Source organism: Dryobates pubescens, chromosome 15 (genome assembly GCF_014839835.1).
Source record: "Dryobates pubescens isolate bDryPub1 chromosome 15, bDryPub1.pri, whole genome shotgun sequence".
Classification (NCBI taxonomy): Eukaryota; Metazoa; Chordata; class Aves; order Piciformes; family Picidae; genus Dryobates; species Dryobates pubescens.
The window spans coordinates 15,528,325-15,662,128 of record NC_071626.1 but is presented as its reverse complement, the minus strand read 5'-3'; the positions used below and the strand labels follow the sequence as shown (position 1 = coordinate 15,662,128).

The 133,804-nt window shown below is 40.2% G+C and overlaps 1 protein-coding gene across 1 annotated transcript; it reads right to left on the bottom strand.

The window, feature by feature from the left end:
- Positions 1-63,684: 63,684 nt before the first annotated feature.
- PTN (pleiotrophin) lies at positions 63,685-133,470 on the bottom strand. Its single transcript, XM_054167846.1, has 5 exons — positions 133,041-133,470; positions 83,418-83,527; positions 81,226-81,399; positions 80,022-80,183; positions 63,685-64,854 (listed from the first exon to the last, which is right to left on the bottom strand). The coding sequence occupies exons 2-5, from the start codon at positions 83,524-83,526 to the stop codon at positions 64,802-64,804; spliced, it is 498 nt and encodes a 165-aa protein (XP_054023821.1). The 5' UTR covers position 83,527; positions 133,041-133,470; the 3' UTR covers positions 63,685-64,801.
- Positions 133,471-133,804: the final 334 nt, after the last annotated feature.

Sequence of the window (133,804 nt, the reverse complement as noted above, 5' to 3'; positions counted from 1 at the left end):
TGTCAAGATTACAGGGAAATTAATCTTGCAGACTTAAGTTTTAACATTTGACAAGCTCATAGGAGCACAGAGTCAAAGCTGTTTGGCAATATGACGATTTTCATGTTTTGAAGTACAAGTTCCTAGCAGAAAGTGAAAAGTGAGGAGGATTAAAATGCAGTAACTTAAAGCCACATTAAACTCAGGATTAATGTGTCGTAATATGCATTCATTGATTTTTATACCCCTAGTGATTGCATCCTAATATATCTAAGTGTCTCCACACAGACAAGGACCTACTTTTGTGAGGCTCACTTGCCTTGAGTCATATTTATTAACACTGTTTTATCTTCCTGCTTGTAAGGAAGAATTACTCCATGATAAGGCTTGCAGAACTGAGTGCTGCTTGTCTTTCAAAACTATGCTCACTAGGCTTATCTTGACAGGTCAGGGGAAAGACTAACATGATCGTTTTTAGATCATTCATTCTCTTACAGTGTTAAAGAACCCAGACAAAAGCCAAAGATAAACTGAAATATATTAATTTTCTAAATCTTATTTCTTTAGAAAATTTTCCTAAAAGAAGCACACCTGATTCTTTCAGCAAGTGCTGTGGGTATCAATAGCATAGGTACTCAAATTGGGAAATAATGGTTTGTAGAGTCTTATTTGACCTTTTAACCCCATTTTCCCATCAGATGGGCAAACCTTTTATTCTGACCTTTGAAGCAGTCACTTGTTCATAAATTATTAATTCCTCTGAGAGCTACGGAGATAGAATAGAATAGAATGGAATGGAATGGAATGGAATGGAATGGAATGGAATGGAATAGAATTTACCAGGGTGGAAGAGACCTTTGAGATCATCGAGTCCAACCTATCATCCAACACTATCTAATCAACTAAACCATGGCACCAAGCACCCCATCCAGTCTCTTCCTAAACACTTCCAGTGATGGTGACTCCACCACCTCCCTGGGCAGCCCATTCCAGTGGCCAATCACTCTTTCTATGAAGAACTTCTTCCTAACATCCAGCCTAAACCTCCCCTGGTGCAGTTTGAGACTGTGTCCTCTTGTTCTCAATTTTACAGATTAAGAAGTGCAAGATGTGGATTACAATTATGCTTCTTTTTTTTGTTTTTAATCTGATGTGATGACATTCAGAATACTATGCAGAAAAAAAAAAGAAAATACAGAAGAGATATTTTGGGACTGGCATTCATGAAACAAAGAAAGAATAACTTTCAGTTTGAAGCTTTCTAGCACTTCTCCCTAGCACCAGTCCCAGTTTTGATCCTAAAGTAGCATATGTTTTTCTTTATGCTTTAGTATATATATAAAGGCTTGCAGAACACATGATACTGTGTGTTTTTCACCTTGTACTAATTCAATTAAAAAATAATAATTCTATGGTACTTCCACATTTGCAGAAAATGAAACGGTGTAAAAATAGATGACATAGTGCATGGGTACACACTGGCATGCAAGCAGACATGCTTTATATACATGGACATGGGACTTTGTCCATTTTGTGCTCACTGGGAGCTGGTGGGAGGGGCAGAGCCAACGCTTATTCATGACATTGTCTACCCTCTTCTTGAGGCAGAGAGGAAGCAGAGCTTGCCCTGAGATACTGGGAACCTCTAACGTCTTCAGCTGGTTGTGCCTCAGCAAGACAAAAAGCGAAATAATCCTTCTGAGACACAAAACAATTTGTCCTTTTGAACATCTTTTGAGCTCTCCTGTCTTTCCTTTGTGTCCCAAATCACGTTCACCAGGTTTCACTTACCTTCTGAGTGACAGTTTTGCAAGATGTGTATGTTAGTCTTGAAGAGCAGCATGCCCTGGGTACCTTCTCCAGCTTCTTCAGCTGTCATATGTGACTCACTGTTCCCAAGGCCCCACGTGGTCCTGCTTTTGGTGCTGCCATGTCTTCATCTTGGGCTTGGCCAGAGGATCCCAGCAGTACATTCACACCATGTTCTGCACTGGCCACTTTCACTTCACACAGAAATTGAGCAAAAAGTGCAGGTGACCCAAGAGAAAAAAAAAAATGACACAACCCCTGAAAAAAGTGCTGCTATCTCTTTTTGCACTCTCCTTTTCTTCCTTCAAATTATTTCTAGAAACAGATTCAAATTGAAAAGGTTCAAGCAACTACTGACAGGAAACCTGCTGCAGCAGAATCTGTCATTTCAGCAGCCCATGGGGAAGTGACTTGTGTTGTTACAGGCTATCCCTACCTTCACTGTTCAGGGAGAGAAAAACAACTTGAAGATATGTCAATCCAACTGGCACTTCTTCTGAGTATTGAAAACATCTATGGGCAAGAAAAGAAAACAAAGCAAAGCAAGAAAAAAAGCAAGTAAGAGAGGAAGGAAGAAAGGAATAGAGAAGCTGAACGGATGTTGACAAATCTTTTTTCTAGTGTGAACAAAACCTAAGAAAAAATTCTGTGAGCCTTCTTTCTGTTTGGGATTTTGATTTGCTTTACTAGGAATCATGAAAATCCATTCAGAGATAGTTTGAATATTGCTTGATGAAAAATAGTCCAAAGGCAACGAGCACATCTATATAGATCAGACTGCTTTTCTTTCTTTTTAGCCTCACAAATGTTCTTAGGGACGGAAATGCTGAAACAGACCCCAGGGATCTGTTGTTTGGCATCCACAAAAAGTATAAAGGAGACAAAAGCAAGGGCTAAATCTATCAGCTCAGTGTTTTACATTTTTCTGGTGGAAGAAAACATACTGACAAGAGGAAGCGTATTTAATGAGTGTGGCTGTGCTGAGAATAGCCCACAAAACAGTGAGGAAACCTTTATGATGGCCTAGTTACTCCTGGCCATCCCAGATGGGAAAGGGGCAAGGGGTGATGGGCAGTTTTTTATGTTTAATCTCATAAAGAATTAAAATGTGTCCATTGTGTCAGCTTTGCAGTGGGGCTTGCTGCTGAACTCCCTGGCCCCTTCCTCAGTTTTGACAAATTTTGACCCATGTTCTTCATGTGCTTACTATTAGAGTATTCACTGACAACCTAAACCTAAGAATGTAATAATAGCAAGGCTGAGTTGAATATGAATCATTTACCACAGTCAACACAGTTATTTCTTCTCTATTTTTATTTCTGTCTTTTTGCTATGCCCTCTTTTGCTGTATTGTGGAACTAGTGGGTTACACTAGAATATCAGTCCTGCCAGGTCATAGTTCAGCATACTAGGTAGATTTGTTTTACGTATTTCATTCTGGCATTAAGCAAATAAAGGGAACCAAATTCTGGAGTCTTTTCACCTTCCAAAGTTCTACATTACCTCAAAAGTGGCACGAGGTAACTGCTCTTCATCTTTTTGTAGTGAGTTTCAGTTTTATGTTGTTTTCTTGTGGTTTGTTTTGTTTTGTTTTGTTGTTGGTTTTTTACTGCACTCGCCAAGAAACACAGGGAAACTGTTTTCTTTGTGATGCCCCAAAGTGCTCTGACTCTGAGAGAACTGGTTGTGGGGGTATGTGAGGCAGTATAACCACAGTCCATGTTACAGTGGCCCTTGGAAGGAAGGATTTTGCTGTGTTTAACATATGGACTGATTTGCCTGACAGCACTGAAGAAAGCACATGGGGACAAGCATGACATACCCTAACTTACAGAGGGACAGACAAGTCATAGTTGCATTGTTTTTCTACTCCCTCCAGCTTATGTAGGCTGAGAGGATGAGGAAGATTTTTGCCCCACCGGCTCTGTCTCTACACCTTTACCCCAAAGGCAGCCATTTTCTGAAGCACATCACGGTAGCAGTGGTAGTAATAATACTGGTGAGAGTGCCACAGTCACAAATAAACGGATCTTACATCTTATCCCTTAATTCTGGTGCCAGCTTTGCAGAGATGGTTGGTAAGCTAGAGACTAGTAATTTGTAAATACATTTAGGTAGTGTGTTTTAACATGACCAACACCATATCTTGACTGTGTAAAAAAAAATAATAAACTCATGAAAAAAATACATTAAGTGTAATACTATCCAGATAAGTTTATAATGTAAATATATCTACAATGAATGTCCAATTACTCTTCAAGCTCCATGTATGAGGTAGCACCTCATCTCCTCTTGAGACCTTTTTTTAACTTAAAGGTATGGAAAATCTGTTATTCATTTATATTAAAAACCAACTGCATTCTTTCCTTCAAAACACAATACTACTGCAGGAAAGAAGGGAATGCATTACATGTATGTGATATCCAAACATCATATGTTAAAAACTGGGAACTGAGGATCTCGCAAGTCGGGGGCTGGTCAAGTTCTTGATGCTGTACATTTGATCTCATATAAATAAGATAAGCACAAGTTTATGGTTAGCTGTGTAAAGCTGACCCACTTGATTATGTATACATTATAGATATATATTTATATATGCTGTATAGGTATATACATATTATACACAACATTCATACAGTGAAAGCAAAGTTTGATAAAGTCATATTAACTGGGAGTTTGGCTGTAATATTGTGCTCCATTCGGAAGACAAATGTCTGTGTTATTCAACGACATGCAACTATGATATGGAGGTTAAAGGAAGAAGGTGTTTCACCAAAAATAACTTCTGAAGGACTGAGATGATAAGAATTTGAAATATGTTGATGACACAACTTCAATTACATGCAATATATGTGTATGTACTTCTGTTGAGTTGTATTCCTAGCTAAAGCATTGCATTAAACAGACAATTATAACAATAATAAAAATGTTTTTGTATGTGGCATCTCTGTTTATTTTTCCACTTTACTGAATGAACTACACTGTGGAATGTAAAACTGGGATAATAAGTGGAGAACAATAGTTTCCCTACAGTAGCTGAGGGGCTGTAAGACTGTAGAAAATAAGGAAAAGAAAAAAATCTAACTTTTTTTTTTCCCTCAGCCTTTTTGTCAAGTGTGAAGTTCAGAAGAGATCTGGATGCCATTTTACTTGTCCTTGTCCTGTCTGTGCCTCTATTCCTCCCTCAGTTCACCTCCTCCAGTGACTCTGCTTCCTTCAGTATATTTTAACTGCAATGTCCCTTCAGCAATCTGACGAGGGCCTCTTCAATAAGACATTTCTCTATATTTCTGTCTTCTGAGTGTTAAAAGGAAATAGGTAAGATTATTTTGTAGCCATACAGTTATATCAAAGCAAAATAAGTTTTTCATTAGCTATGGGGGTAAATGGCACCACTAACATCCAATTGTATTTTGAGCTCCTTTTGCTTCATGAATGCACACTTAGCTTCATGGTATGTCTAGAAAGCATCTGGGAGTAGGAATAATGAGCAGAGGGTGAATAACTTCAGCTTCACAGGGTCTCAGGATACCATCTCTCTCACCCCCACTTTAGGACCTGACAGGGCTCAGATGCAGCTTAGGAAGCCAATGGTAGTGACTAGGGATCATTCCCATCCAGGTAAACCAGGTTTTCATGCACAGTCAGTCTAGCAATTTGGCAAGTGATTGAAGAGTGGGTGCCTTGGGCATAGTGGATACATCAGCTCTGCCAGGAACAGGACACTTCAGCCCAGCCATCCCAGAAAGGAACAAAGTAATTTTACTACAGTGGTTTATATGGATGACTTCTTTCTAAATTTCCCCTTTGATTGTATTTGAAGATTTTTCACTGTTGCTACCTTTTAAGGACTTTACACCTATCTTGATCCTCTAAGACTTCCTACCACTACCATCTTCTCAGTTGTATCTTCAGTTCAAGCTCACCTTCAGCCATCCAACTACCTTCCTGTTCATAAGCTTTCCACAATGAAACCCAGAAAAGCAATGCAGATTGTCAGTATACTGCTACAGTCCAAATAATTCTCTCTCAGATGCTATGCCATCCTATAATTTCCAACACATGGCTTCAGGGGGGCTTCAAGATGTCGTTTAACAAGTGGAATAGGTTTCTGCAGAGTCCAAAAATGTCCAACTTTTTCTAGCATACACCTTTTTTCTTTTGTACACTTTTAAGTTCACTCAGCATTACAGGAAGCCTACAACTAAAGGTACCTGCAAAATCAGAGCATTAAAACTAAACATTTTAGTCTTTCCAGAGGAGATTTAGGCACATTTCAAAGACCACACGTATTTTGAAAACTGTTGCCAGTTGACTGCACACAGGGAGAAGAAATGTAGCTGGCGCCTAAGCTGTTCACTCAGACTAACAGTTTCACCACCAGGATGCAGTTACATTCTTCTCTGAAAGAGTAGAATCATTCTTAAGCACAATAAATATTGCCACATGCAACCAGTTAATGTAATATACAATAATATTCATCCTCTCCCCTCTGGAGATGCATCTTTAGACAATGTCCTCCAGACCTGAGGCTTCCCTCTGAGGGCTTTTATTAGCAGAAAAATACTGTAAAGTATAGCTATCTACTTCTCCCTGAGTTCTGGAAACACCCTCAGAAAATCAATACAGAGAAATACTGCTGTTTTGTGAATCCATTGACTCTGTTTCTGGCCTTTTGCCAACCCTTGTATGCACCGTCTAGACATGGGAACCTACCTGGCAGTGCTAGGATATTGACTTTACCACCTTCTTCTTAATGGAGCTTGCCATTTTAATTTCTACCAACACAGAACCAGGGAGAATAATAAAACCAGCAAGAATGATACCAAAGGAATGGAGGGACAAAAATAACCTTTTACTTCCACCCTCAATCGCTGTTCCATCTTTCCCACCTCCTTCCCTCTCTTGCTCCTTCCTTCCTCCCCCTGTCCCTTCCTTTCCTGTCTCTGAAGTGTCTCAGCCAGCTTTCCAGGTTTCACTCTTTCATTTACAGCTTACTAAAGGTGCTGAATAAATCACTATGAAAGCAAAGCCTTTGGCTTGAAACTGTGAAGCAGTGTAGGAGGCAAGGAGGAATGCTTCAAAAAGCTCTTAAGTTAATTCTTTTAAGTATAGAGACCAAAGGCTTTCCTTAACTCCCACTGTAACTGCTATTACGATTTTGCCTGCAGTCAAAAAACACTCAGGAGAAGGGCTAATTGGATCCACATGGCATAGGAGCAGTATTCCCAAATGGAAGTGTTACTGGTGGCAGCTGCACCAAATAATTTTCTGGGAGTATGGGCACAATGGTACTGTGGCATTGTAAAATTCTTCTTACTAAAGCTCCAGCCTAGAAAAGAATAGGGAGCAAGGTCAAAGCTGTTAAATCCCTCCAGCACAGAAAATACAGCTCAGCTCCCTTTACAGATGGGAAAACTAAGAAGTGCCAGTAGCCCAAAGGAGAAAAAATTTTCCTCTGTAAAAGTCACATTCTTTGCCATGAATTAAGATACTTCTGTGTCATCTGGCCAGGGTGTCATTAAGAGTAACAAAAGCTAGCTACTGCCAGTGACTACATGTATTACAACAGAAGCATTAGGCTTCAGCTTTCCTGCCAGTAGCCAACAGATATGGATGGGAGTGGAATCCAGTGTCTATAGGTTTAGTACTTAAAATAGTGGATGTTTTATTGAAAAATACACAGGAGACATTTAAATTGTGGACATAAAATACTAGATTTTTTTTTTCTTTTGTTCTTTTTTGGGGGGTGGGGAGGTTGGTCAGTTTTGGTTTTGTTCAGGCTTTTTTTTCTCAGGGGAAGGGGGAAATTTGAATGGATTTCCTGGTTTTGAAATGATACAGGAAAAATTGAAGCTTTTCTTAAGAGACTATCGAAACACTTTTAAAAATAAGGTTTATTTGTTCATACACTTTTCATTCAGAGAGCTTAAATACCAAAAATAACAATAATCAATATGAAAAATGAAAAGGTGTTTTAAAAAATGTATATTGATTCATCCAGTCTTATCTGGAGAGAAGAGGACTTAAAAATCTTCAGAGCTGGACTGTCTGACAAGATTTTGGAAGGGAACAGGAAAAAATTCTCTCTTGTTCAACAACCCATTGCCACTGTCACTTGTGCAGTGCACACAAGGGCCCTGGTCTGCCACCACTGAATGCACAACAGTGCTTGTACACAGTGTTCTGGAAGATATGTATTAATGAAAATACCTCTCAGGTATGTAGTTGCAACATATTTGTCTTTGCATTGATCTAAAGTCCTCTCCAAACCTTGTTTTCCCATATTGCTAGCTTGTCTGAGAGGATGTTTTGGGTGGCCAAGCGCAGAGTGGTTGCTGCTTAGGCAGTCCCTACATGCAACACAGGTACAAGCTGGTATTGGTTACAAAGCTGGTACTCGCACACCTCATTGTAAGTTTGCACAGGGCAGGGAGAGGCTTCATGACTAACGTATAGCCTTGAGCAGAGGACGTCAAAGAGATGCACCATACTAAAAGTAGCATAAGCAGATTTGCATAGCACTTCACAGAGTGCAAATGAGAACTACTTATAAAAGGCAGAAAAATATAGTTTAAAACATAAATGCTAAAATATGTGTTAATCCCTAGGCAGACACAGTTCAGAGTGGAAAAAGTTGAGAAAGTCAAGTCAGTGGTGTTAGCAAAGAGGTATGAAGCCACAGGAAGAAATGAAATGTCAAAAGGAGGGCACCTTCCCAGGGGCAATGCAGAAACATGATTTTCTCTGGAAAAGGATCCTTATTTAAGTGACTTGATGGCCTCTGGATACAGTTGTTCCTGCTTATACATGATAGGGAGAGCCAGGGAGATTAGCTCAGAGGACCTCCTTTTGAACACCTACAGCTGAATGAGATTCTTCCCAGCCCAGGTGGGCACAGCCACAGGGTTTCAGTCTTTGGTACATTTTATAGATGCAGCTGTGACAATAATTTTAGTAACTAGTATTATGCTGGGGAAAAAAATACTGCTTAGTGATTAATTACTTGTTTATGCTCACAGTCAGAGTCACAACCTCAGATGTACTCCTGATATGTGTTGTGTAAAAGAAGAGATAAAAAGTAGAGATGGGAGGAAGGAAATCTATTATGCAAAGTTGCAAACTGCATGGAGGAAGCATTCATTGTTTTTTATGCCTCTGCTCTGCATCCAGGAGTTTCTAGCTTACATCCCCCTGGAAGAACATCTAATTCTTCTAACAGCTACTGCTGATGTTATAATGTCCAGTTTGCCATGCCCTTGAATGCAGCAGAGCCACTTTTGAGATAAGTTTCCCAGGGGGATAAGAGAACAGTCTTCTTTCCCTGCTCTGACTGCAGTGGTCATGACAGTCATGGAGCTGCTCTCCTCCTCCCTTACAAAGGCACCTCATGTGAAGTGAACAAAGGAATATAGCAAAGCACTCTGGCTTGGTGCAGCACAAGCTGCAAAGAGCACAGCAGCATGGCTCTGCTAACCCTGTCTGACACCCCCATCACATTAGCTCCCCTCCATCACTCCCTATTAGCATGCATCTTACAGAGGGTGCTAGGAAAGTCACTTTGCAATAACATTACCACATATGAATACTAACCTGAAATGAGAGGATCCGTACAAGGAAAACAGCTAATCTGATTGCAAAGGCTTTATGTGACAAAGTCCCAAAGGGCAAGGAAGGGACAGGCAGTAGTTTCCATGCATCTTTTCCATTTCCATTTCCATATCACTCTTCCTTTCCTACTTTGCATTTTCTGCAGAAGGGGCAACAAAAATCAGATTTTGATTCAGTCTCACACAAGTTGCTGCTTTTCCTGTTATGATGGACATTTGTTTAGGTTGTGACTGTGATGAATAAGCAACAAATATACTGAATTTAAGAAAAATAAATGGAAATAAATCTAGCCTTGGTTTTTCACTTGCCAGAAGCTCTAAGTCTCTGGTTTAAATTATTTCCAGTTGCACAGCCTATCTACTGCTCTATTACATTTTGTCTGCTGTTCAAAGTTACCTCCTCCAAGGCACTTGTTTTCCATTAGGTTATGGGACTAATTATGAAACAGTAATTCTGCAGGGGCCCAGACACTGCTGATTATCTTCTAATGAGATAAAGTACCTCTCATCTCTAGGTCACTGCCTTGAAATCATCTCTAGCTCCTCAGTGGCTGAAAGTGATCACAATCTGTTGATGACAAAATATGTTAATGGTGGTGGCTACTGCTGCCCCAGAGCAAAGCATTTACAAGAACCTAGATGAAAATACAGAGTTTGGGTGGGGAGGGATATGATCTTTATGCCTAATTTCTGCTGTTTTCTATCAGGTCAACAGCTCACCTAAAACAAATTCAAAACTAACCTTCGACTCAGAGCAAATATGGGCCCAGCAACAATTTGTGAATATATATCCCATCGATCTATTTATCAGGACATTATGTCAGGGTGAAACTGTTTGGTTGGGTTTTGTTTGTTTGTTTGTTTTCAAGTACTATACCTGTGGTGATATAAGCATTGGAAAAACAGTTCAAAAGCAGAAATTAACCATTTAGTAAGAGGTGAAAATGTCATTTATGCATTCCTCTTCTATATATTTCTATGTGATGTTGTGCCAAATCAGTAGAAGCCGTGCACCATATGACATGCAATTTCAAAACAGATTTTTTTTTTTTTTAAGGATTTCTCATTCCACAGAAAATTGTAGAAACAGCTTTTTGTTCCAAGCCTAAGCAAAACAAAACAAAACAATGATTTCTTACTTTTCCATGCAATGGAAAACTGTATTTCAACGGCTCTAATGTTTGCCTGTCTTCTTCATGGATATATTTTTCATTCTCATAGAAAAAGCTTTAAAGCAGGATGTTGAGATGCTGGAAATTATACAAAAGCAGGCACAGAAGCTGAAGTATAAATAACTACCTCCTTAGCACAAATATTGGATAAAATTTGTATTTAGCATAACTGTGTAGTGAGTATGGTTTTGCAGACCAAAAATAAAGAAATCTGCTATTTTCAATTTCAGGCAAATACTGCAAAGCAATGCTTTTCTCCAGTCTAGATTACACATGTTTACCTTCCCATTTCTGTTCTGCTCCTCAGCTGGGAAGTGGTGGCTCAACATTGACACATAGTCTGCCCTTTGTGCTTGATGCAAATGTGCCTCCCCAGACACCTGGGAGCAATGGACCCCTGTAAGTTTTTATGCCATCTGAGCAAGGGCAAGAAGGACCCCTGTAAGGCAAGAAAAGGTCTCTCCTCTTTCTGTGCAGCCTGAGTGCCAAATTCTCCACACTTCTCTGTTTCAGGAGCACAGTTCTGTGAATTGATCAGCACAATACAGCTGTCCACCCACGTGGTTATTAATGGATAATAAACAGCTCAAGCATCCACAAACAGCATTTTTCTTAGTAAGCATCAGCCTGGAATCAATTAAATAACAAGAAGGGTTCTAAGAAGTGCCATCAATTGCAAAAGTTATTATACTCTCAGGATGTTTCACCGAAAACTCCCACGCAAAGCCATTAGACATCAGATGCTGCTGTGTCTTAATCAGGAGTTTTCAAGTGGGTTGTGGACATTGTCTGGTGCAGAGTGGCAGTTTTGCAGAGTCATCCTCTCCCCAGGTCCTTCTTTGTTTAATTATATGGATTGAGTACTGTGTGGTCTTCAAGAGTTAGAGAGAAAACTAGAAAAAAAGGAAGAAAGGAACATTGAAAAGTACAGAAATTAACAGCTAACTTCCAGTAAAGAGCAAACCCTGTTTGCTAGCCAAAAATCCCCAAACTGTTGCACCTTCCAAGGGAGTTATGAGGAAACATGTGGTGCCCTGTTTGCACTGCTTCATTTAGCAGCTTACTGCTGGTGTATGTGAAAAAGGCAAAGGTACTGCAAGAGAAAATTGACCTGATTTTAAGGCTAATGTGACAAAAGAGCTAGATAGATACCACTTTTGTGTTGAGGGAAAAGCAACACAAAGTTTCATTCCTGGCTGTTTTTCTTAGTGATAAACAAGTTATTTTAAGTAGTCCAAGCTATGTTCTGTGGTGTAAAGCAAATTCCATCCTGCCTTTATCACATTTCTCATACTGAGCTTGTAATGGAAAAAACAGAAAGGAAATGTGCTTGATTTCAGGTCAGTCGTCAACAGCAAGGGGAAAAAGTGAGCAAGCACCTTCAGCAGAAGTGAGCAATGCCAGACACATTCATTTTCCTCGTGCCCACAATTTTGGCATCAGAAATGAATAGTCAAGAAGTTTCAGATAGAATTATACTACAGGAAGACAACAAAACATACCCTGCATACCCACACTTGCTATAAGATCTTGGGCAGAGCATGACAGACTGGGCTCCCCATGGAGTGATGCAGGACAGTGTCTCCCAGCCATGCTCCACAGCAGCAGTGACACTGGACTGTCAGCAGTGTCCCTTCATATCTCCTGGCTTCCTGGTGTTAGGATACTCATCTGCAGACACATATTGGTGCACAGATATTAACTGGGCTAGTTATTAGACCAGCACTGACTTCAGCACTGACTTTTCACCTCTTTTGCCAGTGTTCTAACTGCAAGATCTGGTGGTTAGCCCAATAAGCAAGAGTGCTTTCGTTGGATCAGTTGCTCTTTCAAGATGGACACTTGAATCTTCTCAGACATGAGAGGCAGCAAGTTGGAGCAAAGCTGCAATTAGGAATACAAAATAGAAGAAAGCATTTAGTTTTATTAAGCTCCCCTTTATTCTTCACTGCCTTCAGCCATCTTTCAAGTCCTCCTCTCAAAGGTACCCAGTTCCTTACAAAAGTATCTTTTCAGGACCTCTCACTGAAGGGAAGCATACCTTACAGTGCCCAGGTCCTTACATGGCTCTATTAGTTAGGTAAATGCATGCTTTGAAGATCTGCATCTAAACACATCCCAGAAGGTCCATGACATATACTGGGAGCAATACAAACCCTAGAGAGTAACTACAGCAGTAGCCTAGAAAAAGGGTGCACTTTCTTTCAGGGCTTTGGGAAGGCAGCATATTCCTCATGACATGTTCATACTTACAAATGTCTGCAGCTGAAGATGATTGTTTCCTGCTGTTTAATCAGTGGCAAATGCATTGCAATGATAAATCATTCCTGTGGAGGAATTTCATGGGCGACTCTCCCAGCTGGGGACCCAGGGTGCGCTGCCACTTATCCAGTGCTTCAAGATCTTCAAATCAGGATCCAAAGGAGTTTCTTGTCTCCAGTCCTGGAAGAGGAATATTTGTATGCAGCTCTGCAACCTGATTTGCCAGCATACCACAAGCACAAAGTAGGCTGATAAAAATTACACACAGAAACAGGTCTGGTAACTGAGATGATGAATCAGCACTAATTTTTTAAATTTAGATTAAACTTTTGATTTTGCCCAATCCTCACCAGCCCTGCCACTCTTTCTTCTCCTCCTATCCCCCAGCTTTCTCCTCAGGGAGACCTGGTGGCAACCTTTCACCTTGTACTGAGAGGCACAGGCTTCTGGAGTAGTGGAGATGCCAGTAGAGCAGCTCTCACCACAAGGTGCTGCATGTGAACATGAATTCACTTACTCATAGGCAATCAGTCTTCCTTGAAAACTTTCAGGGGTTATGAGACCCTTGTCCATCATTAGGACTATCTGAAATGGGGACCCAAAACAAATGGAAGTGGCTTCTGAATGAGACTAGACAATTCCTACAGTTTTCCAGTGTCCTGGAAGAGGCATTAACAAGCCAGCTACTTGGCTGGCAGTTTGGCTACTGCCCTTTCTCCTCCCTCCTCATTGCAGGGTCCAGGTTTGAGGTCAAGGAGCCAATAGGCAGATGCTGTTAAGTCTACTTGGAGGCATGGAAGCTGAATCCCTCACATTTCAGAGGGGCAACTACATGTGTCAGAGGCTATTTGAGAAGACATGTGCAGTTTTGCCCACCATACAACATTTTGAACTGATTGGCAGGATTTGAATAGGTAATGTGCCATTGGGCTGTTCACTTTTCAAAAAGGGAATTTATAGGGGATGATTTCAAAGACCACATCTCTCTCCCTCTTATCTCTTTCTCCCCCCACCCTTTGCTTATGGGATTTGAGGCAGCAACAAGCAACTACTTCGTGCTCCTGTCTTCAGGGCGATTAGCTTCTTTTGTCCTAGCAGCATAATGTTTGAGTCATAGATCACCACCACAGCAGCATGCTCTCCCTCTCTCTCACTTCCTCTAACTTTGGATACTACCTTTTGGATTATTCCTGCCTTTTGGATTACAAATACAAACTCAGAGCATCGCTTCACTCAGCAAAGGTTTTGGTAGTTGACAGCTTGGCAGTTCATGAGTAACTTACACAAATTTACCTGGTTATTTCTAAGGTTTATAGCTTGGTTAGCGCCATCGTGAACCCAAGTGTGCCCTTCATGGATGTAAGTCCAGGGCCTGTGCACCTTTTAGTACATGGAAAATTATCACAGCCTAAGTTCAGATTCTTTTCTCAAAATGCAGTCATTTGAGCTCAGGTGAAAAGGTACAGACTATTTCTGTGCTGGAATGAAAAGATACATATTTAAGTCAAGCAAAGCTATTTGTCTAAAGTTCCTCAAATTAAATCTGGGAAAGAAAGACAAAGTTTGAGAATGAATAATAGAACATTTCCCATGAAAATGTCAAAAGAAAGCAAGAATTTTGAAAAATACCCAAAATTATATTTTAGTAAGTGGAAAATTTAGGGAAAGTAATGGAAAAAACAACCATTGCTTCAGTTAAATGGATTTTGGCAGATTGCCTAATAAGAAATAATTTTGTTTGCACTAGTATTTTTCACTATTATCTTTCACAGTAACAGAGACAAATTGCAAAGCTTTGTCTAGAAAGGATCAGCATGATCAGCTAGTTCTCCTTAAGACAGACCATGGGATATCATTAAGTGATTCTTGCAGCAAGTTTAGAAATTCTACTGGAATTGAAACTTATTTTGTAGAAAAACTTTCTGCTGAATCTTGAGAGCTTTAAAATAATCCTGGTTTAATGACAGCAATTGCTGGCAGGTAAAATCCATTGCTTTAAAAGATGCTTCAGTGATTGATTATCCTTATCTTTAATATTTGCTATTGATTTCTGTTCTGAATTTGAGTATCTTTAGCTACCAGCCATGAGAGGCTTTTTGCAGCTTTTTTTATGCCTTCAGAAGGTTAAAATGTTGTCTCCTACAAAATCTGCTCCTCTTGTAGACACTTATCTACTGTGAACAGACACCATTTACCTTTAAAGATAAAATAAAAAGGCTGAATGTCATGAGGTTTTGAGGCAAAGAAGATTTATCAGGACACCAATATTTCTTGTAGTCTTTTTTTAACATTTAAGTTTGCCCATATGCTTCTAAAAACATGAAATGGAGCTGATTGTGAATACTGTTTCGTTTGAAACATGTTTTTTCTCAAGGAAAGACAAAACTTTCCACAGAACCATATTGACTTACAGTAGATTTCTGAACTGCCTCAGAATGAGACCAACAATGAAAATACTTTCCAGAGATGTGGCTGACACATGTTCAAGTCATCGCAGTTCACAGTAGGGATCTCGAATCGTTAACTCCCATAATCCAAGGGACGGACCTAATCACTGACAGCTGTATTCTATGTCAATTTCCTCCATTTGGAGTTATTGTAGTTTCTGAAACTACTGGACCCAAACTGAAAAAAAACCCAGTAGTTCATAACGTGCTGCAAAGACCTCTCCTGGCACTTCTTCTTGCATGAAATTCTTGGTTTCAAATCCTTGATCCAAACCCAACAAAGCAGACACATGCAAAGCTTAAGCCATGAGTTGGTAGGTGATCATCCTGGGTGTCCTTCTAGGAGATTGTCTAGAAGGTTAAATATATCTAGGCCCTGCTGCAGCATTCCTGCAGGGTGGGAGTTCTGTGGTGGCAAAGAAAAGAGGTGGCTGCTCACTGGGACCATCAAGAAGGCTCAAATGTACCAGGCACCAAAATGTATCCAGGCTTCAAGGCACTCTGTGAGGCTCTCAATCCAGCCACATAAATTTACGTTCATGATAGCCCAGGGGAGTGGTACCACTGTCACAGGCTAGTTCAGCATCCTTTGTGCTCTCTAGCCTTCACACAACAGAAACCAGTTTTGGTTTGTAGAGGTAAAAACAATGGCTATGCCTTAGAACACTCTGCAAAACAGAATTCCTGGTTTTCAGGTAATCTTGTTTAAATACAAAAGCTAAATGCAGTCTCACTACATATGATGCCAACAGCATCTCTGCTTCTGATTGACCTTTAGGCAATCAAGGACTGCAGAGATTCTTGTCTTGCTTCTAAGTCCGTCATCTGCAGAACTCATGTATCAATGATTATCCACTCTGATCTTTCAGTCTTTTATCTCAATCATGCTTTTTAAAATATGGCCTTTATCTTACGCAAATGTGGCCCACAATTTTCATTCCTAGAGGAAAAACCTTGCATTTAGCTGTATTGAAAAAAAGGTGTTTGTTGTTCAGCTGAACCCCCTATGCCGTCATCAACATACAGATTTGGAAAGTTTCCATACATCTCATCCTTTCAGCTGAAGGCAAGATTCCCACAGCAGATGTGACTGAGGGAACTGAGCAAAGGGAAAGGGATCAGGACAAAAAAAGGTAAAAACACAAAAACTAGGGAGATTTGCCCTTACTTGCATAAAGGCAACTCTGAAAACTGCAGCAAAAGGATTTCTGGTTCTTAATCACTTACTAGCTATCTTTCCCATCCAGGAAAACCAAGCTTCTGAGAAATACAGAGCATGCCCCAGCTTCTAGATTCCCCTCTCACTCTGCAAATTGGCATTATCCCCATTCAGTCCCTCATATAGACAAGCAGTTTTGAAAGCAAGCCATGCCATTCTCCTTCTCTCTGTGACAAGAAATAAAAGGCAGTTCATATAGATTTTACACATCTGTGTGTGGGTCTTTCCACAAATACAGATATAATTACTGGGCCTCAGGAAAAGAGAAGAGAGAGAGAATAATGTGCCTAAAGGGATCCAGCTTCACAACTTAACTAGGTCCTGCACAACTCTTCCAGGTAAAGATTCAGATGAATGTTGCATGCCCAAGAAATATGAGAGCAAGGCTTATGATTTTCAGAAGCAAAAGGTGACATCTAATGTTAGATGTGGGTTCTTTTTTTTATGACTGTCCAGTTTGTGGTGTTTACTTCAGTACCTGTTCCAGTCTCCTAATGCAGAGCAACTTTCCCAGAAGAATGGTAGGAACTAGTGACATGACCATCTCTGTCCTAGGAAACACAGGCGTACAAGTGAGTCTTTTCTGTTTGGCCTGTATCTTTAGGAAACTCCATTCCAAATTCCCTCTTTAAAGTGTAGCTTTTCAAAGATGTGCAAGAACACATCCTGTAGAACTAGATCATATATATGAGAATTTACCAGTGGATTTTTTCTTTTAAATATACTCACATATAGTAGATAAATTGTAATTCTTCCATTTGAATGAACTCCTTTCATCAATGTCTGCTCTTTCTATTTATCTCTGGGTGAACACAAGGGATTTGTTCACCCTGGCCTTTTATCTCAAGACAACTAATTCCATCTTTCCAAGAGAGCAATCTCTGAAGCATTTAGTGTACTGCTGAGGCTCGTGAATTAGCCCCTCCATTTCAGAAGGCAATAACTTTTTGTCTTTTGGTGATTTTTAGACACTCAAAGCATTTTTTCTTGGAAATTCAGCCTCCTACATGGCACTTGTCTTTATTTATTTATTTATTTCAGTTAGCAATAAACTTTCTTTTCTTCTCTACTTCTCATCATTTCCACAAAACCAATGAACTCTCAGGGCCCAGAGATCACAGTCTGATAGAGCAAAGTATATCCCTGTATGGAAAACAAACCAATATGTTCAATATATATGTCTCTCATAACTAAAGGTTAATCCAGGCTCTACTTGTAAAACAATTCCACTTCTCACTGAAATACAATGAGGTTAGTTATACAGCCCAAATTTCAAAGTGATGATCTTTGAGAAAATGTACTACAATTTCTCAGTTACAAAATTTCAATCCCAAACTGCTCAATATTTTCACTTTTTGACTATAATGAAAGCCCAATATGTCAACTTTCAAAGTTTTTAAATACAGGCCAATAAAATTCCCAGGGAAAACAGACAGCTTTTCTGAAATCATTGTTTAAGGGAGAGAGCTAACATACCCATAACTTGATATTTCAACAGGAAGATTCTCACTAACTGCAGTTGCATGTTTTTAAAGGTGTTCTGTCTCACAAACCACTTCATGTGCAAAAAGGAAACACAGAGAGTTGTACCTTCCCCGAGTTGTCAAAGGAAAGACCTTTAATACAATGTCTGTAAGACAACTAGACAGCTCATGTCAAACAGGAGTAGCTCCCTGTCACCCACTTCCCAAACATGCCTTTGAGCCTCCAGGCCCAGCAGCGAGGTGGCATAGGCTGCTGTTGCACAATTACATGGGCATAGCATCATTTCACACCAGGGAAACAATCAATGTCACAGCAGATTAACATAAACCCCTTTTCTTTTCCAGAGTGGGGAATTTCTTGATTACCATAAGCTGCAGCCTCATTAAAATATCACAAGGAAAAGCATATTTCTGATGTTTCCAATGCTTTGAGTTTTTTAATTCACTCATCCTCACCAGGAGCAGCTATCAAGAGTGTGGGAGGACAATTGCTGTTAACCAGAAGCAGCTTTCATGGGCAAACAGCTCTGATCTGTGCTGTTGAGGAAGAGGGAAAGACAATCCCCAAATGAAGTAAATCTTCAGAGGGTAGCACGAAGGCTATTGTGGGTGAGAGCAAAGTGTGTGTTTCCCCAAAGTTTAACACCCTTTTTTGCCTTAAATACAAGATCTTTTGTTTTGTTCTTTTTTCATTTTTTTTCCATTGAGGCACAGCTTTTGCACTTCATTGGACAGCACTTTACAAACCAACCACAACACTGGTATTGAGGATGCTGCAGAAAATTAAGTGCATGAGTTAGGGTGAATAGAAAATATGGGTAAAATACTGGCAACCCTGTGAAAGGTAAGATGGCAACAGAGCAGTGGAAGCAGTCACAGAGCTACCAGTTTGCAATTGTTATGATGTCTGTGGCAGGGAGAAATGTAATGAAATTCAATGAGGGCAATTGTAGAGTCTTGCACCTGGAAAAGAACAACCCCATGGACTAGTATAGGTTGGGGACTGACTTGTTGGAGAGCAGTGAAAGGGAAAAAGACCTGGGGGTTCTAGTGGATGGGAGGATGACCATGAGCCAGAAATGTGCTGTTGTGGCCAAAAGGACCAAAGCCATTCTAGGTTATATTAGAAAAGATGTAGTTAGTAGGTAGTTAGGAGCAATGGGTGGAAGTAGAGGCATAGGAAGTTCCATGTAATGATGAGGAAAAACTTTTTCAGTGTGAGGGTGACAGAACACTGAAATAGATTGCCCAGGGGGATTGTGGAGTCTCCATCTCTGCAAAACCCACCTGGAGTCTCCATCTCTGCAAAACCCACCTGGATGCATTCCTGTTCAATCTACTCTAGATGATCCTGCTCTGGCAGCAGGGTTAGACTGGTTCGATGTCTCTTCCAACCCCTAACAGTCTGTGAACAAGACAGGTTCTGCCTCTCTCACATCTTGACATTAACTAAAAATCAAGAGAATTCAAGAAGCTGACCCCAAGTAACAGTAGGGATAAAAACAACTGTTTGAAACTGCAAAGCAATGACTAAGTAAGTAGAATTTAATACATATTGTGTGATACCTGTTCTGCATTGCCCCTGGGAAGGTGCCCTACTTTTGACAGATCAAACATGACATGCTTCATTTCTTCCTGTGGCTTCATATCCACTAATTACACCTGTAAAAGAAAATTAAAAGTACATATGATCTGAAGTCCTACAGAAATCAAATGTAGAGCTTATTCCAAAAGTAATTTAGCAAGGCAGGAAATCTTACCCATAGAACCTTAATTCATTATCTAAATTCACAGAGGTATTTTTAAAGTATCAGTGTATGAGAACCTCTACATGAGCCCAAGCTTAATAGAAGGAAAGCTCTTTCTCCATAGTGGTCTTTCTTTCATTTTAAGTATTGAAATAATATAATCATCATCATCATCATCATCATCATCATCAACAACAACAACCAGGTTGGAAGAGACCTTCAAGATCATCGCGCCCAACCCCTCAGCCAATCCAACCCACTTAAACAACTAAACCATGGCACCAAGCACCCCATCAAGTCTCCTCCTGAACACCTCCAATGATGATGACTCCACCACCTATAATGTGGTAAAATATTACTATACTGCTTTACCTTAATCCATGTAATTAATAAAATAAGTTTGTAGTTTGTCAGCTGCTTTGTGATCAGATTGAGCTCTTCTAACCTCAGCCTCTGAAATTTCCCAGTCTCCTAATGCACAGGTACACTTTGACCACAAGGCCATTCAGTCTGATGTGTCACCTTGGCAAATCTACAACATTCTGGGGCTGAAAAAAATAGAATAAAGTTATCTCTGTTATGGAAGAAACATCTTGAATGACATTTATTCCTAGAAATCTGCAAATGATTAAAATAACATTCTCTGTTCTGCTCTAATGAGGTTTTGAATTTGTAAGCACAAAAGCATACAAACAAACAAAAAAAAAAGGTCACAGAATGAAATAGTACAAATCTATTAATACAAACTACTAACTTAATGAATGCTTGTAATTCAGCAGCTAGGACTTTGAATTACCGCAAAGGATCCAATCATAGAATCATAGAATCAATAAGGTTGGAAAAAACCTCAGAGATCAAGTCCAACCTGTCACCCAAGACCTCATGACTACTAAACCATGGTTTCAAGTGCCATGTCCAATCCCTTTTTGAACACCTCCATGGATGGTGACTCCATCACCTTCCTGGGCAGCCCAGTCCAATGGCTAACAACTCTCTCTGTGAAGAACTTTCTCCTCACCTCGAGCCTAAAGTTCCCCTGGCGCAGTTTGAGACTGTGTCATCTAGGATCTCTCAGGGCTTTTATTGTCATGAGTATACAATCAGAGAACAAAACTGTGTGCCTCCAAGACATTTCAAAATCATTTCAGGGAGAACCTGTGATTTTGCTCATCATGCAGAGTATGCTGCTGCATTAATTGTGAATAAAAAATTATGCATATTTGAATCCTAAATAGTCAACAGGCTTTGGCTGGCTTTTCTTTGGTTCCTTTCCATCATGCAATCATGAAAACTTAGTCAGTTCTTTATTGATTAATGAACTGACAGCAAATTGCCATGGTACATGTTATTCCTTTGTAGAGAATGTGCCCTTACATTGTCATGGGCTGTATCTCCAGTTAATTTGGTGCAAGGGCAGAGAAGGGTCCAAGTTCCAGTTTCCTCAAACACACAGAACAAGGACTCGTTTCCCTGAAAATAAAAGGAGTTGCTCACTTCTGTTTTACACTCAGCTTGCACTTAAGTCTACGTTAGATAGTTGTAATTACTGCTATGTCCAAAAAGGGTCTTTTTGAACTGCTATAAACAAATGTTGCTTCAAGACAAAAACATTTAAAACCAAAGAGACAGATTTTACTGAATGGGAGCATGGGATTACTAATCCCATGGGTTTGGGTCATTCCCAATGCTGGGCATCAAAAAAGACTGTTGTCTGTCAACCATAGTTGGCAGCTCAACCCTACACAGCTCCTCGCTCATTCCCCAGCAGAGTAAAGGTAAGAAAACTCTTGAGCTGAGATAAAGACACTGTAATTGCTAAAGTGAAAGTTTAATGCACAAGCAGAACAAAACAAGGAATTCATCCAATGCTTCCTTTCAGGAGGCAGATATTCATCCATTCCAGGAAAGTAAGGCTCCATCCAGAGCTCCAGTTACTTGAAAAGACAATCATAACTCCAACTGTCCCCCTTTCCTTCTTCTTACCCCAGCCTTTGCTGTTGATCACATCATATGGTAGGGCATATCCCTTTGCTCCATTGCTGTCACCTATACCAGTTGTGTCTCTTCCCAACTTGTTGTGCACCCCACTCTGTTCCCTGGCAGGGCAGCATGAGAAGCAGAAAAGGCCTTGACATTACTTCCTATCTTCTCAACATTGTTTTCACCATAAATTGAAAACTTAGCATAGTACAAGGTACTATGATGCAAATTAACTACCTCTATCTTTCCAAGCTAATTAACTTAATTATAACATAGAGGAACAGAAACTTGAACTTGCTTAATTCTGCCTCACCTTGCATTTTCTTTGTACACCTGTGAGAGGGAGATTGAGAAACTCAGATTATAAATATGAACTGTTTTCCATTGGAAACACACAGAGGTATTGGGAAAGCATTGTGAGCCAAGCATGATGCAGGTGCAAGCTCCTCATCCTATGCTTCACAGGACAGCTCAGCCCTTTCCATTTTCAGCTGCCTCAGTACAAGCCAGAGACCACTCAAGGGGCTGGACTGTCTACTTATGCTTTGACCATCTGCTGTGTCAGCACTGAGGATGAGGTAATTAACTATTTCTTTGCAGGTGTTAATGAGGAAGATTGAAACCAATCACCTCCTCCCTACATTTCTTTTTTCCTTTACTGGTGATCTCAGGGAGAAATTGAATATTGTTCTTTACACAAGGCAAATCACTAATTAGCTGCTGTCACTTTCTTCTGTGTATACCCATGGCCTTCTAACAAATTCACAAGGTGTAAAACAAAACAAATATTAGCCCTAGGCAACAGAAGAGAGCAAAATAAAGTTTAACAAAATAGATGCACTTATACTCATGGGTCTCACAGAGCTGTTCATTGCTTATTACAGGATTCAGCAAAATCTAATGAAACTTCAAGATGCTAGAAAACAATTACCATGATGTTATACTGTGAATAGTCTCAGAAGTATGGGCTAATAGAGAAGGTACTTGAAAAGAAACTGAAAGATCTCTTCTAAATAGAATGTGCTACATGTCATGAAGGTGGTAGGAGTGTTTTATTTCCATCAAATGCAGGAAGAATAGGAAATAGATTTTTCCTGATAAACAGCCCTGGTCCTCAAGCAAGTGAGATAATTACAGCTACACTTATCTTGGAAATGGCATGTGTCACGGGAAAGAAAGAGGGTCAAACATCCCAACTCATTCCCACCTTTGTTCTACATTCCTGGAAATCATAAGTTACAGGAACCTAACGGGAAAGGGCTTACTAAGCACCTCCTCACTTTCGTTCTCTTTAGAGAATTGCCAAGTCCATACAATGCAATAGCCACCTTTTTAATCCTCTGTCAAGGTTAATAAGTTGCCCCTAATACTGACATGATAAATGCATAAGGTAAACACTTGGCTAATTGTTCTTCCCTGTGTGGATATTCAGTTCTGAAGTGAGGAGTTAATAAGCCTTTTTACATTCATGGTTACAGTGGAGCAGAAAACTGAATCTTACTGCATGTGGAGACACATGCACAAGTGTCTGTATGTAGTGCCCTATGTGGGCACAGGCTGGTGTCTGTATAAGTGTGTGAGTGTGCATCTTTTTGTGGCTTATTTTTCCAGCAGAACATCTGGTGGCATCTGATAGTTTATATATGTTTATTTGTTGTGTACCAAAACTTTCAGTTATATGCAGCCCTTCAAAGGCTCCCCCATGGCCCTATCTGGGTTTTATGTTTGCAGGCAAACTGCTGCCCCCAGAAAAGCTGCAAGGGAAAGGGAGATCTTGTTTCTACTGTGAGTTTATCTGCAATAAAACTGCCTTCACTGCTTCACAAGAGAAATAAATCTGGAGCATGTAGCTGCTCTACAGATTATTCTGAAATAGGTCAGTGACACATTGACAAATGATCTGTATTCGCTCTGCCTAATGCTAGAGCTGCAGGGAACTTCAACTTTCTTGAGAGATGCAGAAAATAATGAGGTGAAATTATTTGGATATTATCAGGTAAAAAACATACAATGTGCCCAAATTCATCTTTGACTTCACAGTTTCTTTGCATCACCTCTGAATTATGCCAATTTCCTCATTTTCTCAATGCAGAAGCTAGAGATCAGCAGGTACCACTCCATCAAGACACAAGAAGGATGGCATTTGATACACATCCTTGTCTTGCTATGACATTTCACAATCCAGTGTTGCAGTACAGCTGTTTCAGGAAGTAGATTTCCAAAGACAGACATCTTTTAAGATGTGGCACAACCCCCAGTAACTTTAAGTGCACTTTCGTTGTAATGCTATGCTACAACAACTTGTAAAAGACCACAATATATGGTTGCAAAAATTGCACAAAGACTAAGTAAGAGAATCTATGAAATCATAAATTTGAAATCAATGCAGATATTAATTTTAAAAGCTAGACTGATACAGATGATGGATAGCTAGAAGCTTTGCTCTCTTTTTCTCTTCCATTTTCTTGCTCTTTCTCTTTTTGTGCCTTAGTTAACATCTAGTTCAAATAATGAAAAAAAAGTGTTTGCTCAACAAAATCTTCAAAATATTCTCTTACATTTCTTGGTTGGTCAAATTCTTCACCTTCTAGGGGAGAGGAAAAAGTTGTCAGGGGGTGAGACAAAAAGAATTAATATATGTGGCCACTAATTTACTGGTGCAGCACATCAGAGATGGAAATATTCACACTGAATATATCCACAATGCTGAATATTTTAAAAACAAAACACAAACCCACCAATAATTACTAGCAACAGTACATTTTCCAGCTCCCTGAGAAAGGCCATCTGGGAAAGCAAAAACAATGTAATGTGAATATGTATCCTGCTTTCTTTTCACTAAAGGAGACATTATATAAAGCAGCATCATTATTGGTTTAGTCATAGCATTTTCACTTTGAGAATTCAGAACATTGACAGTAGTTATTTTTCCACTGGCCTCACCCTCGAGCTCTTTCTGAATATGCATAAATAAATTCCTGCCATATATATTCACTTTTAACAGCAACAGTTTAATTGCTCTAGCCATAAGAGCCTATACATTCACTAATGAAGAAGTTGTGCTTTCATTGTGATCATGTCACAAACAAAAAATATTCCAAGCATTCAAGAGAACTAGCCCAGGTAAAACTTTGAGGTATAGGAAAGTACAGAAGGATATCATGGATCTCTATTAGCTCTCAATCATGAAAAGCCAAATTTTAGACCATCCTGGATGCACCTTGCAGTAACTTTAAAAGCAAGACATTTCTCTGCAGTCTACACAAGCATTCATGTATCCACAAAAGAGCTGTGTGCCTCTTTGCCTGCAGTCTAAGCAGGAAAAAGCTGGTTGCAGGGTAAGGCCTTTTTCTCATGAGCTTCAGCAGGTGTGGGAGCAGAACCAGAATTCTGGATGCTACAGCATTTCGGTCTACTGCTGGTGTCAGGAAAAAAAATTGAAGCTACTTAACACTGCACTTACCTCCCTAGCCCTTGATCTCCCTTAACAGTTACTTTATGTAGAGAACAGAGAAACAGACTACTTCCTCAAAGGTGAAACAGCAGCAGAAGTATTCCCTCATACTTTACATAAGATGTGTGTACTGCTGTTTTCTGTGCCTGTGATTCATTCAAATGGGAGCTGCCAAGGCTTCCAGCACAGCCAGCCTCAAGAGGTATCCATCACCCAATATACCTGATAGGCTGGGATAGCCCTTGCCTAAAGCCCTCTGGCTCTCTCATCCATTCTTCTGGCTTGCAGCTAAACAGCTGCATGAGGAAATAAAGACAAATATTTTTCCCCTTTCCCCTCACAGATTGGTAGTTATAAATTCTTTATAGTGTACAATTACTGGGTGGAGGGGGGTGGAGGGGAAGTAAAACCAAGGCAGTAATCACTGAAAAATCTATGAACAAAAATAAGTGACTGATTCTTCAGTAAACATTGCTTCACAGATACACCTATAAATAATACGATAATACCAGCGTACCGCTGTGACAGTCTAAGTGGACAACAACACAGAATCACAGAATCACCAAGGTTGGAAGAGACCTCAAGGAGACCTCAAGTCCAACCTGTCATCCAACACCTCATGACTAAACCAAGGCACCAAGTGCCATGTCCATTCTCTCTTGAATACCTCCAGGGATGGTGACTCCACCACCTCCCTGGGCAGCCCATTCCAATGGCGAATGACTCTCTCAGTGAAGAACTTTCTCCTCACCTCGAGCCTGAACTTCCCCTGGTCCTCTTGTTCTGGTTCTGGTTGCCTGGGAGAAGAGACCAAGCCCCTCCTGGCTACAACCACCCTTCAGGTAGTTGTAGACAGCAAGAAGGTCTCCCCTGAGCCTCCTCTTCTCCAGGCTAAACAATCCCAGCTCCCTCAGCCTCTCTTCATAGGGCTTGTGCTCGAGGCCTCTCCCCAGCCTCGTTGCCCTTCTCTGGACGTGTTCAAGTATCTCAATGTCCTTAAACTGAAGGGCCCAACTGGACACAGTACTTAAGGTGTGGCCTAACAGCACAGGTCATGGGACATTTTTAGTATTGCAGTTCTCCAGAATGCAGAATCAATCACAATTCAGAATAAATTCTTCCAGGATTAGCTATATCTAAGGTTTAAAATGTGCTTGATGTTATAAGGAATTGTCTCTTTGGAATATATTTTGCCATGTTCAGGTAACTTGATGGCTTCAATTTCAGAAAAAAAAAATCCAAATGAATTTTCTGCAGGGCAGAATGCATTGCTTTCCTAGAATGCCTTTAATTATTTTGCTTTTTAAATGCTTGAAAAATATAACTCTCAAGCTGACACATCTGCCTGAACTGAACTATTTGAAGTGTGTTGCAGAAGCCTTTGCTTTTCCTTTAGTCTTTGCAACACATGGACATATGTTTACTGGCTAACACTCCTGAAGGAAACTGGAGTGATGGGAATGTTTAGCTCAGTGGGCAGGCTTCCTGTAAAAGCTTATTCTTCTTGCAATAAGGCACCTAACCTTGTTTGACTGTGCATTTGATGTCAAGATAATATGTTGCTAAAGATGTCACAAGCTCAGCATATTTTTCTTTCACTAGAAGCTCAAATGCAGTCAAAAGAGAAGATGGGTTCAGAGGTGGCAAGATCAGACTGAACTGCAAATATCCACAAAATTAGTGACAGAAAAATTGGTTTATGACTTATGAATAAAAAGAAGGTGAGATTTCAATTTCTAATGTGACCCTTGAATCTACTGTCTGGCACAGACATATGATTTTGCACTTCTTCTGTATGTAATAAATTCATGTAACAACATAACATCAGCCCTATCGATCTGTTTTAGAAGGAACTGGGATATTTACATATCATACACTGACACCCTCTGCAATGAGTATTCCACATGACTATGCCAAATTTAATCAATGGCAATCCTTCTCTTGAATTTTCTCTTCACTGAAAAATGTGAATTGGCAACTACTACATTCTTTGGAGGTGTTTAGAAGGAGACTTGATGGGGTGCATGGTGCCATGGTTTAGTTGATTAGCTGGTGTTGGATGCTGGGTTAGACGTGATGATCTTGAAGGTCTCTTCCAACCTGGTCTATTCTATTCTATTTTCTATTCTATTCTATTCTATTCTATTCTATTCTATTCTATTCTATTCTATTCTATTCTATTCTAACCATCAACAGAACAAGAGGACACAGTCTCAAGCTGCACCAGGGGAAGTTTAGGCTCAAGGCGAGGAGAAAGTTCTTCATAGAAAGAGCAATTTGCCATTGGGATATGCTGCCCAGGGAGGTGGTGGAGTCACCATCACTGGAGGTGTTCAAACACTTGAAGCCATGGTTTAGTTAGTCATGAGGTGTTGGGTGACAGGTTGGACTTAATGATCTCTGAAGTCTTTTTCAACCTTATTGATTCTATGATTCTATGATTCTTTATGTATTTCAAATAAAATTAAAAGAAATATATAAAAAGAACTTTTTTTCTTCATATTTTACTTACCACACTATGGAGAAAATCTAACCTTTTTGTTTCCCATTGCAAGATGGGGTTTTGTGTGTGTGTGTGTGGTCTTTTTTCCTGTTTAAGTCTGTCTTCTAAAGTTCCTTTAATGGAAAGTTTTGCCCTGTTTATGCACCTACTACAAAAGAATATTAATGTCTTTTTCAACGTGAAAATAATGTGGAAAATAAAGGCTTTGTAAATATTTTAAATACAAAAGAAATAGCTTCAGCTGTGGCAATGTTAAGTAGCTTTAGCTTTTGCAAGACAATGGCACTGAACACACTTATCTTTCCCAACATCATCTAATACTAAAAAAATAGACCATATTGTAGTGATCCAAACTGCAGGGTATTGACACCATTTCACTTCGAAGGGATAAGAGAACTAACTGGTTGTTGCTGAGCTCTGGTTTGGCAGAGGATCCTGTGAGAGTTTCTTTAACTCAAATGTAACTGAGTGTTGAGATTTTTGCCTGGGGAGGGCAGAAGTTCAGTGTCATGAGGGATCCAGAACAATTCACTTCCTTTGAGCAAAATGACAGCTGAAGCTTCTCTAAAACTTTGTCCATGTCAGCATAAGGCCCACAGACAAGATGCAGTCACTGCACTCTTCTTTACAGAAGAGGGAAAACAGTTATCTCCAAGCACAAGTCATTGTTTTAGCCAACCTGCCAAAGCTTCTTGTACAGTTGAATAAAGGAATCTTCCAAGAGATAAAACCGGCACTATAGAACACAAGTCTTGAATAATGTTTGATTTTACCTCCTAAGAAACTTCTTCCTTCATTGCTCATTTTGTTGTTTGGGGATGGTTGGTTGTTTCTCCATAAATCTAATTGTCTCTTTTTCTTCCCTAAAAGAGATATTTTCTTTGTGTCATGTCTCTTGCTACTGTGAAGCTTAAACTCTGTCCTCCTTTACTGCCTTCCTTTCTTCATTCCTTTCTTCAAATTGTAAGCCATCTTCAGGGCTGATTAAACCTAGAAGACTTTAGGACAACTTTTAAGGTACAGAAGTTTATGTATGCCATAAAATGCTATCAGGCACAAATGTGTAAGACTGTGACAGCTTACACAACACACAAAACAACTCAGGATGAATTCTAGCCTGTTTCTAAGGATGAACTCACGCAGCTCAGCTGACTGTGAGTTTGAAAATAATTATAAACCAAAAATAAACTGACATGCTCTACAGCCAAAACAGAAATTGAGTGGGGAACAAAACAGGACCACATTGCCTGCAATTCCAGCAATTCTCTGAATTGCCTTTAGGTTAATTTTTTCTAACAGAAACCAATTCACTCTTCTTTTCTTCAGTTTTATTTGACTGGATTTTTCCCATCCAATGTTTCCCTAGACTTGCAACAGCATGGAAATCTCTTGCTATCAGAGTCATACAAAGTCGTACTAGAGAGCAAATGCCAAGAGGCAGCTGAGGTATTTTCCTGTATTTTAAGTGTTGTACTGGAGCCAGGTATATAGGCAGAAGCCAGCACTGCTGACTGATGAGGTGAATGGGCAGATCTGGGGCACAAAAACACTTTTGGCAGCATGGGAATGGGGCTAGAGAATTTCTGACTTTCTGGCAATAAAGTGGAGCAACCTATGATCCTGCATCTGTTTTGGTTTCAGCTTAGTTGTTTTGGTTTTTTTGCTCATGTTATGTTATTTTTCATTGCAAAAAGTTTTTCTCCTTTTCTAAATGGAATAAATCACACCCTGAAATAAATAGGTTACCTTAGAGAAAGTGAACCCTGTTCTATTCACTAAAAGCAAGGCTTAGTAAAACCAATATGATTTATAAAACCAAACCAAGCCACTACATAATATTCTGTAAGGCTGTCTTAACAAATAATGTTTACATTGATGCAGCCAAAATCTACATTTACAGCTATGAATTCAAAAGCATAAAGCATCTGTTATGTATAGGGGAAAGAAGGAGGCACTTTTACTGTGCTCAGAAGGGGAGAGCACAGATCTCCCTTTTCATTAATACCAAGTTCACAGAATTCCTGATAAGAGTCATCCCTCCTTTTCTGTCTGCAACTACCACATAGAAGTTGATACCAAAAAGGTAAAATTAGGAAAGGGGACTCCAATACACTTCTATACTGGCAATTTCTGAATGGTTACTCTTCCAGACACAATTATTTCATAACATACAGTTCTTATACTTTTCCTAAGCTTCAATTTACTGGTCTTTCCTATTCTGGTGCATGTGTATAACGAAATTCTGACACCTTTACAACATAAGGAGCTTAATCAGTGATACTGGCTTCCCTCAGAGTAAGTTACTTGTTTGTGTAATTAAGAATACCACAGGTGTAATTTATTGCTGGTAGAAATGGCAAACTATAGATGTTTGGACCATTTCTCTGTTTTTAATGAAATTGGAGTGACAGAGAGATCAAATTAGAAAGATGGGAGTGCAGACAACAGTTGGCCTAAGAAAAGGTGCTATTACATCACTTCTGCAAACAGCAGACACAGGTTGTGCTAGCCCACAGATTTCCCTTTAGGAACAGTATCTCCCTTCCTATCATTGCCCTCAGAGATGGCACTCTTCAGGTGAAAGTTGATCTGGAATATTTCTTTGAATCTCCCAATTTGGCTATGCAAAGTCATGTTCAGGTGGGCATTACTTTCCTCTTCCAGCTGGATAAGACACCACAGTCATCAGACCAGCAATGCAGTTTTCAGAGATTTCAGGTCACAATGAAGAAGAACATACAACAAACCTTATGAAAGATTGATAGTCTCCTGAAATGCTAATACTTCAAGGATAAGGGACTCCATGAGAATATAGCCTTGTGGTTTCAAAAAAGTAGAATTTCCAGTTTGAATGCTCCTGTTGACCCACACAGGATCGCTGCCTCTATTTATTCTGACCCAGCAGTGATGTAATCCTTGTTGAGTTTGCTAAGCCCCTAATGTCAACGATGGCTTTCATTAGCTAGGAAAGGTTGCTATCACTAATCCTACCAATAAAAGCCACTTGCCAGGCCTCAGCTGCTTAATGGACCCACAAAATGCATATAGCTAGTGATTGCCTTCATTCTCTGTCAAAGCTGAGGTCAAAAATAATCTCAAGAGACCCCAAACTTGGCCTTTTCAAAATTGTATGCTTGTCAAATATTATTGCAGAAGATGAATTCTCAATGCAGGCACCAGGAAAGTAACAGTTTGATGCGTGCAGCGCCTCAGACTGATTCAGATATACAAATGTTTGTGTGTAAAGCAGAATCAGAAACACGATGACCCGTCAGTGGTGCTCACAATGGATGAGTCAAGCTCCCGTTCAAAATGGACACATTACCATTAGCATATTCCTGAATTCCTCCTTCCCTTGCTGTATGCTAAAGCAATGAGGCAAACAGTAAAGTAATGCCATTTGCATTGCCTCCAACTCCTCTACAGTTAGCTGTCCCTTTAAAAGCCTTCTACAGGCTGTATTCACTGTTGGAAAGAATTGGGAGTTGTGCAGAAAACCTATTTCCCCTCAGGGAAGGAGTGGGCCATAATTTTATTACTTAACATTATAAATTATGCTTTGCTTTGCTTTAAAGGTTAGAAAATGCAGTGAAGATTAATGACATTACTGTTAGTAATTATGACCCAACAAAATTCAAGTTTCCACAATAAGGAGGGAGCATTCTGAGTGGGAGACTATTTGGCTGTTGAAAAGAAATGACTTAGGAAGTAGCAAAGCCTGAGTCAACTGACAGAAAGCAATTAGAGCTTCTCTCCAGCACTTGGAAAACAGACAATAGTATAATTGGCTTGTACTTTTTAAAATAAACCAGTCAGACCATGCACAGAAAACATAACCATGATAGATAACTTGTGCCAAACTGGAGTCATAAATCCTGGGAAACAAAACGGTGGCAAGGAAATATAGAAAGATTAAGGGCAGTAAGGAGACCCTAACTTCAATACCAGGTTAGATAGCTAGACTGGCAGACCACCTACAAATCATGATTCAGAGATTCAGAGAATATCAGGTAGAAAGGACCGTCCAGTCCATCAAGGATCATCTAGTCCAACTTTTCAGGGTAAGAATGCAGTTTAAATGAGTTGGCCCAGCACCCTGTCAAGCTGGACCTTGAAACAGGGGGGAATAAACTCTCTTGGGAGTTTATTCCAATGTCTAATAGTTAGAATGGTGAAAATATTTTTCTGGCATCCAGTCCGCCTCTCCCCAGTAGCAACTTGTACCTGTTGTCCCTTGTCTTTACCACTTGGCTCTTTGTAAAAAGGAAGAGTCCCTCATCATGACAGCCACTCCTTTATGTACTTGTACATGGTTATGAGGTCTCCCCTAAGCCTTCTCTTCTCAAGGCTGAAGCTACCCTCAGGTGTTACATATTCTTTTTACTTTGTGCATGTATCTGCATGAGGAGAGGGACAAAGATAATTTATGGGCAGGCTGCACACATGGTCTGTGTAATACAAGCAACACACCTGCAGTGGAGATAGAATATCATTTCCAAAAAGAGATGCTGGATCTGAAAAGAAGCTTAGACACCAGAGTACTGAGCATCATAGATACCTATAAGGAGAAGCTGTCAGGTGGTGAGGATCTTTGTATAGTTCACACAGAGTCTGGAAACCACAAGGTATATTTTGAGGATATATTCATAGAGGTAGCCAAATAGGGAATACAAATTAAGAGGTTATGCCATCAGTTTTTGTTGGCAGACTAGTGGCATATACCCTGGAAAAACTGACTTCAATGTGGGAAACATGGTGATCAAACCAGAATTCCTTTCCTATCTACCACCACTTTCTGCCCACACTGAACCAGAACCCAGAAAGACAAAAAAGGCAAGTAAAAAAAAGTAAAGTAAAGGAGGGAAATAAAATGATTCAATTTACAGCCACTGCAGTGTCCCCTCACTGTATTCCTTGTGGTTTGTGGGTTTGAAGCATTTAATTACAATTCTAGGGCTTTGATGGCCTTTTTTTTTTTTTTTTTTCAACAATACCATAATTAAATTAAATTTTATAGCTCTACTGACTGATCTGTTCTTCTTGCCTTTCTGTAGAGTTTTGGGGTCAAAATAAAGATGCATTTTTTTGTTGCTTGCCAAAATAAGTACCATTAAATACTATCTGGAACAGGAGACCAGTGATTTCCAATTAAGATTAAATAGGAAACTGTTTAATATCAATTGTTATTAAATGGGCAGATTAGCATCAAATTACTTCTAAATAGCATAGACAAACTTTTCTATTAAGCAAACCACTATTAAGTGTATTCAGTCTTTTACAGCATGTGCTATTTAGTATCAAGTTTCCTCAGCTGAAAGATGCTTCTTAATCAATGGGCATTTATTTCTTTTATGCCTCTTCAGCTACCAGCTCCATTCTATCCCCATTGTAAATACTCACTGGATAAGACATTCTTGTAAATTTTGCTCTGCTTTAATTCTGTGGCTCCTGCCAAATGACTGTCCTTTTCTCTGAAACTCTTCTTTGAGCTTCATCTCATACATGCTGTTAACAATTTTTTGTGGTTTCCACAGGATGAATTCATAGTGTTTGATGCATCTCCAGTATAAATGAGGGCAAACTACTGGTATCAATAAAACAGCAGAGGCAAGAAACAAATGCAGAAAAAAGCTTGATATTGTTAAAAAGACAACCAACCCATAATGTACTCCTCAATTCTAGGAGCTGTAAGTTCCTAGATTCAAGAATAATTTGTTAAAATTAGCACTGTGTAAATAAAAAATTGGTCAAATATATGTATTCATTGGAAAACCTTGCTACTAACTGAATTATAAATAGATATTGAGTTGCACAGGGCATGAGTGAGAGTACAGGCCATGAGTTTTATTCAAATGGAAAACCTGAGAGGAATATAAGCATTGGACCATATCTGAAATCTGCATGTTTAGATAGTCCTGATAAGAATGCCAGATTCTGTGGCTCTGGGATTCTGAAGCTCCTCTAAAACCTTGTTTGTTGTATATACTAGCATATATCTTGAAACATGAATTATTCATAATCCAAGAAGCCTGGGTGGTTTTCAGTCACCAGATGGGCTTTAAGCCAGAGTAGACAAAACTTCTCACATCTCTGAGTCCCATCTTCTGTTCTCACAGAGATCATATTCTTAAACTTGACAAAATGTATCTAACTAACTTAAAAGTTAGCATGGGAGTATCTCAAAAGATACAACTATGCCTGACATCTTGAGTCTGGAACTGAAATATCTTCCCAGAAAGGAACCAAAGTCATAGGTAGTGTATTAATGAAACCACAGTATAAGTGTATTTTTAAAGGAACTTTTCTTTTTTTATCATTTAAAGATGATGAGTTCAATAGACTAAACTCCATTTTCCAATGAGGTTCTGAAAGCCTTAGCCTGCATTTTCTCACATAAATGAGCTGGTTTCTTTGGAATAAGAAGCAATTCTTGCAGTCTTGCAAACAGTTACTCTTACTGAATTGCCTTCCGATAGGAAAATACCAAAAACACTATATGGGAATGTTGTGCAAAACAGCTTGTCCTGTGTTTGTGAAGTGACAGCATGTTAGAAAACTGGTGTGACAGTTTGATGGGTTTCCATGGAAACTGCTAGACTTGAATGCATGGGTGCACAAGCAAGCTTGCCAGGTGTCGGTTATTGGTTTGGAAGAAGGCAAAATTACATTTCCATGACAGCTATAGATTAGCTAAGCAAGTTTCTTTCCAAAGTGATGCACTTGCAAAAATAGATAAGCACCAACCAGTTTGCACTTTCTGCAGCTAGCAGTGTAATTTGATCTCCCCTTCAAAATGCCCACATTGTGGTTTCTGCCAGCTGACTGTTTCACCTTAGATACTATGGTGCTCTGCTGCAACGTAATTTCTGGAAACAACTCATAACACAGCAGGTAGGATGAAGAAACCAAAATTGAAATGACTTATTCCCTCTAAGCTAACCACACAAGCATTTTGGACACCAGTGAGATAGGTAATAGAATGAACCACAAATAGGGCTTATTTGATAAGCCTTTACACTCACTGCACTTGTCTGTTGGGCTGTTTTTTTAAACATACAACCATAACCAGGCCTTTAGCTAGTGCAAACTGCCATTGCTTGGACAGAATCAAGTGTAATACTGAAAGCTTCTCTAAACCAGAGATTTGACACGGTATTCTTCAATGGACAGATATAGATTAGGAAAAGGGGACAGGCTGAATCAGGCTGAATTATACCTGGTGTCTCATGCACGCTTTCTCAGTGTGTGTTGTCATCATTGTTAACTCTAAGTACCACTGACATTTGACTAAGAATTCAAACACAAGAATGTCACAGTCACACCAAGTGAGAAAGAAGGTGAACAGTTCAGGAGGTAATGACAAGGATGTTCAGTCCTCTGCAAAACTGTATAAGAATAAGATTGAGGTAACTGCTTCTGACTGCAGATTGATTTACTTTGGGAACCAACAGATAAGAAGTACTTTCAGAAGCCCCTTTAAAAATGCTGGGAGTATGTGATTAAACATCTCACAGAAGTCAATTCACTACAAGTTCAGCTTACAAGATATTTGGTTTTATACACTAAGGAGTAATTAGGGAGAATTAAAATGGGCTGTACAGGGAACATGCATAGGAGAAATTATAGCTATCTTGAAGAGCCTGGCCTAAGTCCAAAAAACACAGTACAAGGGTAGAAACTCAGATATTTCATTGTTTTTCTAGGTTCATGAGTCTCTTGCACAGTTGGAAGTGAAAACTCTGTCAGTATGTAAGAATCTTCCTGTAGTGAGAGTGTCTGGGAAAATAAACTTTTAAAAAGACTGCCTAGAGATATTGTGCTCTGGGAAACAGCAAGCAAGCGGTGAACCTTTTCTATCCACATCCATGTAGAACATAATTGAATCTGAGGAGCTCGCCTCTCTAAAGGGAGTCTACACTCAGAGCATTTACAAGAAACATCAAAGAAGAGAATACCATGACTTACCCAAACCAAAGAAAACTTAGAAGTACTTAGGTTTATTCCTATACAAGCCAGAAGAGTCTAGGAAGTCACCAAATCTGACATTGCCTAGAAGGGCTACTTTTGCACAACTGTTAGCCCAGATGGTGAGTTCAGATTTTGGATCACTACAGCTATTAATTAAAACCTCACCTATAAGTAATTCAGGAACAAATAGTTAATGGATAAAGATCCATTAACTATTTTAAAATGGCTTTGTACCTCTGCTCAGCTTCAGTGAAGGCTATGCACTTACTCAAATACAGAAATCTGGAGGACTACCTGTAGATACTCAATTGTGGTCTGGATGTCTGAACTGCTAACACACTCACTGGAGCTCTAGGGCTCATGAGTTTATCTACATATAGGTCCATAGGGCTTCTTTAGATATATTATGGTATTTTTTCCAATTTTTATTTATGTGCAGAAGAGCACAGGATTCCCTTGTGTGCTGTTTGCCAGAGAAAATGTGATACTTCAGGTAGCTTAAAAGAATTTCTGTTGGTTAGATATATATAAAATACCAGATGAACTAAGCAGTGATTTTCATCTGATTAGAATGGGTACTTATGCGTCCAGCTCACACAGAGCTAGCTCTTTCAGATAGCTGATGTAGGTGTCTACAATCTAGAACTGAATATCATCCTTACTTCCAGTCTTTCTTTCCAAATCACAGACACTTGCTTATGTTTAGCCACACAACAAATGGTATCTTCAGCATCATGAGTTCATGTCTATAATAAGGATGGTAGGCTGAATATGAGCCTGCAGTGTGCCCAGGCAGCCAAGAGGGCCAATGGCATCTTGGCCTGCATCAAGAACAGTGTGGCCAGCAGGAGTGGAGAGGTCATTCTGCCCCTATACACTGCACTGGTTAGGCCACACCTCGAGTACTGTGTCCAGTTCTGGGCCCCTCAGTTTAGGAGGGATGTTGACTTGCTGGAACGAATCCACAGAAGGGCAACAAAGTTAGTGAGGGGTTTGGAACACAAGCCTTATGAGGAGAGACTGAGGGAGCTGGGGTTGCTTAGCCTGGAGAAGAGGAGACTCAGGGGTGACCTTATTGCTGGTGGATATTGGTCTCTTCTCCCAGGCAGCCAGTACCAGAGCAAGAGGACGCAGTCTCAAGCTGTGCCAGGGGAGGTTTAGGCTGGATGTTAGGAGGAAGTTCTATACAGAGAGAGTGATTGCCCATTGGAATGGGCTGCCTGGGGAGATGGTGGAGTCATCATCATTGGAGGTGTTCAGGAGGAGACTTGATGGGGTGCTTGGTGCCATGGGTTGGATTGGTTGAGGGGTTGGATGTGATGATCTTGAAGGTCTCTTCCAACCTGGTTGGTTTTTGTATTATTATTATTATTATTATTATTATTATTATTATTATTATTATTATTATTATTATTATTATTATTATTTAAAGGGTGTGTTTCACCTAGAAGTCTCCTAATTATATATGCATATGGTTTTATATGAAGTCAAATATACTCATTTAAGACCTCAGCTCCACAGAGATTAACAGCAACACTCAATGGGAGCTTTTTAAAAATACTTACTTGCTGTTTGACAAATGATTCTTTTTCAAAACACACATCTCCGAGCTGCACACATTGCCCAGCAGCCTGCAAACAGGACAATGGAACAGCTTTGGAAAAGGCACAAATAACTGTTTTGTGCACACATCCATTACAGCATATGGTACTTTTCCATTCTTTCATTTGACTAAATCATAGCTTCAGGATAAAATGATGAGACAAAAAGAACCCTGTACGAATGTATTTAGTATAAAGGCTGGATGAGCTGACTCTGGAGAATCTTGCACGTCTGAGCAATTTTTTTATTTTTTTTTTTTATTGACACTAATTCTGTCTCTAGCTTCCTATAATACATAATTGATATGGAAATTAAAACATGAGTGAAGATCAAACGAAAAGTCACAGTTCTCAAACTTTGTTACTCTTCCTCTCCTGGTCAATGTAATTCATATTACAGCAACACAATCTCAGTTACCCTAAGCAAATATCAGTATCTGAAACCAAAGACACAACATTGGACAGCAGGATGTTGGCTGAGGGTTTTGCAGGAGAATTTTGCATTTGTGAAACATATAACTTCACATATTTGTGAAGCCAAAGTTCAAATCAATAAGCCTTTCTCCCTCAAAGTACCATCTTTTTTGAAAGAGGATAAATGACAAGAGCTATCAGCAGGACCCCATAGATTTCCTTTGTGTTACATGCATGTAATTTTTATTATAGTTCTTACCTCATTACTGATAAGAAGCCTTTATCAAATGGGAGATTCATTAACCTACTTTTTCTTACCTGTGAATAGTATCTTGCAATCCTTTCAAGCCTACCAGAAAGCACTGGTCACAGAGTGGGGCTCAAATATAGCAAAGGGTATTTCTCCAATAGATTTAATCATTGTCTCCATGGAATAAGAGTAGCAGAATAGCACATGAAAAAAACCACAACCAAACCAAACCAAACCAAGAAGAGAAACACAAAACAATTCTGCAAAGATAAATTGAACTTCCCAGGGCACATCTGAGTTTTAAGAGGTTTAAACTCACACTCTTACAGATACACGTATCACCCAAATGCTGCAGTCAAATGAGGATGTCTCAAAATATAATGACCTCCCCTTGGGAGACAGTTACTCAAAAAAGGGCCTCAGCAAAGGTTTCCACAGAACTAAAACACACTTTCAATTCAGGCTCTACAGTTTTTACTCAAACTGACAGAAGATACCATGAAAAAAATCTTTGTGTGGCAGCAAACTAATCAGTTCTATAAATAATGAGTCAACCAGAGCAATAACATTCTTGTCTTTGTTGCAACATGACAAGAAGCTGACCAAGCACTACAGAATATCATGGACTTCTTACAAGTTCTACTTCATAAAATGCCCTTCTGCTGTTTTGCATGGATTTTCCAAGGGACAGTAAACACTTTTACTGAAACAGTTATAATTTCTGCAGATGTTGAGTGGGGTTTCTTCTGGGAAGGACTGCACTCATGAGGACATGGGAGCAGCTTGTAATTTCATGGAAGTTCCACTTGGAAAACAGTTATATTATTTTGTGAACCAGTAACCTGAATATGGAACACAGATGTGCACAATATAAAATGTACATTCGGTTTGTCTGATTTAATTCTTCAAAGTTAGCCACAGCTGTGGTACCTCAGGAATAGAACAATCATCAGGAGCCAGCTAAGGACTCGCACATGCTTTGATTCATCAAAGAATTACCCACATACTTTTGGCCTTCAATCAAATGACAGATAGATGCAAAGGCTTAAAATAAGTACATACTTAAATGTTGGCATGTACTACAAGTCTTCTAGAAGTGGGGTACAAGCCAGTAAGAAAAGCTATCCTGTGAAAAGCTGTGCTATGTTAAACTCATCTGGGAGTCATGTACTCTGTTGCAGCTTTATAACACGTGAAGCCCAGTTTGGGAGAATAGTTTCCCCAATGTACATGAAGATAGAGTTCACTTCTCAGTAACACTTCATAACCATAAGCTGTTCAATTAAAATTTGACTGCAACAGGATTCTTTTATATTGGTTTACTGCATCACTCAAATTCATGCAGTCGTCAGATTCTTGGCTGGATGGTATCTCTGAATGCCTCAAGTCCTGACTCCCACAAGAAGTAGGGCTTCTGCCAACACTAGACCAGCTTAGTTGTTGCTTTGCCTGGCTGACCTCTGAGAACTTCCAAGGACAGAGAGTTTCTGACCTCTCTGGCTTGCAGTTCTGCACCACTCTCCAAGTGAAGGAAGTTTTTAAATGTGTAATCTGAACCTCCAAAGCTGCAGCATGTGACTGTCACTCCTTGTTATACCATACGCCACTGTTGAGGAGGCATCTGTAGCTCTCAACCAAGTATATGTAAGATACTGTTAGTTTGATCCATAGTCTCTTCATCAAGCTAGGATAGCTCAGTTCCCCAACATCTCCTCCAGCTCCATCCTATTAGTCCTCCACTCAACCCTCTCTGGTCTCCTTGTCTCTTAGGCTGCAGAGTCCACAAACTTGAAATTCCTTGAAGTGCAACTTTACCGGTGTCTAATTATCACCTGCCCTTGTACTGCTGACCACACTGCCCCTGACACTGACCACAGTGCAGACTGTGTAGTTTTGGTGCACTGCTAATTCACAGACTAGCATCCCCTGTCATGCTCAGGCCCTTTTCAGGAAGTCTGTTCTCAGCCTGCACCGATGCCTGGTATTATTCCTCCCCAGGTATAGAGCTTTGCATTCCCCTTCCTGCATTTCCTGAATTTCTTGTTCACCCAATACTTAAGTTCTTTGGATTGTAACTCTGCTGTTCAGCATGTTAAGCATTCCCCTAGTTTAGCATCATCTGCAAATTTGCTAAGGGTATGTTCTGTCCCCAAAGTTGGGTAATTAATGTTAATACAAGCTGCAGGAATTAGTACTGATTAGATGTTATTCTGTGGTGCTCCCAAAGCTCATGTGAGAAAAATGAAACATCCCAGTCAGGATTTCTAGTTGTCAAGAAACATCCAAGTATGGAATGCCAGAGTTCACAAAGCAGAAACATCTGCTGAGTAGTTCTTGCTTTTTGCAGCACAGTGTACTCAGAATGAATGCAAAAATGAAGAGCAAAAGACATGCTCAAAACAAATTAATGAGAGCAGAACATTGGCAGACTGGACAGCATTTGCCATTTTAATTTTGTCTATAGCAGTTTTACTCTAGCAGAGTTCTTCACCATGAATTTATCCTCCCGAAAGAACGACATACTTTTGAGGTATGTTGATTATAATTCTATTTCAGATACAGAAAGCCTCTCCTGTGCCATCAGAAGATAACACGCAGGTTTGGCACCAAGAAGTTCCCATGAATCCCTTAACAACTCCTATGACTTGTAACTCAGTTTGCTCCCCTCTGCACATTAGCCCATATCACTCAAGAATCACCAAGGAAGGATTGTCTCTTCCTCTGCTGAACACAACAGTGCAGCTTTTCCCACTTTTCACTCTGTGCATGAGGTCATTAACATCCACACTGCCTCTGCACACCCAAAACACACAGTGGCATAAACAGCCCTCCTTGCATTAATAGTTAATCCACAAAAGCTGAACAGCTACAGTCAGTTTTCTTGGGGCTTCCTCTATTCTAATAACCTGAGGCATGTGGAAAACCAGTTCAATTTTTGCTCTCAGTCAAGATGATTTAGGCTTATACATAGTAGTGTTTTAAATCACCTGGCAATGATTTGCAGGGAAAATAACTTTTCTTTCCATAGAACTGTTTTTGATTGATTACTGGAAACAAAGCTGAGACACATTTTGTGAAGTATCTCTGCTCAAACTATGCTGAAAGACTCAGTGAGCACCCAGAGAGACAAAAACTGATCAAGCAGACTGAGGTGTGACAGTAACTTACCCTTTATAGTAATATTTGGCCTCCAATAAAGAGAACTGACTAGCCTGGAGCCTTACACATCTTCCATCAGAAACAACTGCAAAAGCATTTTACCACAATGAACTCCAGCAAGTAGCTCTCCTCAAGAGGAGGTTTTGCTCTGAAATGCTGAGTCAAGGAGAACCTGAGAAACTGTCCTTTGACCTCGAGAACACACTGCCACGTAATTTCCCCAAATATAGTATCTTCCCTCATTTTTCCTCATCTCCTTTCTCAACCTGGTGCTAAACTGTTCAGCCCTTTCTTGCAGTGTACTCAGATGTGTTTCATACATGCAGGGGGAGAACTCACTATCAAAAACAACTGTTGCAAAGGGCTGGATTACATTTGTTTTGGATCGAGGCTGAGCTTAAACCACAGGGCACCTTGTAGACTCTGACTAAAGTGCATGGGGAAGTCACCTATCTCCTCTAAACCTGTCCCATGATAACTGCTGTCACAGAAGGCTTCTTTTGTTTGGCTTGGCTTTTATTGTCAATTTGTACAAATTATGCCTGAACTAAGTCTGTATAATACATTAACTCACAGGTTCATTTCCTTGCTCGTGCTGCTCAGCAGAGGTTGGTCTATAAAAGCTGCCATCAGCTATTGTCAAATCAGAAATGAGAAATGTGATTTTTTTTTTCTCCCTACTAGCTATGAATCAGTGTTCTACTGCTTGTTTATTGAGTTACAGAATATTGGCAAAATGCTGCCATTATGCCCAAGGAACGTTCTTTCAAATTTTTTGTAATGACAATGCCCCTACTATAATTAGGTAGCTGCAATTCCTCTGAATTGAGACAACCTGCACTGTGGGATATCTCACAGCTGAAAAAGTAAAGTCATGCTAGTGTTTCGATCAAAGACAACTGACAGGCAGAAGGGAAGACAAGATGAAAACTGTCTAGAGGTATTTGCTCTAGTGTACTCTTCCTTGGTGTTCCCACCCTCGTGGTCTGTATGTCTGGTCCCAAATGTGTCCTCAAAGTACAAGCTGCTTTTCCTACTCTTGCAGTTGCTCCCAACTGGCTCCTTTGGGCCATTGCTCCCACCAAGCCCCTTCCCTGAAAGAGAAGCAGCTCTGGTCAGCCATGCTCGTCTCCCTCTATCTTTGCCCTGTGTTTCCCCAGATAGGTACCAGGATGAGGGAGCCACTTTCCTGCAGCTCAGCATGAAACAGCAGTTGTGGCTATCTTCCCTTTACATTTCTCCAGACATTCCCTTTACATTTCTCCAGACCTATGAGGTTAACACAGGAGGTTATGATTATGATCTTGAATAAAGATTAACCAGGACTATATGAAACACTGTGCTAACACTAACAAATATAGTAGAGACATAATACATTCAATTCTTTGAAAGACAAACCAGTGTGTAGACTAGAAGAGAGACTGACTTTCTCTCACCTAACTGCAAATGTCTACAACATGGATATCTGGAGTGCTGCTGCTGCAGATCACTATATGACAAGTTGTTCTTTCAGCTCAGAACTGTGTTATTTAGAGGTGGTTTAAATGGAAAGAGAGGAAAGAACTTCTGAAGAGCCTGAAACTGTAACCCTTCTGGCATATTCAGCTTACAGAAGCTGGATGATGGTCAGGAGAAATGTCTCTCGGAAAGCTGATAGAAGAAGTGCTGCTTCTACAAGTCTTGCCCTGCCTCTAGCTGCTCCAGAAACTCTGAGCTCCTGCAACATGAAAACCAGAGGTCAGGACTTGGGTGCAAGCATATTGACTGCAAAAGAAATGGAAGTTGGTGTCCAAACCTAGAGGAGAAGAAACTGTTTGCGATGAAGAATAATAACCAATGCTCCTAATGGCTACTCATCCAGTGACATAAATGTGGCATACATGTTTGTCAGAAAACTGCTAAGGATCTCTGGGCCAAGGTGATTCCTGAGTGAATTCTTGCTCCCTGAAAGACAGTAAATCTGGTATAAATTAGTATTTAGCTGCTACAACTGCTTCTGATTAAGCATTAACACTTGACTGCTGAAGAGAAACTTGGCTTCTATTTGCCATCTGGAAAGGTAACTGAGAAAAAAAGACAAGGAGAGAGACATTTTTCCAGCTGTAAACTCAATTACTGTTCCAGATGGTGGCAGAAGAAAGTCACAATACAATCACAGAGTTTTTCCATCCCTGTGCATTCTGATGACTAGATGTTATTTACAGCTCGCTTTCTTCTGCAAAAACAAAAGGCATCACAATCAAAGAGGCAAATAAGGTGAAACCTTGCTGTTACAAAATCAGATTGTTTTCTGCAGATCTCAGTTTTCATTTAGTCTCTGATCCCTGCTCTGTTCATGTAACCCATAAAAAAAATCCTCTTTATTCCTCAATATGTCAGCAGTTATAATTGCACCTGGCAGGGAACTAGAGACCTGCACACACACACACAAAAAAAGGTTACAAATCAGGAATGTCTCTTCAAATCTCTCCATTAAGAATTGTCTAAATTATATGAAAGAGTAAAGTAAGAAGAAGACACTGTACTGGTCTAGTGCCATCACTATGTAATGAATGTCAGAATGCAGGATGACACCACCGGTGTAAAGAGGTTGATGAACACTAACCTACAAAACTCCAGTTACCACAGTTTTGCATATTGCATGGCAGAAAAGAGGAACTCCCTTCCCTTCACTAACTCTGCAGTGGAAGTTTTTAGACTTAGAACAATGTTTTTGTCTTAGGAATATAGCAGTCTCTTCCACTGTCTGTTCACCAGGCAGATCTCAGCAGACAATATAGAGGAGCAGGCCAACTGGAGCCATGGTATTAATAACTGTGAAGAAAAGAACATTATCATCTCTAATACAGTTTTGGACAGATGGTAAGCTTGTAGCACAATAATCCTTCAGTCCAGTTTCAGTCTGTAAAATAAATCTTCTGCCTCAAAATAAAACATACCAAATAATGACTCAGGACCCTCTGCTTCCTCTCCAGAGGCAAGTCTCACTGTAGAATGAAGTTTCCACTTTTCCTGACTGTTCAAATCAGCAACTTTTCTTACACTTGAAACAGAAGATTTATCATCATATCTTTCTGTTCCTGTATCCATTGCTTTCCTGTTGAATGTGACTCCCTCTGCTCTATTTTAGCTGCCTGCCCTCCTTTGATTGCAAGGTGTCTGTGTGAGCCCCTGCATAACCCAGTAGCTTGCAGCAAAGCCCTTACAGGAATAATTCCTCTTCTCCCTCCCAACATCATTTCCCCAGTGGCTGTGAAATCTCAGCAGTTAGGAATTGTCAGGCCACACTAGAGCTTTGCACAGATCAGACTGAAAGAAACCAGGCAAGGTGAAAAGGAGAGGCATTTTTTCCAGCTCTTCTCTTTTTTGACAAGTTGATGGTTTTATATGGGAAAAGATGAGAATAGGATGATATTAAAAAAAAAAAAAAAAAAAAAGAAAAAAAGAAGTAATAATTAGAAAGGATGAATGAGGGGGGTTAATCATGTGGTAGTTGAGAGTGAATCACTGCTGGAATGTGTCATGAAAGCATCTTTGGACTGTGCTAAATATCTTACATTAAAAAGCACTGTGTTCTGCCTACGTTGCTTGGTGATGTGCTGGCCACACTGGCCATTCTGAGGCAGGGCTGAGGGCAGTTTGAATGCTTTTAGACTACCTTCTAAATCTCATTGGCTTCCCAGCAAATGCATGCGCCCACTAGAGTTTTAAATATGACCTTGGAAGGGCAGAGTGTAAGGCACACTGTGGCAGGGTACCCTCCCAGACTGTCACAGCTCCAAGCTCCTGCATGCACTTAAAACTGACAAGACAGATTCCAAATTCCATGTCTTCTGTGCTCAGTCTTTATGAGAATTAATAATAGCAGAAGCGTCTGTGCTGTCTTGTCTTTTCTCACTCCTACGGTATTGTATTTAGATTGTTGCTAATAGCTGCAGCTGCACTTCCTCCAACATCTTGGAAATCTTTGCAGTATCCAAACCTCACATTGTCCTTCCTATCTCTTTTGCCAAACCCCTTTATTACTGCTTTTGTTGTCTGATACTTCACTGTGATTCACTCATCTACCAGCTAGTGTGCAACTTACACTGGTATGGACTCTTAATATATCTCAGATGCTCTCTATACCACCTAGTCCAGGTACTGGCAGCAGCTGAGCTGCTATAAACTGAGACACACAGTGAATGAATACATGGAGTAGCGCAGCTGAAAAACTGCATCATTCTGTGGGTAGTCCATGATTAAAATTACCTTAGATATCCATATGATATTTGCAAAGTACAAAGTTTACTGAGGAGCACCACACACACACACATTCACTCCTTCCTATGCACCTTACTTGGAAATAAACCAAAAATTCAGTACCACATTAGGACTGAAGGGCTAAAAGTATTAAACCAGAACCAGAAGGCTCTCATCACTCAGTGATCTGTGCTCATCTCTAAAGGAAAACATATATTCATGTAATGAAAAATACATGGGACTAAACTCTGTGCTGGAGTGACTTGTATTTGCCTCTTTGCACCCTTTCCTGCCATGTTTTGAATTTGTGGCTGACTTCACACTAGTGTGGAGACTGTAATTTCAATCTCTTAATTTTGTGATTTCCACTCATTTAAACTGTCATCTATGAAGTTGCATACAACTTCAACACAAAAAGCTGCTCAAGTCGAAAGCATGGCCCTTGCACAATGCCACTCAAAGCAGTCAAAAGCAGAATGACAGCAGCTTGAAGGAAAAGCAATAGCAAAACAATAAGGATCAGCCTAGCCCTGTCAAACTGCCATGCTCAGCCAGGCTGCTGTTAATAGCAGTCTGAAAGGGCTAGCTGGAGCTGTGACTAGAAGGCAGTTCTGTCTCCTGATAAAGGAAGTGGATGTGCTGCATTTCCTTGTAATCTGTGATGCTGAATTTGCTGTCTTTCTTGATTCAATCAGGTTTTTTTGTTGCAGAGAATAGGGGGTGGAGAACAGGAGGGAAGAGCCTGGATAAAAGACTCTTTCATTCTTCCCTTCTTTAGACAGTCTGGTTTGGTTTATTTTATGCTTACTGTAGGAAAGGATAAAATAGCCTGCCTTAGGATTTGTGTAAATATTATTAGCTGAAAAGGTCTTGTTTGCTCTTCCTTCATGATTGAAAGCTGCAAACTATTAACATCAGCTGCCATTTTTTAAAAGGCATACTCTTGACTGTGCTTTTTAGATTACAGCTCTACCTAACAGTTGCCACTGTTCAAAAAGCCAGGCACCAACATCAGCCTGGCAAAGGAAGCACGTAATAGTAACATTGAGCAGTAAACAAAATATTGGTAACAGCACTCACACCACCCTCTTTCTTCTCTCCTCAGTCTGTGGAATTCATAGCATTGCTGTCAAAACACAGTGTTCCTAGTTTTGCTACTTTTAAAGTGTTTTCAAAATTCACTTCTTAATGACATACAGCTTTATAACAGAAAAGTCCTACAGTACTTGCTGACTCAAATATGCTCATCTCCTGAAAGTCTGCTCACTTCTCTTGACTCTCATAAAGCAATGGCAGCATAAACCACCACAAATTTGGACCACGCTACAGCTTTCCATAGTTCTGCTATTCTTCTTGTCCTTAATATGGTTCAGTGAGTGAACTCTGAACAAGTTGGAGATGCACGTCCTGCTTTTCCTGCACACAGAGCTCTTCTTCAAACCAAGTTCATTTAAATACCTGAGGAACTATGTGGCCTTCAGAGCTCATCTGCTGTGATGAAAGCCACAACCCCTCCTGCTTTGTTTGTCCCAGCTAGACAGAGGCCCTTTTCTGTTCTCTCCTGGGTAACACTGACTATCCTCTCTTCCCAAACAAATTCTCAAATCCTTTCCCTACTAGGACTTCAGAGCTTCACTTTTAGTTGCTACTTGTTTGCACCTTCCTAACAAGTGGAAAGAGGTGTTCTTTACTATGAGCATAGTGGAACACTGGAACAGGTTACCCAGGGAGGTGGTAGAATCCCCCATTCCTTAAGACATTCAGGGTCAGGCTTGATGAGGCTCTGAGCAACCTGATCTGGTTGGGGATGTCCCTGCTTAATGCAGGGGTGTTGGACCAAGTGACCTCTAGAGGTCCCTTCCAACCCAGTGCATTCTAAGATTCTGTGATTTCATGATTGATTCTATGCCATTCATGATTACTTGGCTATGAATGCTGTAAGCAGAGCTGGAAAGAGAGATATGGCATTAGAATTATTCCAGGAAAATTCCACTGATTTTTGGAGCATCATTTTGATCTCAGAATATTTACTGTTTGCCCAAAGCAGATTTTTCTGGATTCAGTTTTTGCAGAGGTTTTGTTGTTTTTGTTGGGTTTGTTTGGGTTTTTTTTCAGAAGTAAATCTCTTGTTTTATTCTGGAATAGTTTTTGCACAAATGTCCTTTGCTCAATAGCCATTCTTTCAATCACCCCACACTATCATGAGACAGGAGAAAGAGAAAAAATATCACAGCATGAGGGAGCTGTGGTCAGATCATTCCTAAGGGGAGCTGGATTAATGAGAGGGCCTGCTCCAGTTTATTTTTACTTTGCTACCCTTCAGATAAAACTTCTAAATGTTAAAGTTTTTGCTGCATGGCTTTCATTGCCTTTTTGCCAGGCTAGTAACAGATTTTACCACCTCATTAGCTAATCCACTCCTAAATTAACTATGTACTGGATTCAATAGGCACATAGGTCTCTTCCAACCTTGGCGATACTGTGATATACAGGAAGGGGTAAAGCAGATGAGTGTAATGGAAGTGCAATTGGTTTTGATGTGATGTAATGTCAGTAGATGTTCTTCACTAATTAGCATTTCAAGGCAATCTGCCTGGTCTCCTACCTGACTGCCCACGGAGAATGTTGGCTTATGAAAAGATACATAGAGAAAGCTCTTTGGTTTTTCCCCCAGTATAAATGTCAGAATCAAATGACATGGGGATGAGAAAATGACATTAGATAAAGCAAAATACCCAGGATGGTAGTGTTCTCTCTTTACTTAGATGATAAGGTAAATATTTTCTGCACATAACTAAAGTTTTATAAGCACAATACCATGCCTTACTATCATGTTTTCCCCCAAACACTGTCTCAATTCTCATTGGATATTTCAGTAGAGATAGCAATGGATAAGATTGTGCCAGAGGCAAAAATGAGATGGGAGGGACCACATTACCTGATGACAGATACAGCTGAGAATTGCTGACGGTGGCCATGCAGCAAGAGCTTGGCCACAAATCTTTCCAGAGCAGGGAGCACTGGAATGAAGAAAGGCAATCATGAAGGTATGTCCCAGCCATAGAATGCCCTGAGTAGTTACACTGCAAAGCACTGCACAATGTGCCAGGACCCCTTTAGATTGGAAAAGATGTGTTTGTACAATAGACAAAGCCTATCTATAGTCCACCTAGAAGGTGATATTTGCTAAGTCTATTCCTTGCAGGGAGAAGATGATGGTTTTGCTAGGATAGTTGGTCAGCCCTTGTGATCCCTGCTGGAAGCCCAGTAAAACACAGCAGACTGACTTGGTGTCAGCATGTTTGAGGCCATCTCAAATGGCAGAGATGGCCAAACACTGAAAATGTGTTTTCACAACTGTGATAGTGAGAGGGGATAAATTCACAGGAGTGTACTCTGCCCTGGCAACTGCATGACAATGTAAAGATTTGGATCAATTAAAAAAAAAAAAGAAAAATCAGTAAGATAATATTCAAGGCAGAAATAGCTGGAGACCAAATAATTCTGCTAAAAGCTAATGATGTGTCTTCTGATCAAATTCATTTGTGTGATAGACCAGATATATTTTTTTTAGCAATGTTTGAAGCTCTTACTAGTCTCACTAGACCACCTGCATTTTTCCACATTCCTGGAGAGCTCATATTCCCTTCAGCAATTATAGAGACAAGTAGTAAAATTGTATTGTTTGTTCAAATTGTATGGTTTGTTCAGTCTCTGTCAGCAATGGTTGCCTTGCATTCAGAGTATAGCCACCACTTTATAAAATCAGCAAAGTTTAAATTGTAGCTACATTACAGGGGAAAAAAAAATATAGATAAGCACACTCCCTAGGCAGAAAGAAAACCATTTAGTTTACATTTCAGAGCAGGCAAAATAATGAACTCTGCAGGGTTGTTCACCTGTTACTAAAACTTCCCAGCTTACTAGAACTCAAATAAAGCATTTCATAAATGCTTTATGAAAATGAAGGCATGATGGCTCCAATTGTGATTGTCAGGTTCCCATGTAGCTCAGCAGAAATTTAGCCAAAACCAAAAAGTCAGAGAGCCCCAGATAAAACAAAAAGCCCTCGGTAAATCAAGTGCAAAATGTCTTTCACCGGTACTAATTCAGTTTATAAATGGGTTCACTCTGAATAGACAGATGCCCTTTTGCTGTTTGCTTTCTGGAAGGAATCCAGTGGTGTGGTTTGATGGCAAGAAATGTCAGAATAAATAGCTCATTTATGTCAATTGCTGAATATGAAAATGTTAGGCAAGTCTAATAGTTTCACAGACTCATTTAGGGACAGAGACAAAAAAGACCACCAACCAATGCAGCACAAGATTTCACATCGAAAATCTCTATAGGAAGATGCTTGCAATTAACTTCTCATAATTAATCCCTCCCATGTAAAGAGCATGTAGGAGCTGTTCAGGAACACCAGAGGTACAGAACCGTGGAACAAAATGTGGGATAAATACATTCATATACACTAAAAATGCCATCATAGAGCTAATAAATGACACTCCAGGCTTTACCAAAGTGTGTGGCAAGTCTCTCCCTCATGGCCAGAGGAAAGGAGGGCAGCAGCCCTCACCTTTGTGCTCTGCAGCAGCAGGATGAACTGCCAGGAGCCCTGGGCTTTTTTCTGGGAACTGGTTTCTCCAAGGTGTCTGCTCTCTTTGCTCTTTGAGCGGTTTCACTGTGCTCACTGACACCAAATTGCTGTTGCAGGGAAACAGAAAGAAATTTTGTTTAGTAAAGGTTGTAGTAAGGGACTCAGTGGCTTACAGTTAAACATTGGAAGCATTACAGAAAACAGGAGGACATGACCAACTAAGAGATGAAATCCAGTGAGTTCTGTGTTCTTCCTCCACAAGGTCAAAAGGGTTTTTATCATGTAAGGCTCTTCCCTCTCTCTTTTTTCACTAACTGCCCCCAACACCTTTTGTTTATCTGGTGGGGTTTGTTGCCTTTATTTGCTTGGTGGAAATGGTACTATGAAGTAGTTTTAGAAGCCAGGAATCAGCCCAGCCCTAAGAGCTGTCAATACAGACAGTGAACAGTGTCACCAGGAGGACAACAAAAACAGGGCAGGTAAGAAAAATCTCTCAACTCCTAATTCATGTCTACTGCCAGCTCAACATCTGCATGTTGGGGACTTCCTAAATTACAGATGCTAACTGCATTTGCAGTGCTGAATGTTTTTGGTTTTTTCCCTGTGAACTAGTATATTCACTCTTTAAATTTTTGGGTACATTAACAACCCACCAGCAGTGACACTACATAAGCTCACACTAATTTTACAAAGGAGAACCTACAAAATGCACATAAAGGCTGTGTAAAAATATACTATAGACTATATATCAAAATCTATATATGTATATATCCTTATATATATACATATCTATATATTTATGCTTATATTTAAATAATCAAGTTATTAGATCATTTCAGTATTTCTCACATAGCACAACCCCTAGCATGTTTGCTGGATTGTAGGACAGAAACCCCAGGTGTCCTATGGCTCTCTTACTAGTCTGACATTAACCTCTGTCCTGGGTAAACTCACTTCTTGCTGTTTTCCTAGTATTTTGTCCTCTGCTTCTATATACATGGAACTGGCATTGACAACTCATATTCTACTCCTCCACAGTGTTTTAGGTCTTTTACCCACATGTATCCAACGTCTTTCCTGGCTGGAGCTACTGGGATATGCTTCCAATTGGCCTTTTGGTCTAGGTAGCAGTTGCATATACTGGGCATTTTGTAAATCTAATAGCAGCATCCTACATTCTGTCCATTAAAAGAAAAACAACATGCAGCCTACATGGGCATTACATAAAACAGTCATCTTCAGTGCATTTTCTGCCTGTGACAGAGAGCAAATGAACTCTGCAGGACATCATTAACATGAACAGTTGCTAAAGAAATAAAGCAGGCTGAAAACATCAGCTGTATTTTCTTCATCATGACACGTCATTTATTTACAGCTCAGCCTTGGAGAGAAATGGAGACAAAGGCTGTGTCAAATGGTGCTTCTAAATATGTTATCTCTTGCAGGGGTGTCCTGTCCTTGGGATGCTGCAGATGGATAAAGGAATATCCAGTGTTAGATCAAACCTAGGAGTCCTCCAGAAGTCCAAAAGTTATTAGAAGGGAAGCTATCCAAAGAGCAGGGCTATCCTTTTTTTGAAAAGCAGCTAGTGTGAGCTCTTCATTTATGGGCTGTGTTCTCTTTCCGTTGCATGGGAAAACAAACAAACAAAACCCTCACCAAACCAAAGGAACAGATTTCCTTCTAGCATGAAAGCAGTTAAAAAGGAGTATGGAAGGTTTCAATTTAAAGAAGTCACACAGAGAAAGCTAATGAGTGGAGAAAAGACTTTTAGGTCACCCTACAACTGTTTTGTGAAGCAGCCTCTTCTGGTGAACTGAAGACTAGAAAGTAAGTAGCTTGAAGAGGGCCTACGTGCTAATGTGCCATGACAGAGAGCACAGTATCTGAGCAGAGGTTTCTCACCAAAGAACAGTGACTTAAACACCCCAAGTTCTTGGAATGGTATGAGCTTGGCATACACAAGTCTTGCTGGATGTTTACAGCAACAAATGATGCTTATGAAAGCAGAGTTTTAGCTCTTTGTTTCATGTCAAAAGGTATTTGTAATGCATTCTCTTCCCCATTAAAGTATCTCGATGCAGGTCTGTTAACTGTTTTGAGCAGCAGTCTGTCTAGTTTTATGAGTGCTGTCTTATAAGCCTACCTGGCAGCCTATGAAAACAAACTTCTCAGGAAAAGATGCTTTCTCTGGCAGGAAGCCAGGGTGTGCCCTGTGAGCACTAGATAAACACAGGAAGAAAATGTATCCTGTCATCTCTACAACTTGCCAAGTGAAACCTCCTCAGAACTGCACACCACGCTTACAAGTTTAGCTTTTTCTTGGCTCATTTTCTTTGTGCACCTCAGTGTGAATCTGTCACCTTTCTCATCTCATCCAGTGTTTATTCATGATTTACAATTTTGTCCTTTCCTCACATAATTCAGGATGACTTTCTGCTGTAGATAGAGGTTATCTCTTCTGTCACTGGGGTAGAATGACCAACCACATCTACAACTCTGGTACCACAACATGGCTGAGGATAAGTGCCTTTTTTGTTGTTGTTCCCAAATATAAAGCCATGACTTCTAGAGTTGTCAGCTTAGTAGTTCCAAAATTATGTGCTCAGCATTATAAAAATTGAGATTCTTACACACATTCTTTTTTCCCCATATATAGATAAAGTGTGTCTGCAGGTTTCAAGGCCATGTTATCTTCTGCTGGCCCCATCTCTGGTGAGAATTCGTGTGTGTTTGTCTTTTTCATATTCTTTTGTCCATTTCCCATCCCTTTGAAAATTTGGACTGTGTGGTCCTGTCAAAAGATGCATGAGACCTATTCAAATCAAAGGTCAGAAGCCAGGCCAGTTTTGCACAGCTGAGAAGGAGAAGGCTAAAATTCATATGTCTCACAGGAATATAAGCCAAAGCCCGTGCTGACTGGGCCTGATCACCCAGTTGCCCTGCACATGCGGCATAATGGCACGCAAGATGATAGCCTACATGACCTTCCTCCACCAAACTGATAATTCTGTAGTTTCCTGGGTCCTCCTTCCAGCCTTTCTGGCAGATGGGCATCATGTTTGCCAATCTCCACTCAGCTGGGACCTCCCTACATAGCCAGGACTGCTAGCAAATGATGAAAAGTGGCTTGGTGAGCACTTTCAGCAGCTTCCTCAGTACCCTTGCATGTATGCCAACCGGCCCCACAGGCTTGTGTATGTCTAAGTGGTGCAGCAGGTCACTAACCATCTCCTGTTGGATAATGGGCTTCATTCTGCTCCTCATCCTTATCTTCCAGCTTATGAGGCTGGGTATCCAGTGAACAGCTGGTCTTACTACTGAAGACTGAGGCAAAGAAAGTATTGAGTACCTCAGCCTTCAGGTGCATCTGATCCATAAAATAACATAAGTATGTTCTGATTTCCAGGTTTTGATTTAGATCCTCAAAGGTCTTTTTAAATATCTAATTAAAGTCTTCTAAAGTTTAGCAGATTATTCAGGGGTAAAAATCAATACAATGGCTATAATCACAGAATCACCAAGGTTGGAAGAGACCTCAAAGATCATCAAGTCCAACCTGTCACCACAGACCTACTCACTAAACCATGGCACCAAGTGCCACATCCAATCCCCTCTTGAACAATCCTCACATTGTCAGCAGAATTAGTTAGATATAAGAAACAATAAACCCAGAAGTTTATCTGAGCTTCTTTCTACTCTGAAGGTACATGCTACTCAGGTTTTTGTATTAAAAATATCCAGCTCCTCTGGACTGTTCCCTTTGAAGGCTCCAAACACTGTATTCCTGTTGGTTTGCTCTACACCTCCAAAAGAGCCCAACCTGTAGGGAATAGTGGTCTTGGGGAAACTATCTGGACATAGTCCTGGAAGCTTCAACGCACCCAAAGGGATGGGTCTCTTAATTCAGCACATGCTTTAGCTCCCAGTGGTGCAGGCTCAGTCCCTGAAGGCAGTAATTTTCATTGTCAGCTCCAGTCTGCGTCTGCTACAGAGAATAACAGCAGATTAGTTTTGATTTGCCTATATTGCTAAAACTGTACTAAAAAAAAACTTACATTTAAAAGGATGTCCAGCTTTTCTTTTCAGGGATGACGTGATTTGGCTCTGGGACTGAAACAGCATCTACCTGAAAAACCGTCTGGAAGCATGTGGCAAATTCAGTGCCCCAACGCATCAGCCCCCACCGGTGGCTTAATTCTATTTTTCCAAAGCTCCCTGACAGCGGCTGCCCCCTGGATCAACAGCACAGCCTGCCAGCCACAGCCTCAGGCCTGCTTTCTTTGATGTTCACACCTCCCACCTGGCACTGAGAGCACAGATCTAAATATGTGGTTTTGTCCTGGCAGATGCTCCTGCGTGCCAGGCATTTGGCTTAGAGCTCTTGTCATTGCAGCTGCTGATATGGATGCAGGGGAGAAGTGTTGGGCTGGCGAGAGCTTGCCTGTGCCAAAAACAGCAAGCAAGGAACTGGGATGTGAATAAGAGGGGCCTATGGGTACTATGATTTTTATTTTTTTTTAAAGTTTGTGTAGTCCCTTTCAACAGAAGATTTTTATTTTTTTTTCCAGATCAGCTTTTCACAGAGAAAAGTAGTTAAGATACCAGCTTTAGGTCTCTCGGGAGATGCCAAATGCCTTGAGGGATGAAGCTTTAAATCTGTCAGCAGTCAATGCTAGATGAGGAGTGGCCCTGCAGAGCTACTCCCCAACTATTCCCACTCTCACCCCACGGCCCCTTCCTGCACTCACTTGTTTCCAGGAATTACTGGCCTGCTGTTGAGAAATGTGGCTTCATTCTGGTTCCCAGAGTGGCCATGAAAGAAGCAGGGGCATCCACATCCACATGTACATTCATCTGGGGAGCAGAGCTTTCCCTCACACCTGCTGTGTGGCACAAAGGACCTGGAGCCCAGCAGGGGACACAGACCCTCACCCGCCCTTCCTCCTTCAGCTAAGGCAAATAAGCGAACAAAAGCCAGGATTCTCTCTCCCCTTTGCCTCAATACCAACGTCAGGCCCAAGGAGGGGGCAGCCAGCTCTTCTCTATCACCTCTCTTCCACTCTCCAGTTTCACTCAGGGCCATGCTGCATCCTCCCTCCCCTCTGACAGGAAAGATTTATGCTGGGACTTCAGATCTCATCACTTGAGATGTTCCATGGCCTTGGCCCTCCTGCCTTTTGGTTTTTGGCTCATGTCATCAAAGCTGTTAGGACCCTTTACATATAAAATTCCTAAAGACCTTTGAAGTGCTGTCTTTCAGCATTGCAGTTTGCTATCTTAATGGGAGGGCAAACCACCATCCCAAACTCAAGGCAGTCTAATACACTTCATTTCCCTAAGCTCCCTCCACATATAGGAGGGAAAGAGGCCCTTCACTTCATCTTTCAGATTTACTAAATCAGCCCTCTACTCTGAATCACCTTCTGAATAGGCTTGTCATGCTCCATTGACTACAGAGGGAGCCTAAGGACAACCTCCAAGATTAACCTTCCACCTCACACACAAGGGGTGGAGGGAACTTAGCATTGACAAACTGCAGAAACGTTTGCCAATCAAAGGTGTTAACTGAAGAGATTATAGCTAAACTACAGTACAAAGCACAATAATAGCTGTTAAATAGTTTTTACTGCTGCTTATAACAGCAAGTAAGTCTATTTCTGGGTTTAAGATTAGAATGTTTTTCATCCCCCTTGATGAAATCCATCTAGTCCAGAGACCCCATAGCATAAATGCCGCAAAGTAGGAAGGCGGCTGCTTTTTCTATTGGTTTTTCTCTTCCTCTAAGAGGCTGTTGTTCTTCATTTATTGTAACATTTACTGTGACCTTTACATTAAGGTGGAAAAGCACTTATTCTATTGACTGCACACAGCACTCACTGCAAGAAAATTTACTGGTCTCTTTCTCCCCATGCTGGTACACGGAACAGTGGCTTATTTAGGGAGCTTTCCTGATAAGACAGCAAGTAGCAGTGATGGTACGCAGGCCCCTGTTTAAATTCAGCTACTTAGCAAACAGTCTTTATCAGAGGGAGTGTGTGTTTTGTCTTTGCAGCACTCAGTTGTGCAGGTGGCTTGATGGACCCCTGTCATCAAAGGAGGACAACAGCAAAGAGAACATATGTACTTCACTCACAGCTAAGGATAAATGCAGACCTGGTGCTGCCACTCCTTGGGCTTCTGCACCTGTTGAATCAGCAGGAACATCTGCAGCACAGAAAGCACAATGCTCATGCAAATTGTTACAGGAAATATTATATATTTTAGGTCATTTATACATTATATCATGAGCCTCAGGACATTTCTCCAGGCTGAAATTGGGCCACTTCATATTCAGAATCTATCCAGAATCAGGTCCAGAATTCAACATAAATCCTTTTAAATATATCTTTTCAGAAGATGGGAGGATAGAGATCTGGCTTTCCTTACAGCCAGTTCCATTATCGACACAGGCAATCCTAATTTTAGAATAGGATTCTTCAACACCTCAGTCTGGGCACTCATTTGTGTTTCTCTGGCACACGTACCTAGTTTTCTGTTGTGTTGGTCTTTACATCAGGGATTCTACTCCCATCTTCCAAAATCACCTTTTCCCCTCAACATTTCTTCCCAAAATGCTCAGTCTCACAGAAGTTTGGATGCTATTTACAACAGTGACTTCATGCAATTACAGATTACCGTTCCCAGGTAATCACTTACTCACCAAGTTCTAGGTCAGTCTTAGACCAAGCAGAGAGTGGAAGAAAACGAGATAGGAAGAAGTCTCAGTGTTACCTCACTTTGGCCAGTACCTCCACCATACATGCCTTGAGGAGAAAGTGAAAGTCAGTCCATTCTCACAGCTGAAGATTCCTTTTGCATCAGTGCATACCTAAACCAGGACTTCCTAAGACTGGTGGCCATTATGCACCCTGGAGTGACACCAACTCTACCTGACTCTCTACATAGAGAGATAGCCATCTAACAGCCTGTTGCATGGAAGCAACCCACCAGAGAAGAGCTGATACAAAAGCTCTTTGTAAGGCCTGTTTAGAGCTTAGTCAGCACTCAGGGACAGAGGTGAGCAGGACAGGAGAAATCAGAGATCTGTGTGGTCTACATGATGGAGTTTTAGGAAGCTAAGTATGACTTGAGACAATCCACAAGCAGCTCAGACATACTGATGATATCAGGAATCTCTCAGGGAAGAAGAACATGTTAGAACTCTCTTATTACTCAGTAACCTTAAAATGTAACTAAATGCTAAGTAGCATATTAAGTAGAATTTTTTTTCTTTTCCTTTGCAATCAAACTGTAGTGAGGATAGGATTGAGGTTGTTGAATTCATTAGTGGTCTGAAGGATGCACTGTCAGTTTTCCAACCTTGTAATACTTCTTTTTCTTCTGAACAATTTCAGAAGGCTGTATAAATCTCCTATTCTTGTAAACATTGTGAAGTGTATGACTCTTTTGGCAAAGAATGATGGAATAGCTTGTATGGACTAATTAATTATTCTACCATTTTAAATAATAACTGGAAAACAGAGACAAAACCAGGAGAAGTATTTGAAAAAAGAAAGTACATTTAGAAAAAAAAAGGGTAAAGAAGAACAAAGACAAAATTAACATACAATGAGAATTATCTGAATTTATTTAGATCATTAATGTACTTTAACTTCTATGCTCTACTCTCATCAGCCTCTCACCTCTCGCCAAACACACACAGTAAAAAGTAAAACAGATGAGCATTAGAATGCTGGGAATAAGGTTTCCCCACTGCTTAGCTGATAGTGTGCTTTATTTAAAGAAAAAATACCTCATTCCTCATCTGTAACCCATCGCTGCATTAATATCACACAGGTTGAAAGAACAGTGTACCGAAAGAAGCTGCCTCACAGAACCGATGTCAGGCATTTGGGGCAGACTTCAGTACACACAAACCAAAGATATGTTTTCTGCTGGAACAATTTTCTGACAGATTTCCTCCTAGAGACTAAAACTGTTTCTGAATTTACAAAGAATAGTGTTTGTGTGATGAGAAACACCTGCAGCTGATGAGAAACTAGTCCAATAAAGACTGCTAATACTTGAAATTCATGTGAGAAACTTCAGAAGTGTGTGTGTGTGTCCCCCAGTTTCCCCTACCAAATAAGAACACCACGTGTCTGTGTATTAGTTTATTTAATTCTTCATCGCCACTAAGAGCAAGTAAATTATGTTGATACAATTGGTAAACATATACATTGGCTAGAGCCTCCCACAATCCCACAGAGCTAAGGGAAACATTAAGGGATGTTACAGGATTAATGCTTTCGTTCTACAATACGGATATATGGCTTTCATACATGTTTAAAAAACAAACAAACAATAAAATCAAAAAGGTAGTACACTGCTAGCGTACAAAATCAATATACAAACTAGGGGAAAAAAAAAGGAAAAGGAACAGGATAAAGAGAGTAACTCATGAGAAGGTATCACATAACACTGGTTTAATAGATATGTACAGAATTAGAAATCAATTGAACACAATATTCAGGCTTTAATTTGTTAATTTTGACTTTCATTCCTTCTTTCTATTTAACACCCAAACTACAAGTATTAAAATTATTTACTTTGTTTTTTCTTTTTTTTTTCTCCCCCCCCCATTTCCCTCACTTTTTATTGGCAGAGAAAAGGCCTTTTTCTGCCTCCACATCAATGTTCACTTTGAAGCCCTTCCATGTACTTGGTAGGACAGAAGAGAGCATCACTCTGATACTAAGACCTATTGGCCATTTCACTGGCATGTGTTTTGCATTTTTCTTCTTGGACACAGCTATCCCTAAACTGATAAAACAGTCAGGTGGGAAGAAATCTGGTTCTTCATCCTATATGCTACTTTTGCACCCTTGTGTAAGTAACAATACACAAAAAGCTCTTTCATTTCTGCTTTAGCTTGAAAACATGCAGCACTAGTTGTGAGACACATTTTGAGTTATGGATGTACTTTTCTATAGTTTTTCTTTCCCATGTATGGAAATTATATGTGTGTGTGTGTGTATATATATATATGCAGTATGTATGCATGTGTGTTAGGGAGCTGCTGTGTTTGATGCTGACATTCTCATTAGGTGGTTCCTAGCTCTAAGCTGCAGCACTAATAGCCTGTTCCTGCTTTAGGTCCCCTCAGGAACCACAACACACTCTGGATTATCAGTCATTTCCTTCAGGTGTAAAAATCTAGATGAACTACGCAATTATAGTATGGGAAGTGTAATGAATGACCTAATGAGAAAAGTTAAATAATTCAAGGAAGACTAGGGTGAGGGAATGCAAACAGTGTAATTGATTGAATGAAATTAGCTACTGGTAAGACAGCCCTGCAGTGGTTATCCATTTTCCTAGCTTTACAACACAGAATTCAGGGTTAAAGCTTTTGTATAGTCTTTAACTTTCAATGACCTTCTGAAATGGCAATATTCAGGAGCCTCTGTTTTACCTCAACAGTAAATTCATACAATGAGTACAAGCTTCAAGTTGTGTTGTTGGTTTTGCTTGGTACTACTCTTCTTTTTTTTCTTTTTTTTTTTTTTAAGAAGGGAATAAAAACTGTAGGTTGGTTTTTTTTTTCATAGGCAACTCACTCAAAGCTGAGCAATTTAAAGGTGAAGAGATACCTACGCATTTTTCAGCCATCTGGGACTTCAAGACACTCTGCATTTAAATGGCAAACCACAGAAAGGTCACAAGGATTGCAGAGTCCCAGCAATTAGATAATGATAGCTGAATATAGTTGAATTCCCATTTTTTTCTTTGAAATACCACATTTCTGATCAGATCAGAGTAATGAACCATACATAGACTGCCATTTTTTAAGGTTAGCAGAAAGGGAACATTAGGAAAATTATTAGACTTCAGCATCATTTAGTTTTGGTCCAGAAGCATAGAAAGTTTTCTGCTGCTATGAATAAGGCTATCTAGACCTTCTCCAGATGCAAATACCCATGGGGTAGAAGAGGTTCTTTTCATTCTTTACTTTTCCCAGACAAGTCTTTCACTGTTCCTGAAGCTCTATGCATCATGTCTCTTTCCTCTAATTGGATGGCAAAAAATGGGAAAGTGTGCATCCTCTTGCCACTGTTTATCTAGGTGTTTTTCTCTTTAAAGGCAGAGACTCTTTCATCATTGTCTCTAATTTTCAATCAAAAGGGATGTATTTTTATCCCCTAGGAAGCTTTGCCCAGGTTAAGCTACGACAAAGGCTTTACCAGCAAGCCACTCTCCCAATGAATTAAGGGAATCCCTCTACTCACTCTCATATTTCCCAGTTCATTGTCATCTTCTGATCAACCAGTTGCTACCACGTCCTTTAATCTTAGGACACAGTGAGAGATACCTGATGGTAGGGGCTTGCTGGGGCAGTTTTGCAACAGCCCAGCAAGAAATGGAGAATACAGCATGAGGAAGAATCAACAATATCCATGGAAGACTGTCTGAGAGATAGCATGCCTTGGCAGGATGGACAGAAAATAGACAACAGGTATAATCTGTCTCCACAAAGGAGAGAACACAGAAGTTCACATAAGATGCTATCCTAGAGAGTTTAAAAGGACTGAATATGAGACAACTACCCCACTGATATACTACTTCCCCTTCCTATAAAAATTTGGGAGATGTAAAAGATTACTGTACCATGTCAAAATGGTGTACCTCACCAATATTTTGCTTTAGAAAAGTGGCAGGTTTACATTATTAATGTTGTAGTTCCTGGACCAGTGGAAATTCAGGTTGGCTTTTGTCCTACCCTCATTGCCTATTAGACTATGAAAATTCAGATAAGTTTATTATATGCTATGCAATTTCATTAAATAAATACTAATGCTACACAATGTTTATCTTCAGATGTTCACTGCTAGCAGCATGGTTAGTTTCAGAGGGTTTATAGGCCTGTTGCCACAAGCAGTCTCCATGAGCGTTGATCTCCTCTTAGTTCATCCTACTGCTCCATTGTTTTACTTGAATTGCCCACTACTGCATGCCGAGTGGTGAAAGGTATACACCAAAGAAATACATGGCATTTTCTCCTATCAGCTTGCAGTCCTAAGCCAAAAAGGAGATATACTATTGTCTTCTTTTGGCATTGCCTCCTTTACTTCTCTGTAACAGTCTACATTTGATTAGTTTTCATTAAGGCACAAATCAAGAAAAGCATAAAAATAAATGTGCCAGCCACTAATCCTGCTCAAGGAGCATGCCAAAGATGTTTGTATGAAATGCTCCAGACTCCATACCTGCCACTTCTTGACAAAGTCTCCAACACTGTCTGTTGATATGTTTTATGATTATTATGCTTTCATTTAATTTCTTATATTTTTTCTCCATTAAAAAACAGTCCAGTCCAGAATGTCATTATGGAATTAGAAGATGAGAATCAATGAGTTACAACTTAGTATTTACCTGCATGTACAATGCTTCTCCTTCCTGGAGCCTTTCCCTGTAGTTTTGCTGCACTTAAATAGTGTGTCAAATGTGCCTGGCTAAAAAGTAGCGATTCTCTTTTAATACACTCATGTTTTTTATGGAGACATATCAAAAGTTATGAAATGTCCCAATCCTCAAATATTATTTTGAATCAAGATAAAGACAGGTCTAATTTCTTAGAAGAATGGCTCAGCCTACTTAGAGGAAGGGAGTTATACTCAAATTCTCCTAATTTTAAGCTTGCTAGAATCCAGAGAATCTGGATATAGATTCATCTTTCGCAGATCATCAGAAACTCATCCCTCTCTTTTCTAATTGATTTTAGTACTTCAGAAAAAGGCTGTCACTTGGGGGATTTCTATCCTTCCCCATATCGTATGGGGGATAGCAAATGATGACGAAAGCCGCTTCTCAAGAGGGGCTTTTGTGAAACAAGTTTCAGTTGGTTAAACTATCTAAATAATACATCTATGCTATTTTCCATTTGAATAGGATAGCACCAAGAGGGCAAAACACATTTTTCATCTGAAGTAGCCGCCCCCACAGCACTGTCAGACAAGTTTGCCCTCCTACAGGAGGCAGAGTAGAAGATTAGAAAGGAAAATTCAGAATTACTCAAGTGGAAATTGAAACAGATATGGCAGGAAGAGATTTTGTTCAGACACTTGCCTTTTGCTTTCTTAATAATGTCACTAGTGAAGCAACTGCTCCTGTTGGGTACCAGGTACCTCCTTTCAGAGCTGACTTGACTAACTTATTTGGTTCAGTCTTCTGTATTCTGACATGAATGCCTTTTTTCACCTCTTCCATAGCCAGAGTTTCCACAGAATGTTTTATGTTGCTCTTTTGAGAACTTTTTAAATCATGTATAAAGTATGACAGATACCACTCCAAGTACTGTCAACAGCAAGATGCCAATATAAATCCAAACATATATGGGTGAGTGGTACAGAGGAAGTGTTCTATTTCATGCCCTTTGCTACCAGGACTGCTGAGCTTTAATCTGGTCCAACCATGGTATTTTTTCACCTGTTTCATTGTTTTCTGTAAACTCTCTCCATGGAGGCTCTATACCACCATAAGAACTTGACTGGCCTCCTTCAAAAACTATTAGGAATGTTCCTTTAATAAGCCAAAGGGACAGATAATCATAAGGTGTCAGAAGAAACACAAGGGAATTTAAGTTCCTCTTACTCACAGAGGTGGAAATCAGAAGTTGCATCTAAGGTTTACTAAAGGATAGTCAAAATGTTGGTCACAGCATCATTTCCCAACTCCTGCCATCTTCCTATGAAAAATGGACTAGATTAACCAGTGTAAGACAATGGTGCAACAGTGTTTGCACTCAAAGCTGAACAACTTCAAGTGAACTGATGCAGCATTTAGACAGACAAACCTTTGGTGAGTGAAAAACCTTCCTTCTCCCTTTGCTACCAATCCATTATTTTAAGTCTGAGGCACAAGCACAGGGAGACCAAATTGAACTGCAAACAAACCAAATAGCACCCAGAACCATCCAAATATGAGCCTTTATGATTTTGGATTTGGTCATTGCACATCCACCACAAGTTGGGGGCATTTTTAACCATACCACTGGCTCAGGTATGTCTAACAGCACAGTCAAAGTAATGAGGACATCAAGACAAACTGCAAAGCACACCCAAGCAGTCTGGGAAATAATTGTGGCTAGTCTACCTTGACCTATGTGCAGCCTTGGCTATCTGGTTTCAAAAGGACTGGGGAACATCTGCAGAAGGGCTTGCCTCACAGTGAGTTCAGATCAGCCATACTCTCCATGTGAGAAAAACAAGGGCAAGCTCTGCAACTATTATAACTTTTTTGCAGAGAAGAGGGGAGTGAGGTTAGTCTGGGAAAAGACTCTGCTTGTCTACAAGTTAATCCCCAGAGAGCAAGGTGATTTACTCAGATGAACACATCTTGCTGCAACTTCGCTCAAGTCACTGGGTCCTGCAGCCCACACAAACAGCAAAGCTTATTTCTTGCTGCTGAATCTTAAGATTTAGAATTCAAGATAGTTATTTTTTAAATAATTTGGGCACTGAAATCCCTTATGTTTCCTCCAAAAAGTCTAGTCTGCTGGCTGTTTAGTTTGATAAACAACCCTTCACCTAGGGACAGATCAGACTTCTGTCAGATCTTCTAAATTTTGTGACTTTTCTCAGGACTTACTATCATTTAGAATAGGTGAAACTGAACAAACTGAAAAGCAGATGGCTATCATTTTTCTTTTTCTGCCCTGCAGATCATTTAAAATTAAAAAAAAAATTAAGATCACAGAACTATTTTTATTTTGATTGAGATTTTCCAAGCTTTTCTAACTTATATACAAATGGAAGAAAGTAAAAGGTACTGGGTTTGTATTTCCCTTCTGCTTTACCAACAGCAACAAAAAAATTATTTCATTCCTATTGGTTTCAAGCCCCAGTTTCCAAACAGCGTTCTGCTGTTACTTCCTACCAGACATAGTATTTTTCAACCAGCTATAATTAAATTCAACAGGAAGATTCCCACTGATACAGAAAGCAGTTGGGTCAGGCAGAATCACAAGAATTTCAACTAGATTTTTCTGAAAAGGATATTCTCCCTTCTGACAAAAACCACAAACAAAAGACAGCTTTTTTTCAGCTTCTATATGGAAAATACAGGACGTTACCATCCACCAGCACTGACAGGCTTTAAAATTGACAATTTTGCTGTTATTCCACTTGGAAAATCATTTCTAGGAAAAAAAAAAAAAAAAAGTGAAAAATTAGGACTTTTCTATGTCCAGCTATTGAAAAGTTTCAGGATTTTTACTGCCAGTATCTAAAATATGGCCAAGGATAGATGCGCTACTGTTTTTTTACCTGGTGATGGTGGTGCTTTGCAATTCACCACACAGCCAAGAAAAAAAAAGCTTTGCCTGTAAATATTAAAAAATAATAAAAATGCCCCCATCCTTTCTTTAGACAAATAAATTCATACAGTTATCCAGATGTAATAAGAACTTAAGAAACAAGCCTGGGTTTTTTAGATACAAGATCCCAATCTTAAATAGAATTGCAGCCAGCCAGACTGCGTCCACACAGGGCACCACTGGCTTCAGCGGAGCTCCACAGAGGTTCATATTCTGCATGCATGGAGTAATGACCAGATTGAGACCTATGGCAAGACTTGAGAAAAAGATACTTTTGAAATTTCTATATTGTTTGATATACAATAGACGTAATTTTCTAAATGAGTTTGGAGTCCTTTATTACAGGCCTCTAAAAATTGTTGTTAGGGTTATACATTAAAAATACTAAAGTAATAAAAAAAGGATATTTTTTTTCTGTGTTTGTTTCCTTCTATGATACCATTAAGCTATAAATAATTTTAGGGTAAAATGCCTAGATATAAATGAAACTGTTAACTGATCAGTTTGCTGATGTCCCTTTCTCACATTGCCCAAGCTAGCTCCATTAATCCAGCATCTTCTCTTGTTTTTTGCCTTCCTTTTTCTTCTTCTTGGATTCTGTCAAGACAAAAATAACCATTAAAAAATTAGCATCTAGCAGTCACTGCAATAAATTTCATACAATATCCCTGAAAGTTCCCTTTGTTGTCTCTATGCACATAAACCTAATTTTGTTTCTTTGTTCTGAATACATAAAGAGAAAACAGAAATAAAAGGAGTTAAAAAACCCCAAAGCAAAAACAAACAACAGCAAACAAAACAAAAAACCCACAACAATAACAGCAATAACAACAACAACAAAAGATGGAAAGAGAAGTGCATGTGCAGTTCAGAACAGTTCCTATCTGAGCAGCTGACCCTGTTTGGTATGCAAAGCATTGTCCCAGGAACTTGCTTCAGAAATAAGAAAACTCAACAGCAGGCAGCTCCTGGAGAAACCAGGTCATGGCTCAGTAAAAAGTTGGAAGAAATCTTTGCACACACTACCCACACACATACCCTTCCATTGCTTCCTTTCTCTTTCATTGTCAGTCTTTGGCTTTCTCTGAATATGAAAGTAGCTCTAGAGTGTGGTGAGAAAGCTCACTTGTTTCTCCAGCTTCTCCATTGCCAAAGCTTCCCTGCTTTGTAAGGGACAAACCCCTCCTAACACTTAAGAGGCAGATGAAGTTTGGCCTGGAGTCATCTGAGCACGGTCTGTCCAGCTTGCTGGTACCGATAGGATAGGGAAGAGACTAGGGAGCGTGTGCTTCTCTTATTACTATTGGGTAAATAAGGGAATGATATGAAGTTACAAGTGAAAGTTTGCATGTTATACTACCATCTGCAGTAACTTTCTCTGTGCTATAGAGTGGTGTGGCGTTCCACAGTCAAGGGGAAATTCAGAGGGCCCTAAAAATGAGTATGAATTAAGCTCTCACTGGGGAAGTGAATAAACCCTCATGGATGCTACCACAAAATATAGCACAACAGGTTCTACAGAGATGGAAACTGAGTTTCTGTGAAGCATCTTTCCTGAAAACAAAACATCAAACAAGCAGAACCATGTTTGCCTACATCCAGATCTCACTTTGCTTCTTTGAATCCTGCCTTTGTTCCTAACTTCTCAAAAAAACAAATCAACCAACCAACAAAACAAAAAAAGAAAACCAAACAAAGACAAATTGTCTTAAGGCTGAAGGGCAAATATCACCATGAATTGGAAGACAAACACTGGGCCCTTAAGGTAGTACTGTTCTTTGTGAGTATGTTTCTTTTCTCTCTGACTAGTTTGCATAACATAGACAGCCAAGTAACCACCACCTCTGGTATAACTATCTTAATAGCATTAAAGTCATGAAAACTACACTGTGATCTTTCAGCTATGGATAGGGCCAGGATACCTTCAGCAGAAGCTACACTCAGGTTATCACATTGCTTTGATTACTGCTTAGTGGTTTAACCCCTTATTTTTTTCTTCATCTTCAAAGCTTGTTTCTAATAGTCTTTCTAGTCAAAGCAAAATAAAATATCTATTTCATGTTGTCACATAATCTGCTATAAAATCTTGTTCCCTTAAAAACTTTGCTTAACATTTAATGGAATAATAATTTAAAGCAAGAAGCAAATTATTTGCATCTGAAAATGTAAAAATCACACTTTATTCACACACACACCCTCGCCTTTGTATGTGTGCCTGTGATTGTGCCTGTGTGTATGCATATATGCAGCCTGGAACCTTTCACAGAATCTGGCACTGTTTTACAACCTGTCATTCTAAAAATGTCATTTTTTATTAAGTTAATACTTAATTTGCTTTCAGATAAAGCTTTTTTGCCCTGCAATTTTTCTGTCTCCCCTCCAAGCTTCTGTTACCCACACCCTCCACTTCCTCAAATCTTCCCTCTGCATATCACCAATCCTCCTAAATTCTGAACTGATTGTACTATCTCTCTCAATCTCTCTTCCTTCCAACACTGTTTTCTCTGAAAGAAACGGTGGTATTTTATCAATCAGAATCCAGAAGAGGGGTGAAGTCACTGTAAGGAGGAAGTTTTGGTCTAGAGTCATGTCATCACATCATCCTCCCTTGACTTGAGGTACCAGACAAACCACTACTTTACTAATTTGCACTTGATCCTTTTGAGCCTATATGTGCTCCTGTTAGTAAAAGCTCCTTTCTGTTGTCTGTCTTTTAATGATCTGGCAAACTGCCAGCCTCATGTACCTACAAAGAGTACTGACTCTTCTTCATGTTTTCAGCACACAAACCCTCCTGTGTGTGATGTAATTCCTCTCACATTAGAGGTACTCACAGTGCCACAGCTTAACCTTTCAGGTAAGTGACACATTTGCTCCATGAAATGACATGCATCCCAAGAGTTGTGACAGGAGTAAAAAAGAAAAACAATTAACTGCTCAAATATTTCCCAGTCCTCAGGCCCTACCACAGAAACTAACACCCACCCATGAACACATTGCCGTTCACACACTCATGCACAAGTCCGTTTATAGCTGCCCTCCAACTGTTTTGACTGTGGTCAGGCTACAAATTGCTGCATGTCCATGGCTAACAAAGCATTAAGATGTACTTTGTTCATGTCTTCTACTCTGCATCTCTGACATTCAGGCTTTATTGTTCTCAGCTCTGTTTACCTTTCACTACTATTTCAACTTTCATGACAAGCTATCATGTCAGCTCACACAGCCACACTGGGATCTCTCTCACTTCTACCAATTGGCGATGACTAGTAACTAAAGTTCCAGTGAGAATTTTGCCAAGTAAACAAATTAATTTTGGAAACAAAAATTTCTCTATGCAATTTGAAATGGCAGTGGCCCTCTTTAGTCTTTATTCTGGAACCTCATTCTAACTATGCAAGCAGTAAAGGAAAGTAATTATGTCAAACTGGAGCCACACATCATTTCAAGCCACTCTTAATGTATAAGGCACAGCAGAGAGGTAATTACATTTTAATGGAAGTTAAACTTTGTATGCCAAGATTTGCAGGTATTTATTTTCATTTGTTGAAAAGAAGGTAATGACTCCCTCACAGCACTGCAGAACTCATGTATATAAAAGTCAAGTAGTTTCCCCAAAAGCAATATAAATCATTCAGAATAGCAAAAGCTCTGCTGATGAAAGGTTAGAGTGAAGTATTTCAACACCAGGTGTTCAGGAAGCAGTTTCCCCAGGAACTAGCATTCAGTCCCACTGAGTATAGAGGAAGGCAAGTTTTCTATCATGGGGACAAATTTTCCAAAGCATCTGGTTGCCATGGGGTGCAGGGAACTTCTGAATTTTGGGGATGGAATGCCAATCCAGGTGAAAGGGAGCAGACTTGACTTTGGTCAAGCCAAGGATTTTATCCCTTGATGAAAAAAAAAACGAAACTCTAAAGAGGTTCACTCTAATCTATAGAAATAGAAACTGTACTATCTTTGATTTCCATGACTGTAAAAACAAATACCTTGATTTGTGAAATATCATTTATATATGGTATTTCTTCTGCTTCTAGACAAATGAATCTCTCATGGCTAATACCTTTTTCTCCTGTTTTCCTGCACTATACATAGTATTCATGCATTCCAGCTAGTTTAAGGAAGAAAAACTATATTACAACAGCAATTTTGTTCCAATATTAATTCTTCTGAAAGGCCTCTTTGAATAATATGGTTCCACTGGACAGGAAAAAAAAAAGAAAAATGAAAAGAAAAAAGAATTAAAGAAAAAGAAAAAGGAAAATAAATTTAAAAATAAAAAGAAAAAAGAAGAAAAAGAAGTAATACTCTACTAGCTAAACAGCAGTAGAAAGTTGATCTGACTGATCTGAACAAGCTGATGCCTCAAATACCATGTGAGGCAGTAGCCTTGCAGTTAGGACAAGAACGTGTTCTGTGGTTAAAACAAGGAACAAAACACACCAGCTCTACAGGGCTTGGAATGCATCAGAGGATGGATGGCACTGCCTCCTTACCAAATTTTTATATGTTCCACTGAGATAAGAAAGTTTGCTGCACAGTGTGCAAAGGGCAATAAAATACAGGATCTCCAAACTCAACTGGTGGCAAGGATTAATGCTGCCCTTTCCCCCAGGCATGTGCAAACATTAGTAGGCACCACATTCCAGCACTTTCCATGCAAAATGTGGGACACATCATGAAGCCACAAAGCAACACCCTTTTTGGCAAAGAATATAAAGGACTTGAACACACTGGCAGGTGCACTCCCACCACTGAAGACCCAAGGAACAGATCTGGAAACCTGAGTGGTGATCTGGATCTTTACCTATTTTCTTTCTCTCTCTCCCCCTTTCTCTTAGACACATCAAGTGTACACACAAATAACTTTAGTCAGGCAGTCTCTTTAATTTGAACCAACTAAATCATCAAATAAGAGTCACTCCATTTTTCTTCCTCCCTCTTGGCTTGAGTGGGATGTGACAAAGTCAAGCCTCCAAAGAATCAATGACTCTGATGTGACTTTTACTTAATATACTACCACTGATTATATCCCCACACTTTAGCTCTGTGCTGCTTAATGGCTTTCTCTAGTTAACTGTGTTTCTCAGTTTCTCCACTCTTCCAGTCATTCCTTTCCAGCAGGTTTTGTTCTGCTTCTCACTTTGCTAAATTTCCATTGTGGATCGGTTTGGATTCGTCCACAACTAAACACAAGATGGACCCAATTCAAACCTAAAGGGTGGATTTGCATTGTATAAACCAGGAGGGTAGACTGCAATGTGAACATTGCAATGGGTAACAGATTTCTGCCTGTAACCAATACTAATATATGTGACAAATAAATGGACCAGAGAGCCACCATGAAAAGAGTTTTACTCATTTTCTTTCTACTGGAATTGCAAGAAGAAATCAATGTAGGGAAAAAATAATCCCATTTATTCTAAAACCAACTACAAAGCTCTGAACAGTCTTAGACAGCTAGAAGCCATTGCTTGAACCTGACAGAGATAGAAGATGCTGCAAACATTCCCTTTAACATCCTTACTTAAACTAGTTAGGAATTGAAGAGCATTTTAGAAAAGGTAATTCATTGGAAACAAGGATTTTAATCAGAAAGGTTTAATTTTGGTGATTTTCTTAATTCAAATATTTGATTGAAAAAAAATAGTTTCACAATTGCCAAAGCACAGGCACACAAAAGATCACAAAGACATGTGCATTTTCTGGGCTTTGGGCTGATTTAGAATGTCTAATTGCCCAAAGATAAAGATCAGGAAAGTTTTGTCTCATTTTCTTTACATCTGTATCACATGTAGCTAAGCTTTTATGAGCGTCAGCAGTAAGTATTCAGAAGACTGCAATGGATAAACTTTTCAAGAGAAGTCTGCTTGAGAAGTCTGCAAGAAGTCTGCTTAAGGGATCTAGCTAACTAGAAAGTTATTTCCAGAAACAGCTCACTTTGCTCTTCTGTTTGCTGCTTCTTATCTGCCTCTGGTACATTTGTACTTGTGCTTATGTAGGGTATGGACTTTCTTACTGTTCTTTGTCATGTTCTGTGCTCAGCACAAGAGGGACCCAGTCTCAGCTGACTCTTCAGCCCTCTGTCTATGCTTTACACAAGATCTCTCTTAATGCCAGCAAGACAGGTGCAGGCACAGACTGACACATTCAGAGTTTACTCTCTGCATTCGCATGTCTGCAGGAGCCTTGTTGCCAACAAAAAGTATTTATAATCCATTTTGATTTTGGCATATACCTATACAGTAAAAAGATCACACACTGAGGCAGTTTTATGTCAAGCAGATCATATACATATCTATCTATCTGTAGTATACAAATAGTTGTTAAGCACAACATGTTTTGTGATATACTCTGCACAGAGACCCTATTTTATTTAGTTAGATTTTCTAAACCAGACACAGGAATTTCTCAGTTGCGCTTTCTGCATCTGCCCCAGATAGGATCTGTCCCCAGGGCACAGGAGAGGGGCTCCACACTCTGAAAAGTTGCCTGCAAAACAGCTGCAGTAAGCACAGATAGAAAAAAAGATAGAGAGCTGCTGACATGGAAAATGAGATGGAGGGGTAAAGAAGGGGCGGGGGGTGTAAAGCTTGAAAGGAAAGGAAGTAGAGAAGTAGAAAAGAAAAGGACAGAAAGGAACAGTACTGTTGGAAACAGTAACAAGTGTAAACATTTGCTGATGGTATATCTTTTATTAGAGCAAATCCCACAGCTTCAGGCATTTTCACAGCTCAAGGGCACTAATTAATGCCAAGGAGGTTGGACTGCTCTTGAAAGCCAGGATAGTGAGACAATGAGCATGTAACAGAATTGGCACACACAACAACACTATTTAAACTATCACCCACAAAGGTCTGTATTAAAGCCGAAAAGAAAGTCCCAGTTGCACAACAGGGTTAAACAAGTGCATTCCTTATATCCACTTTTCCATCTTTTGAGGTAACACAGGGGGAAAAAAAAATAGTCTTAGTTACAAACCAGGGGGTGAGAATACATGAAAGGCTAGGTTTCCCACTAAACTTCCTAAGCTTACTTTTTTTCTTTCTTTCTTTCCCCCCCCCCCCTCTCATTCTTTCTTCCTCTCCTACAAGAATTTCCTGCTTATGATCTGACAAAGCATTCTAATTATTTATCCAAACAGTATAATTTTTCAGTGGTACAAAAGCAGTCTCATGGGAGACTACCGTGCAAAGCTTCCAAGGAACATAAGGAAATGGAGGCAACAAAAAACACTGTTATAAGACATCCAAGTATTACTAGTTATGGACTGCACTGGCAACTTACTAGCAGCTTGAGGCTGGTCTACATTTTAACAACCACTGTGTTTTATTTTTCTTACCTGGATTCCCCTTTTTCCTACTTAAATTGAGAAAAATCCTATTTCCCCATATTATGGTAGCAAGGAACCAAATCACAGAGATATGTCTCAAAGTCTAGAGTTTCCAGTGAGTTTTACTTCATCTTGATATAACAAGCTTTGACCTCAGACTAGCAATGGGCACCCAGAAAGACAAGCAAGCATTTAGTACCCAGGCTCACCCCGCTGGACCACTGTTTCTTCTCTTGGTTTTCACATTTCTCAGCTCCATAAGGCATACATTATTCATGGCAAAGCCGCCTCTCACAGTGTTTATGCAGTGCTTAGTACAATGGCACTCTTTTCAGCTCAGGCCTCTGGGCACTCATGCAATACAAATAATCATGATGATAGCAACAATAATAATAGCAAGCTACGCTGTTCCCACTGGGCATCTACTGCCAGTGTCTACCCTGCAGAGCTCAGATTACTGTATTTCACTGCAAGCTCCTGGTCAATGTCTAAGGCCATTCATCAATAAATCTGCCTTACTCTTTACAGCAAGAGAAAAACCTCCTAATTTTGCCTTTCTGGGTTTTTTTTGTTAAAATGTTACAGCTGTTTCCTAATATGAGAAAATCCCTCATTTTTATATCTAATTAGTTTGAGCAGATCCTATTATTCTGCCTCCTGTAATACTAATTATTACGCTAGCTGCATGCCTGCACAACTAATGAGTTACATTAAAGACAGGGAATTCTGAAACCTACAGAGGGAGGTATGGTACAAGAGCTATGCTAAAATAGGAGACACCAGCATCTTTCAAACAAAAGAAAATCACAGCCCTGACAAGTAATTTCTTCTCCCTCTGTGTCCCCTCCAGCTACTCTTTAAAACTAGATATTTGTTAGTGCACAAAGGCAAAGCCAAGGGAGGGCATCCCATAAAAAGTAGACAGCCCAACATGCAAAATTGGCTGGGCTGCAGGTGGTCCTTTTTGTCAGTGCATCATCCAGTTTGTCTGAGCAATGAATAGAAGTTTATCAGGTAAGGAATTCATTCAGACATCACTCTCAGTTGCTTGCACTGGCCAGTAGCCAAGTCATCCCTGCCACAAGCAAAGTCAGCCTGTCATGGCAGTGCACTGTGAGTAAGATGACTTCTCTACAGGTAGAAATCAAGGCTGCTTAAAAACCACAGGTTGTTTTCTGCTCCTGGTACCAAAGTAAGGACGAGGATATAATTGCTTTTTAACAGAAGTCCATCTTCATGTTTTGACACCAAGACAGGAGTTAAGTAAGTGGCAGCACCATCTTAAGTCTACTTGGATTACTGACGTCAAAACCAAAGACCCTACAGACTGTGGTGCAGACAGGCAACTTGAAGTACATTCTGGTAATCGTAATTGCAGAGCAGGAAAAAAACAGGACAGCAGCTACTGGCCAACAGCTGCTAGCAGAGTGCCTGGACCTGCCACTGATACTGTGTAAACCTGGAAAATCACTTAACCTTTTGAATTCCCAGTTATTACTTTTTTTTAAACTGTACTTCCTCAGCTCTGAGGAGTGACACATGGATTAGCCAATTGCTACCTGTAAAGATTGGTAGATAAAAGAAACAGTGTAGTGGAAATTATTTATACTGCACTAAAGTCATAAGTAAAGCTCTTCAAACAACATGAAATTATTGAAAACACAGAGTGTAGTTTTTTCTCCACTGCAGTATCGTATTACCACTTGTTAAATTGCCCTGACAGGTTGCTAGACTCTCAAATGCTGCACCTGATCTGCATTACATGAAAGAGATTACAGCCATTAATAACTCAGGTACGTCTTCTTTCACATGAGAAGCCCTTCCAATCACTACATGTTGGAGGAGTGAGCTCAGTGGTGTAAGCAGCATTAAGGTATGTCAAGCTTAGCTGGAATTGTTTTCCTTTGTGGCAAGGACTGAGCTGAGCCAGCTGTAACTCACAGATCAGACATCATACTGTAAATTGCTAAAATATTGGAGAGGGAGATTTATTTAAATAAATATGTGAATGAAAATTACAAATTTACCAGAAAGCAGTGTAATTAAAAAAATGAAGGGTACCTTGCAGAAAGAGCAAGCAGGCTGCTTATTCAACTTAATTTTATCTTAATCAGAAAAATAAATAAGTAAAAGTATATGAGTCATGGGGAGAGAGAGAAAAGGAATCAGAGAGATGGAAAGAGTGAAAAAGATATAAAGCCTAAAGCCTATTGAGTAAACCATCTCAATAAAAATCAATTCCTCCCCTTTCAGCAGTTGAACCAAAATGTTTCCTGAATCCTGACAATACCCCATTCTTTTACTTGTTGGCTGGCTGGAACCTGAACAACCATCAATCAAGTTTGGGTGGCTGTGAAGTAGGCCACATGCAGCATGTCAGAAGTGTTTTCTGCTCTCCAGTGGAAGATGACCATTAGAGCAGCCACTCGACAGAAGTGCCTGAGTCTTTCACATCTGTCAAGACCGTTTAGGAAGATCTTGAATATTCCCAGCTTGCAGACACTGATTAGAATATGCAATTGTTTGTACTAGAGGAGAGGTGGCTGTCTTTACTGGGATTTTGTGATAAAAACAATCCTTTCATCCTTTCCAGCTTTTGTGACAGGCTTTCTCATGACCTCATTTGTGTACTAAAGTCATGGTGTCTGGGATATCACTGTCACACTGCTGACTACCTCTCTGTGCAAATATGCAATGTTCAAGAACGAACAACAATTTTCATCTTGTGTTAACTACATTTCAGCACAGCAGCCCAGGACCAAGCTATTGTCTTCCGACCTGAGAACACCTCAGCAAAGCTATGGAGAAAAGAGCTTGTTAGAAATGCAGATAAAATGCATAATCCTGATTCATCATCTGCTTTCTCCCTTAAATCCAATATACAGTGAAGTTTCCCAAAAAATTCTTCTGCAAGCAGTGAGCTCCAAAATGTCCAAGTGTTGTAGAATGCAATCCATACTTAAGAGTCAGCTCTTTAGAAACAAAAAAATATTGAGACAGAGGAGCTGCTAATAATGAAAAAATACAATTCTTAATTATTTTTTGTTTGCTTGTTTCTAAAATAAGAGTTCTTTAAAAAGATTTTAAGTCTTTACCATGAATGCTGACTAATGAAAAATAAACTAGGAGAACAGTTAGACCACCAGTTTATGAGGCAGGCATTGATTTCCAAGGTTAATGAGTACCTCCTGGCTTGATTTAGCAGAAGTTTTGCCACAGATCATAGAAGATCCTGGCAAATCAAAATATACTTTGTCAGCAAATCTGCAAAATAATAACCCTTGGGATTTTTCTGCAGGTATAATTTTCCTTTCTGTTAAGCATAGATCAAACTCTATGGAACAGCAGACACAGAATTCATCCTGCTAGCCAAGTTGTTGCATGTGCATGAGCTGGAAAGATGTATAAGCAACAGGTGAGCAGCACTTAGAGATAACATCAGTTTATTAGCATTTTTGTCAAAGAACAGGGAAGGTGAGGTGGAACTTCACACACCAAGCCACACTAAGGAAATGTGTCAGGTAAAATCTGATAGACAGCACTTCATTGGGCAAGCCTAAAACAAATAATCTGCTTTCTTGGGTTCTTAACTAACTGCATTAAGATTTTTTAAAATATAAGAGTCAGGGAGAAATGTGAAAGTCTTAGATAAAGAAATATGCTCCACATGGAAACAGTGATCAAAGGAAAACTATATTTAAATTATTTAGTGGGTGTAATGAACAATAAAGGAAGTACTACAGTATTTCCAACACAAATCTATAGAGGATATGCATGGAATATTGTAGTCTCTTAAGCTCAAAAATGATTTTGCAGTAATAGAAGGAACATAAGTAAGTCTAGGAGAGAGAATTCTTACCATGGATAAACTGTAATACAATTAAATACTTAAGTCGTGGGATTTAGTTTAAAAAGATGGCAAGTGACAAAAAGTAACAGAAGAAATATAAACCTGCAAATGACTGGAGAAGCTAAATAGAGGCTTTTAATCATCCCATTTACAATAAGAAATCAAAAGGAAAAGTGACGTAACAAAGAGGGTACAAACATAGCCTAAGAGAAGGAAAGTTTTAGGGCATAGGAAAAGGAGTTAGTAAGGAAGATCATGAAAACAACCTTTTCTGAATATACTGGTATTTGTTATTGCAATATTGTCAGTCAGTTCACATTTGCATTTGGAACTCTCAGCCTATTCCTGTCAGAAATGTCTTCAGCAAGGCAGCTCTTCAAGCACACACCAGACAGAAATGTAACTGACTAGCAGTAGAACAGATTCCTGGATCAATAAGCCACTTCCTATTCTTCTGCCAGGGCTCCTAAATGTCAGAACCACTGTCCTGCTACTACAGGCAATCACAGTAGGAAGGTACTGTACTCAATCAGCATATCAATGCAGACCTTAGATAACACTTTGCCTCAGAAACAAACCTGCTCCTTTCAAATAATGTATGACATGCTTCATGTCTTTTAGACAGGAAGGATATCATAGACAAGAAGCTTCATTGATATGATGCTATGGGTGAAAATGGAGGCTAATAAGTAGCTGTAGTCCATTGTACAAAAAACATAGAATCACAAAATGCTTTGGGTTGGAAGGGACCTTTAAAAGTCATGTAGTCCAACCTCTTCAGTAAGCAGAGGTGTCTTTAACTAGAACAGGTTGCTCAGAGTCCAGTCCAACCCGATCTTGAATGTTTCCAGGGGTGGGGCATTCACCATGCCTCTGGCTAACCTGTTCTAGTGTTTCACCACTAGTAAAAAAATTCTTTCTATCTAGTTTAAACAGTAGCCTCCTCTAGTTTATATCTAGTTTAAACATAGCCTCCTCCTTGGCCCCTTAGTCTTGTTGCAACAGGCTCTACTAAAAAGACTGTCCTCATCTTTCTTCTAGGCCCTTTTTAAGTACTGAAAGGCTGCAATAAGGTCTTCCTGGAGCCTCTCTTCTCACAGAATCACAGAATACATCCAGTTGGAAGATACGCCATAGATCATCCAGTCCAAGGGTGAAAAAACTCTTTCAGCCTTTCTTCACAGGAGAGGTGTTCCAGCCCTATAACCACTTTCCCTCCTCTGGACTTGCTTTGACAGTTTCATGCCCTTCTTGTGCTGAGGGCTCCATAACTGGACACAGTACTCCAGGTGAGGGCTCACTGGAATGGAACAGAGCAGTACAAGCCACTTCCACTACCTGCTTCTCATGCTTCTTTTGCTGCAGCCCAGGACACAGTTGGCCTTCTGGACTGCAAGTGCACATTCTTGGCTCATGCCCAGCTTTTCATCCACCAGTATCCCCATGTCCTTCCCTGCAAGGCTGCTCTCAATCACATCATCCCCGAGCCTATGCTGATACAGAGGATTGCCCCAACACCCTGTGCAGGACTTTGAACATGGCCTTGTTGAACCTCATGAGGTTCACATGGACACATCCACCTCTCAGGTTTGTCCAGGGCCCTCTGCATGGCATCCTGTCCCTCTGGGATGTCAACTGCACCACTCAGCTTGGTGTCATTTAATACTTGCTGAGGATGCACTTAATCCCACTGTCTATGTTATTGATGAGAACATAAATAGGATTGGTCCCAGTACAGACACTTGAGGGACTCTCCATCTGGACGTTGAGCCATTGAACATTACCCTCTGGATGTGATCATCCAACCAATTCATTATCCACCAAACAGTCCCCTATCAAATCCACCTCTCTTCAATTTTGAAAGAAGGTGACCATATCGATGGCTTTTCAAAAGTCCAGATAGATGACATCCATCGCTTTTCCCTTGTACACTGATGTAGTCACTCCATCACAGAAGTGCTCACACAATAACCTATATCTTACTTTTCATCTTCACCTCAGGAAGAAAACAAATGCTATTAGTCCAGCTAATATGTCAGCACTCAGATTTTTTTAATACAGAAATAAAGTTCAGTAGGGCACAACATTTCACACAGTACTAATCTACTTGACCTAATTTCTTACTCTAGCTCCTCCTACTGCTGCCAACACACTGTCCAGTGTAGCTGCCGTGTAGAGCTACAATATGGATTTCTTATCTTTAGCTCAAGGCTCAGGCAGGCTGTGACAGGCAGCCTGCAAGTGTGACTTCCATGTGTGCTTCTCTGATTAATGCCAGCAGCAGATGAATGAGCAGGTGGCATACAGGAAGACGCTGTGAGATTTGTAATGCAAATCAGGAGAGCAGAATTTCTGCCCACAGTTATTATGATCACAAACCTACATTTGTATCTATTTCTCCATACCTATTTTTTGAAATCAAATGAAGTCAGGTTTCCTAATTATATTAAACCACAAAACTATGTTTGCTGCAGTCAGTCCCAAGTTTCAACCTCAGCTGTAACTTACTCATAACTAGAACACAGGAAGTTCCACCTAAACATAATGAAAAGCTTCTTTACATCGAGGGTGACAGAGCACTAGAACAGGCTGCCCAGGGAAGTTGTGGATTCTCCTTTTCTGGAGACTCAAAATTCACCTGGATTTTTTTCTGTGCAACGTGATCTAGGCAAACCTGCTTTGGCAGGGGGATGACCTCCAGAGGTTCCTTCCAACCCCTACCATTCTGTGATAACCACAATCAGTCAGCTCCAATCCAGGAATTCCACACAATCTGCCTTTAAAACTGTAAATTGAAAACAACCCTGTACCACCCAACAGCACTGCTCTCTCAAAATAATGCTACATCAATGCTCTGCTGCATCACCCTCTCCCCTCTTCTGACAGTCATTGACAGAATATACTGACTCAGTGGGAGCAGAACAAGACAGAAGGTTACCAGTTGCTCTGCTGGTAGTGACCTTCTGGCAGCGCAATAGGAAGTTTGTTTCAATAAACTCCCAAATGCTGCTTAGGCATGGAAACTTATTCAAAAAAACCCAAAGTCCTTCCCTCCAAACTTATAAACAATCAAATCACACAGCTCACAGCCTTCCTGCCTTCCCACCCAGTCACATCTATCCCCAAATGAAGATGTTTATTACTGCCAACTCAACCAAGTCGGCTAGTCTCTGAAAACCTAGTTGTATCCTTTCTGCTTCACAGCTTGCCATTTTCTATGCAAATTCCACACTCAGCAGTTATCTGATAACTCCATGGATGGTGTGTGAGGAAGACCAGTCACAGTTGTACTGACTGCAAAACAGACGGATGCATGCACACACAGAGAAAGCATCTGCAACCTCACCAGATGTGTCTCTGGCTGCACAAACAGAACAGGGCACCTGCAGGTACTCCTCAGATCAATGGTGTGCCACCACCCACAACTTGAAAATTGCTTGTCCCAGCTGCCCATCACTCCTAATCACATTTATTTTTGTAATTATATAGCCTACCTCGCTGGTTTTAAGCAAACAAATGCCAGGGTAGCATAGCTTGTGAAATCCACTTAAAACACATCACTTCTGTATCTCAAACAAGATCACTCAGCTTTAACTCCCACTATAAATCAGACTATGCACATAACACCTGCTACTCCAACAGAAGAATACATTAAAAGGTTTTAATGATCAGAACAAAAATAAGTTTGTCTAAGGGACACCTGGAAATGCAAATGCAGGTTGTATGTCTTTCTGTGTACTAGGAATTACACTGTCACTGACATTTAAATAAGACATACAGACTCTATAGTCTCCTTCTTGCTATGTTTGAATAAAGAATATACAATTCCAAGGGTGCAGAACATTCATGTATTTCAGCATGCAGCAAGAGGAACATCCCTTCAATACTACCTGTCCAGAAAGAAATGAGTCCTTTTTTCAACTAGTCATTATTTGATACCAGGCCAAAAATATAGAAAATGTGTCTTTACCAAGAGGCATGTTTGCATGCTATTACTGTTTGGGTTTTTTCCCATCAACAGGTGAGTTATGGAAAACATCTGTACTTTGGAAGTCTAGTTGCATCAGCAAACTGGTAGTACAGGTGGTCTAAGATTAAAAATGGTGCTCTAAGCTTTAGCTTACCTCTTGTGTGTGAGACTGCTCTGACCATACAACTCAGGAACATTTTCTGCCTGACTGATGAGACACAGGAGCAGTACAGAATTTAGGGAAGGTTGTGAAAAAGGCTCAGGGAAGATCTTTTCTCATTCTCTACAACTACCTGAGGATGCAGCAAACCTGAAGTTCTAGGGGTGTCAGGCTCTGCAACAGGCTGCCCAGGGAAGCAGTTGAGTCAACATCCCTGGAAGTATTTTAAAAACATGTAGATGTGGTGCTTAATGACCTAGTAGTAAACTTGGCAGTGCTGGGTTAGTGATTGTACTCAATGATCTTAAAAGTCTTTTCCAACCTAAATGGTCCTATTATTCTGTGAAATTACAACCTTCTGTACTACTGAGCTCCCACTGAAGCACGTGGGATGTCACAAATCCAGTGATTTGAAAGAACTAGTGTGCAGCTTTCAGCAAATGGAATTTACCTTGAGGTTTAGGTTTGGTAAGCTTCCCACAGGGCTTCGAGATTGTAACAGTCTTCTGGCAGTCAGCATTATGGAGAGCCCTCTTTAGGTTCCCAGTTCGAGTCTTCAAGGCAGTATTCAAGTCACATTCTCCCCAGGCCTGGAACTGGTATTTGCACTCCGCTGAAACATGCAAATAAATGGCAATTTTAAAAGAGAATGATTGAATGTGGGGGAAAAAAAAATATATTATGAATCTAGTAGGTTATTACAGACAGACAGTGTTTGTAGACAAACAGATCACAAAACTGATGAAAGCAATCCTGAGAAAACTATAAAGATGATTTGCAGTGATAATTGCCATCTCTCCCACAAAGTATTTCAAAATTTAATCCTATTGCTATTTGGATGGATATTGTAATATAAAAGAAAATGTATTCAGCTAGGAAGATGCACAATAAATAGTAATTAAACATAAATAAATAAACATCAACAATGGAAAATGCCCTATGGCTGCTCCTCCATTTTTGTGATGCCAAAAGTTACCAAATAAGGTTTGAATTGTTTCAACAACATGTGTGCGACTATGAACTTATCAAGTCTCCAACTGCAGCACTAATTGCCTTGGTAAAGTCACAATGAGGATGCTATATCCAAGCAAGCTGTTTAGTAGGAAAAAATAAATAAGCAGTTTTTAAGAGTAATCAGATCTGAGTTGTGGACAGAGAACTTGTCCAGGACAGATCTACCGCATCTTTCTGCACTGTTATGTATGAATCTTCTGAACTGAATAACACAGACAAAATTGCTTCATTTACTCCTTTCACTGCACATACTGATAGCTACCCATGCTTTGTACTGCAAATCACATCACAAGTTCATGTAAAGCCTGTGGTAGCCATTGCAGAGATTCTCAGCTGTTAGTGAATGCACCACACTTGCAATGTGGCCTTAAATACGGTTGTACACCATGCAAGAGTAGATTTTGGCATGTTGTTGGAAGATTGAGTTTAGAGTAAATAGATCAATAGGGACTCTCTGTAGAGGAGCTGCTTTGCTCAGAAGAAGCTGCCTTCTGGTGACTTATATGTTCTAGTTCTGATGAACTTGAAACAGAGCAGTAGCCCCTTCATTTGCAGAGCTAAGCTGAGAATACAGTCTTACTGCTCCATACTTAAATAAAAAGTAAAAGACAAAGCAAATCCCTTAAGAGACTAACGCTTACCTCCAAATTGCTTCTTCCAGTTGCAAGGAATCTTGCACTTCTGAGTCTTGGTGGTTTGCTTGCACTCAGCTCCAGTGCGGGTGCCCTCACGTGTCCCCAGGCCACAGTCACCATTGGTGGGCACACAGACACTCCACTGCCATTCCCCACAGTCAGATTTCTTCACCTTTTTCTCTAGATGAAGACAATGAACAAAACCAAACCAAGAGAAGTGGTCAGTACACAGAAGCTATGGAAAAGTTCCCTAAACTTCACTAAACAGTCATGAAAGGGTCGATAAGGAAGACATTTGTAAAACAGCTGCTTCAAAAGCAAAAGCTCTGACACCCTCTTCACAGTTCTTCAGAGACAGGTCAGCCTCTTTGACTCCAAAGCAGTGTGGATCATTGAGATTCAGTTCTACTACCATGTCTACCCATCCACTTAGATATTCTCAAGTGGATTCTCATCTCCAGAATGGGGGATTATCTGGAAACCCTCAGCAATCACTGACCAAAACATTCAGGAGGGCTCACTCAGAAAGGTCACTTCTTGTCTCCTGTAGCCGATGGCATGCAAATATTTTCATCTCCGTCTGAAGCACTATGCACTATACAGACTAGAAATGTATGTGTTGACACTGTATAACAGAGGATTTGAGCACCTCTAGGGGAGAGAGTCATTCATTATTGGAATGGGCTGCCCAGGGAGGTGGTGGAGTCACCATCCCTGGAGGTGTTCAAGAGGGGATTGGATGTGGCACTTGGTGCCATGGTCTAGTCATGAGGTCTGTGGTGACATGTCGGACTCGATGATCTTTGAGGTCTCTTCCAACCTTGGTGATACTGTGATACTGTGAATAGCTGTGTGACACAGACTTTCACTTACTATACCATGCCATATTTTATCCAGCCTGGAGAAGAGAATCTTCTGGGAAGACATTATAGCAGCCTTCCAGTACCTACAAGAAAGCTGGGGATGGACTTTTTATGAAGATTTGTAGTGATGCAGTGAGATGGGATGGCTTTAAGATGGAAGAGAGTAGATTCAGCCTGGATTTTAGGAAGAAATTCTTTACAGTGGGGGTGGTGAGACACTGGAACAGCTTGTCCAGGGGAGCTGTGGATGCTCCCTCCCAAGAAGTGCTCAAGAACAGGTTGGACATCACCTTGAGCAAGTTGGTCTAGTGGGAGGTATCCCTGCCCATGGCAAGGGAGTTGGAACTAGATGATCTTTAAGGTCCCTTCCAACACAAACTGTTCTATGATATTTTATGACCAGAACTCCAAAAGTGAAGGAAAAAAAAAAAAAATGGAGAAGTGTACTCAAAATGCTGTTAATATAAGTGAGTTGATGCTCAGGGCCAAAACTAAGGATCATTATTTCATTTAAATCCTTAATCCCAAGTCTTATAAGAAATTATAAGCAATGTTATTAAACTCAAGGTTTCACAAATAATTAATTAAGTCCCCAAAATTTTATGAACAACTTTAAAGAGCCTAATATGAAATTATTTTCCTTCTGGTTCTTGTATATTTATGTTCACATTTCCTCATATTTTTATACAGGCACAATGGTTAGAAAAAACATTTTTAATGGGAATGCTAATTCTGACTGATAAACTTACAGGTCATATTAACTGGTGTGTAAGTTACCTGTGAAAAATAATCCCTTAAGAAAAACAACAAAAGAAGTGTCCCTTGGAAACTTCCAAAATTGGGTTTGATAAGTATGAATTTCCCACCCTAAGTCTGTCTTTCCTATAATGAGGTCCGAGTTCCTCACTGACAGAAAGCAATTACTGCTGCATGTCTGACTGTCGGTCTGCAGCAGTGAGTTAGTTCAGTTATTTGTCAGAGGATTTCTGCATCACACAGCATTGGTGTAACATTGTCACATACAACACTGAACAAGTGACATGATAACTGCACTTTCATCGCTGCTGTTTAGTTCTTCCTAAGCCAAGCATGAACCTATTCTCTGATAAACTCAGGAATCCAGTCTCCAGAGCTGTCAAGATGACAGCTTTCATGAACACTACTTTCTGTTTTCTTATTTAACACAGAACAACATGTCACAGTCACAAATCCCTGCCTTGTATGTCAAAAGGTTAATGAATGGCCTGGATTTCATAACATAACCGGAAGCATTTGACATTCTCCCACGCATGCAATCTATCTCAGGGATTAACTCTGAATTACACTGGTCCTTACCTGGTTTCTCTTTTTTGCCAGCCTCAGTGGTACCCACAGCTGCCAGAATGAAAACAAGTGCCAGAAGGGCAGCTGTGAACATTCGACGTTGCTGTTGTTGCTGTTGCATTCTGGAGATTAACAAAAGAGAGGAAAGAAAGGTTGATTAGACTGCAAAAAGTGGGACCCCATTAAAAGTGTTCCTACACCATTTCTGAGAAGCTCAACTTCAGGGCCATGAGACACAAGGAGGTCAGACCTAATCAGCCATTGGCAGAACAGGCAATTATCTTCATTCCAGAGAGAATACAAAGATTTTTAGCAATTACTTTACAGCCTGTGTGCCAAATCCCTGATCTACATCATTGATGTTATGGACAAATTTTGCTACAGGAAATTCAATAATTACTGCTCATCTTCTAGAAACCTGTCAGAGAAGCAAGGCTCCTGATGAGCCTTCTCTCATCTTGTCTGACATCTAGCTGTGATTTATTGTGTAAAAAATAAACATATGTGTAATGTTTCAGTTTCCCCATTCATATGAAGTACTACACTGTCCACCTTGCAAGGGTTCAAGTTCTCATTAGGCTTACCTAACATCTGAGAAGAACTTTTATGAAAACTTACACAGGAAATAGGTAATGCATTATTTCAATTTGCATTGTCATGTTGCTACCTACCTTTTCCTTCCCTTCCAATTAGTGTCTCTTCCCAATATAAATTATGCTAACTGCCTAAAACGCAAAATGAGCACAGAGGTAGGACATGTACATGAAGCTATAGATTATCCATGGCATGTTAACGAACCTAAAAGCTGGATTTGGAAAGCAGATATTGAAATATAAAAAGGTATTAAAAACATTTGCTGGGTTGTGAAGCATGTGATTAGCCAATCACCAAAAGTCATTCAGAACTGGCTAACTTCAGTGGCTTATACACACATGTCACTTTCTCTTTGCTATGATTTGCATTGTCTCTTTTAGCCATTGTTTATCAGAATGGAGGGCCTTAGCAAATACACTTCTTGAAAATAAGAAATCTCTCCATTTCCCACTTCTCTAGTAAGTGGCCAGGTACCAAGACAATGGACTGCAGACTGCTTGGATTGAAGGTTTTTCCAGCCTTTTTTTAAAACCAGGGCCCATGACATTCACACTGCATCAACTCTCTGAGGAGGTGGCAACAGTGAGAGCCAGTATGATGGCCTCAAAAACTCAACTAGACTGATGTTACAGAGAGTTCAGAGGCAACCTGATCTCATTTTGCTGAATGCAGCAACCTTAGGGGAGAAATAATTCCCACCATGAACAAGGAACAAAATGTATTTGAATTTAATTTGACACTCCTCTGTATTCTCTGCTGGCAATCTCTTGCTCAAAAGCAATGTGATTGTAATCAACATGAAAAACAGGACAGGAATCCCAAACCTACAGACCAGCTTTCATATCATGCTAGAAGCCCAATGAGAAAACTTAACAGTTTTGTTGGAATACAGTTCATGTGAAGACTGAAAGAGATCTGGCACTGAAATGTCTAAAAGAGCAGTCGTCAGCACCAGTGTGGTTTACTTCAAAAGAAAGCACTGTTTCCGGTCATGATGAAAGGACCACCATTGTTTTCCAGGGAACTCAAACAAAGCCCAGAGCTAAAGCACACCAGCCCTGTGTGACCTCAGGTTTGTTTTTTCCTTTCTTCAGCTATATGTTTCCACTTAGAGCCTCTCATGTTTTACAGAAAATGAAATAAGTAAACAAGCAACTAAAAAATTACGCAACCTGCCTTTTTATTCAGTTTACTTCAATCTAGTTCTCCATAATCAAATGCAGTTGCAACACCATTAAGACACCAAACTTCCCCCTCAGCTCCTTTGCCTTGGAGAAATTTCACAACCAGTACCATTGTACCTTACATACCATTTTCACTACAATATCTTCTCACTTCCTCTCTTCCAAATGATCCACCAGAATCCCTCACTGAAGGAGGGAAGATAAGTGGCTGTGTAGAAACACATATAGTGAGACACATACTTCCATAATCTCAAGATAGCACCCCAGCGTGTTGTCTAGGTGTGTGAGAAGTTGAAACAAGTCAGCACTAGTGGATTTGCTGCACAGGATGCCACACACAAGAGACACCCACACCACGCTTGGGTCTCCCTCCTACATCCTTGCTGCCCATCCCAGGGACCTGGGATGTGGTCACATTTACCCTACAGGCTACTGGCAACCACTAGGAGCCATGGATAATTGTTTCGAAGGAACCTGTCTTATATTAACAGAGACTCAAATTTGATTGGTATTGTTTGCAGCAAAACAGGCAGGGAAAAGAGCTGGGTTTTGGAGTCAGAAGCCCTATAAACAAAACCCCCTAGAGCCTTAAGATAACATGTTTTCCTAAGAGTGCAAGTCTCCCTAAAGCCAAAAACACTTGCTAAGTTTTCTGAGGCAAACACTAACCTGCAGATATATGTATATATATCCCTCTAGCAGAGAGAGCAGGCTGCTTGCTGAAGTGCCTTTGCTATTAATTCCCAAAAAGTGAAAAGCCATGTTGTACAGAGGGAGGCCTTGCCTCACATCGCAGCAACACCTTCAACTTGATGTAACCACTATCACAAAGAAAATGGCATCATTGTTTTGCACATGATATATCAGCAAGGGCAGATGCTTGCTTCTACAAAATTGCAGTCTATGCAGAGTATTCATTCAATTAGTTTGTTTCTTTTTTCAGATGGCCAGAAAATTCTAAATATCAATAATCATTGGGGTTCACTCTTTAGTCTGGGCTTTAAAAAGATGGATGAAGATAAAAACTTGTCAGATTTGATTTGGTTTTGGAAACAATATATTCCACTGAAAATAACTTTATCTTTTTTTCAAAAGTTGTTGGGGCTTTTTTTTTCCAAAATTTGAAGGTGATAGTTTTCCCTGCTTATTAGATCTCCTTTTCTTTGTGAGAACATTTTCATTTCAGCTTTTAAGAAGTGCCAAAACTGCTAATAACACTGAAAAAAACCAGATGTTTCATGATACATAAAATGGACTCCAAATCAACATTTTGATTTTTGTAACAAGCCTTCTATCTACATCAGTGGTAACAAGTCAATCATCTACCATAAAGTCTTTCTAAAATCCTGTATGACAGCCCCTAAAAGGACCAAGACAGCACCATTTAAACAAATGACACTTGCATTTACTACCAACAGGAAGAGATGAAAATAAAAGCAAAGGAAAACGACGTTTGGGGTGCAGAAGCTTCAAGCATCTTCAGAAGAGAGAAATAGAGATAGTGGGTTTAGAAGAGTTTAAATGTTAAGCTGGAACATGATTCAAAAAACAGACTGAGTAATCATGAAAAGACCATCAAAATAGGACTGAGAAAAGTACTTAATGATGGTTAAACACTGAAACAGAGTGTGTTAAGAAATCATGTGAAAAGTGAAGGCCAGCCGAAATACATCATAGCAAGTGGCTTGTTCCAACAAAAATGAAGCACAGGAATTACTTCAGTCTTACAGTCAATTTCACAGTCTCTGTTTGGGACTAAAATATGGAAGAAAAAATTTTAAATGGTGGGCAATCATAAAATTAATGAGTTCATCAATCATTCATCCATGGGTTAATTGCATGTTGAGTAAGAGAGGCAGAAGCCACACTATGGCTGCAGCCTAAATGACCTTCTGAGTGTCATGTGAGCCTTCCACTCCAAATCCATCACTGCCCCTGACCTGATTCTGCAGACACACATATCTCCCAACCTTGATTCATTAAGTCATTTGTCTGCTGTGATAAGTACAGTCCACATGACTAAGTGTACCAACTTTTTCAGAAAGTACCCGCTTCATCACACAAATCCCTGCTCTAGCAGAGACCCAAAACAATATCTACATTGTGTAGCAGAGTAGCATGCAAACACTTCCATCTGGGTCCACAAACACTACAGACAATGCTTTCATGTGGTGCCAGGCTTTTTTAAGCAGCCCAACTGAAAGTTCACTCCTTCCAACCTAAGACCTTGCAAATGCAGCCTGCTTATTTTACAGCCCAAGGTGGCCTGGGTATTTTCACACTGGATCATAATGCAAGTCAAGCTTGCTGGAACAGCTATGTCTGAATTCATGCAATTAACTCATACACAAGTTCTCAGTTTCTCACATCTGAACAAGCCTTTCCTGAACATGAGCATCCAGAACAAATGAGACAATTTCAGATGAAGCTCAATCGGTGAGAAATTGCTTGTTTTTCCTAGCCTGACTGAAGCTAGCATATGCAGCAGATCCTAGGATCATGTATGCTTTTTGCAGGTGGCTTTTTAGCTGTTAATAACTACTGCTCATAAGCCCATCCCTTCATCTGTTCCTTCCAAAGCAACTGGCAAGATCCCAGATTATAGAAGCAAATACTTTGTTATTAGTCTATATGAGTGTAATCTTCCACTCCAAACTCAGGTTTTCTAACACGATTCATCACATCTGTGTCCTTCAACATTTCCAGTGCCCCGCATGTATTGCAATACTGTATGTATTGCCATTTGTCATGACAACCCACAACCTTTGAAGAAGTAAAATGCATCCCAAAGGCAGATTTAAGAGATTTCTACATCTCATTATTTCTCTTCACAGCACTACTTATTTTGAGTCCTCTTTTAGCTTCTTACCCATGTCAGAACTACCTTTTACATTAATCTATTTTTTTCCTGCTTGAATTAATAATTTATTATCAAGTCCCACAACAAATACTTTAATAAATTACAATTTGATTAGTCCCAGATTAGACACAGCTGCAAAATCAGTTTTTAAATGTGCTAGTTTGGGAGATCAGTTTCTTTTCTATAAACACAAGCTGTATTTAATGAAAATTAACACTTACCTCCATTTCTGAAATTGTTCCCTTATTCATAATGTGTTCTATTTTGCAGTCCATCTAGGGGAGATAAACATGTCTGCAGCTACCTGGATGTGTTTCTTTCCCCTTCTTAAATATAAATATAATATTTGCTATGCTCCAGCTCTACAACAGCAGGAAGTATTTGATGTATGCTTTAACATTCTTGTGCATCTGAAACGTCAGGTGGCATTTTTACAGTCCTTTGAGATGGAAACAGTTTTCTCTGTTAAACAGAAATTAAGAGTATTTGGCTCTTAAGAATTTGATCTCTGTAACTGCTGCAGAAACTTCTGCTTCTGCAAGTCTGTTTCTCAATCATCACCATCTGGTGCACACACCTATGTCCTACCTGATCTCCCATACTGAAAACCATGGCAAATGCTCACATGCTTTTGAAGCCAGAACATTGTGAACTGTCATCTTCTAACTGTAAAATATTCCCTCTTCACTCACACAATTTGGGAGCTGCATCAACAACACCAAACAGTGGACAACAGTTGTCTGAAGCCATGTGTCAACAAGTTAGTTCAAAGCAGCGTAGGAACCCCCAAAACCTACTGTAAATCAGCTCCCTGCATTTTAGCCAAAGGAAGATGGCTATGTAGCTGGGCTGGCACCTCAGCATCAGTCTCCAGATCCCTGTTCCCTGTTCCAGCATGCACAGCAATGCAGCTGGCAGGTTGCTCCATTCAGCAAAATGACAGAGAAATGGGAAGTTTCAACTAACAAGCATTTCTCCACTTTCCTTTTTTCTAACCCTCTCCTTTCCTTTCACACTACCCCACACAGAAGCACCTCCAACAACGTTCTCTCCTATGAAAGAGAGAGGAAGCTTGCAAGCAACAGCCAGCAGGGAAGAGGCAACTGCTTCCAAAATGAGATGGTCCTAGAAGGAACTGGGCATATATATATATATATGTTTGTTGCAGCACATGAGCCAGGGAGAAGTAAGAAAACTCTAGAAGGCTGAAATTGTACTTGGCAAACTTTAGTTTTTTTAAACTAACATTTATACTCAGCTACAGCACAGGGTACCTATTATAACAAGCCAGGAGCAAGCAGTTAGCTCAAAACGAAAAAGAATCACAGCATGACCCTTCTGATAAGCCAAAGGCAAACACTTCACTTCAAAAATTGCAGTCTGCAGTTCAGTGACTACATTTTTCAATACATAGTCAAGTTTATGTTCTCTTTTCAACATGGACATCATCAAGGGCCAGAAAAATATGTATTGAGGCCAGAAAGTTATGCCAATGCCATAAATATTAGCTGCTAAACAAGAGTTTCTTGACTGAAGAAACTTATTAGAATATAAACAACAAAAAGTCAAAACCTATGATCAATTAACATGCCCTGTCTTTGTTGAAGTAAATAGGCCAAAGCAATTAGTTAAGTTGTGGCTAACAGTTTCCCTAGCCTTTGATATTTGCATAGTTGATTGCATGTTTGTCTCATACACCAGGCTAAGACAAACACACATGTTGTGGACATTTTATATTTCCAGCTCCCACACATAAATTAATAGTTGAAGTTGATAACAGATATCCCTGGGCATGTGAATTCTGCCTTTTAGAGCTAAGCATAATTTAGACTGACTTGTGGCTTGAGAAAACAGCCAATCCACATACAGACAGAACATTTCTTTCAATTTTTTTCCCCCAAATCTTATGCCAAAAATAAAATGTTTCATGGCCAAGAAGACGGCAAAATTTCAAAAGCATTTTTTTATGAACATAATTTTTGTCTTACATGCTCACTAGTATCAGACTTCATTCCCTTCCATTAAAACTACAATTTTGCACAATCTATATAAAGGATCCTACTGCTTCTCACAGGCAGACCCTCCAGACTCTCACAGATAGTTCTGCAATTTAACATCAGACCTAGAAACCTGAACCTCCATTTGGACTTCTCGTTACCCGTCTCTCTGTCTCAGGGAGCACCAAGAGCCGTACAATTCCTTCATTACAAGGTTTAGAGAAAATTTGGCCAACCCAGGACACTATACTGAGAGAGTGATTGCCCATTGGAATGGGCTGCCTGGGTAGGTGGTGGAGTCACCATCATTGGAGGTTTTCAGGAGAAGACTTGATGGGGTGCTTGGTGCCGTGGGTTAGTTGTTTAGGTGGTGTTGGATTGGTTGATGGGTTGGATGCAATGATCTTGAAGGTCTCTTCCAACCTGGTTTATTCTATGTATTCTATGTATTCTATTCTATAAACCTTTAGTTGATCACAGAAGGAGGAATCAGACCTAAAAAGCATCATTTGGGGGCGGGGGGGAGGGGTCAAAGTTTTGAATTCAAGCAGCAGTGTTGTGGACAAAACTATCATGGTAACAAACACAGCAGGCAGTATGGGTGGTGTAAAATGCCAAGGAACTGAAAATCTAATAGAGGCAGCCAAAACCCTCCAAAGGGGATCACAAATGTTACACTTCCCTCTTTCCAAATTTCCAACACAAGGTTTTACAGAAGTGATTTTGTTTACAGGAAGTTTAGGGAAGACACCTACATTTTAAAAACATCATCACTGGGTGGGGGGAAATCCAATCAGTATAATAAGCTAATGTCTAGAAATTAACCATGTCAATACAATGGTAAAAAAAAAAAAACATTCTCTCCTTTCAAGAAAAGCATTACATTTGTTAAATATAAAAAGAACAGTTGCCATTTTTCTTGCTGGCCCGCAGCCAGAGCACATTTCCTTAGCCATGGCCTTCAAAATTTCTCTTAGAAACTACATTGCTGCAATAAACAAAGTCAGTTTTCTCTCCTTCTTCCCTGAGCTCTTATTTTGCTCTCACCCATAATGCACACATTTTCCTCCTCTCTTTTGTGGCTCTGAACAAGTTGGAGTTTTCAAGAAGTAACTAATACTGCCTTCTGCAACAGCCTCTTCTATTAACCTTCCCCTCTCACTGCTCTGAGAAGCTGAAGAACACAAATAAACAAAACGACAAAGAATTGATATATACAGTTCGTTCTGCTGCATTTTCAGATCCAGTATGAAAAAGACATTTTTTATCACTTGTTACCATGATTTTTTTCCCTCTCTGCTCTTTCCACTACAATCACAGCTGCTGTGTCACTACTAAGTCACACCAGTTTTCTTTACACTTTCATTTTTCCAAGACTAAAGTTGAAACAGTCCTGGATCTGATCACAAGGAAGACTCACTTTCATTGTCTCAAATTATTTTCATTTCAGTGAGAGTGAGATCAAGATGCTGACTCAACTCTCTGTCTACATAATATGCATCAATGTGTTTCTCCTGGAGTATTCACATGTGCTGCTGATGAGTTTCTCGCACCACTACTACTGGGAAATCCTCTCTCTCTATTCTCCTCCAATATGCACAAGATATAATTACTTGATAATGGCAGAGAGACAAAGCATACATGTTTGGGAGAAAATAAGCTTTTATTAAAATTACTCTTTCTGCCTCCTTCCCCACCCTAAACTGGCTACTTTCTTTGCTTTAGCTAACAATCTGGTTGCCTGAGATTGTTAAAAATTAAAGTGGTATCTTTTTCCATGGTTTTACAATACCTTTGGACAGGTGCCCAGATCCCTACTACTCAGCTATCATGATACTACAGGACCAGAAAGGGCAATAAACACTGTAATAGCATCTTCTGATATAAGTATACATCTTACACCTGCTTGGCTAAAGTGTTTTCAGCTGCCAGGGATCAAATTTGGGTACCTTCTGAAAACATAAGAGTAAGGAGTGGTAGCTTCCTATTCATTTACTAAACAGAGGGATGAAAAGAGTCTCTCACCATCCCTATCTGGCCAAGAAAAAGTCTTTCTCACTGTCATAAATTCATTTATTGAGATACATTTATGAAGCCTCACTTTCTTTACTGGAGGAGTTGTAACAATATCCTATGGATATCACAGCCAGTGAATGAAGGAGCAATCAATGAATACAACTGGTTTTGTAATTAGATCCACAGCCAAAGATTATTACTATGAGGACCAAAACTGTGTGCAGATATACGCTTATTTTATCAGAGCTCCAGGGGTCATACCATTATTGTGAATGCATCACAATTTGAGAGCTGTTTAATCTGTGACATGATTTTCATAACAGCTGTACCATACAAGCCAGACAGATGCCTCCAGAGTATTTTCTTTTTCTTTTTCTCCCTCTGCCCCCAAAAAGACATTTTCAGCTCAATGGCAATAGGCAAATCACAGTATCTATCACTGTCCTCACTTCTCCATCTATGAAATAAGGATAATAGCACTTGCTTCCTTCAGTAGGAAACCCATAACAAAAATTAAAAAGGGGGGGACAATTTTATTATCCAGCATCAGATGCAGCTTGCTCTACTTTCCTGGATCTCATGCCTCCATGGTTCCAGGCTTTGAGCAGTACAGACAGACTCCCCCAGGAAGAGTAGAAAAGCAGCAACAGTGCAGCTCCCAGTAGCTCATTATTTTGTTGAGAGAAAGCTGCAAAACAGCAGAACTCCTTTATCTTTTATAGCTATCTTTCCTCAAAAGTAATACAATTTCATTAAATGCTTGAGTTTTGATTTGCCTGAGTTGATTATCAGGTTGCAGACTCTTTGGAGTTGGAGACTCTTTTGGTTTTTTTTACTTTTTTTTTTAACCTTTTTTTTTTAAGTGTAAACTATTTCCCAGAGTCTGACTGGAGGTTAAATGAAATAGCACATTTTATTTCCTTTACTCATTATGACTCCCTGTCACATTTGCTGGCACTCTAAAACATGCAGGGAAGTCAAAGCCTACTTCAGCTGAAAGCACGTGGCCTCTCACCTATGCCCTCTATTAATATTTTTGAGGGAGTGCCTTCTTTCTTTCCTCCTCCTCCCCCCAGAGAAATTATCTCCTTGCTCCAAGTGACAAATCTCAGGGCATTGGGACATCTATGAAAACGTTAATGAGGAAAACATTAATTCAGCAAAACCAAATGTGACATGCAAAAGAAATTTGTTTCAGCCTCATTGTAACACAGGGCTGGAATGTGTTTTTAAATCGTTCACCTCCAAAAGCAGTTAGTGAGCAGAAGGCAGCTCTTGTGTAGCATGTTAACTCCACTTTGTCAGTCAAGAAAGCAAAAGGCATCTCTGAGGCCCATACACCCTCTGGAATGATACCAGTTAGCAAAGGAAGAGGAAAGCCCAGGCACATATTCTGCAATTGATATTCATTGATATTTCATAGCTGGAAAATGCTTTTGAGTCTAACTATAAACCTAACTCTGCCAAGTTTGCCACTAAATCATGTCACTAAGCACCATATCTGCGTGTCTTTTGAATACCTCCAGGGGTGGTGACTCCACCACTTCTCTGGGCAGTTCCAGTGATCAACAGTTTCGGTGAAGAAATTTTTCATAATGTCCAATCTAAAACTCCCCTAGTGCAATTTGAGTCCATGACTTCTATCACTTCTTACCCCCACCTCACAACTCACTTTCAGGTACTTCACAGCCATTTTTACTCTGCACAATTTGACAACCACTCCCTACCTTGAATTCACCAAAAGACATTCACCATGGCATTTAATGGTAGCAAAAAGTGGGCTGGGAAGAATAGAATAGAATAGAATAGAATAGAATAGAATAGAATAGAATAGAATAGAATAGAATAGAATAGAATAGAATAGAATAGAATAGAATAGAATAGAATAGAATAGAATAGAATAGAAGCAGCACCTCTCTCTTTTCTGGTGTCATGGCTCAGGCACAGCCAGCAGCCAAGCCTGATGTAGCTGCTCATACAACTGCCCCACCAACACCAACCCTTTCCCTGATGGGACAGGAAGGAAAATCTGGAGAAAAAGGTGCATTTCCATGGGTTTAGATAAGGAGAGTTTAACAGCAGGGCACAGAGAGATAACAACAATTAGGAGAACCATAATACTAATGGGCAGTATATACAGGAGTACATACAGCAAGTAATACAAAACACAAGACTGACCACCATGGCCAGAGCCAGCACAGCCCAGCCTGGCCCATCCACCTGATCCTGCCTCATTGAAGCCATGTCAATGATGCCAAGTCACAGTCACCTGTGACTGTGATAACACCTGTACTTGCCCCTAGCTGCCATACAGCAAGCATGACATCAGTATGGTATCAGATACCCATTGGCTGGCTCAGCTGGCTGTCTTGCCAGCACCTAGTGAAGGGGAAGAAAGAAAAGAAAGAAGAACAATAGTTGCCAAACCCAGGACATCCAGTATGGGAGACTGCCAACATTCACCATGACCATATCACTGCTAGTAAGGAGCAATGTATTTCGACAGCTGCAGCGAAGCAGTGTCAGGCACAGCTGGTGAACAGCTGCATTCTGTGACAGCATCTCACAGTGGTGCCTCCATCTACAGGAGTTTATTCTAGAAAAAAGAAAGAAGAGAAGAAAGTGCAGTCACCTTCACCTGGCAGGACAGAAACTGAGGGATAGAGAGATAAATTTATTTGCTTGCTTTGTGGCCACTAGACTGTTGAGCTCTTTTGCTGTATTCCATATGTCCATTTTGGAAGTCAATACAGAGCTGCATAATTGCAACAAAATCTTGGTAGCTGCAGAATAGGCCTGCACATGTCTGTAGTACTATTCAAAATGACATTGTACTGCAGCTGCCTTCTAGCCATGCAACAGGTCAAAATACATTCAATTTTTAAAAGCCTATTTTCATCAACCCAGGGAGGGCTAGAATGTGTTTTTGTGACTGATTAGTCTTCTGCATTATCATCCTCATCTGCTGGAAGGTATAGGGGAAAAAAGAAGAAATTCCATTCAAATCAAAAATTCTTGCTATTTGACATCCTGGCTGTAATTTGATGGTCTATATTTCACCCTGTTCTTTCAATTATACTTCCAAGTCTCCTCTACATTCCTTTATCCTTGTGTATACATTTTTAAAGAGAATCTCCTTATGAGTCTTTCTGCACCTTCTGTGTCAGGTCACAAAGTTCACTTGAGACTCTTTTTAAACTGAAAAAAAAACGAAGTCCACTCTTCAAACTGGAAGATAGCATTCATCAGGATGAAGGAGAATCAAACTCATTGCTACCCTGGGGGTCCAAACAGAAGGACTAGATAGTCAAAGAGGGGGAAAAATATTTTTTAAAATAATAACAATTAAATCTGGGGGTACTTAAGGCCATCATCTTTGGTGTAGAGAGTTGACAGCTACTTAAGAATAATGAAACGATTCAAGGACTATTTCTCAGTTTAATCAAGACTCAGATAACAAAAGGCAACAGGTCATATGCAAAAAACTTTCCTCAAAGTTGTCTTCTCAAATCCCAACAGCTAAAGAGCTTTCTTTCTTTCTTTTTTTTTAATGAAATCCAGATTCTGTATCACAGAATAAAGCAGTAGATGCCAGAAAGATAAGATTGCATCTAGGAAGAAAGAAGTCGGCATCTTTAATCTCTAAAGGGAGGCTACAGCCCTTAATGAAGTTGAACTACTGCTGGAAGGCATTTTTTATTCAAATTGAGTTCTTATTAACATATAAATAAGGTAATTTGGAAAAAAAATCTTGAAAAAAAGAAAAAAAAAAAGCAGGCTGAGAACAGCTCCAATTTGTTATTGATCTACTGCTTGGTTGTTTCCAGATAGTATCCTTTTCCACTTCTCTTGAAACCAGACTGTTTTTCAGCTTTGGTCCTTAAATCACAGCAACCAGGCTCATGCTGAAGCACTTTGAGAACAGTCTCTTTCAGATTTTGGGCAACCAGTTAGTCACACAAGCTTAGTGCTCATTTACCAGCAGAAATTAAAAGAAAGGGGAAAATCATTTACCTTGTTTATTCCTTTATTTATTTTTATTGATTTTAAAATCAAAATGCAAATCCTGGAAGATCTGTCTTCAGATCCTGTCTATGTATGATAGCTCAGGTATTGATTTCTGTTTCCTACTCCTCAAGACAACCCTAGCTAGAGCTCAAACACTTCTCAGGCACTCACCTCAATCACCCATACCAAGAATTTTCCTCATACTATAGATACTTCCAAAGGCCTCAAAGGGCCTTTCTTGGAAGATGGGATTATTATGCCCTACTAAATATTTAAGTTTTGTATACTACATGATTAGTTTCCACATGAAATGTGGAGAAACTGCCACATTAAAGTGTAGTACAATATTTACAGCATTCAGATATGCAAGTTTTGAGACAAAAAGAATTTTTCCAATCCAGCAGAGAGGGAATGTGAATGAGGACTCCCTCATTAAATATCCTCTGCAAAAGACTACTAAGTAAGGGCAAGGCAGTACAACATAATCTCACTGCTCTTTTCTCCCTTGCCCATAAACTCTTCAGCTTATCTTGCAGTTATGTATAGCTATATACATCTTCTAACTACATTTCTCAGTGAAGCAAATATTTGACAACAGACTTTTCTTGAGAACGTGTCTCTCAGCAGACTTGTTAAGACAGTCCTTTTTTATTTCCATGTGTGAAATAAACTGTTCATAAGCACTTCAACCATGATAAAGGCAGGATTTTTTAGAACAAAATTCCAAATGTTTCTGTTCCCTGCATGCTGCACTCAGGGATATCTAAGAGATTCAAGTGAGAGGCCTCCAGAGCTAAAACCGTATTCCTAGAATTGAAACCCAGGTGATCTCTGTAGAGTCTCCTGATAAGTGGAGCCCTAGGGATCACATTGCTTAGACTACTTGGGATGTGTGTTTTACCCTTCCTCATGCAGACTGACATTTCTTCTCCTAATCTTCTGTACTTCTATTACGTGCAGAAATTCAGTACTGTATTTCCCCATATGAAGAAATTGGCAAGGAAAGTGTACTCTTGGCAGAAGTTTGCTCTGGGATTATGCCAATAAACAATCATTTTCTGGTTGCCACAAGCACTCCATTATTTTTGGTTTGTCCATTCAGTCTACTCCAGTTCAGCTCTGTTATTGCTTCTTAATAAACCTTTATTATCAGGGGCTTAAGCCTCAGTCATGTGAATCCATGTTCAGCTGGGACTTGGTATTCAGGGACCCAGTCCGAGTATCTTAGGAAAAAAAACACAAAATTCAAACACTTACTTCACCACAGGACAGAGACAATGGAATTTCTCTGGCTGCAAATTATATTTGTACTTAAGGAAAGCTGCATTTTGAGGCTTGCTTTATAAACAACACTTGGAGGCTTTGGCTCTTACTGAGAAGAGAATTGCGACAGCTGTCTCTTGTCTTCACATCCTTTTTTGCATGTATAGTTCTGTTGTTTACAGCAGAAATGGCTTTAATTTCCTCATCCATTTTTAATCACCTACTTTTGAGGCTAGATTTAGGAGGTAAAAATCCAAAACTCAAAAGAACCTCAAGCCTCACACTGGCGTAGATACTGAGCAGTGACGGTACCTGAGACAGCTCCTCCTCCTGTGGCATGCTGCTCAACTGACTTGGTGCCTGCTGAGGAAGCAGCTCAAGCCATTTGTCTGTACAGCATGGGCTTTACAGCTTTGATCCAGGCACCTCAGTTCTCCTAGAAAGCAGCAGGCAGGCTGTATCGATATGAGCACCACAAACAGACACCAAATTAGTGAGGTGACCAGCTTCAGAGTTTGCATTTTAAGCAACTGAAGTCAACTTCCTTGCTACTCAGATAAGAGAAATGGTTTGCCCAGAGTAAAACCTAGCCTGTAGGGTGTGCCTCTGAAAAAGCTTACAGACACCTCCTTTGTGTACCCCATAATCATAAACCCTTTAATGTTTAAGCTGTTCTTCCTTTTCTCTCCCCAGAATCATAGAATCATCGAGGTTGGAAAAGACCTCTAAGATCACCAAGTCCAAGCGCCAACCCATGGCCAATGAACCATGTCCCAAATCTACACATTCTTTTAACACCTCCAGAGATGGGGACTCCACCACTTCATTGAGCAGCCTGTTCCAATGTTTGACAATTCTTCCAGTAAAGAAATTTTTCTTAATATCCAATCTAAACCTCCTCTGGTACAACTTGACCATTTCTCCCAGTGAACTAGCACTAAGATGAGAAGAAGAGAGTGAGCCCTACCTCATTACAACCTCCTTATTCTTTCCAATAAAGATGTAAAAGCCATTAATCATAGCAATGTATTGGCCCCAAGGTGAGAGTCTTTAAGCAGTACCTATGCAGGGCAGGAGTAGCAGCATATATGCACTTCAGATGAAGTAAGTATAGCATCTGTCTGCTCTAATGCAGCAAGTTCTCTTTGTGCAAGTTGGATTCCACTGTAGTTACAGTGGCAGCCTCTAGAAATGAACATTTACATGCAAAAGTGTTTATCATCCATAGATCAAATCACACAGCATTGTCCCCATAGAAAATGACCTCTAAGGCCATTGAGTCCAACCATTGACCTGATACCACTATGGCCATTAAACCATCTCCTTAAGTGCCATGTCTACACAGTTTTTTTTGCACCTCCAGGGGTGGTGACTACCCCACCTCCCCGGGCAACTTATTCCAATAAGTTGCCTGACCACTTTTTCAGTAAAGAATTTTTTTCCTAATATCCAATCTAAATCTCCCCTGGTGCAACTTGAGGCCATTTTCTCTCATTCTGTCATTTGATATAAGGAAGAAAAGACCAACACCCACCTCACTACAAGCTGCATTCAGTTAATTGTAGAACATAAGAAGGTCTCCTCTCAGCCCCTTCTTCTCCAGACTAAACAATCTCAGTTCCCTCAGGAGCTACTCACAGCACTTGTACTCCTGACTCTTCACCAGCTTCACTGCCCTTCTCTGGACATGATCCAGCAATCCCATGTCCTTCTTGTAGTGAGGGACCCAAAACTGAACACAGTATTTGAAGTGCAGCCTCACCAGTGCTGTGTACAGGGGCATGATCATTTCCCTACTCCTGCTGGCCACACCATTCCTGATACAGGCCAGGATGCTGTTGACCTGAGCACTTTGCTGGCTCTTGTTCAGCCAGCTGTCAGCCAGCAGTCCCAGGCCTTTTTCTGCTGTGGTATATGTGGTTGTTATGATTTCTGTAACACAAAATAGAAGTTCAGTTTCAATGAGCCTCCCAAGAACATGGTCAATTTTACCCACTGAGTTCTGTCATTTCTAATTTTTGTGAATTTGCAAGAAACAGTGATGGGGGGGAAGGGGGAAAGTGTGAATTAAACTGCAACAGCTGGATAGTTAAGCACTTGAGAGGAGTGGGATAAGGAAAGAAGAAAAGGTGGGGAGTGTTAACTCTTGATAGTTTTGGTGGAAAGTTATGACAAGTCATGATTCCTGCCCAGCTCAAACATATAATGCAATCAGTCTGGTTCTTGTGCCAGCAATACAGCTGCCACCACCAATGGGAGTGATTTGCCAAGAAATACTCCAGGATTCTACTGCAAAAACCTTAACCACAAGCTTAGTATCATTTATCATGAATTAAATGCATGATTTCTCATTAGGAAGGTAATTCAAAGGTCCATGAGGTAGACTCATCAGCGGTATCTGTGTAGGTGCAATACAGCATTGCCCTCTGCTGGATTTTAAGCTGCCTATTCATGCATGTGTTGCCTTCAGCTGAGCTAGAAAGGATTATTTTTAAACAAGCACTGTACTAATTATCATAAGAGAATATCTTGGCACCCAGTAAGGGATGGAATAGTGAATTAATGCTTATTATTAAACTGTTTTCTTTTTTCCACAAGACTCTGTGAGACAAGGCCAGTGTTGACTCATTCAACCCTTGCCTGGTCCATCAACAGTCAAGAGTATTCTGCATTCACCAAACACAGACAGCATCAGTTCACAGCCAGATCAACAACATCTTAACAGGCAGAGGCTGAATTTTAGGTGAACTCTGCATAAACCCATGCCATGGTTCTGTTACCTACAAGAACTGGCCATCTTACATGACTATCACATCAAATGGGGTGTTTTTCCACACCCAGCATTCTTACTAGATGAAAGCATGCTGCCACCAGCCCTTTTCTGGGTGTCTCCTCCTGAAAAGTCTATTTCCAGTCCCTTCATAGGTATGAACATGGAGACTATGTCAGTGTAGACTGATGTAGGATGAGCATGACAAGAAAGAGGAATGGCAGACTAGATACAGCAATATAGTGTAAGGCAAACCTGTTTGTGCATTCTTGCTATTCAGCACCTACCATTTGCTGCTGTCTCTTCTCTGGCTTATTGACATTTGGTATAATTAATCAAATGCACCAACATAGGCATATAGGTATGCAGGAACACCTGTATGTGTAAACACATATTTGAACACAGCTGCCTGGAATAGCCTAATTATAACCATATGATTTAGATAAAAGCAACAGATTCCACTTCTGTACTTTTTAGGCTATTATTCTTGATGATCATATGAAAGACACAGCAGGGCATTTTGCATTCTGTATCTTGATGCTGTGCAAAATGGGACTACATCCAGAGCATCAGGACATCCAGTAATTCAGACTAATATATGGGAAAGAGCAAAGTCAGTAAAATACTCTTTCTCAGAAATAGAAAGTGCGAAAAGAAAGCTCTTTTCCATTTGTACTAATTTCCACCCCACAGTCTACTCTTGCTCATCTTAAATGTTCCTTTATTTGGTTTCTTTACACTTTGCTTTTTCAAAACATCATTCTATCTTTCTTTCAAGGTATACCTTAGTTTCCCATTCCAATCTTGTTCTAATATTTTACTCATTTCCCTCTCCCACCAAAAATATGTGCTGTGTGCTCTCTTCACAATAGCTATTCTGCAAAAAACAGCCACTTCTATCCCTAGTTTTCTTAGTATTCCAACTCTGTTATGTATCTGTTTCACAGTAGTTGCTGAGGAAGCCACTCACTCGTCTCCATATGTGATGTTGTTAATAATTACAACAACAACAATAATAAAAAATCAATTTCTAAAGATACTTTCTTGCTTTGTTGTTTGAAGAGAATGCTCTTTCTAATCTGCTTCTCCCTGTAAGGTACTCTGCAGTTCTCTGTGGGAGGCTTCTTGCTAAAAATAAACATCAGGATTTGTTTTCTCTTATGTTGCTGCTAATAAAATTTTGCCTGTATAACATTTCACCATTTCATTTTGCTGCATTTCCAAAGCCCTTTGCCTTTTTTCCTGCTCTTGCCTGGTCAAGCCAAAAGCAATGATTGTATTTTCATATGAAATTTATCAACCCCAGCCACATGCAAGGAAAATAAAAAGCAAACCCCACATTGTTTGGTCTCTTGAAAGAAGTTATCAGCAAGAGTCAAGATTTTATAATTTAGCAAATTCAGTTTACAAACTGTGCAAAGCAGGGAACCAGCTTGTAATAAAAGGTTTGGGTCACTCAGACATGAACATGCGAAGAATGTAATTAAAAGCTGACAGATACAAGATAAGAATTATATACCTAGGGAAGGGCGGGGGGGGGTAAGGGGAAAGAAAGACAAAAGTGATGATAAGGTCCATATCATCCACAAGTCAATTCTTAAAAAAAAAGCCTACCCAGATGCCAAAGCAGACTAGGTAGGCATTTAATATGATTTACAGCATCAGCCCATTTTTTTTCCCCCTGCCATGTGTTTTATTTAATTATGTATACTTGTACAAATGAGTAGGTAAAATGATCCATTATCATTTTATATTCACCTTGAAAAAGTGACTGAACAATTTGCAAAGCTATGAAATAGATCTTGTAAAGATGACAGAAACCTGAACATGTAGTAATTAAAAAATAGGACCAATTATCAATTGTTTTGGCCAGCAGTTGCTTTGGCCAGTGATACAGATGATCTCTCCAGTTTAAGACTGAGTCATAATCACAGAATCACAGAATCACCAAGGTTGGAAGAGACCTCAAAGATCATCAACTCGACCTGTCACCGCAGACCCCATGACTAAACCATGGAGCCAAGTGCCACATCCAATCCCCACTTGAACACCTCCAGGGACAGTGACTCCACCACCTCTGTGGGCAGCCCATTCCAATGGTGAACAACTCTCTCAGTGAAGAACTTTCTCCTCACCTTGAATGCAAAAGGTTCAGCAAAGCAGACAGATGCAAGAGAATATACTAAATTCTCAACATGTTACACTCAGGTGCACTCTCTGCTTTACATTTTCAAGCATAACCATTTCACTGGGGAAAGGGAAATAAAAAAAACAACACCACAAAATAACCCCACTGCTATTTAAAGTGTAAGTTACAAAGACAAACTTTACTTAACACTATGCATGTTCTTGAACTTTGGACACACTGAACACTATGAGTGGTTCTATTACAGTGCTCTGAATTGTTTTAAGTTGGAAAATGCTTGGCGATGATGATACATCAAAATGTGAAAAATCTCCATGTGACCACTGTCCTGTCTTGAACCTATCTGCAGGTAAACATATACCAATCAACAAAAAAAAAAACAAACCACAAGCAAAGAAACAAATAGAACAGTGGCAACATATCTCTAATACTTCTTAACAGCAGTGTCAGAAAGCCAATGCTAGCAATGCAAGCTACCACACTGTTGAGCCTTCTTTTCTTTCCCAGGGTGTGGGTGTCCCAAATGTCTTGGCACATTCCAAAGTGATTTACATAGTCCCTGGAAGACAGGACTGGAATGGAAGGACTCTGGCATGATCCAACATCCTTTGAAGTTAAATGTATCCAACTTAAAAAGGTGAAAAAAAAGCTTATTCTCTTTACAGCTATACCATATAACTGACTTTGGAAAATATTGCCTACAAGCAGGTAGCAAAAAATCTTAATGTGGATTTCAAAATATCTTGCCTAAAAGGGGCAGTGGTACTTAAACTTTTCTGGCACTTTTTTCTAGTTCCTATCAGAGAAAATACCTATAAGAACCAAATTCTAGTTTCAAGTGCAGTAAGGTGTGAGTAAGGTAGTACAGTCCTACCCCAAAAAGAAAAACCGTTAGACTGACAATGTCCACTCAGATCTCGTGGCACCATGAAATATGGAAAAATTAAAAAGCAATGCTGATAAAAGAGCAAGAAATGACCTTCCACTGTTGAAACTTTCTGAAAATTATGATACATATTAGTGTTCATTACATACTAAAAAAAAGCAGAGCTGGAAGGTTCTTCGATGATCTCAAAGGTCTTTTCCAACCTGGTTAATTCTACTCTATTCTACTCTACTCTGTTCTATTCTACTCTATTCATTTACAAACAAAGCCTAAAGTATTAGCCAGTTTCAGGTACACATTCCCTTCCAATCTCAACTTCTGCACAAATAATAATAAACCACACAAACAAACAAACAAGGAAAACAACACCAACCACCTTCAAAATACCCAAGGCACCCACTGTAGGATCTTCTCTCCCATATGCAACTACAGCTTCACATGTTAGCCTCTGTAATGTTGCATGTTGTAGAAAGTAAAAACTGACATTAAATAATCTTGCTACCCTTAATGAATGAAGGTGGAGATGCCACAAGCTCCATGATTTTTTGTTTCTAGTAGCCTGTTGTGTTGATAGGGTTAACAAGGCCCAGGCATAAAGACTTGAGTGACTTAGGAACTTATTGGCATGTAAGATATACCCAGATTAATAAAATGTGGAGCTTTTATATCTCTGCCCAGCACCTCAGCCCACATAATGTCTCAGATGGCAATTCAGTTCAAATATAGCTAAATATAAATGTAGCTCAGCTTTGTCCTGAATAGCTAGAATATTGGAAATCATTGGCTTCATAGGGTTCATTATAAGCTAACTTACCTCATTACCTTTTTGTATCACTGTAGCCACTCAGCTACTTCTCAGCCAGCAGGCCTATATAGATTTAATTCTCCTTGTGCATCAATCTTAATGATTCTTGATTACTCTACTAAACAACGAGCTCAAGAAGGCTGAATGCACCTCTGCAATGTGTGCCAGCATGGGACATCAGGGATCAAACCCCCAAACCCAGCATAGTCACATTTGTTTTTTCCTTCTGAATAGTTTGTGATCCACAAACTATTGTGGTTTGTTGGTTCTTTTCTATTTTTTACTTTTTGCTAAGGTAAAGAGATGTCCAGATTTTGGGTAAGACTGCCTCCATCTGTTAAAGAGCAACCAACACTTAATGCATGCCTGAAGTTAGAATTAAATTCAGACTTCCCTAAAGTTCCACACAATTTCAGCTAGCTTCCTTCTCCACCACACTCTCCGAAGGTCACTGAATCACATTTACTTATACAGAAATAGACACACCATATATCCATCAGTTAATTTCACTCTTCTTTCACCAACAGGAAAAACTGCTGGCACAGAGCAGACCTCTATCTGCTTGTATAATAGGTGCATGTGCATGGAATAGCTTTTGAGAATATTTCTGCCATTCTTTGTTCTAGGAGAAAGAAAATGACAGAAAGCAGAACACAGAGAAAAAGAAGGAAAGAGGATACTAATCATGAAGCATTGCCCTATCTCTATTTCATTAATATTCTCAAGTTCTTCTATGAAGAAAAGAAGCAAGACAGCTCAGATTACCAAGGCTCATACCACCAGCTTTCTCATGTGTGGACACAGACAGACAAGAGGGAGCATTCCTGCAGGTAATCAGCATTCATTCTTACTCACATCAGCCAAAAGTGATGAACAAATTGGAACTTCTGTAGAGAAGCTAGTCAGATGGTTTTCCTCGATCCCTAGAGCAGCATTGCTGGTTTCAGTGATGCTCTGGGAACAGTGACCTGTGATATATCCTTGCTGCTTTCTGACCTGTCTCCCACTCCTGGAGCCTCCCACCGCAGACCTGGACCCATTTCCCAGTCAGTGCTGTCTTGATGACTGACAGCACCTGGGGGCAAAGAAAGGCTTAATTCAGGTGGGCATCTGACCTACCCTTCACTCCCATGGATACAATTCCAAGATGAAAACTAGTACCAGATCCCCTTCTTCATCTTATGCCCCCTATTTGCATCATTGCAGATATTTGCAGAAGAGGAAGAGCGATAGGGTCCTTGCTTCAGTAGTATGCAGGCTCCATGCTACAGCCACCCAAGGGACTGAGTCAGCCCAAACAGTGCAGAGAATGCAGAACGGTGACTCTCTATGACAGATCAGAGGTTGCCAAGGGATGAAGAAATTAAAAGCAAGGCTCTGCTTTTACAGATGTCATACATGCATGATATATAGGCATGTTATGAAAAACAGTGTCCAAAAGCTGGGAGGGATGGGACAAAAGCTGTATGTCAGATACACTCAGTAAAGAAACAATCAGTCACAACTCTGTCACTCAGTGAAAAGACTGAAACCTTTCAGAGTAGAGGACTGTGTCACAGATGGCAAAGGCCTAAAACAGATGGGATGAAAAAGGACTTGGAAGAAGAGGACGATCAGGAGTGGAATGGGCCAGGAAACAGCAACAAGCAGGCTGTGCATTGAGGAGAAAGGCTGATACAGAAAATATCTGAATATGAAGTTCAGCCTCACCAACTGTGATGAAGACACAGGGGCTGAGGCAGTTACTCAAACACCCTGAGAGAAGGCGATTAGTTTCTGTGTCCTGACATTTTTAGAAACTCAGCAAAGGAAATGAAGAAAACTAAATCCTTCCAAAGATTCTCTTCTCAATCCAAGATGGTGATAGCTTAATAATGCTGGAACTTATTAAAGGCAAGACTTTAAAGAAAAGCACCCTATAAGATTTCAAAGCATGGAAACATAGAATTTAATAGATATTACTGCTAAATCCCACAGAATTTAACTGAAAACAGTTACAGGTAGATGTCATATTTCAACTGCTAAAAGATCAGAGTAATTTGATTCCTCTTAGTATAAACATTTACATAAGTCAGAGGCTGATGTGGGATTTAATTATGAAAGTTCTACATCAGAAGAGTGGGATTTCCAGAACCTATTTCCAGATCTGTGATCCAGGCTACCCCACGCCATTTCCTCCCTCCACCCCGCCTCTCTCTGCCACAGGATAGGCTTGCTGTAAGCAGCTTTCTGCCAGAAGAAGGTTGGATGATTAAGGTAACTACCTCACAAGGCTCAAGGATTATATCTTCCGTTTTACTGACCCAGAAATAGCTTTAGAAAGAAAAAGCAGAGCTCTGAGTGACAAAAGCTGGAAACTGGAGGCAGGAAGGAATAAAACCATCCAAGGAGTTCAAGCCATTCTAGTGCCCAGCTAACAGCAGCCAATACCAAAGACACTCCTACCAGTTTTTCTAGCAGCAGTTCATCCTCAAGAATCTGAGAAAAGCCACATTTAAACACTTCATGCAATCAGAACTTTTGCACACCACCCAGACTGCACAAAACATTTGAATATGTCTCTGCATACCTTGGCCTCCAGAGCAAACTCAATTCTCATTTAAGCAGCTTCTCACCAAAGCTAGCCCCTAGCTACTTTGGTTTCCCTGCTTTGGGGCCAAAGACAAGCAGGATGTCTAGAAAGTGTTCCAGTCTTAGGGCTACACTGGCACAAAGCACAAGACAGGACTAATTTCCCTGAAGGTCCACGTTGTTTCATACTGTAATAAAGCCTCTTTGAAAGAATAAGAACACTGTCCTTTCAGACACAACTCCTTTATCAGGATGGCAGTCTGTGCACATGGCTGGAATAGCAGCTGAAATGTCAATCCTTCTACTCCAAGCAAAGCTATTTTAGCATAATCTGTTCCCTTCTAACATTACACATAGTGCATGCCTTCCTCCTCACCTCTACTAGCACACACTGCTGTTCCATAGCACCTGAATGAGACAATTGCTCAAGAGTCACATCAGCCAGTGTAAGAATCATAGATTTGCTGAGGTTGAGATGAACCTCTGGAGGTCACTGTGCTTAACTACCCTGCTTAAGCAGAGCCAGTTGCCCAGGATTGAGTCCAGATGAATTTTGAATATCTCTAAGATATTACTCTCTGAGTAACCTGTGCCAGCACCTGGTCAGGAAGAGATCCACAGTTCCACTTACATCTGACAGGCTTGGTTTGTACAAGGCTGGACAATCACAGACCTGACCAAATTGACTTCAGTGCACCATGTGGTTTTGCATCTCCGAATCCTGGAGCATCCACACCACTGGGTAGCATCTAGATTAATGTGTGCAAGATTTAAAGTCAAGCCCTACTAGCTATGGAAGCTAAAGTCCTTTTGTTAATGTTTTGTCACATCTGTTCTTCAGCAAGAGAGCCCTTTGAATAGAAAGCATAATTGTTACAGTTTACATAGTGCTGAACTTTTAATTCTCAAAATGGCTTGACAGAAGAAGAGGAAGTGTTTGTGCTTCACCCAATCAATCATATTGGAGCTTCTTCAAGACAGAGTACTCCCACTCCTCAAATAATACACAGATTAACAAGGAGGTCAGCTTTGTGATTGCTCCTGGTAATGGCTTTTTTAAGCAGAGTCAACTCTAACAGGTGGGTCTGCTACAGATAGGGGCAGAATGTATTACAAGCAGGAGTGAAAATACACAGAAATGTAGGAGGAGTAATCAAAACAACACCCCAGAGGGTGAAACTACAGGACTGTCTCATGAAGTAAAGTCTTCATAGAAAAGTAGGATCAAGCATAACAGAACAAGTAAAAGAAGTCTCTGCATTAAATCAGATCTTTATGCTTCTTCCCCATCACTTTAATTTGTTGTTTATTATGTTTCAGGTGAAATGAATAGAGATCTAATGGAACTGAAAGTCCTGCTGGAGCAGATTTGTTTCAAACAAGCATGTCACCAGCAAAAGTAGATTAACAAAATGAGCCATATCTCATGAGGAGACAAAGAGAATGGCCCTAGTTCACCAGTCAGTACACTTGGTACAAGAGCTGCCCTTGGAGCAGTTCACAGTCCTTGTGTTAAGAATATGCGGCAACGAACATCACCATCCTGCAGATACAGAGGCATCACCAATCAAATACCATAGCTACAAATATGACAGCAGCTTCCCTCCTGTTTAGGTACTGGCAGCCTGAATCTACTAAAATAGGCCAATATCTTCCTTATTAACAAATAAACTCTCCACCCTCAGTCCCTGCACTGCTTCCTTCTACCTCTCATGTAAAAAAACCTGCAGTGCTTTTATTTTTCATTCACTTTGTTTCTGACCTATTTCTGGGGTCCCTTTGGCCTGAGTTTGCATACCTCTGAACCAGTGGCTGCTGTTACAGTTTTGATCCTTTCCCTGCCTGGTTTAGTTGCCTTTATTAGCTGTAGCATGTCTCTGAAGTTAGAGCTGTTTCTCTCAGCAGTCTCTCCTTTAGCATGGAATAACACTTTTTACAGCTGATTCTCTCCCTAATTAAAGGACATTTAACATTTCTAGAGTTACATATTAATTCATTCAGTAATGTAAGCATTTATTCTTCCTTTGCTTCTCAGTTCAGGGTATTTCTGTCCCCTCAACCTATTCCGTCCCTTCCTTCTCTGCTCCCAAAACAAACAAACATAAAGACTATTCTAATTCCTCATTTTTACCCCCACTGGTCACTTAATATGGCTCTAGTTTTTACTTTGACTGGATCACAAAGATGTAGAACTTGTTCAGACTGGTGTGAAAAATCCAGTGTTCCTTTTGCTTTGAGTCCTCCCTTGTTACTTTTTAAACAATTGAGGAAATGCCAAAAACCAAACAAACAAAAAGCCAAAACAAACTCAAAAAAACCCAATCAAAACAATGCTTCTTTCCTTGACCTGGCTACTACTGTCCTATATACAAGAGAGGAAAACACCATGAAAGTATGGAATTGGAAAATAAAAAAGAATCTTTAAAATTTTTATTTTACAAGGTTCTAAAAATTTTTTTTTTTTTTTTTAATATGAGGGAATAAATAGTAATAACCACCACAAAATGGAAAACACAGCAAAAGCATACCAGGACCTACTTTTGGCAAAGAACCCCAGCAGTCTCCAGCAACAAAAGGTGCAATTTCCAGCCAAAGAAATACCCAGAATTCTCCTCCACCTTGAAACATATTAAGCCACTCTTACAGGACCACAAGGGAGATCAGGGGTGCTGGTGAATGGTACAGTAGGCAGAGGAACCATAATGATGAGAAAGACCTTACTAACAAGTGTCAAGCACCCTGAGAGAAGAAGGTACATCCCAACTTGACCTGGGTGCTGAAGACTTCATATCAAGCATGATTCAGAGTGCAGACAGACTTCTTTGAATGCTGGTTCCTGAATGCATAGCACACTTTTTAACAGCACATACTCAAGACTCTAAGGAAGAGTATTGTCCAGTTTGAGATCTAGATAGATTTAGCAAGCTGAGAAACATAATGTTGAGGGGAAGTATCAAAGCCACTTGACAGAGATTTTAGCATCAAACTTTTGAATTTCCATTTAATTAAGAAAACACAGGAGACAAAATATATATATACTATAAAATTAGTAGGCTTTCCTGCTAGTACGTGTTAGGAAGAGATCATCATAAGAGAAGAACTAGATAACCTTGGGTATGGAGGGATAACAAGTTCTAAAACTCAGTAGTACCAGAATCAAGACTATGTGCCTCAGAAATAACAGAAAGTTCTGGTTCATCAGGTCACACAAGTGAGAAAGTGGAGTTTTAACACAGACCCTGGTTACCACCATGATGAGACCATTCAAAGAGGAAATGTGTATTCAGAACATATCATGCACCCAAGGCATGAGGGTCCTGGTACCTCCTTCCAATTCCTTCCCCCTGCAATTAACCTTCAGAGAGGAACCATCTGCAAATGACAAAATTCAGTATGTTTTCTTTTGTTTCTGTTGTGGGTTTGTTGGTTTGGTTGTGTTTTGTTTTTTTAATATAGGGATTGGAAAGTTTCCAAGTTTAATGTTTTTGAAACACCTGAGTTTTGGATGTTTGTAAAAAGCTTGATAGACTTTACTTCACATACAGTCTTCTAAGACACAGACTTCCTCTCAGTGACTATTTGTACAATGTCATGAAAGCATCCCTCAACTTTGTTGGCTGAGTCCTCCTGGCACCTCTGTGAAAGGAATTAAAAAACAACCTCATAATCTCCAAAACTGGCTGGGATACTTACCTATACTCAATTCTCCCTTCCCATTTCTCAGAGGGGAAGGGTTGTTTACTTAATCCGAAGATTACATTTGTTGATTAAACAATGAGGAGAATCCCCTCTACCTCACATGCCCCATCTGCATGGAGATTTCAGAGCATGGCCTTGCTGAAGCACAATGTACAGCAACACGAATGAACTACCCCTATATTAAGTCACCAGATGTAATCCTGACAGCAACTTCAAGATCTTGGGTCCCTCCTCCTATGATCTCTCTCTTTTTTCTCCCGCTCTCCCCTAGCTTGATGACTTTGACAGCCAAGTTCTTGGAGAGTTACTCCAGGTTACAACGTGTCACCTTTAATGGAATTCAAAGCTTTAATTCAGAAAGTGGCCACTCTTGACCTCTGGCCCCACTGCCACCCACTCTGCCATTCCCCTCCCTCCCCCTCAGAACCTCCCGCCCCCTCTTCTCCATCACCATGGAAATGAATAGCCAAGCGAAAAAATGGGAGCAGGCAAAGTCTAAAGCTTTTCACAGAGCCCCCAAAAGAAAGATGAATGAAACTCATTCATCACTGAGCAAGGGACCCAGAGAGCAATGCTGGCTGAAAAGCAAGCCAGAAGGAGAGCAGGCAAGGCAGAGAGATAGATTGAGATAGAAAAGGTTACCTCATGCAGGAAGTTATGTGATTTGAAACAGAAAAGCACAGGAGGTGTAAAGGAATATAGTCTACTTGCAAAAACTTCAGATTCTGCCAAGAAAGATGCTGTTATTTGGGAAGGAGAAGTTATTTCCTTAGCCCCTTCCCCACATAGAATTTCTTGGCAGATTACCAGAAAAGGATAGAAATTGCAGAAGGAAGTGAGAAATGCCCAAAAAGAAAATGCAATGAGTGCCTAAAGGATGAGCAAGTCATTGCAAGGAAAATATATAGTTAGAAACAAAGCTGTGTTTATATTGTTGAAAATCCCTTCATCTGAACTCCTTCTTCAGGGGTATTTTGTCCCCAAAGCATATACTTCCCTTTCCTCCCCATCAGCTCTGTATCACACAGCTTGATTTGCCTTGATATGCAATATCAGTCAGATACTAAGACAATTTTTAGCACTAGGGGCAATAGCTTATTCACTGAGACATAGCACCATATTTCTAGTGTGTTCTTCTAATTTCTCTGTTTCTCACAACCTCACTACAACTGCATTGGCAAAGAGCTCCTTCCTTCAGAGCATCTGAAAAGATGCACGGTTGGAAAAAGAGTAAAGTTAACTGACACCGTGTATCCCAACATCAGATGAAGGAAAATGTGCTCCTGCATGCTGTCCTACAGAGCTGAAGGAGCTTGCTGATGCCAGTAACAAAAATAAAGGGAGAGAGAGAAAGGGTGGTTTGAGGCTGAGCAGCTCCAAAGAGTGTATTTGCCTGTACCACCTGAAAAAGAAATACCCAGAACAGAAGGAGGGCAAGAAGTGGTGGCAAGTGATTCCCTAAACCCAGATTCCTTTGCAAAGGTATTAGTTAAGAGTGTCATAGATTATACTGGAATATTTATAGAATTGATGACTTCCCAGAATAACCAGTCAAAATCCATCTCTCTCTAATGTACCAAAAATCAGGCATAAGCCACCAGCGAACTTTGGGATAGTTGTGGAAGAACAGCTGTAAAGGGTAGGTCTCACTAAGAGGCAAATTCTCACCTAAAACTGACTTCCTCCCTTATCCTGACAGAGAAATGATAATGCAGCTTTCCTTTTCACTGAAGAACAGTCCAAAGCTTGCCCATTAAGTATGACTCAGAAGAGAGCCTACCACAAGATTAAGTGATAACTCCAGGAGAGAGTTGCCCCTTGCAGAGCAATTACTATTCTGAAGCATGAGATTCTTTTTCCTCCTTCCAAAAGCTAATCAGGCACGATTCTCTTTCATTTCCCCAATCTCTTTACCACAATTTAATTCCTTTCTTAGTGTTCAAGTGAAAAGGTATCACCCAAGAGGCAAAAATCATTAAACTTTATTCATTGTTAATTCAGTGAAGATGCCAAGCCAAGCTTCCTGGGAGTGGCATTAGCACCTCTCCTGGCCAGGCAGCTCAGAGCTCATTCAAGCTTCAGCTGTTTGATAATTTCTATTACCCTCCCTGGTGGCTTATACTCTAGCTCTAGTTTGAGCTACCCTGTAAATTCCTCAGGGAGGGGATTTCAGGCATATGTAGTATATATGGCTTGTGAGTCACAGTAAGAGGGACCAAGTATATTTTCAAAGCCTTTTGAAAAAGGGAAAAAATAGAAGTGGCAATTTGTATACAAATGAACTGAAACTAAAGCTAGAGTTCTTCACTGCTCTCTTCCACACCTATCAGAATATGTCTATCAAAAATGGAAGCAGTCACATGAAATGTTCCATTTCACCTGCTGGATGCCTACTGTTGAGGTAGGTTTACTTATCCTGTTGCTCATTTCTCATTACTGGGCAATCTTTCCCTCTAAAAACCTGAAGGCTCACTAGGGCCACCAGTATCACCTGTTAAAGCTGGTGAAGCATATTTCACTATGGAAGGATGCCAGTGCTGAAGGTTCAACGCAGAATCACTGCTAACTCTCTATGCCTCATCGTCATGAGAAGGTCTGCAGATGTAGAAGAACTAGAAGCAATGCTACAGGCTCATCGACTGAGGACAGAAAGGAGAGCACTGAAACAGCAGAGAGGGAGAGGAAAGAATCCAAGAAGGCTTACAGTGCTGCTTATCATGCCTTGCCTTGCCCTCCCCACTCCTCTGGCCTGCTAATTTCTCCCTCTCTCCCCACCCCCAAGGACCCATAGCTTCATCTTCAAAAGCTGGCTTGCAAATAAAAAGATCACTTACAAAAGGGTTTGCTAGTTATAAAAAATAACTGTTTTTTCAGGGCATGGCAGAAGTTAACAGGATGATGCTATTCCACACAGGCAAGGTAACCACATAACTCTAGTGTAAAACTTGTGTTAGTGTTAAGAAGAGCTAACAGTAATATCTTAGCGAGGAATTACCCTATAAATGGTTCTTCTCTCTGGTAGCCTCAGGCTAAGATTTTGAATTGTCTTGAATGAACATGTCTCTGATTGATCCACACTTAATTCCCAGCGTAGGGAAGTTCAGGTTAGCTCTGTGCTGCACATGTGTTTATGTTAAACAGATTTTGGTCATAGTAAAGTGTGGCACAAATGGCTTCACTGAGGTGAGAAGCCTCGTTTGGTCTTCAAAGTAACCAACTTCCTACAGCAAATTAAAAAACTTCAGTGCCCCAAACCATGAAGAACACCTGCATGTCATTAAGTACTTAATGCTGAGCATACAGCTTTCTGGGTCACCATCTGTTCAGCAAGAGCACCAGCTCCTGGCTGCTATTCCCCAATTCAGTGTGCTCCAGGCTTTGAACTCTCAGCCTTGGCAGCTCACAACCATCCAAAAGGTAGCATGGGTGGATTTTCTGTGTCAGCAACACAAATTGAGAAACAGAGTCTGAGGAGAGCACAATCCAACAGGCAAAGTTCAGTAATGTCTGTTTAAGAAGTAGCAGCTAATCAGCATAGCTCATAACATACCTGCCTCTGTTGTATGTATTGCTGCTCTTCTATTCTCACCAAGATGCCTGCGTACCTTCAGCATCTGGCTCTGGTAATACTTATTGTCTGTGTTGTTTAACTAAAGGTCTCTTTTGTGCTAGAAAGTTTGCTATCTAGGCAACTACTTACAGAATATACTTCAAAATTAGCATGCCCTCACCTAAACAATAAAACTTGATGAAAACACTTTTTGTAATAGATAGGAAGAGCTACCTGCACAAAGGTAAAGAAGAAATAACTTGTCAACTCTAGAAATCTAGAATGAATTTCCCTCCACTGTGCAAGAGCTAGGCTGACTCAATGCTGGCACTTCTATCCAAAGTTTTTGGCTTAGAGCATCAGCCTTTTGAAGTTGAATCACCAGATGGTTCCACTACATCAACTTCATCATTAAATTAGGCAACATTCATCACAGAGATAAAACAAAAGTAGCAGGTCCTAATGGTCACTGGGGAAGCATAAAACAAAGCAGGAGAAAAAGAGAACAGAGGCTACTCTTAAGGTCTGGGGAACTGATGTAGGCTATAAGTACTTCGCACATCATAGAATTATAACTTGTGGGTTTTGCCCCCTGCTTTTCCCACCCAAGTTGTATTACACATGAAAACTCAATTTTAGGAAAGTTACTTTGTGGAACAGTTCATATTCTCAGAAAGAGAAAAACCCAAGCTTTCCCCATTTGGAAGAATCCTATTTGGAATCTGATCTAGTTCAGTACTCAAACTGAACTAGAGTTCGAAGCTGCTAAAAGCTTCTTCATTTTTCCCAATGAGAAGAAACTCATTATTTCTCTTGATTCTGGAAACAGAACTGACTTACCCACATGACTAGAAATGTGTATATCAAATTCTCCCAATCCCATAAGCAAAGGAAGCTCAGTAGAGCTGATATCCTAATGCCTCAGTCTTGCAAAATCCAGATCTCCTATCCCTGTATATATTGCACGTTCCCCAACTATATGTAAGAAATAGCACACAATGGTGTAGACAGTAGTCTTTAAACTTTGAGTCAAACCTTAGTTTGATTTAGTTTACTTCACTCTAAAGAGATTTGTTTACCTTACAAAATTGGCACAATTCTAGCTCTCTCACAAATGCATGTTTTTCTTCATTCAGATTCACTTTTCTAAGAGGCTTTATGAAGGATAGCTATCTTTTGTGCTAAAGGATCAGTGTTTCAGGGTTAATGGCCACAGCCTGCCTGTCTGCTATGAAGAAAATCTTTCTGGATTGGAAAGGAAAGCAGACACTTAGCTATCATTCCACTAACGCAAGGTAAGCAGAAAAAAACCCAAAACCAAACAACAACACCACCACCAAAAACCCCCACACCCACAAAGAAAAAACAAACAAAAAACCACCTACACACTTAGAAAGGAAGAATTAACCTACTCTGATGGCGAATGCCCACCCAGCATGGCCCTTTCCATTTCTGTGATGCACATTTCCCTGCTCACTCTGTTTCACATGGTGTTTGACTCTAGTCTTCTAGGTTTACAGCATCAGTCACAATGTGATATGATGAAGGGCAGCACAAGAGGTGGGACTTGTAATATGTTACAGCCTTTGTAGGATACAAATTGGCACCTAAAATGAAGTCTTTCTGTGTTACAGTTAACAGAATTCCATCACTTGTTAAAGCAGGATGCATTTGCTACCTTTGAAAAGACTTCTGCTTCACTGGCCTGCCCACATTTCACATTTCAGCTGAGGAAAACTTCTGTCATGCCAAAATGGATGTCCTAATGTAAAACTCCCTAGTTAGTTCCTTGTACCAATTATCTGGGATCCACAGCTCCACGTTTGCCATTTGCACTTCACGAGATGAGGTATCCACTGCCTTCTATGACAGCTTTTGTGAGATTATCATCCTGCTTCCCACCATCGACACTGTAAAATAGTAAATTGGTTTGTAATTGAATTTTTCTTATCATGTCTTTCCCTAGACAGTTACAGAGACCTTCACCACTTGTTATTTTTCTTCCTGAAAAGATATTTATGATGTGGTTATCTGCTCTTCTTGAGTCTGTCAGAAAAACTAAGTTACTTAAGTCACAGGGCAAACTTTCTCCAGCCATTAGTTTGTTGGAGAGTTTTTCCCTTTCCTTTCATTTTTGCAGCTGCTGAAAATGTTGACACCAACATATAATGCCTTATCCTAATACCTCTGTCATCACCCTGGTCTGGCTCTCTCATGTACGTGCCTAAAAACTGGTTCCAGACATTCTTCCACAGCACTATGCTCAAAGATCATCTGCCAATGCCTACCTCCTATGACCCCCCTAAAATCCTATATAGTCACTGCTTCCGAGATATTTCCCACTATAGGAGTTTCATTCATACACACAGAGCTAGAAAGGACTAAACCACACTGTGCTAAGCCACCTACACCTTTATTTTCATCTCAGAAAACACAACAGGGAAAATGTTGCCCATTCCTACAACACAGACAGATACAGGAAGGAACAGGTGGTAAAAGGCTCCCTGCCTTTTCTTGGCACTTTATTCCCTTTCCAAAAAGGTAGAAAGAGGTCCTTAGCAGCCTCAGGCTGCTGCTGGAGGTGCCAATGCTCGCTCAGTAATGAATTTTGCAATATTTAGCATTTTCCTTAAAGACCAAAGTCTAATTCTTCATCAATTTTTAAAAGAACAAAAAAAAGATTTTCAGTCTTCAGCTTTAAAGAAAACACTTGAAAGTGTGACCAATGGGCTATATTAAAATAATAAAAAGCTATGTAGAAGGTCAGAACAAAGAATCCCATCATTGTTTTGGATTTTCTTCATCTAGTGATTTTTAGGCCAGTATCCTGACAGGAAAGGGGGAGAACTGGGGCTGTCAGTACTGTATTCAATGAGTATAATTACACTGAATTAGAGCTAAGGGGTTTAGAGAGAGGAAAAAAAATACTGTTCCACAGAGTTAATATAAAGTGGGCTTTCATGTACATACAAACCCACAAGGAGCAAGCTACTGCCTGCTGAGACCTATTTGAGAGCCAAGGGATTGATCGGACTCAGCCAGCCCTTGCTTAAGAAAAAAAAAAAAAAGCTGCAGTTGTGAATTACTGTAAAGCATTATTCACATGATTGATGGGTTTACCCCCACCACCACATTTGTTTCAAAGATCCATTTTCTCTTCTGTGGCAACGGTGTGAATTAACCCCTTTCACAATGGCTGGCTAGAATTCACAAGATCGGTCCAAAGTCTAGGAGCTTGATGCTGCTTTTATCGTTTGCAGCCATGTGACTGGGAAAATGGGAAAGAGATGTTGTTTAACACCCAGGCTTCTGAGGAGCACCAGAACACCAACCTCCTCATATGGTCTGCAGACTTTCTGCTGTCAGACCAGCCAACTCTTCACCTGCCTGGAGACTGGGCTTTGAAGGATCTCCCTTGCAGTCTGATACTCAATCCAATTGCTCTTACATCCAAGGCAACATGAGATATTTTTATTGCATCTCTTGCCTTTTTAACACAATTTGCTATCAGCAGTAGTTTTCTTTCTGCCTTCTGTTTCCCATGGCAAGCAAAAGACTGAACTGTGTATGCACTAAAGAAGCCAGAAACTCCAGGTAGATTTGTGATGGGGTTTCTCTTCAGTCACAGTGAATAAAAAAATAGCTAGAATAGCCAAGGGAAAGGGAAAGAATAATCAGAAATGGGCCCAGATCATGACCAGCTATTTAAAGGCTCCTGAAATATTGTGAATTGACAGTATGGCATGGAAAGTGAGATTTCCATGGAAGCCTAATCACATGCTTGCTTAGGAACAAGCCCACAGCATCTCAGGAATAGCTCATTCAGTCAGGAATAAATCTGTTCATGTCAACTGCAAATTGCCCCGTGTTCTTCCCAGTTCCCAGAAAGGTACTACATACATGCATAATTTTTTTCCCTTTACAAGGTAAATAAATCACTTAGAAGGAGAGGAGGGAGGGGAAAAAAAACAAACCAAAACAACAGACAAGCAGAGGATTAAATACTATTAGCTACACCACATTAGCTGCAGGCAAGTGAAATGTAACCTTCCCACACACAACTCTGCAAATGTATTTCACACTGTCTGCACCATTTCATTTTTCTTGCTCCGGACTTCCATAAAACCATGTGGTGTCTTATACAGCACCTCCTCCATATTCACAGTCCAGTTCTAGCCTCAAGGAGAAAACAGAAAAAAAAGAAAAGATGCATTGCTACCCCAGTCATCTGTGTCACTATACTCCCACCACAACACTACCAGCATTTCTTAATCTCTGCCTGCAGCATCTGCTGCTCCCCACAGCACGCCTGCCCTTTATCCCAGCCTCAGCACCACACCTGCTGTCCCAGGCCTGGGCCCAGGAAAATGGAGTAAGAGCGTGTGTCATGACATATCACAGAAGTTTTCTGTCCTCAGGTTTAGAACACCTTCTAATCCTCTGGTCTTTTCCCAGACTTCATCTGCCTTGATAGTTACAGCAGATGTTGCAGGAATCGAAAATGCCAAACTCAAGCCAAAGGGCAGCATGTTTCATTTCTCTGTGAAAAACTCTTTCAGTTGTAAGGAAACTGCCTAATTTTTCAGGATAAATTGGACTTTTACTGTGCTTGCCACCTCTGTTGCTGTCATTTGCAAGTTCTGCACCTGTGCTTTCTGCTCCACTATGCAAACAGGGAAGGAGGAAAACAGAATCAATGGCAGGCTACAACAGGACCTTGCAGAACTGCCAGCAGCCTGCAAACCAAACATACAGAAAAGCACACCATGTGGCAATGTCATGAATCCTGTGGGAGTTGGGGGGGGGGGGGTGTGGAGGAACACCTGAGCAACAGAGTACACTAGCAGTATCAGTGTGCTAACATGGCACTGCTGTGTTAACAAAGCCATCAAATCCCATACACGCACCATCCAAAGCTGAAGCTCACTCCAGTCCTAGGAGGCCAGCAGTCTTTGTTTCTACCTGTTGTATGATAAAAGCATTTCCACTGGGGTCTGATCATCACACTCAATTATTCTCTTTCCGCCCCCCTGCCCCAAATCACCTTTCTGTGTAGTTCAGTCCAACAGCAATCACAGCTAGATGTGAATCACAGGTATGCTATTAAGAAAGGTCAAGCTATTTCCTTTCCAAAGCCTATGTGCAGTGGACTACCATTAAAACCAGGTACACTTTTCTTTTTGTTCCACCTAACAAATTATTTGCTTGAAACAAAACTACTTGCTGTCATGCTTTCCTTTGCCACACTCAGAGTGTCACAGGCAAGCATGATCATTAGAAGCAAGGGGTTAACTTCAACCTCAGCTTCTGGCTTCTGTTACTGTTGATGCTGTGTGTCACAGCAAAAGCTGTAACACACGATGACAAAGAGCATTGGCCCCTGCACCCATTCACAGCACATCACATAAAAGTCAGTTGAGTTCCTCAAGAACAGGAACAAGCTCTTAAATCCAGCCCAATCCAGTTAAAGGCTTACATTGAAATGCTGAGAGACAGGGCTTACAGGTAGCTAGGTCACACACACTGCTTTGCTATAACTTGGGGAACATGTATGCGCTGCCTAGCTGAGGTTCATAACCACTTCTTTCCTCTCCATATATTCTTTTACAGAAGCTTTTCACTAAAGGTATGAATTTAAGTAAGGGGTCAAGTGACCTCTGTAATAATTATTATAAATCTTGTTCCACTAGTATATACACACCCAAAAAAAAATAAATTATAAAAATTATAAATCCTGTTAAATGCAGAAGCCCATTTCAGTCTTCCTGATCAATTACTCTTCCCTTCCTGCTTTTGGCATATGTTTGCTTAAGTTGATTTGCTTCTGCTAAAGAGATGCTGGCACACGTCAAACTAGAAGAAAAATAAGATGCACAGAGGCTTTGAGATTGTTTGTTGCGACATCAGTTGGTGATAACACAGTACCATCCCCTGTCTCCATCACTCCATCTGTGCACACAGATGTAATCTTGAGAAGTGGTTACTCCTGATCTCCTGAAGAGCAAGCATATAAATGGATGCCCAAACTCTGTCTTCCCAACCACCACCAAGTATGCAGGATAGCTCCAAAATGAAGGATGCAAGGAGATTTCCTCCATTCAAAAAACAAAGATTTCCTTTGGGATTCATTACTTAAAAGGTAATAACCTTAAAGTCTTGCTAATTCTAGATGCTCTGTAATAGAAATTGGGGATGGGGAGCACCCCTTTTGCCCAGATCCTGAGTAATTCTAAGAGTTAAATGAAAGATGTTTTTAGAAATATAAGTGTTACTACAAGAAGTTAATATTAAATATCTGTGTGGTGCAAGGAGACTAAGTTGGCATCAGATTAATTGAACACAGCAAGACTTAGGGGAAAATGTGTAGCTTTCACAGGACACTGCAACTACGACAACATGCTTGTTTTCAAATGTCCATTTACCACAGCTGGCAAGCATCAAGGCATCAAATTAGATGTATATAAGTGCAATCAGCTTGCATTTCTGACATCAGAAGCAGCTTTGTGGAGCACAGTCTGCTGAAGTGTTAATCAAAAAAAAGGCAGTTACACAAAAAGTGTTAATGACAAATTATACAGTCAAGCTAAATCACATTGAGCCGACGTACATATATGTTTATTTATACATATATATATTCAGTTGCTTTGGTAGACTTTAAATCAGGCCTTCAGCTAAAATGCTTAGAGGGGATTCTTCTAAAGAGAAAACATACAATCTTGAGCTATACTTGCACGCATACCAAGTAAGACAGGAAGAAGTCAAAAGTACAAATCTGACTTCTCAGACTTTCTTCAGTGAACATTTCTTCACAGGGAGGTACATTAAAGGAGTGTTTCCAAATAACAAATTCTTTGTGACAGTCTGGAGGATGACAGAATACAAACCTCCAATTCAGACCAGAGAAAAACAGTAAAACATTTGGTGATCAAACAATGACAATGACATTACCTTTTTCTAGAAATGTGAAAATGTGTGATCTTTATAGATTATTTCTTGTTGGTGCAACCAATTCATATGGTGGCAGCTGGTTTGAAGCTTGCTAAATGAGAAGATACAATGAGTTAGTCACAAACAATGGAAGTCAATTGATTAAGGAATTGGACCAATTTCCAAAGGGAGAATTGTCATGGTTGTGACACATTTCCATAGGATGTAAACACAGAATTCTCTCACAATCCTTTGAAATCTTCACCCCAGGGTTACTGCATGATTATGGTGGATTCTAGGATTGGGAGGTTGTTACTAGTCCTAAGAAAAACAGGCTTCAAGAAGCACAATATTTGGAAGTTACTTCTTTCTGTTCCCTGCGATCCTTCCTCTAACAAAGCATGCAAGGAATGATCACAGATACTCTGAAAGGTTGCCAAAATGCAATCACTGATGATACTTCTGGCCATTCAGAATTAAAAAAGTAAAATTAAAGAAGAAAATAAAAGGAAAATTATTTCTCAAATATAGTTTAAGAATTTATTCACTCACAGACTATCCATAAAAGAAAGAAAATGGAAATCCAGCCCAAGTGAAACTAACAGGAGAGAACAACTATGGCAGGTGAGATGCAAAATGGAGATTAAGAGAAGCAAGGCTGAGGAACAAAGAGACAAATACATTGTGACAAGAAATAATAAGGCATTCCTTAAGCACACAGAAAACTAGAACCCCAGGTGACCCAGTGGGTACTGCAGACTATGCTGGAGACTACCCTGATTCAAAGAAGTCAGTGAGGGCAGAGAAAGAGATTGCACAGAAGTTAAATGGTTCCTCTGATTCAGTTTTCATTTCTAAGTAGGGAAGATAGATGCATGCCCCAGGGTTATACAGGTAAAGATTTTAAGGCAGAACTGCCAGACAGGGTTAAGGGAAATATAATAAATATTTTCTTTTTCTTATTTTTTATAAAGAAAACACTTGAGAAAATTGATTGCACTAACTGCGTGTTCAGATCTGAGAAAAATCAGTTACAGGCAAGTGTAAACCAGCTAGACTGAAACAGATGTCCCACAAACTAGAAAACTCTAAAAAAGCACACTCTTCCAAATGATAAATCATGCCTCCCTAATCTATAAGAAGCCTTTAGAAAGCTTGGCTATTTTTCACTAGATGTGAATCATTTGGACTATAAAAGGCTTTGGGGAAAAAAAAGAAAGAAAACAAATATATTAGGAGAGCTTGGTAATCTTGGAATACGAGGTAAGGTCCTGTCACTCTTTAAGTAGTTAGTCAAGGAACTAAGAATCCCTGGGTAAGAACAAAAATCAGTTTTTCATACATCTTAGCTTGGCCCAAAATCATTGCTGCTGAGTACATTTATGAAAAATCTGGAAGAACAAAAAACAAGGCAACAAAATGTGCTGCCCATGTAAAATGGTATTAGTCAGTAGTAGGAAGGTCCTTGTCCTCTCAAGTTAGCAGGCAACTGAACAGAGATGTCAGATAAAATTCACCATTAGACACACCGAAGTCTAATGGAACTAAAATACACTTACACACCACTATGTACCTATGATGACTGAATTAACTTCTAGATGCCAAAAAAAGGTCTGCAGACAAGTTATGTCAAATCCCTGTGCACAGCAGAAGAGTCATTTCAGACAGGCAAAGCTTTGGAATGGTGCTTCTAAAATTTTGGCTTGTAACATTAAAGAAAGGAGTTTGGCTATGGAAATTAGAATGCAATTATAGAACGTCAGGTTAAATTTCAGCTAAACATTCTTGCTGAAATAAGTGCACAGTTTTGCTGAAACATTTGGCACTTAGGATGGGACTCTAGGAGATCACTGAGAAACATGAGAGAACGTGTAATATTTATGAAGGGTGACCTAATACTAGAGAGATTAAAGCAAAGAGAAGATGGAGTTATGAAAATAAGGATATTAGAGACACAGGAACTGAGAATTAATCTTTAGGAAACCTCAGCTATTCAGAGTTAGGGAAAGGCATCTTCTAAACCAAAGCAAGGGAAAAAATCCATTTCAGATCTATGCACATCCAAAGCTAAAGAAGATGAATGTTACTTACAAAGAGTTTTAAGCAGTTCATATAACCCTGGTTTTACAGAAGCTGACCTATGCTCTTCCATCTCCTTTCATATCTTGTACAATTGGACTGCTACTAAATGGGTGTGATTCGCATCTTAGAAAAATCCAAACCTATTTCACAGACTCATAGAGCTTCTGCTACAGAAGGGTGGCTTCTGCTACCTTTCAATGTTTAACTTTCCAAGGCAGTAAAACCAGAATCAGACAGGAATCTGAGCAAGGAAATTGTACAAGCAGGTGAGGCTGCTCAAAGTGGGCAGCTCACCTGGATCCAGCTGTTACAGCTTGTAAATTTTGCTATTCCAAAACGCTTTTAAGCCCAGAATACTTTTTTTTATACCTGGGGGAAAAGATACCATATATAAACCAGATTTAAAAAAATAAAAAATATATATATCCCTTCCATTTGATACAAATCATACTCTGCATCAGGCAAACCATTATTCTATTTAACACTGAACAAAGCCTGAAATGTCTTTTGCAACAGAAACGATGATAATACAGGGAGAACATAAAATAAAATAAAAGAGAGAGAAAATTAAATTAAAAATCACAGACACCATGTCCTGTAGAGAAACTGAAAAGAGCATGCACAAGACTCTGGGAAGAAATAGAATCAAAATTTACATTTCACTCAATTCCTTAATTATAATAGTGCTAAGTATGAAAATATATATTTATATAATGACAATTGTTTGCAATCATTTTGTAAATAAAGAACTTTGTAATACAAATAACTTTGCCACACTTTACAATTATTGTGCATATAAATTATATTCTAATTTTCAAAATTATATTTTGCAAAAAAATAATAATTAAACCTATCAGGAAAAGATAAATTTGATCCAATGCTCCTCATTCCCCATTGCTCTTCACTATACCACTCTTTTTATGAGACATCGTGATCACAAAATTGCCATAATGAGCAGCATCAGCTAGACATCATAGGGCATTACAAAGAGCTTACTATAGCCAGTGTATCACATATGTAGGCTCAAGTTCTTGTTTCCAGTCCCTCAATACCCACTGAGTGCTGCAAGTGTTCAGGTACATACTAGAATTTCACTGACCTGGAAGAGAAATCTCAAATTCAGTAACTCCAAATTTTCCATTTTAATAAGCCTTATGTGAAATATTTCAACCTCAACATTTCTTTACTTAGATAATTTACACTTCACAGGCTTCTCCTGCTTTGGGCTTTTCATTTGTTTCAGAATTTCCTATTTAAATGAGACAAGAAATTCCCACCTACAATTACTTGAGAAATCTCAGTTGGTAAAATCCCAACTAGAATTAGAGCCACATTGCACATGCTGAAAGTGTCAATACAGAAAGCTGTGAACTTGTCACTTATAGTACATGTTGCACAGTTGGAAAGTCTAAAGTTAGATAACACATTTTTACTGCACTTCCCCACAGTTTTGAAAGTTTCTCCAGAGGCTCACTTATGATGTATGCATGTAAAGCCCAATGTTGGAGCAAAGCATCTATGCATCTCATTGTTTTCTCTGCAAAAATAGTCTCTATATCCACTCCCCTACAGCTGTAGTCAGCACAACAAAGAAAGACTCTTATTTAAAGGACTATTTCCTTGTAGATATAGTCATAAATAATTCAAACTGAACTAAAGCAATTAAATGAACAAAGTATATGCTGTAATATACCATCCTGGCTTTTTTAAACCATTCCTTGTACAGTAGTAGTCAGTCTTCAGACCTTTTCAAGAGCTCTCACCTTCTGCAAAAATTAGCATGGAGATCCTGTAGCTGAGCACAGAGAAGCAGACAAAGAAAGACCAGGACCACCTGGCACACTTATGGTACCATAAGTCATCTTAGATGACATGTTTGTAAATATTGTATCAGCTCTACAATACTAAAAAGATCTACAAATGTCTCTTGAAAGCAGCCTCAAAATAAGTTTTCTAGATCAAAGTTATACTTAAAAGAAAGGAGTTCATCCACTTGCCCTCCCATTCCTATCCCCTTTCAAACTCCAGAATTTTTCATCACAAAAATGTGACCAGTTCTGCAGGTAGGGAGGGACAAGGAGAGAAAATTTCCCCCCTTTTCCTATATCTTGAATCCCAAGTAGCTTTATGAAACCATTTTAGATGTTAAGCAAACCTAGCAGGGCAGCCTCCATCTCTCATCATGACAAAGTCAGAACTTTCAAAGCACCACAGGTTGTGTCGGGCCCACACCACACCTTAGAACGGTGAAGTTATTAACATAGATAGACACAAGAAGCTTACATTGAGAAACAGAGGAGAAAACCAGCTCTCCAATAGCTTGAATTTTACAAAAGAAAAAAAAAAAATTAGCATATAGGAGCAGCTCCTGCTTAAACAGATGTCCAGAAAAATATCAAGTGAAGCTGCAAAAGGCCCCACAGAAAATGTATTTCTATAAAACTTTATCACAAGAGATTTCATCCCCACACATTCATAAAGGGCATGCACCTGGATGTCTCCTACATCAGCAGAAGTTTTTATTTCAGCTCAATGTGTCTAATCTTATAATTTAAGGCCCTGGTCAAGCAAAGCTTTCGTATATACTTTTACGTTTGCGTTGTTGGAGTAAATCCCACTGTTCCCAATGAGGCACAAATGAGCCCACAAAGCTGTTCCAGTGCATGAGACATGCACATGCAATTGCAAGTGACTGACAGAAACACTGATCCCTCCTAAAGCACATACACCTGTAAACACAATGGCCACTCAACATGTGAGTCACAAACACAAACTAATCTCCATGTCCCATTTAAAGACATGTTCTTCAGCTAACAAACATGAAGGGCGTGGACACTGCCTTTTCTTCTTTAGCACCCCATAAACATGGTTGCCATGCTATTTGGGAAAATAGAGCCTCCTATTTAGGCAGCCTATAATCCCTGCAACAATTTATAAATCTTCTGCTGTTAGATCATGTATTTTCATTGTTGTTAACAGAAGGAAAGATAGAGCAGCTTTTAGGCTCTTCCAAACTCTGTAGGTCTTAGGTCAAACTGGCCCGAAGATCACCATATCGTAACTGGCTCTTCAATGGCTTTCTGTTGGGTTTTGTTTTGGATTTCTGTTTTGTTGGGGTTTTTCTCCCAGCTGCATAAGTATGCCTGGAAGATGAGGCGGCCTTCACCACGGATCAAGTATGCTAATGCCATATCATACTAACTGCCATGCCAACGGCAATCACACACGCCTGCTCACACGCTTCTGCCAAATAATCACTTAAGCAAGCATCAACTACAGAGATTAGCAAAAGCATCTGACAACGCCCGAATCAGACAAGAAACATGGGCTGAAGGGGCAGCTTAGGAATGTGAGGATTTAATAAGTGAAATGACATGAAGTTCCTGAATCAAAGCTTGCAGTGTTTTTGGAAGATTTCTGAAAATCCTGCCTGTTGCCCTTAGATTTATTTTTTTTCCACTCCTCAGTCCCTACTGCATATCAGCTGCACCCAGGCAGGCTTCTAATAAAAGCAAGTGACTCTTGTGAAAACAAAAACATGCTTGTGACCTCTGGGAAGGCAGCAGCTTCAGCAAACAACCAGGCAGTCAGGTGGCACAAGCTATTGGGAAGCAATCATTGTGTCTCAGGGGCAGCAGCAGAAGGAACCCTAAGTTTCTGCCATGCAAGACTGGGTTTCCAGGAGAAAGAATCCAGGTACACTGAACAAGAGTTCAAACTATTTATGTTTTAATAAGGTGGTGTTTGGGGGGCTACTTTTGAACAACTAAGTTTTATTGCTCAGACTCAGCCATTTCAACACCAGAATCAGGGCAGAGCGTCAGAATAATCTCTTGACTTGTCTTTAATATACTGAAACATGCTTCACTCCAAAGGCATTTTCAGTCAAAGCACTGAGATTCTGCTTTGAAAGTACAAGAAGAGTCACCACCATTTAACTTATTTTGTGTAATCGAGACAACGAGGTGGGTTGCCTTCCTAAATCTTAGGCTGAATTCTGTTGTCCTTATTCTGATGAAACTCTTGCTGAAGCATCACCTCTGCCTGAATAACGGTTGGAGGATGTGTGACTGATTTAGTATTAATCTATGCTTGACAGGAAGAATATGACTCCTAGAAAGATGAAAAAGATCTCAGTATGGAAATGTTAGAAGTTCAGTCGTCCAAAACCAAACTGTGACCTTGTTGTGTCCTAATGCTGAAGAGACAGCACCATATTAGATGTGTCATATTTTTACCAAGGCTATGTCTCTGTCCCTTTCTATATCCCTTTCAAAAACAGTAGACCTTTCTTAAGAGATCCATCCATTACTATCTAACAAAGTGCTCAGAAGAGCACCACAGAAATGTTAAAATGGGCATTGTGAGCCAATTTGACTCTTCCCACTGTTGCTTGCATGGTTAAAGCCTATCCAAAAAAAAAAAAATAAAATAAAATAAAATCCAGACCTGTAAAATAGTTGGGTTTAGATATAAAGGTTTTGATATGAAAACTACCTACACACAGTATTAAGCATATTTTGGATGCTTCTGTCACAGAAGCAAAGATACTCCAGACTGCGAGCCTTCTGTTGCTGGCTACAGATGGATGCATACATTTGCATTGCACTGCTAAGTCTCTTTTGCACTTTGAGATACATGAAGTATGAGAACTATAGCTAAAAAGATAAATACATAAATAAATCTGTTGTACTAGTGATCCCATCAAAACAAGGAAGCCTTAAATGCAATAGTAGATCATCTTTTCTTGGTTATGAAACTAATGCTATTGTTCACATCGCTCTGAGAAACAAAGCCCAAGAACAAAACAAGTTTTGTGACTGATATCCAATAGAGTTGAATCTGAGAAGCCAGTTCAGTCACTTTCATTGCTTGCAGTCAGACAGGGATGCTGACTTCCAGTGATGTCTATATATTTACTGCTTGTTTCAGTACACAGAGAACTCCTCCTCTCTCAGATACCCAGAGAGCACAATTACCTGCTTTTTACCTTTCTAACCCTAAGGGACAGCCAAAGACAACAGGGGTATGTAGATACCAGAGTCATGTTCTGAAGACAACAGTAGAGTGGTCTATCTTCCTTAGTGAGCTCAGAAGATCTAAATCAACTTTGCATTCAAGGTTGGTCTCGATCCACATCTGCCTCATTGCTGACATCAGTAGTACTATGCCTGTCTCCACTGCCAGTAAGACCAGCCTTACTAAAGCAAAAGAGCATCAGCCCAGATACATAGAAAGAGGCTTGCTGAAGGAAAGAGCCAATCCAGCCTCCTCTTCTCTCCTAGTTGTTCTGTGCGATTTTACCCCAAGGAAAAGAAATTGTAGATAGTGAACTGCTCCAACAAATACTGTTTGAAGACAGCACAAGTTCTATTTCGTTTATGCTGTTAGTGAGCTGCAGACCAGCATCAAAACAAGCATTTGGACTGCAGTATTAGAGAATTTCTCCTCGTTTCCAGCTAAATAGGGGATGTTTACAAGGTACAACCTATACCGGAATTATGTAGAGACTAATGAGGAAGGAAGACTTTTTCTAACACTTTCACGAAACATTTAATGAGCTCTGAAATGGTGCTGGCAGGCCTCAGAGGAGAAAGGTCCAGTTTAAAACTGAACTTTGCAGTTTACTAAATGGCAGTGGACTAGAGCCCTAAGCATTATATGTTTTCAGAGACTATTTTTATCAGAAAATCTCCAACTCTTGTTATGCTCTTCTGCCCTAAAAGTCATTACTTCTGTTGTAGCTGCCATGCAGTCAATGGCACTTGCCAAGCAACATACTCCTAACATCCCAAATTAACATACTAATACATCTTTCTTAATAAAATTAAACTGAGTTCTGCCAAACACAGCTCTACTTTGTCAACTCTACTTGACAACTCTACCTTCAGAGGTTATTTAAATTGAAACCAAAGTGCTGTTCTGGGAAGGCAAGAAAGGGCAATGGCTTTTTAGAGTGGAGGGACAGAGGGGGTGGAAATCACCTGGCTGCATCAGTAATGTATCTAGCTCTTTATTATATTCACATTTCCCTTTCTCATCTCCCATGAAACTGCCTACAGCTGTGTTCTCTCAACCTTCAGTCTGAAAGACATTAAAAAGCCCTCTGCAAAATTATTACAATTTTCCAAAAGTCACTCCCACATATGTAAGCAAGGAAGGAAATGAGAAAAAAAAATCTAAAAAAATAAATCACCATTGTGCCACTGCAGGAGGCAAAGCCAGATATTATAAATGGCTCAGTGATTCTATCCCTTGGAATAAAATGAGATGAGGCAAACTGGCCGTGACAGTGGCTAGTTTGGTAAAGACCTGCAGATTCTTTCTACTACCATACGGTAAGCCACTGCTGAAAACTTAAACTGAGCTACCACTATGACAAACACCACCTGCAAAGGGGCCTTTTAAGTCTTAAAGTCTTAGTGAAAAGACTACAAGAGTCTGAAGATAGTCTGAAAAGTATTAATAAACTTGGCATCACAAAATCAGTTCTTCTGGTGACTCAGAGCAACAAAATTTTAAACAGAAAAATTCCCTACTGACTGCCAGCTCTTCCTATATGGGCTTGATCAAGCTCATGTTAAAGGTAGTGAGATTAATGAGTTTCTCCAGCTGACGACCACCTCTGTTTGATACATGATCCATGGTTTGCAAAGCATATTTGAATTTATATATATATATATAAACACACACACACCCCCATATATATACTGGTCTTTATTCAGTGTCTGCTACCATTGGCACAAAATCCAGGTATCAGTCCCTTTGAAGTTAATGAAACACAGAAGATACACCTTTTCTCATCTTGTTTAGTTGCTGCTGTATCAGTCCACAGAGATACCATCACACCATTTCTTATGCAACTACAATGCTCTGTGGGTTACTGTAGCAAAATGCAAACATCCACATTAGGGAAGACAGCATTTGCTCCTTCAGTTTCGTTTTTCCACAGTGCTTTGGCTGAAGAAATTCATGCAAAACAACTGACAAAAATTTCCCCCAACTCTCCTCAAACACACAGTGAACACTCAACAATGCCCACTTTTATATTTTCCTCTCACGGCTCCATCAGAGATGACCCTCTATGCATTCAGAGCAGCACAATGGAGAATGATTTCCAAAGCATTAACTTGGAGCCATTGAGACTTGGATGTTCTCAAAATTACCCTTTTGTGCTCAAAGGATTCTAGACTACCCCAGCTACTCTAGAAGAGAGTCTTTCTCCCCTTCTCAAAACATCCATTCCTTGTGCCATCCCTAGAGTGCATTGTCAGGGGTGATTCCTTAGTGCAGTGAGTTCCATCAGTCAAAGCTCAACAAATACAAATAATATCAGGATATGGATATAAATTAGTGCGACAGACCCTAAATAGTTTTGACAGGTTTGTAAGTATATATAGCAACACAGAATGCTATTCCTGCTGTCAGACATCAATATGTAGACAGAAGATTGGGGGCACCATGGAAACTCAGCAACATAAGAGTGGTATTGATTGGATAGAAAATGAGGCTGCAATTTAAGCTTAAGGCTGCTAGAGATGCCAAGAATGGAGAATGACCTCCAGCAGCGAATTTTCAGCATAAGCTCCCTGTGAACAAGCCAGTCCAAGAAGGGATAAATCAGAGACAAGCTCACCAGGGATATGGCTCAACCGAATGCAGGCTACTCTAAGCAGATGAGAATCACTCTGTGTGCATGCGTTACAGTGACCTAGTTCGTTCAAAGACAGCATTTTGAATGGTTTATTATAGAGGCTAGAAACAAAGAGATTTCCTCAATTAAAGTCCTGAAATGAATCCCCTAAATGAAACCGCTTTGGATACTCTGATCAGCAAGAGGTTGCAAATATCGAAGCAAAGCATACATTGTTAAAGACCAGTTCCCACAGAAAACACCACAGTTGGGAGTGTAGGTAATGAGGGGACCTGAAGAGTGCAGGAGGTCCCTTGAATGATGCCAGATCCATCCCTAATGCCTTAGTGTTACACTGAAACACTTGTTACTCTGTAACACTTGATAAATCCTATCTTCCCTGCCAAGAAAGCACACTAAAATAAAATAGAGTGTGAGCTAAATGAGTGCATTTTCAGAGCTTCTGTAAAGGATTATTTTTAATTGTTATCTGAGGACTCAGAAACAGCCATTCACATAATGATTGAGAAGAAACACAGGACATGTCAGGGAAGTCCCTTGATGACCGCTGGAAGTCAGCTAAGTAGTACTATTCACGTTTGTTACAGAAAGATGAATCTAAACAAAACATCCATCACTACAGCTGTTTTAGAAATAGGTTAAGCTCCCAAAGTTTCCTCAGTGCCACTATGGCCATAGAGGAGAACGGGCACTGGGATAGTAGCACCATGTTTTATAATACTATAGTATGACTATCTCTCTGCTGACATGGAAGTATCAGCCACAGACTGCATTTCAAATAGCTGGTGATAGATACCCAGATAATAGCAAAGAGTGCTTTTCTTAGGCAACATCTACACTATAAACAAAGGCTTATCATTTATAAAAGAAAGATTTGTTACTGGCTTCCCTTTTTTTCACCCAAGAGCTTCCTATGGAGCACACTAAAGTCAGTAAGTTTCTGTCCTTCAATCTCATCCAAAGCTTCATAAGTAATAAGTCACCGAAGAGTTTATCTTAGCCTGGAGACAAGAGTATATTAAAGCCCTATTCTTTAAGAAGAGTCACTAAATTATGCATCAGGTTCCTTTGGTACTGCTTTTTTTGTGTGTGTGTTTGACCTCTCCAATGAAGTACCCTCTTCATTCACAACAAATTTTTATTACAACAGCAAAATAGCTAATTTTTAACAAATATGCAGGTTCCTTTTTCTCTTCAGATCATGCCTTTTGATCAAAAGATCAGACTTTTTATTATTATTATTATTATTTCTTTGCAGGAAGGAAACAGAAATACACAGAAGAAAATAATTCTTTTGCTTTGTAAATCTTCTCAAGCACATTGGCCAGAAACTGTAAAATACAAGTACTTTTGACGACAACTTTTCCCATATCTTTCTTCTTTCTCTCTATCCCTCCTCCCTAATACAAGCAGTTATGTACTTGGACTGTTTCTTGTCCAAAAAGTTGAACTTTGCTAAAAGCTAAAGTGTTCTTCTACTGCAACACAAGTCATTTAGAGCAAACAAGACCTAGTTGAAACACCTAACACTATCCATATCTGCAAACTTATCTCACAGAGAAAGATTTAATGCACATCATGAACATTTCCATAATGCTCCCAAGCACCAACTAATCTCTACAGAGTGTACATCCCAGAATCCAGCTTCAGAGAGTGTAGCTAAGCTAATGCACAGCATTCACCACCAACAGCCAAGTGGAAGACATACAAAAAGCCCATGAGCTTCCCAAAAATGAAGACCACCTTTCCCCTGTACAAGTCTCTACTTTAAAAAAAAGAGAGGATGAATGGCAGTAAGGAGTTAGAAGCATCAATGTCAGAAACCACAACACATTCGCAGAACAACTTGTATCCTCAACAGGAGGAAACAGTTTTCACCATTGTTAAGTCATATTTTCTCCCAACCTATCCCTCCAGAAGAAAAAGAGAGACAAAAAAACTAATGATGGCAATTTGAACAGCTCTATCAGCACTAGCTAGATCCAGTTCTTCCACCAGAAATAAACTAGGGGTAAGAAGACAAAGTCCCAAGAAAAATATCAAAGTGCTCAGTCTGAGAGTGCAATCTAACCTCATTATTCCGAGTCTCTGCTGGGATATTGCTGGCACAGGGCAACTGGGACCTGTAGGGGGTTTGCCGCGCTGGGGTCACTCCGCTGCCCTTTTGTCCTCTCGGAAGGACCAGCTCGAGGACTTCTGCCTCCCTTTCCCGCTGACTTAGATCCCCCACCGCTACCGCTCTCCTCAGCCTGCCTTGGCTTTTTAGCGCTCCGACTTACCGACCCGCGGCAGCGACCAGCGGCAGCGCTCCCCACCATGGCAAAGCCCCGCCACCACGTTCCTGCTCCCTGGAATCCAGACCTCGCTGCTCGGACAGGTGTCTCTGGGGCTACAGGTGCCCACCACCACCCGGCTGGGTCCGGGCTCCCACCCAACCCCACGACCCCTCTCCCGAGCCCCACCGCTGACGTGGGTCCCGGGCTGCGGAGCCCCGCTGAAGCAAGTCCCCAGGAGCCAGGGAAGGACGGGGGAAGCGCTCCTCACTCACCCCCAGGGGCAGTGTGCCCTGGGGGCACCATCCCTCGAACAGACCCCATGATTCCCCCTGCCCCCTTGGACTTACTTCGGGCAGAAAAAAAGCCCTTCTGCAGCTGAGAAGAGTTGAGCCGCGGGTGTCCCCGGTGAGCAGCGGCTGCCGCGGTGCCACCGCAGCGCGTCCCTTCGCTTCCCCACAGACGGTCTCGCCGGTCGCTGCCTCAAGCTCCGCTCCTCCCGCGCCCCGTCTCTCTTTCCAGCAGGAGATTTCTCGCCGAGATTTTTATACTGGAGGCAGGGAACCTGATCCGCGCTTTGACTCAGCAGAGCCCGGGCTGCAGCGAGGCGGCGAGAGGAGGGAGGCAGGCGGGCGCCGGGGCAGAGCGAGCGGCCGCGCTGCCCCCTCCCGTGATGCGGTGGGGGCGCGCCCGCCGGGCGGGTCACCCGCGGGGCAGCCTCGCCCCCGCCGTCACTGGAACCGGGGGAGATGGAGGGGTGTGGAGGGGGAGGAACGGGAAGGCTCCTCTGGCCGACGGGGCTCTGCTGCAGCTCCCCCTGCGCCCAACACCGAAGGCGAGCCCCCTCCGGCGGGGCTGCCCCGCGGGCCGGTAACAGGGTTTTAAGCCCCGGCGTTTTCCCCTCCTTTTCCTCACGGCACCCGAGGCGCTGATCCGCAGGCCTGGGGAACGCCTCACGGTACTCTCTCTGGGCAGCGCGAGGGCTCGCCGGGGCTTCAGCTACCTTCCCAGGTACAAACTCCCGCAGGTTTTGCCGAGTGGCTTTTGGCTCTCGGGATTTGCGGAGCTCTAACTTTAGCCTCCCTGACTTCTAGCTTGGCACTTGGCCCGCAGC

Coding starts and splice junctions, on each gene's coding strand:
- PTN (XM_054167846.1), bottom strand. CDS start 83,526: ATGCAACAGCAACAACAGCAACGTCGAATGTTCACAGCTGCCCTTCTG. Junction 81,400..83,417: donor TGGCAAAAAAGAGAAACCAG/GTAAGGACCAGT, acceptor GTCTTCATCTAG/AGAAAAAGGTGAAGAAATCT. Junction 64,855..80,021: donor TACCAAACCTAAACCTCAAG/GTAAATTCCATT, acceptor TTGTCTTGACAG/AATCCAAGAAGAAGAAAAAG.